A 142610-nucleotide genomic window follows, 5' to 3' on the forward strand; every position below is an offset into this window, starting at 1 on the left:
AGTCCCGGCGCAGGGATTACCCTCCCACGGGAGCCTGGTGGCTTCTGTCGTAATCGGAGGAGACAGCGCTGACATTCAGCCAGTTTGCACTGGTACTGTTCAACCAGTTGTTAAAACACTTCTGTACCAGTTAGTAAGTAGTATAAGAGTAACTGCAATAAGCAGTAAAAATGATTAATAAAATACATTATAATATGAACTCATCAGTTCAAGTAATGAGATCGCGACAGCCATTGGTAAAATGGGCTTCCCGCTGTACCTGAGATGCTTTGCAGCACCGTCTGCCGGTGGGATAGCGTCACTGCCGGCTAAGCGGCTGCTTTAAGCCTTATTAAACTCTTTAAAATTGCCTGTTCAAGTTATCTTTGAATTATGGAGTTGCTATTGCTTCTAAATAGTTTAGCTTCTGCTTTGATTTTCTTGCTAGTACATTGTCATTCTTGCATCAGTAGTAAATTTCAGTGTTTTAATATTTACAAATTCAAGAATTTTTAATAAACTATTAAAGCCAAACTTAAATAAAGAGATAAAGTTTGAATATGTCTCTTAATGTGCCTTCAGAAATATCATAAATGAGAATGTTTTGGTTCCACGGAAGAACAGAGAAGAAATATTCATGAGCTGCTGCTCATGATGTCTTCTGTTACTATGTTAAAAAAAAAAAAAAGATGATCAAAATTCTTTCCTTTAAAAAAAAAATCAAAATTCTTTCCAACGTTTTGTTTTGAAAATTGTCTAACACACAAACTGAAAAAATGGACAATAAACACCCAAACACTCATACAAGGATTTGACAAATCCTAACATTTTGCCACTAGTCTCTATCTTGTTTATCCTTCTGTCTGTCTGCTTATCTTTTTTTTCCCCTAAACTGGTTGGAAGCAAGTTGCAGACATGCTCATTCATCCCTAAGTCATCAGTATATATCTTGCACAACCACACTAGACTTACCATGTCTAATGAGTTAGTAATTCCTAATCTAACCTAATATCATATTGAAGCTTTCCCAATTTAAATGTCTTTTGCAGCATTAAAGAAACAAACCAGGAATCAAGCTCCACACATTGTTCTTTGTTGTGATTATGTCCTCTTTTTTCCCCTTTTCTTTCTTTTTTTGACCACACCACATAACATGTGGGATCTTAGTTCCCTGACCAGGGATCGAACCCTCAACTCCTGCATCCCTGCATTGGGAGAGAGAAGCTTTAACCACTGGTCTTCCAGGAAGTCCCTCCCCTTTTCTTTTTAATCCAGAACAGTCCAGTCTTCATAAAATTGACTCTTTGAAGAGACTAGGCCAGTCTCCTCTATAGAATATACTACATTCTGGATTTGTCTTATTGTTTCTGTGTTGTCATTTAACTATTCCTCTAGCTCATATTTTTTTATTCAAAAATTTAGATTCTAGTTACCCAATTTGGGGACTAATTCTTCAAAAGTGCTGCATTTGTCACATTGTTTCACATTGGAATGCACATAATATGAGGTCATCCCATAGCTGGTGATGTTAAGTGTAATCAACTGTCCTATGAAAGTAAAGTGTTCCCCTTTGCAGTTAGCAAGTTATCTGCATGGTTCTTTGACACTGTGATTTTTTTTTTTTTGGCTGCACTTTGCAGCCTGTGGCATCTTAGTTCCCTAAGCAGGGATCAAACCCAGTCCCCTGGCAGTGAGAGCCTGGAGTTCTAACCAGTAGGCTGCTGGGAAGTTCCTGACACTATAAATATTCTAAAAAACTTTCACCCAATAATTGGCATCCACAGTGACCCTCGCCTGAATGAGTTATTTCACCAAGGGTTACAAAATGGTGCTTTTCTACTTCTCCCACTACTCCATTTATAAGGAGATATTTATCTAGAGGGGAGCTTTCCCTCATCAACTGGAAAAGGAGGGTTCCTTCTAAAGTGCCATGATAAAGGCTTAATTATTTCCATTTAGTTACCAATTTTCAGAGTAAGGTGGTGATATATTAATCTACAAAGGTAGAAAGTTAGTCTTTTTTTAAAAAAACCTATAGGTTCCCCGTTTTTATCCATTTAGTCTTTTCCAATCACAGCCATTATTCCTTTTGTTCTCAAACTGTACCAAATGTGTACAGTAGGAGCCCTTTTAAGCTGACTCCTGTGTCCTTTTGACATGCTCCAAAGTTGTCTCTGACTACTTTCTTGCTTCTGGCATGATGATGTCCCAGGCTCAGTTTTTACTTTCCCAAGCTCCAAACATGGAATTAGCCATTTCTCCAGGGAGTACTGGTTCTTTTCATGAAAAATGGTATATAGAAACCACTATTTAGATGCTGGGAGAGCTCATTACTGCAGGGGTATCACTGCTTTAAAACACTTTCAGTGTTAAGAAAAATCATGAATTCATATTGATATTTCCAATTCAAATTTTATATTGTAATTTAATTTTTTTGATGTATTTTATGTCTTTCATCAGGATAATTGAAAATTTTAATCTTGACATTTATCTATTTGCTTTATCCTAAAATATTCATAAAATAGTTTCAAAATTAGTCTTTAATACTATTGACAATAAAATAACTAAGTGAAATTTAGTATTTTTATTTGCTGTTCTTTTAGTCTTTAGAATATTTACCATGAAGGATGTACAGTGTACTGTATTCAAATGTCACCTGAGGGACTTCTCTGGCGGTCCAGTGGCTAAGACTCCATGCTTCCAAAGCAGGGGGTACCATTTAGATCCCTGGTGGGAGAACTAAGATCCCACATGCAGGTAGGGTCTGCAGTCCAGGTCTTTCTCCGCCCCCCCCCCCCAACTCCCTTGCTCTGCTTGCTAGACTGCCAAAGCACCCGTTCCCTCACTCCACCATGGTCTAGGTTTCCATGCCTAGACCTCTAGGTTCCTCGCCTCTCACCTCCCTCCCCCATTATATGGAAAGTCCAGGTGGCCTCAAACTCACCAGCCTGTAGCCTCTCCTGCCTTCCTTGTGCAGTCCTGCTCCAAAATGGGCCTGTGAGGAGTTGCAGGACAGTCTGTGCCAGCCGGTCCCTGGGGGCCTAATACTTGTCTGTACCCTCTGCACTCACTGCCCCCGCCCCCCACACACATACTGCAGCACAGTTCAGGGCTTTTTGAGCTACAATCCCTGCTAGGTGTGCTTCTCCACTTGTGGGCAGTGTGGCGGGGGCGGGGCATGCCAAGGCTGAATTCCAGGCCTGGGGCCTGAGATCCCTATGGGGTAGGGTAGGGTGGGGTGGGGTGGGGATGGTCACTTTTTCCCAAGAAGAGGTGGGGAGACCTGGCTTTATGAGAGGCACTGGTTGGAAACCCAGAAGCTCAGTTTTAGTCCAGGCACTGTCTCCCTTGGGACCAGTTAATAGGTAAGCTGTAGTTAGTAGGGCAAAGAAAAATGAATTTCATTTTTTTCTCTGTGTAACTGTTTTCAAAGGCTTCCTTGTCTGGGCACAGAGCAGTCTGTCCCACACCTTGTTCTTTCAGGGAAATAAAGCATCAGGTCGCACTCTCCCCTGGAGCAGCCAGAACTCACTGAGGACAGAGCTGCTGATCCTTGGATGCTCGGATACAGAATAAAACTGCACCTCTGAGGCTCCAACTGGGCCCTGGTGTTCCTGTGCTTGCGGTGCCCGTAGCCTGGTCACCCTTGGTGGAGTCTGGGGAGGCTTCTCATCTCTTCCAGGAGGCCAACCCTTCGGTCCCAAGTTTCCCCATTCTTCATGTCTAGTCTCACTTGCCCCCATGGATGTTTTTTGGACATTCAAAGGACTCATTCCGGGTGCCCCAGCCAGCCAGACCCCTATTTGAGAAGCTAGGAGGTGCAGGAAGAGTGGAAGGGGTCTAAACATTTTTTGTCTTCGAACTGATCTTTGAGAAATTTAAATTTAGCTTATACAGTCCATCTTGACTACAATGGTCAAGAGTATTTATTTTTGTCGCTGGGGACAATCCCCAGCTCTGAGCTCCATGCCATCCCCTGAAACCTCACCTCTACCCAGGCCTCATGTTCAGTGACACCCTCATGTTCAGGTAAAAGGGGAAAGGGGCCTGGATTGGACAGAAACAGCAGAATCCCAGTCCTTTTGAGGTCACTATTCTGAAAGGCAGGGAGATAGCCAATAGAATGGCCAGGACATGTGGCCACACCACCCCTACTCCACCCCATCTGCCTCCTCCCCTGTCACAGTGCTGACTCTCTCAGGGAAGCTGGGTGTGGGCCCTCAAAGTGTAGAGTGTTTCTCCAGCCCGCTGAACACAGATCCTGTCCTCACAGCACCCGAGGACAGGTGGCCCAGTCCCGCCCCAAGCCATGGAGGGAGGGTAGACCGGGTAGCCTGGCATGGAAGGCTCCACCCAGTGATTGCAACCAACATGGTCCAGGCCCTTCCTTCCAGGCTGGGCTTACCTGGTCCCTGAGCACCTTGGCTCTACCTACCCACCTTCATTGTCAATCTGGTCTGGCTGAGTTGCAGGGCTTCCAGGATTGGCTAGCCCGGATTTGGAGCCATAAGAATATCCTGGAGCCCAAGGTCAGGGTTGCTCATGCTGCAGTCTCCTCCCCCGGAGAGAGAAGGATCAGGTACCCTGTTCCCTGAGCCCCTGGGATCCTGGATGTCCAGGATCTCACCTGCTCTTCCCCTACTGCTAGCCCCTGAAACCAAGTAGACAGCTTTAAAATATCTGGGATTTTGGTTTGTGGTGGCTACAGTTTTTCATTGTGACTTGATAAACCCAGAGGTTTTTTTCTTTGTTCAGAGCCAAGTAAGGCTGCAGTGGGGAGATTTTATAACAGCAGCCCTTTCTGTCCCAGCCCAGTTCCCTCCCTTGTGTGCTGTGCTCAGTCGTTCGTTTGTGCCCAACTCGGAGACCCCATGGACTGTAGCCCACCAGGCTCCTCTGTCCATGGGATTCTCCAGGCAAGGATACTGGAGTGGGTTGCCATGTCCTCATCCAGGGGATCTTCCCAATCTAGGGATCGAACCCAGGTCTCCTGCATTGCAGGTGGATTCTTTACTGTCTGAGCCACCAGGGAAGGCTGTTTCCTCCCTTAGTCCCAGCAAGTCAGCCAAGAGCAAGGTGGGTGTCCTCCAGAGGAGGCTGGACCAAAAGTTTCCCCACATCAGAAGCAGTACCCATGCTGATCCTAAACTTAGTATCATAGATCTGGGGGTCTGAAGTAAGAAGGGGGAAAGCTGAGGTCCCAGAGCCAAGGAGAAGGAGTCTCATGATGACATTCCAACTGGCCTTGGCCCTCAGCACTTGGGGATTTGGGGGGGGGGGACCTGAGCTGGGGTAAAAATTTTATTTTTCTGGAGATCGAGACCCTCTACCTGGCTAGGCTGGGGTTTCACATCTATAGGCACTGACTTCGCTTCACCTGGGGTCCTTCCATCATCCACCTCTTGTCCTAGCCATTGCTAGTCTCATTACAGGAGAAGGAACTGCAAGTGAAAGGGTTAGGCATCTACCAGGTCACAGCGCCAGTGCCTGAATGGACATGAGTTTGAGCAAACTCTGGGAGGTACTGAAGGACAGGGAAGCCTGGCGTGCTGTAGTCCATGGAGTCACTCAGACACAACTGAGTAACTAAATAACAACAGAAACATATATGTAATCTTCATTTAGTAATTCTATTAAATCTATCTCCTAGTCAAGATTTATAACCCCAGCCAATGCCCAGGAAGTTCCGAGTACCCCTTCCCCATTGAAACCTCGCTGTCAAAACATGATTCTAGGATTTCCCTGGTGGCCCAGTGGCAAGAATCTGCCTTGCAATGCAAGGGACAACAGTTCAATCCCTGGTCCAGGAGGATCCCATAATCCATAGAGCAGCTAAGCCTGGGCACTGCAACTACTGAGTCCACAAGCTGTAACTAGTGAAGCTCATGTGCCTAGATCCAGTGCTCCAAAACAAGAGAGGCCACTGCAATGAGAAGCCTGTACACCGAAATGAAGAGTAGCCCTCACTTGCCACAACTAGAAAAAGCCTGCATGCAGCAACTAGAGAAAGTCCGTGTGCAGCAATGAAGATCCACCACAGCCAAAAATAATAATAAAGTAAATAAATAAATCTTAAAAAAAAAAAAAAAAGAATCTTCCTGCCAATGCAGGGGACATGGGTTTCATCCCTGATCTGGGAAGATTCCACATTTGGGGCAGGGAAGGGGGGGGCAACTAAGCCCATGTGCCACAACTACCGAGCTCATGTCCTGCAACAAGAGAAAGCCACCAAAATGAGAAGCCTGTGCATCACTGCTAGACAGTAGCTTCTCTAGAGAAATCCTGTGTGCAGCAATGAAGACCTAGAACAGCCGAAAATAAATAAATAAATATTTTTAAAAATTAAAAAGAAACATGGTTCCATCTTCTGCGGTGACTTCTTTGCTTTTCTCTATGCTTTCCCATTGGTTTACACTCTCTGTGAAATAAAGACCTGCAGGAGATATCTTCCCCAGAGCTGAAAAATCTCACTGTGCATCTCAAGCAGGTCCTTGGAGCTTCCTCCCTCTGGCTGTGCTGGGTGGGCTTCCCTTCTATACTTTCTCTCTCTACCTGGCAAAAACAAATTAATGAACAATGTGTAGAACAACCTTTCTAGGAAATGGTGGTGGTGAGGGGTATAGAAAGTGTGTGTGGGGGGAATCCACACAAGTAGATGAATTTTGAAGCAATTTGTTACATTAACTTCATTATTGGAGCCACGAAGGGCACTAGAGTGTACCAACCCACTCAGGTCAGAAGGTTAGAGTCTCCTCTTGGTTCCTTTGATGTTGCAGCAGCCTCAGGGCCCTTGCTTGCCCTGGGAATGGTTGGGAGGAAGTGGAGGAGAGATCATATTTTGCTACTGGCAAGGTACTGTGCATTCTTTATCTCTTTCTTCCACAATAATACTGAATTTCTTTATATTCTGATAAAAAATTTAAAGATAAACTCACTCATTATGTCATCTATTTTTGTTTTGTTCTGTACATTTCAGTATAGGGCATAAGAGAATATTTTGTGGATCTTTATGTATGTCCTCTCAACTTATTGCTGGATTGTTCAGTAACTCAGATAATCTAAACTTATAAATTATGAATTATAAATTCAATTGTAGAGCAGTTTTCTAAGTAAGAAGACTATTGATGGAGTTGGTGGAATCTGCCAATTTAAGACTTTCAGCACCCTGGACAGATCTATATGTCTATGGACGCTATATGCAGTGTATATGGAGCTGGAGTTCTCTCTCAATTGGACACAATGGCATACCAGAGAGGAAAGTTTAAGGACCATTAACCGAATCTCAGGGACGGGGGAGCCTGGTGGGCTGCCGTCTATGGGGTTGCACAGAGTCGGACACGACTGAAGCGACTTAGCAGCAACAGCAACCTTAATGGTCATGAAATTGTGATTTTAAACACAGTCATTAATCCCAATCTCAAATTCTGAATCTCTCCCACTTTTAACATGGCTTTAACCATGATGTCACTATAAGAGAAGAGCCTGTTTGTGCAGAAGAGGAAGTTTGTGCACAGCGGCAGTAAATCACTTGAGTCTCTCTTCTGCCAGGAAGCCCATCTACAGTGAGCCTACAGTAACAGCATTTAGACCAAAGTAAGTACTTCAAGAAGGACAGCTGTACCCTGTAAAAAACCCTAGAGAGGTTGAGGGAAATGAAGGCAGAAAAGTCCATTACATTTGAAAGTAGAGGTCACTGCTAACTCTTGAGAATTGATAAGAAGGTTGGAAAGAGCAAAGGTCCAGAAGCACATATAATTAAGGAATGGGGAGTGGAGAATACCAAGGAGCCTGGTCTGGCAGGAACATATTCCTAAGGTAGGAGGTGGGCTGGATTGGTAGGGTGTGAAGAGCCCAGGGGGCTTTCCAAATGGCAATAATGGTAAAGGACCTGCCTGCCAATACAGGAGAGTTAAGAGATGTGTATTCAATCTCTGGATCAGAAAGATCTCCTAAAGGAGGGTATGGCAACTGACTTCAGTATTCTTGCCTGGAGAATCCCAAGGACAGAGGAGCCTGGCGGGCTACAGTCCATGGAGTCGCAAAGAGTTGGACATGACTGAAGTGACTTAGCATGCATGCCCAGGAATTTACCCTATCTGGACAATGCTTATAAATCTTTGAGTAGGTCCAAGGTATGAAAAAGCATATAATGATGGGTGTAGTGGCAAGAGAAAAACAAATATGTTTTCAGTTCAACTTGTGTGAACAACATTTGATACTGAGATTTGATAACCAGATTTGAAGTGAATGCAGATAAAAATCTTTATTTCCCATCTCCAGCAATGTAAGTAAACTAACAAGTGGTAGAACAAGGACTAGAGGACCAGACCACTTCTTGGACTGCAGAACAAGGGCAGTTTCAGGGACAGAGAAGTAGGCAGAGAGGGAAACTATGAGACTGGGAAAGATCAAGTGTAGCTGGGCCTCGAGAACCTGAGTTCCAAATGTAGTTACTGTTTTTTAAAAATAATTAATTTTTGACTGTGCTGGGTCTTCATTATTGTACTGGAGCTTTCTCTAGCTGCCGTGAGCAGGGGCTGCTCTTCACTGCAGTTCATGGGCTTCTCACTGTGGTGGCTTCTCTCATTGCAGAGCATGGGCTCTAGGTGCGTGGGCTTCAGTAGTTGTGGCTCAAGGGCTTAGTTGCTCTGCAGCATGTGGGGTCTTCTTGGACCAGGGATCAAACCTGTGTCCCCTGCATTGGCAGGTAGATTCTTTACCACTGGACCACCAGGAAAGTCCTATAGTTATTACTTTTAAGTTATACACAGCAGAAATGGGATTTCAGTCAGTCGTCAGTCAGATCATCAGTTTACCTATCACAGTGTAGTATTAGGTAAAGTCAAAAGATTTTGGGATGGCTGTGTAAGGATATACGTGTAAGAATATATGTACAGAGCTTTCACTGTAGTGATAAATAAAGGAAACCTCCTAAATATTTATTGATAGGGTAGTAATTGCAAACATAATATGATAAAAGTGAAAGTGTTAGTTGCTCAGTTGTGTTCAATTCTTTGCGACTCCATGGGCTCCTCTGTCCACAGAATTCTCCAGGCAAGAATACTGGAGTGGGTCGCGATTCCCTTCTCCATGGGATCTTCCAGACCTAGGGATTGAACCTGCGGCTCCTGCATTGCAGGTGGACTCTTTACCATCTGAGCCTCTAGGGAAGCTATAATACTATGGAATAGTATTTAAAATGATGTATTAAAGTTTACTTTGTGACACCGGCACAATGTCCAATTTGAAATGTAAGTCAAACTTATAATAAGATACCACTGGCAGGATGATATTGTACATGTAAAACAGCAAAGAGCAGGGCACTTTGAATAGAATGATTTCATTTTCAAAAAGCTACAGCAATGAGAATTCCCTGCCAGTCCAGTTATTCAGTGCTTTCACTACCGACGGCCCAGGTTTGATCCCTGATTGGGATCTCACAAGCAGTGAGGCATGGCAACAAAACAAATCAAACAAACAACCCCCCCAAACAAAACCAATAAAACAAAACAAAAACTACAACAAGCAAGACAATTGAAGTTATCAATATTTGAAAGAAAGAAGATTAACTATCTCCATGTGCAGATGATATGATCTCATGCATAGGAATCCAAAGGAATACACTAAAAACTCATTGGAACTAAAAACAAGTTCAGCAAATTGGCAGCATGCAAAATCAACATACAGAAATCTATTGTATTTTTATATAGTATCAATGAATAAACCAAAAATGTATTAAGAAAACAATTTATAATATCACCACCAAGAATAAAATAGTAGAACTGAGAGTCTAAAAATAACCCTCACATTTATGATCAATTGATTTTTCAAAGAGGATGTTAAGACAATTAAATGGGGGTAAAACAGGGGTCTTTTCATCAAATGGTGCTGGAACCACTGGCTATCCACATGCAAATGAATGATGTTGTATCCCTATTCCACACTACATACAAAAATTAACTCACAATGGATCAAAGACTTAAAACTCTTAGAAGACATAGATGCAAGCGTTATGACTTTGGATTAGGTATTGATTTTGTAAATGTGACACTAAAATCACAAACAGCCATGGGGAGAACTGGGTGCTAACTCAGTTCATGACCAGAAGTTTTATGACCACTAGACTTTGGGAAGGGCATTAACCAGGGTGAACTTCTGTCAGTACCAGGAAGAGGTAGAATGGAATGATTTCCCTGATACTTTCTAGTGTTAAGTCAACAAGAATTGAAATGTGATTTGTTTGGGGAGGTAAACAGAATAGGAAACAAAGGTTCAATTTTTCTTTTTTTTCTGACCTACAGTGCCTAACCTACAGTGTTTTAGGAAAACCTTTAACTTTCATTTGCTCAGCTATAAATTGGGAAGAGGGATGAGTTCTTTAGGCATGCTAAGTGAATTTAGACCAAAAAAAAAAAAAAACCCACTCCTATGCTTAGACCATATGCATAATATAGCTGTTAAAAATATGTAAATCTGTGACCCTAGGATTTCTTTAAAAAAATATATACATAGGAGAAAAAGATGCCTGCTCCTTGGAAGAAAAACTATGACAAACCTAGACAAGGTATTAAAACAGAAACCTCACTTTGCTGATAAAGGTTTGTGTAAGTCAAAGCTATGGTTTTTCTAGTAGTCATGTACGGATGTGAGCGTTGGACCATAAAGAAGTCTAAGCACCAAAGAATTGATGCTTTCTAATTGTGGTGTTGGAAAAGACTCTTCATATTTCCTTGGACTGCAAGATTAAACCAGTCAATCCTAAAGGAAATCAACCCTGAGTATTCATTGAAAGGACTGATGCTGAAGCTGAAGCTCCAATACTTTGGCCACCTGATGTGAATAACTGACTCATTGGAAAAGACCCTGATGCTGGGAAAGACTGAAGGCAGGAGAAGAAGGGGATGACAGAGGATGAAATGGTTGGATGGCATCACTGACTCGATGGACATGAATCTGAGCAAACTCTGGGGATAGTGAAGGACAGGAAGTCCTGGTGTGTTATAGTCCATAGGGTCAGAAAAAGTTAGACACGATTTAGTGACTGAACAACAACAGGAGAAAAAGAACGGTCTTCCATTCAATTCCAACAGCCAGAAAAAGTGTTGAGTGAGGGAATTCCGATTTCTGAGAAGTGGAGAAAGCACAGTTGCACAAGAACAAAAACTTAAAATATTTTTGCTGCAGTAGCTTTTCTGCTTTTAAGCCTTTTAATTGACTGCTCCCAGCTACACTGAAACACATGGTCTGTTTGAAATAAATTGTGCTGAACAGTCTGGGAAAAAAAAAAAAAGATTCTGGAAGACCATTGTTCCAGTCAGAACAGAACCATACATTTGAATTGGAAAAGTTGTGTTGGGTCTTCCAAATCTTAGAGGTAAGCGCACTTGTTGTCTGGAGGTTTTGAGGTCAGAAGTCCATAATCAGTTTCAGGGAGCTAAAGTCAAGGTGTGAGCTGGGCTGGTTCTTGCTGGAGGCTCTAAGGAAAACCCCATTCCCTTACCTTTTAGAGCTTCTAGAGGCTGCCTATGTTTCTTGGTTGGTAGACCCTTCCTCCACCTTCAAACAACATCCCTTCAATCTCTTCTTCCATCATCACATTACCTTCTCATCTGACTCCTTCTTCCTTAGCTGATAAGGACCATTATGATTACACTTGGGCCCACCCTGAAAATTCATGATACCCTCCCCCAAGGGCCTCAACTTCATCACATCTGCAAAGTCCCTTTTACCATTTAAGACACTATTTATAGTTTTCAGGGGTTAAGATATGATTAGGGGCCTTTATTCAGTCTGCTACTGGTAGTATTAATTATTTGTAAGTAAAATGGTTAAAAGGAAGCAAATTATTGACATTCTATTGACATTATTGACAAATTATTGACATTCCAATTATTTACAATGACTTCGGAATATATTTTCTGCAATTAAAATGCTTTAAAGATGTATACTACATATCGATAGTTTTTGCTATATGTGTATTCAAGACTATGCAATTCGGAGCTATGTTTTCTAGAAATGGTTGTGGGGGCCACTGAAGATTATAAGAAGAGGAAGGACCAAATGACATTTTGCTTTACAAATATCTCTCTGGTTGTTGGCAGTGCCTTTGAAGGAAAGTTAAGACTGGAAGCAAAGACATGTGTTAGGAAAATCAGGCAGAAATCTCAGGGACAGATAATGACCGTTTCAACTAGGGCAGTGGCCACACATTGTGACTGGCATCCCTGCCAGGGTCAAACGCCTGAGACGAAGCAGCCACAAAAGGTGGGAGGGAAGGCTGAACCAGAGACCAGGGCAGCGCTGGGTAAAAGCTGAGACAGAGGTTCCAAGGGACATGGATCTCCTGAGTTGAGGCACTGTTAGGTATATTGGGTTTGAGTGCTAAGTATTTGTGGACTTGGAATGTGTGGTGCTAGGTGGAACGAGGGCAGGGATGCAACATCAGCTGACAATATGAGCATAATCGGGGGGATGGAGCTGCCACGAGGTGGCGCTAAAGGAGCGGACTCTGGGCGAGGGACGCTGACAATCTGTGACCAACCTGACTGCAGAACTTCAGGAAAGCCACTTTTCCTTGTTTTTTTCTTTTTTCAATTGTATTAGGTTTCTTGTGAACCATTTTCTAGCATCGGAGCCCATTATCCTCTCTTCTTCCTCCTGGTTCTTTCTACAGTTTGACTTTTTCCCTTATATTGAGGAAAAATCTTCCTATTGAGGTATTGCACATTTCCAATAAGGGACAAATGTTCAGTCGCTAAGTCGTGTCCGATTCTTTGCGACCCCATGGACTGCAGCACGCCAGGATTCTCTGTCCTCCACCATCTCTCGGAGTTAAGGGACAATAAGGGCAGTGAACCCTGTCCCTTGAATCTCCACGTTTCTCACTAACCCACAGCTTCCCACACTTCCCAGACACAAGAAGCTCAAAGGATAAAGTGGAATTTCTTCTTTTACACCTACATCTCTGGGAAGCAAAGCGCACACCCAAGTTTGGGGAACACATCTGAGCTGGGAGAACCAAGAAACCTGCAAGACACGGGATCCCAAATCCGCGCATGTGGCGGGGATGGTACAGGAGTCTATGAACTATGACCATAGGAAGAGACCTGCGGAAGCTCTCAAATGGGAGTCAGCTGGACCTCCAAGTGAAAGTGAAGTGAAATGGAAAGTAAGAATCTCAGCAGCCGGGCGAGAGCCAGACCCTGACGTGGTCCAGGAGTGTTTGCGGCTTCCCAGCTGTGCAGCTCAGACGCATTGCTGCGTTGTTTATTCCTTAAATTAATGGTTATTTTACATCCTCTACCTACCAGCCACAATGCTGGACTGTGCAGGTACAGAACTCCAGAACTCGTGCAGAGACATCGATATGGTGACACGGAGTTGGCACCATGGCCAGCTGCAAGCAGACCCATGTGCCTCGGGGCTCCGTTGCTACTCGCCCAGGGCGGGGTCACTCCCACTCGCCACTCCCAGTCCCTAGCCCTGGCCTGCTTTGGCAAGGTTCTGCCAAGTGGAAGCCTCAACAACGCCAGAAGATTGATGGTGTCTGCGACAAGTTCAGGCTGCTGCCCAAGAAAGAAACCTGTAAATGCCTAAGTCATAGCTCCTGGTGATTTTTTGTGCAAGAATATTAAGAGATCAGGACTCCTGCAGTCAGTATGGAATCCATGTTGGCTACATGCTTATCAGAACTCAAAACAGTTCAGGATCATTCACTCTGGCAAAAACACATCTCTAGAATGGATGTTATCAGCTCCTTCTGTACACTGGAGGAAATTGGACACTGTGGTTTAGATAACCTTGGAGAGCTTGCAAGTTTAAGAGGCTTGGTTGCACAACACCCAAGATGTTAACAGCAATTCATATTCAATCCTGATGACAAAATTCTTGTATTCGGGGAATGCTTCCTAATTCTTGTATAATATGACAGAAAGGGCAGAACCCAAATGTAGCAGCTGAGACAGAAATTCAAGGATCAATCACATGCTTACTAATCTAGATGCAATGAGATAAGTACTGAAACGCATCAGGAAAATAGCAGTGATGCAATAAATGACAAACAAAACTCAAGACAGAATTTTGAGATCTTGAGTGCTTCTTACATGAGCAATTGTGTTTTTAAAAATATTTTATTTATTTATTTGGCTGTGTCAGGTCTTAGTTGCAGTGGCATGCTAACTCTCAGTTTCGGCATGTGGAGTCTAGTACCCTCACCAGGGAAACCCAGGCCCCCTGGATTGGGAGCGTGGTGTCTTAGCCACTGGGCTACCAGGGAAGTCCCAGCAATTGTTTTAAGAGGCCAGAACACTGACTGATTGTGAGGAACTGAAATTGTGCAACTCAGACTAGGACTTGAAATCATGATCTTAGTCAAAACACCCACCTGGTCTGAGGATGTAATGAAGCTCAGGTTCTTGACGTCTCATCGCAGAAAGAATTCAGCAATAGACCAAGTGATAGCGAAGAAGTGGATTTATTTAGAGAAAAACACACTCCTCAGAGTGTGGGCCATCTTGGAAGGCAAGAGGCCTTGAGAGAAACAAGTGGAAATGAAACAGGAGGGAAGCGGCAGGGCACAACCTTTAGAAGAATGACACAGCAATAGGACATGACAAAAACTGGTTAGAACCAACTAGGGTCCAAGATGGCAGACAAGTCAACCTCCAGGAGACCTTAAGCCTCAGTATACATTCACTGTAACATATTAACATGCTAAATGACATACCCGTCAGCGTTGTGACAGATCCCACAAGCAGAGTAGTTGTGGTGCACAGGCCTAGTTGCCCTGCGGCATGAGCAGCAGGGATCAATCCGTGTCCCCTGCATTGGCAGGCAGATTCTTAACCACTGGACCACCCGGGAAGTCCTCCCCTGTCCTTCAAGTGTGAGTTCTGCGCACCGTTCCCACAGAGGGAGCTGTTCTGAGGATACAGCTTTGAGAGAGCAAGGTGTGGTTGAGATCATCTGGACTAAAGGCATGACTGAAGCTTGTTAAGATCTCTATATAAACTTTTAAAGATTCTTGTGGGTGAGTGGAGAGATCTACTTGTCTTGCTGCTGTCCAGAATAAGCTTCATTCGTAAGTTCCCTTGCTTATTTTAAACCTGTCACCTACCAACCTGGAGCGGTCTACCTCTTTCTTTCATCTCTCCCTGCCCTCCGTGAACAGCAGCTGCTTTCGGTTCACCTAGGAAGCTCTGGAGGTTTTGAACCAACGACTAGATGCTTTACCTCTCTCACGTGTTTTTTCCCTTTTCTTTTGGCCGCAACTGGTGGCATGTGGGATCTTCGTTCCCCAACCAGAGATGGAACTCTGGCCCTCTGCAGTGGAAGCATGGAGTCTCAACCACTGGACCACTTGGGAAGTCCCAAATCTTTTTTTTTTTTCCAAATGTCACTCTTAGTTGGGATTCCTTCAAAGCAAACCCAATGACAAAGACCTGGGTGCAGGTAGTTTACCTGGAAGATGATCCCAGGAACTATGGTGAGGGAATGGGAAGTAAAACAAGGAGAGAGAGGAAAGTGTATAGAGGGCACATCTAAATAATAGTGCCACCAGAGCTCCACTCTGTTGGAGGCCTTGAGAGACTACGTAGAACATTTACCCACCGATACTCATCCCTCACTGTTTGGGGTTGCTCCCAGGAATACTACTCCCTGGCAGTTGGGCCTACCCTGCATGGGTCGTTTCCAGATAATAGTCTCGGGCTGAGACAGAAGCTGCTGTCATATGTGGGAAGGATCTGCCGGAGGTAACCTCATCTGAGGTTGTGTGAAGGGGTATGGAAGAGGCACCCTCAGAGTCTGCTGGACACCTTCTCAGTGCTGCCTGCTTAGGCTGCTCTAATTGAACCTGGAACCTGTATTCCACAGCTTCTTTGCTCTCCTGGCCTTTTCTGTTGCACGTATCCCTTTAGAATACATAATTTATTGTCATACGTTGCCTTTTTTTTCTTGTCTTACTTCCGACTCTTGTTCATTGATGTATATCCTAAGTCCTAACAAAATGGCCTGGCATAGAGTAGGCCCTCACAAAGTAGTTATTGAATAAATGCATGAAAAAGTCTGAAAGAAATCCTGGCTTTTTGACATCTAGTGGGAAAACTGGATAACTTCATTTGTTGGTCTTCAGAGTTGGAAGAAGCTTTAGGAAAAGGACACAGTCAAACCACCTCATGTACAAGTGTGTACTGTGGGGACAATAACTCAGATTCACTGATGTCCAGGACCTGTCTTTTCTAAAATACTTTGTTGCTTGTTATTACAACCATAGTATAATTTTGATTACCAATTAAACTCTACTGCAGTCACCTTAATACTCAATTTTCAAGGTGTCACCACACATATTATCTCATTTGATAGTTACAGCAACTTTGTCACATAGATAAAGCTAAAATTATTTACTGTTCTCTTTGTTGAGAAGCTAAGTAATTTTTGAATTCCCTTCTGAATTCAGAACAGTCTCTCAACTCCTCTCTGTCCCCTGACAACAATGATACTCATTTTTTTACCAGTTTTAAAAAGTCATAAGATATCTAAGCTTCAGGAATAATTAAGTCTCGGTTTCTATGGCTTTTCGAAGACCTTGTTTATTTATTTATTGGCTGCGCTGCATAGCACATGGGATCTTAGTTTCTGAGCAGGGATCAAACACGTGCCCGCTGCAGCGGAAGCGCTGAGTCCTAACCACTGGATTGCCAGGGAATTCTCAGATCTTGTTTTCTTGAACCAATTGTGATGACATAAGTTTCTTCTCCTCTAATTTTATCTAACGAGTCCTAAAAGAGCACAGATTTTGGATTACTAAATTGCTTAGAAACATTAAAGAAAGCTGACTGCTGCCTACTAGGGCTTTGATTTCCTCTTGTTACAGGAAATCCGTTTTTGCACATATTGACTATTGTGTCATAATAAGTAAACATGAAAAAGGACAGAGTTTTGGGAGGAGGAAGAGGCCTATGATCTCTAGTGAGAGGAACCCCACTGCTATCTCACTGTGGACATGTGACCTCATAAATCACACTCGAAACCACTTGGCCAAGGGTCAGATTTAGTATGCGAGAACCAACCACCTCAGAAATGACAAGGAGGGAGCCAAGGAAGGTGAGCTGAGGCCATAAAGAGTCCAGGCCTACACAGAGTGTACCTTCAGGCTACACATTTGTGTTGGCTGCTACAGTTGACCCGTTGGGCACTATCTCCAGAAATAAATGTCAAAGAATAACTCAGAAACATTTAGTTACTTGCACCGAGATTAGTATTTTCCAAGCAAATAGTGTATCCACATGTGAGGGAATCAGTGGAGAGTGAGTTAGGTACAAAGGCAAAATGAGGATGTGGTAGATTGCTACACTGGTGGTCGTTAGGGAATCAGTGAACCTCCCAGTACTCACACCCCAGCGTAGCCCCTTCCACACTGAACCTGGACTTGGCCATGTGATTTACTCTTATCTAGGGGACATTAGCAAGCGTGATGAGAACAGAGGCTTGATGAGCATGCATACCTTGGAGCTTGTCTTCTTGGACTACTCTCTGTGGAAGCCAGAAGCCATGTAAGAAGTCCAACCACCCAGAGACAGCCATGCCGTGAGGATGTCATAGCAAGGCCACATGGAGAAGCAATGAGGTATCATACATGCAAATGAAGCTTCTTGAGTCTTCCAGACCAGGTACCAGCCACCAGCTAAATGCAGCTGAGTGATTCCAGCTTATGCCATACAGAATGGAATAACCACCCAGCCAAGCCCTCAGTCAGTCTAGCCTACAGAATCAGGGGAAATAACATATCGTTTTAAGCTACAACATCACGCAGTGATTTTTATGCAGCAATGAATAACTGCAACCAAGACTTACAAGAGAAAAGGAAGAAAGAAAACTGCATTCTGGGAATAGTGAATTCTATTTGTCTACTTTTGGAGTAAGCTGAGTAGCTGGCACCCAGCAAAGAAGTCAGTCTGATATTCTGTCCTCAAGTAAATTGCCCAGGGATATCAAATAAAACAATTTTTGTTGTTTACTGATTCTCAAGAAAACCTTGAAGGTTTACCTACAGAACATATTGTATAATATCTGCCAATGTCCTTCTGTTAATACTTTTGACTTTATTAGTTCAGGTTGAACAGTGTCTCTTGTTAGAATTTTATAGAAGAAAACAGAGATTGGGAAAAGACCCAACACAAAGTGGCCTGCAGAATCTGAACCCTCCCTCTACCAACCCCACCCTAACTTCTTTTCTTCTGTTAAAAACAGCATCATTGACATATATACACTACCATGTGTAAAACAGCTAGCTAGTAGGAAGCTGCTGTATAGCACAGGAAGCTCAGCTCTGTACTCTGCGATAACCTACAGGGATGAGATGAGGGGGCGGGAGGGTGGTTCCAGAGGGAGGGGATATATGTATACACCCAGCTGATTCATTTTGTTGTACAGCAGAAACGAACACAACACTAAAGTAATTATACTCCAATAATAAAATTGTATAAAGAATAAAATAAAAACAGCATCAGGGACTTCCCTGGTAGTCCAGTGGTTAACAATCTGACTAGCAATGCAGGGGATGCAGGTTCTATCCCTGGTTGGGGAACTAAGATCCCACATGCCACGAAGAAACCATGGGTGCCACTACTAAGCCTTGCATGCCACAACTAGAGAGTTCAAGTGCTGCAACTAAGACCTGACACAGCCAAATAAATAAATATTAAACAAAACAAAAACAGCATCAGTGGCATCACCAGTTTGTCTGTCCAGCCCTTTAGTCAACAGTCAGAGCTACCAAAAAATGGACTATCTTAAGAAGATTCAGGACCTTGCAAACATCCCTAGAGCCTGAGTTCCAACCATGGTACTGCACCAAGGAGGCAAGGGTGGAGGGGCACTTGGGAGGCAGGGTTCTGGAAACGAGAGCTACTTCCCAGGGCCAAGTGGTAACTGGGATCTCCCTGAATGGTGGGACTAAGAGGATTACAACAACAAAAGACAAAAAGGACAAAGAGGTTAACTGGTTACAGAGAAATGCAGACAGAAACAGAGGAAAGAGCTGAAACACTCATAGAACAGAATTACACCAAGTTAAACAGAATTAAAATTTATTTGGAAGACAGGGTGAGTCCATCACTGGTGACTGGAGCTCTGAGGCTGCACTCTCTCCTCAGGAAGCTGGGCTGGAATGGGGTGGGCTGCGTTTGGCAAGGGCTGTGGTGGTTTGGGATCTAAGTAGATGAGCAGAATTAGTTTTTCAAGACTGGCACTTTTCACATCAACCCCAAACTTATCCATTTGTCCTCTGCAGCTCTCCGTTATCCATTGTCTCTACTCCCTGGGTTAACCCCCATTTTCTCGACCACCTCTCACCTGTCTGGTTCCCCAGCTGGGCCTCGGGCCGGTCTCCCCAGAGCACGTGCCTCGGGTCGTTGAGGAACCGCTGGCTGCGCTGGCATGTCAGGCAGGTCTGTACAGTCCAGCGCTGACCCTTGCAGCCTGGAATGCATGTGGGAGAAAGAGAGTGCCCAGGTTTAGGAGAAGAAAAGGTCTCCTGAACCCAGTGCTGCCTCCATTGTTTTCTAGTAGGGATTCTCCTCCCTCTCCACCTTGAACACAAATTTGATGGTGTCAGGTCCCTGAACAAAGTCTATCATTTTCTTGGCACCCTATAAGACAAAGTCCAAACTCCTTAACAAGACTCTTCAAGATCTGCCCTGTTTCCCTCTCCTACCTCAGGTCTTGCCCTTGCCCACCTCAAAGCCCACCTCCTGAGCTCTCAGTTCCTTGACAGCACTGCAGGCTTTCTTTCCTGAGGCCTCACAAATGGCAAGGATTTCCATCTCCTACTCCCCTGCCTTATAATGAACCTCACCACCACTGGTTTAAATAACTTAGTATTTTACTCCCCTAACTGAAGCATTTTTCTAGGCTATTCTAATCGTTTCTCTTAGTCCCTCCCATGAGACCGTATTTCAATGAGATTGCTGATTCTACAGCAATCCTTGACACATCTCAGAAAAATAACTGTTGAATGAACGAATGAAGATGGGAATCATCCTCCATGATGTCAAATAACATCTATTATCATGGCCGGGCGAGGCTGCCTCTCAGGGCAACATCATTTTTCTACTGCCCAGATCTGTCTGTCCAAATGGAGTTAACAACTCAACGAAAGCCGACGACTCCACACCCACACCTGGCACGCGTCTGCCTCGAGAAAGGGATCACTGCCCGTCCCCTCCCCAGCCCACAGGTGTTCCTCATACATCCCACCTCAGCAGGAGGGAGCACTCACGTCTCTGGCGCTGGGTGCAGGTCAGACCAGGGATGAGGAGGGAAGAGCAGCCACGGCAGAGGGTCCTCTTCACCGAGGGGTCCCTGGGGGCGGAGGCACGTGGTGGTCCGGGCGCCCGCTCTTCCTCTCCAGTCCTTCCCCCGTCCCGCCCGCTGCCGGGCTCCATAACCCCCCTTACCGCCGCAATACGAGCCGCTTCGCTATGGTCCTCTCCGTGTGGCAGTAAAACCGCGCCAGCGCCTGGTTCTCTGGGTCCTGCGCGAGGACGCAGTGGGCGGCCTGGGGGAGTGAGCCGTCACTGGGGACCCTCCGCAGTGGGCTCCCCGCCGTGCGTGCGCCGCGGACTCACCTGGTACAGGAAGCTGAGCCTCTGGAAGGCCTCGCGGTCCTTCACCGGCCCCGCCATCCGCGCCGCGCGAGCTCTCCACACGCGACCGCCTACAGGCCCCGCCCCCGGCGTCCGCGCAAGACCTCCTGGGAATTGTAGTTCCGGGGGCCGTCCGCGCTCCTTGGCCTTCCTTTCTCTGGCGCCACCCTGTGGCCTCACAGATTCAACTATTTGCAAATCCACCCCACCCCTGCAGTCAGAGCGAGGGGGCCTCCTAGTCTTTGTCAAGCCAATAATCATATTAGGCAGAAACTGGAGAGGTTAGTAGAGCAGAAGAGAGTCTTAAACCCCTAAACATCGTCAGGACAGAAGACTCTTTTTACGCAGATAGGTTGGGAGATGGTTAGGTGCAGTTTATACCCAGCTAGACTTTCTGCTCTGTGCTTCTGAAGACACAGGCAGATGCCTGGAAGACCTACAGACAGAAGCAGCAGGTCTCCCTATTTTTAAAAAAAGCACTGGTGCCAGTGGGAGTGACGCTGGAAAAGATCATGAGGGTAGTGGAGGGAGGGAAGAGGGCTCCTGGCCCTTAGAAAGCACAGCTTCCTCCCAATCTTTTCCACTTACAGATGCAGTGCCGGCCACAGTCGGTGATCCTCACTAACCCCTAGTCTTAGGAACTGAGCACAGAAACCTGTCAACAGCATCCCCTCCCCCTGAAGAAACATCCCCTGTAGTGCTTCACATCCCTCCCTTCGATCTCCACCTGTCCTTTGCTGTTTGACCTCCTGCTTCTGCTTCATCATTAACACCACTCCTTCCTGAGGTCAGAAGTAGAGGGACAGAATATGCATAACTCTGAGACTGGGAGAGGGTAGCGATGTCAGGAGAGGATGAGAATTCTCTCCTCTTTCAACCACCGCCCCCCACACCTTGCCCCAATCAGGACTCCAGTTTGAAAGAAATGGCTGAAATTTCCTCTCAGATTACTTTCACAAGGGCTTCCAGAATCAAATGAGGAGTATGTTTGAAAGGCAGATATGCCCAGGCTCACTCCAGACCTCAATCAATCACTGAGAGCAAGTACCAGGAATATGCTTTTTTTTGGGGCAACACTGCAAGGCTAGTGGGATCTCAAGTTCCCCCACCAGGCATCAAACCCGGGCCCCCAACAGTGAAAGTGTGGAGCCTGACCACTGGACTGCCAGGGAATGCCAAGGAACAAGCATTTTTAACATTCAAGTTTCTAACACATCAACAGAGGTTACTGTCAAATTACCACAGGACACAAAGACACTTCAGTGGATCCTTTGTTCCATATTATGTTTTACCAACCAAAGCATCTTGCCACAAAGAACCACAGTCAAGGCACAAAGGTAAGAGGAAAGTCTGGACAAAGTCCTGTTGAGGTGGTAGTAGGAGCTGAAATGCCCTCAATAAACTGCAGTTTCTTGTCCCAGTCTTCTGTGAACCCCTGATTAGCCAGTAGCAGATAATCCAGTCATTTTAGTTTGGTTTGGCATGCATTGCGTTACCTTTTCTGACAACATATGTACCCTATAGGTTGTTTATTTTGGCCTAACATTAAAATGATTTACATTCTCTGATAGAAGAAATGGCAAAACGTGAAGGATGGCAACAAACAAACAAAAAACCGGCTCTTATGAACTAGTTCCAGGCCAGATGCACACAGGCCAAAGGAAGTTGCCTGTCCAGCTCTTCCCTAAACATACTACCCTCTTCTACCCTGTCCCCAGGGTAAGGAAGATACCAGTTTCTTTTTTTTTTTTTTTTAAGATACCAGTTTCTTTCTCCCTGTCTGGCCTGGATACCTTAGCCAGGTAACAAGGCTGACAACTTGGGAGCACCTACTTGGAGGCATTCTTTAAGGCCAGGGCTTTGGATAGGAATGCTTTTCTCTTTCCTCTAATACCCGACTCTCTCCTTTCCAAGTTCCCTTGGGGAAGCAGTGAGGGTAGACATGTCTTGCAAGATCTCTTGCATCTTGCCCCTCCAGATGAGCAAGGTAACAGCTCTTGGAGACAAACAACTACAAGAAGGCAGGCGATAAGCCAGGCCTGCTGAAAATGGAGGCAGGGACCTGGGTTCTCTTTTCTTCCTACTCCCTCCTCCTCACATTCCTACCTCTGGCCAATCCTACTCACAATGGAACCAAAGAAACCCTTCTCTCTTTCATTAGTCTTTAGGAATCGGTTCCTTTAGCCCTCTTTCCTGACCTTCGTTCTAAACTTCTTGATGCCCAATCTCTGCCCTGAAAATAACTCCTCAACTTCTAAACCCACGAGAACAACTGTCATTCACCTTTATTTCAATTTAGAGGTACAAAGACCCCTGTGACCTTCCTAAAAAAAAACAAGTCTATTCTGGGTCAAAGAACCCCCTGAAAGGCTGTAGAGGGGTTTCTGTTTCCTCCTCTGGTTTGAGCAAGTCAGACCCTTCCACAGACTTGTTGTTTCTGGAAAAGTCTCTCCTTCCTTCCCAACCGGTCCTTGTGCAATAGAAAACCTGATGGACTTCAGGGGAGTCCACCCCCTGAGAACCAGCTCTCCACCCTGTCAGGAGGGAGACACTGCAGTGCTCTCGACCTAGTCCAGTCCTACCTACTCCTCCATATAAACCATTCGGGAAACCAAGGTGTTCTCCCACATGGTTCAGAACCAGAACCAGGCAGACACGAAGACATTCCAGCAGGTCACAGGAAGGAAGGCCCGTAGCTCTTGACCCTGCCTCACCCTGATGATTCTCATGCCCCTACCCGTCACTCCCAATCTGTTGGGGGCCTGATGGTGAGTGGTGCAGCATTCTTCCGACCAGCCCGGATGCCTGGATAGAAGAGGGGCCAAAGTTTCTCAGTAAAAGTATCAGTGAAGGTGTAGATATGAGAGCGGTCTGTGACGTTGTAAAAAGACAGTGTGCCGGCCTCATAGTCTAGAAATATGCCCACCCGCTTCGGTTTCACCTTGATGTGCAAAGGGGTAAAAGGCGTGGTGGTGGCTGCATACTTGTCCCCATTCCATAGCCGCACCCGCCAGTAGCCAGTCTCAGGAAGTGGGGTCAGTTCACCCTTTCGGCTCACGGAGTCCCGGCACACGCCCACTGCCCAGTGGGTCTTGTCGCCCACCTCCACCTCCCAGTAGTGTCGACCTGAGGTGAAACCCTCAGTAGCCAGGACACAAGGGTAGAAGGTGAAACGCTGTGGTGTATCAGGGAGATCCCGGAGTCTTGTCTCCACAAACTTGACGCTCTTACGATCTTCCGACAGGACTAGGTTAGGATGAGCAGTTTCAGGGTCCAGGGTCACATCCGCTGGCGGGAGAAGCCACAGTGGGGAGCTAGATGAGGATGGGAATAGCTAAACGCCCCCGCCTCACTATTCCAGCCTGCCTTTACAGAGCCTGCCCTCTGAAAGCCCCCAGAACCCCACGGTTTGGTTAACCTTCTCAATCCTCAGTGTCACCTAAGGGAGGGGAGAGGAGGGGAGGGAAGGGGACGGGAGAGAAGGGGAGGGGAGGGAACAATGGCTTCTCATACTGGCCCTAAAATAAATAGGTAATGATCTCTTGACTCCGCAAGGGCTGGTGGTTGAGGCTCCTGCCTGGTCCTCCCTCTATTCCCCTGACATCATCATGCATCTCACTGGGTGGAGAAGCACAAGGCACAGACCAAGGGCCAGAAACAATGAAAACTGTTAAGAAGGATACAGAGCAAGAGAGCATTACAGTTTGGTGATAGGGTGACCATGTGTCTGTTTTCCTGTAACAGTCTGGCTTATGCCTGTTTTCTAAGTATTAATGAGACTCCCTTTCATTCTCAAGAGGAGACCAGTTTTGGGCAAATTATTTAACCTCTCTGGGTCCCTATTTAGAAAAGTGTGGGACTAAGAGGAGACCAGTTTTGGGCACATTATTTAACCTCTCTGGGTGCTTCTTTAGAAAAGTGTGGGACTAAGAGCAGATGACACCTGAAGCTTCTCACTTTTGAGTTCTGTGACTCAGAGTGACATTAGAAGCCAGGTAAAGGAGTGGATGTGGATATGGGCATGAAAAGTGACAGCAGGGATAACTGAGGTCCAGAGAAAGTAGGACCTAAAGACTTCCTTCTCTCTGTTGATTCCCTTTGCTAGTTTCCTTTTGGGAACAACTCACCAATTAGCTGTTTAAGGATTTTCCTTAGTGCAAAGTACTGTCGGGGGAAATTGCTGAAGTTCTTTTCCAGCTCTATGGATACTGAAGTCACCTCCATGGTCTTCACCTTCTCACATCTAGGAGGGATGGGGAGATAGGGGAAGAAAGGGCAGGGTCAGGGGAAGCTCCAGCTTAGTCACTATTCAGATGTTGTCATCTTTAGGGAGAAACTAAAATTATTCATCCTCACACTTTCTCCTCTCTTAAGACAAGTACTCACTGCTTTCTTTTGCCTATCTATGGAAAGAGAGATGGTCCCCTGGACAAATCATTAAGAATGAGTTTTAGAACTTTCTGGAGATATTGTTATATTTCATGCAAAGAGAAACCACCCCTACCCCCCAACCCATTCCTCCTTCCATCTTGTTTGGACATGATTCCACCCACAGGCCCAGGCAGAATCTGGTTCTATTACATTATCTTGGTATCTACCCTACCAAGGAAGTCCTGATGCTCAAAGGGTAAAGGGGAAGGGACTAGTACTCCCAATCATTTGCTCTGTAATTGGCTTCATGGATGCAAAAACCCTTCTCCCTTTTTCTACCCAAACACAGCATGACTTTCCCATTCTTACTCCCCCAACTCCCTATTGCAGTCCTACTCTTTAAGCCAAGACCTAACTCACTCAAAGAGATACAAGAATCACTTACTTTTCCAGGGTACTTTTGACATCCTAGAGGAAGGAGAAAAGAAAGCAATATTGGTCCTGGTAGTCAAGGGCCCTACAGGCAAAAGGTTCCCCTCCTCCCCAAAGTTCTAGAACTATTAAACGGGCACAGGGCAAACTAAGGGTCACAGTGCAAAGGGGACGAACTCCAGAGGGATCTGAGTACCTCTTTCCCAACCTAACCCCCACCTTCAGCTCTCAGTCATCATGAAACTTGGTAACTGATGTCACTTCCAAATAGTTTCCTGTGTGTTTGTCTTTGTTCCTCAAGAACACTGGGAGCTCAATGCCAGGGATAGGATTGTGTCTGCTCTTTGCTCTGTCCCCCAAGTACCAACCACACACCTGCCTCCTCGAGAATCAGTAGAGATAGTTCTAGACTGCTGGCATAGGAATGAATCACTCTCTCCCATTGTGGTTTGGTATCCCTTGTCTAGTATTGGTTAATAAATATTAATCACTGCGTGCCAATCCTGATTTGTGAATACTTGGGGTCCAGAAGACAAAGAAGACAAATCTCTTCCCCCCCAAGGATTTCCCAGTTTAATGTGGAAGGCAGAACACACATACATGAAAGGACATGAGAATAAATACCAAGCAATATATAACATGCAGATAAATATACAACGAAGCCTCGCTGATTCAAATGCTGGTAATGTGATCTCTCAGATAAGAAATATGTTTCCTGGAGTCTTGCTAACACCATTCATTTGCTTAAGAAAACAGACTATTTCAAACATTTTAGAGGCTCTATTTACATATCAAAAGCAGCATGTTACTACACATTATTTCAAGTGTCATCACACTATGTTTCTATTCTTTTTGAGCACTAGGTAAATCAAGTTCCAGGACTTAAAAGTAACGGTTACTGCATTTTACACAATTTTTAATGCATAGATTTTTCACTAATTTAGACTAGACTGCCCTCCTCTCAAAAAAGTGAGTTTTTTTCTTTGGTACAAATTAAGCACATAATTGTTGACAAGACATAAGAACACAGAAGTGATCAAAAGGGGATGTGAGAAGTCAGAGAAGCCTTTCTGGAGAGAAAGATCCTTTGAGCATGTCTGGAAGAAAGAACTGGATTTAGAGAGGCAGATTGGAGGAGTGAGCATTGCAGGCTGACAAAATGACCTGTGCAAAGCTAGACTGTGCTTGGCCTGAGTGGCTATGCAGGGGCAAAGGTCGAACCTTAAGCATCTCGAAGCCCGACTGTAAGCACTTGCCCTCCACCTCAGCAGCCAAGTGGGCGAGGTCCCGGCGCTTGTCTCCAAGGTGAGCAGCATTTTCTCGGAGGCGCTGTAGAATGTCCTGTTCCTCGGCCTCCAGCCGTGAAAGTAACACCTGCTGCTCTTCATCCAGCCGCCGGTGAAGCTCTTCAAATTCCTTTAGGATCTGCTGTCGGCGACTCTCCACTAGTCTCTGAAAACAGAGGGTGGGTGTTATGTGTAACAGAGTCAGTGGGGCATAGCACACCTTTCCTCACCCACCATGTGTATGAATTCAGAGACTTCAAGTGTCATTGGAAAGAGTTTAAAAGGACACTCATGTTTCTCTCCATTATTTCCTTCTGTAAAGAATGGCTCCATCCCCATTAGCACCCCTACTGATGACTTGGGATGAAGACCATTGAGATGAAAAAATAAACCAATGCTGAAAAAAATTATTTTATTTACTAAATTAACTTCTAAAAAAGCTATACTTTTACGTTTTAGTAAAAAAATTCAAGACATAAGAACTCAATAATATGACAAGTACTATTACAGAGATACCGCTGTAATACTGCTGTAATAATATGACAAGTACTAATAGCAGAGCTACCTCTGCTATTTCCTACTCTAAGTTCTAGCTAACGCAATTTGTCAAGAAAAGGAAAGCACAAATACTGAAAAGTTAGAGATTGTCATCGTTTGTACACTGCAAGACATCTACTTGATAAAAACCAGAGATGGAAAAACTGGAAAAGTATCAGAATCAGTAAGATTTTAGTAATGGACTGTTGTAAAATATAAATTTAGATTTCAGGGCTGAGCCTGCTAAACAGTTTCAAGTCACTTCAGAGACTGACAGTTTACACCCTAGGAACGGATTATAGACGTGAAAAAAATTAAAGAGGCATGGGTCTGGAGGTGGGGATGAGGGAGAGGGAGGAAAGAGAATTCGAAAGGTCACTGAAGGAAAGTTGGTGATTAGTGATAGTTTCTGAGACCACTGAAATGATAATGTATGTTAAAAAAAAAAAAAAACCACACCACAGTTCTATTCAAGCATTTAGCAGGTTTTTAAACTTTTTATTTCCTTCTCCATCCTTTACCCTTAAGAATGTGATCAACAGGAAGAGGAAAGCTAATGAGCTTCATTTTCACAGATTTTAAGTGTTTCAGGACAATAACTTTTTTAAGTTTACCTTTGCAATCAAAATTAGTTCAACTTTTTAAAAATTCAAATGTTTGTTTTTAAAATGCACAAAGGACTAAGGTAATAATACTTGCTTCCTGTTGAAATGTTGTCATTGTTAAAAAACAAACAAACACCAGTGTTTCAAACCTGTGTTTAGTTCTCAGTAGTCCCTAAATCTCATTTATTTCTTCTGGAAGGCTTTAATGACATTGAGTTTTTCTGCCATATTCTTGAGAATTTGCAACTGTGCTTTTTGTGCCTGTTGTTTCTGTTTTCTCTATTTGACAGTAAGCTCAAGGAGGGCAAGGACCGTGGTTTTGGTCATCAATGACCTGGTGTCAAAGACAGGGTGTGGCCTATACTGGAAGCTTCATAAATATTTATTGATGCCTGCAGAATTAGTATCTCTGGTTTTGCCACATACTAGCTGTATGATCTTGGACTAGACACAGATCCAAGTTCTGTTTCCTTCTGTGTAAACTGGGGATAACACGACTTACCTTATAGGGTATCTAAGTTCACTCTTGCCTAATATGCTTTGCTGGACTCCCATCTCCTTTTCTTGTACCTTCTCTATGTTCCACTGGGGCCAAGTCTAGCCTGACCTCTTAGAACTTAAAACTGGGCAGAACCAAGCATAAGATTTAATACAATACTTTAAGTTTGGAATGTCATGAACACCTAATGAATTTATGCCCTGGAATCAATAAATACTAGTTATTATTACTGCTACAATTAATACATGTTTCACTGTCCAATAGAAGAAATAAGGCAGATACCAAAATACCAGGCTACAAATATGATAACACTATAGAAAAGATGTGAACTGTATGAAAATTAAGAAAGCGAATTTCAGAAGGGTCAGGAAAGGCTACATAGTAAATGGTTTTCATTTTAGGATGGACAAAACTCTATAGGTAGAAGATGGGAAGGGGAAGAACATTCTAGGAATCCACACTACCTAGCATACTCGAGCTTATGTGAATTAAGAGAATGTGGTCCTAATGTGGCTGGGGGGCTCTGGGAGCTCTTGGGCAGCTTCTTCATCCTTCCTCCCCAGTGCACCTTCCACATTCTCCAGCAGAGAGCCTCCTTCCTGCTCTACAAAGAAAAGGAGACCAACGGCCATGAACTCCCTCAACTTGCCAAATCCTTCACCACTTATACCCTTCTCCTCAATTCTTAATCCATGACAAGTAATTTAAGTACAATGTTTAATGACAATCAAGCTTAATAAAATATCACTGTTTTTGAGAGAAGAGGATTTTTTAATAAACCAAAAATGGTGGATTAAATGATGTGTCATTAATGTTTAGTTAAATAATGTTCAGTTAAATAATGTGTGGCTAATGTTCAGGGCTACAGTCCATGGGGTCGCTAAGAGTTGGACACGACTGAGTGACTTCACTTTCACTTTTCCCTTTCATGCACTGGAGAAGGAAATGGCAACCCACTCCAGTATTCTTGCCTGGAGAATCCCAGGGATGGCGGAGCCTGGTGGGCTGCCGTCTATGGGGTCGCACAGAGTCGGACACGACTGAAGCGACTTAGCAGCAGCAGCAGCAGCAGCAATGTTCAGGGATTCCCTGGTGGCTAAGATGGTAAAGAATCTGCCTGCAATGCAGGAGACCTGGGTTTGATCCCTGGGTCGGGAAGATCCCCTGGAGAAGGGAATGGTAACCTACTCCAGTATTTCTGCCTGGAGAATTCTATGGACAGAAGGAACCTGGTGGGCTACAGTCCACAGGGTCACAAAGAGTCGGAGATGACTGAGTGACTAACAACAATGTTCAGTTAATTGCCTGCAGGACAGGCCAAATGGGACTGCCTGCCTTTACCTTGAGTTCACCAGGCTTCTTCTCCTCAGAGGACTTACAGCGGCTGATCTCCTGCAGCTTCTGCTCCAGGGGCTCCAGGCACTTCTGCAGTTTTTCCTGAGAGGTGTGAAGTAGAAGAACATTTGTGGTTGGCTGGTACAGCCTATGTTCAGAGCCTAACCCGTTTGTTTTAAACCACTTGCTTCCTACCCATCTGACCACCTCTTGATCCAACTCCTTTCCTTGCTCATTTGAAGTGTCAACTTCCTACAGGTCCTTCCTCCTGCCACCAGCCTGTCTCCATGCCTTCCTTGCTCGCAAAACTTTCACTGAATCTCACTGTGTCCAGCTGTCACCAACTCTCTATCCTTCCCTAACCCTATTCATTTTCTAACTGAAGGAACTGTCTGTATTGACAGTGACCTTATGTACCCTGATATCCTTCTTCTTCTTTTTGTTGGCCACATGGCATGCAGGATCTTAGTTCCCTGACCAAGGATTGAATCCCTGCAGACTGGAAGCATGGAGTCTTAACAACTGGACTGCCAAGGAAGCTCCTGATATCCTTTTTTAAATTTGTCTTCCTATACAACTCTAACCACTTGCAAATAAAATAAAATCTTGATTATTCTGTGAACTACCGTAAAGTCTTGTTTGTAAGACTTCATTAACATAATTAGGCAAACTACTTGATAAAGTGCTAAGACAGTAAAATCTCTAGTTCCTATTACTCAAACATTTACCCTGTGTCTCAGCAGTAAGTTAAACCAGATGCCATGTTATCCATTATCTGGGGAAGATGCAAACAGGCTGGTTCAGCTTAGCCTGGTTGGGATCATTCTAAAATGATGTTACCTGTTCCCAATACCAGTGGGTAACAAGCGGTGTGCTGAGCAGAGGGACAGAATGAAGGAACCAGACCATTTTTTAGTTCTTCTTAAGTCTGAGATTCTCTGTGTGGTTTCATTCATTTATGAAAAATAGGATACATCCTAAGACCACACATACTCAAATGTGTTACAAAAGTCAAGAGAGAAATTTGGGGGTATTTCTTACTGCTCTTCTTCATGCCTGAGGACAACCAATCAGACGGGACTATGTGCCCCTCCATACGTAGCTCTGAGGGGATTAGAGTGAGGACCAGAGACTGTCTTGCCCTCAGGAATTTATGATCCTCTACCCAGCGAGTCTCCCATCCTCTGGGCTCCTCCCTCTTGCCCTGCATTGACATCAAGTGTCTGGTTCCCTACCTTGTACTCCTGTGTGGCATCATCCAGTGGCACGACGGTGTGGGCCCGGTGGGTGTGGGAAATCGCACATATCAAACACACAGCCTCCTGGTCCTCATAGCAGAAGAGGCTGAGGGCCTCATGGTGCTGGGGGCAGAGGCTCTCATCTCGGATCTTCCGCTTGACGGCCTGCAGCTGCTTGGCAATTTCCACCATACTGCCCAGCTGTCGATTAGGCCGGAGACTGCGGTAGCGGGACGTCTTTCGACATACAGGACAAGGGAAGTCCCTCTCTAGGTCCTCCCACCAGCGAGTGATGCAAGCTTTGCAGAAGTTGTGCCCACACTCAATGATGACAGGCTCCTTCAGATACTCCAGGCACACAGAGCAACTTGCCTCCACCTGTAGGTTCTCCAGAGCTGCAGCTGTGGAGGCTGCAGAGGCCCCAGCCTCCAACAGACTTGTCTCTGCCATTATTTAACTTGAGGTTAAGAAGGGAGAAGAGAAAAAAAAAAGTTAGTTGGGGGGGTGGTTAATTTTTTTGCATCCCTGGCCTGATATTTACCCCCATGTTAAATCCTAACTCCAGATTTAGCACTGTCATGGTATTTTACATCTTCTGTTCCAGTCAATCTCTTTGGTTTCTCTATTTCCAAAAATTGTGACTCCCAGCTATCAGCAAACTGACACACAACCCTCAGTCTCATCTTTCACCACTGCCTTCTCTTGTTAGAAGCAGAGGCTTCTTTCAAGTCTAGCCCAGAGTATTCATCCTGATCCAGGTTCATTCCACTAATATCTTATCAGTTTCAGAAAAATGTATTCTTAGTTTGACATCTTTTTCTAATAGATGAAAAAAAGAGTATGGGAAAGTGAAAAGTGCCATGAAAGTCAAAGCATTAAGATTGCTTAAATCAAGTATATTTTAAAGATTAATGCTACAGAAGAGTTCTACTACAGTAGCCCACTGGAGCCTAAGCTTGATTCTCTGCCACTGTTCCCTCAGTCTTTCAAATGGTAAATATTGGAATGAGTTAGGCAAGGGTAACAACCTCTTCTTTTCAGAAAAGTGTGACACTATGCTTCCCTTTACCAGGCTAGCCTAGAGGAAGTGTGCACTCATCGTGGAATGAAATGATTCATACAACAACTGTTTCCTATTTGTGAGAACTTGGATGTTTGGAGCTGCTGTAGAAATGATCAATTTACAGCAACTATACTAAAGAGTTTATTACTGAGCCCAGAGCAATAATTTCTTGAAAAGAAGAGTTGACAAGTTTATTCTAAGTATTCAGTGCTGACTGGAGTCTTTTGAAATAGTTATTGATAACTAATTCCTTGGATATACTGTATTTCCAACTAATAGGTTCTGGGGTGGTCGGGAACTAAGAGAGAAAAGTAAAGTGGCAATCAAAAACTCTAACGAAGCCTCAAAAGAATTGGAAATGCGCCTGAGAGATGTATAAAGCAGAAGGCTGGTTCTCTGTTCCATCCTTAAAACATAACCATTATTATCCATGAAATAGTTCATTTCTCTACCCCTTAACCTCTCTTTCTAAGGAACCCAACAGAAGAAAATTTAGTAGGTCTATCTGTGTGTTCAGAGAGAAGCGGCCATGTAGTGAGTTGGGTTAACAATGATTATTTCTGTATATACTGATGGCAAAGGTGAAAAGTGTTTAATTTGGAGTAGGAACTGATAACATATTTGGACCTGAATTTCTCCCTCAACCACGAGAGAAGTTCAATCAGATGATTTTTCTCTACCTACAGGAATCCAACTTCGACCAGTAACCCTTCCCTTTTCCTAATCTTCTAGAAATTAAGTGGTCGCCTCACCGGAGATGAGTTGAATTGTATGCTGAGTTAGGGACCAGGATGGATCTAGACTGGCGAAAAAGTAGCGTTAGAGAGAGATGGGGAAAAGGTTAGGGAAGTATGGGGAGAGGGCTTGGAGCTACAGCATTAGTGAGGCCTCGGGTCATTTCCCCCACTATTCCTCGTGTCTCAGTAGAAGGGCAAACTTCAGAGAGGTCCTCATTGTGTTTCTACCACTGTTGGGGGTCCCACCTTGCGACCCTTTCCTGAGCGTGGTCCACAACTCGGTCCCACCCCCGTCTCCATCTTCTCCCGCCTGATCTGGCGCAGGGGGGCTGGAGAGGGGGGAGAGGAAACGTCGTTGTTGGCAGGGAGGGAGGGATGCGTGTCCAGGTGAGAAGGTGTGACGTGAAGATGGGATGCCCGCCGCTATGACGCAGCCGAGACCCGCGGTGACGGCGTCAGTTTCACCCGGGGAGGCGAGCGGCAGCGGGACGGGGTAACGGCGGGGTAGCCAAGCAACGCCGGACGCGCTGACGTCGCCGGGGCGGCAAAACGTCCGCCCGGGCCTGAAACGGGCGGAGGCAGCTGTGGTTACGTGCGGGGGGCCGGTGACGCAGTCGCGGGGCGCTAGGACGCGGCGTGCGGAGCCGGCGGGCGGGGGCAGGCCCCAGGGCCCCGGCGCGGCGGCGGGACAGCACCTACCTTCCCGGCTTCGGGTCCGGGAGTGCGGGGCGCGGAGCCGCCGGAGCGCTGCCTCCCTCCTTCCTCCTCCCCCCGCCCCCGCCCCTCAGCGCGACACACAATACTCGCCGGAAGCGGAAGCCGCGCCGAGAGGCTCGTGTCAGTGGAAGCAGGGGTGTCGGCGGGCGGCCGCGGGAGGGCCTAGCGGCGCCTGCGGAACAAGGAGGCGGGGGGCCGGAGGTGAGAACCAGCTGGAGGAGTCAGGGGCCAGAAGAGACCCGGAGGGGCAGGTGGCTGGAGTGCGGTCGTCCAGGTGACCCGAGGAATCCTCTGGAGAAAGAGGGCCGCGCATGCGCGTGGCGGAGCGCTGAAGCCCATTGCCCTCAGCGCGCCTATGGGCGCCGGGGCAAGCGGTACTGTCCCGCTCAGGGTCCGCGCCCGAACTCTGGCCTGGCTCGGCTTGTCCCAGGTGGCGCTGGGAGCCGTCGAGGGCGGAGCAGGGGCGGGTTGCGGACTTCGAGCTACACTTCTCTCTCCTGGCCAGTCTCGGGAGAAGGTGGCTCGCCGAGTCGGCGGCCAATAATGTGGCGGTCCTGCTGGTCTCAGCTGGCACGTCACTTCCGACTAGTTGAGTTTTAGGCTTTCAACATTCAAGGATTAGCTCAGTCCTGCCTTGGGCTTCGGATAATCCTTACCTTGTCCCTTCTAGGCGGGCTTTATGGAAATTATCTGCTGTCTCCGCTGGAGTGGGAGCCTCAAAACAGCTGGTATTGCAACTCTGCTGCTCACCTTTGCATCCTTGGCTCCTCGCTCGGGGCCCGACCGCAGTGAGCGCGCCTTGAGCTCGGGTTCTGGATGCGAGAGAATCCCGTCTTTTTCCAGTTTGGGAGCTGTGACTTGAGTTTCTCCGCAGGAGTAGATGGTACTTGTATGGAGACTCCAGACTCCTGCGTTATAACCTCCTTACTTTCTTCTCCTGTTGCTGGAAGCTTCGCAGGTCTGTGACTTTGGAGGACGAGGGTGAGATGATGAGGCTGGAAGAGTCTCCTGATGGAGGTTGGATGAGACGGAGGAGGTGCGGAGTTGATGGAGCTGGGGAGGGTGGGTGCTGGGTAAATGGGTGATGCGGCTGGGTAGGAGTTAGTGCTCTAAGCGCAGACACGGCTGGTAGAAAAGGCAGCCCACCTCCCCTCTTCCCCCAATATTTGGCCTACAGAATGCTGACTGAAAGAAATAAGCAAATTTTGGTGTCCCTTTCAAGGGGAAATGGCCATATGGGCCAGCTTGTTCCTGTGTAAGTTGTGATGCTGTTTACAAACACTGTGCAGTGTTTAGCCTCAGAGCATCCTGGGAGCCAGGAACCATTTACTTGCAGAAAATATCTAATATGGGAGGTATAAAGATTTAGAGTCAGACATGCTAAGTACAGTTGATTTGCTTTTTCTTCACTGTTCTTTGCTTTTTGTTCACTTTTCTTTTTTCAGTAGCCGGTGGTTTGAAGATTGAATTCGATAAAATTACGTTAACTCCCCTCCACCCCATTGTTATTTCATTGTTAGGAATTTTAGGAGCAGTACGTTTTCTATTTTACGGACTGCCTCACTTCGAAGGTAGTGAAAGCCGCTAACTAGGTAGTCAGCCTCTTTAGCCTTGCTTTATGGGGAGAGTGGTGAGGTTTGGTTCTGGTTTATGACTTGTAACTTTTAAGATGTTGGCTAGCACTTTACTCTGGCTTTCTGTTTGTAAAAACAGATGTGGTACTAAGGAAATTATCAGGAGCAAGAACATTGCCTAGGAGTATGAAGAATGTGTTGGCCTCAAGTAATAGATTTTTAAGGGGACTTCATGCCCAATATGGAAGAAAATGGGGGAAGAATCGGTAAAACTATAAAATTATAGTTTAGAAGTTTATTATACTATAAAAATACAGTTTAGAAGGGCATGTCGTATGTCACAGGCCAGGGGTAGATATTTTTGGCTTTATTGCCCATACTCTCTTTGTGGTATGAAAATTGCATCAGATTATACTAAACAGTGAGCCTTACTGAAGTTTGAATTTCATATAAATTCTTCACTTGATTTGAAATTTTATTCTTTTTTATTTTACCCCCAATCATTTAAAAATGTAAACACATTTCTTAGCTTGTGGACTGTACAAACACAAGTGGCAGACCATAGTTTGCTGACCCCTTACATAGAACAATAAAGAAGTACTCAGTACTTTTCAAGAGAGAATAATTGAAGAGGGTGATCACAATGCTATGATCTTTTATTTCCATCTGTCTATATGATAACGCACAAAATAATAAAGGAAATTTGAGATCTTAACACAAATTTGTATTTGTTATGACCTGTGAAACTTGATCAGGTGAGAATTACAAATATACTAATAAGATACAAGTACATTCTTTGAACAAGGAAAGGTATTCCTTGTCTAAAAAAGGGATTGTAGTTCAGGAGAGGTGGAATAACACTGAGTTGTGGTGTTGATTTAGACCAAAGGGTTTCCAGCACAGGAATATGCAAAAATAAATAATAGTAATGTGAAGGATAATTCAAAAATTTGAAATATACACTTTAATACTGTTTTTATGTCAGGAAACGATATATCTGATATGTCTTTTATATAGAAGATCTTGTGGAACCACTGAGTCATATAGAGGAAAAGGGGGTATTGGCACTGCAGGTAGAAAACTGGTCGAGGCCAGATACACGATACAGTAGGTTGAGGAGGAAAAGGGTTCAGCCGTTCAGACTTCTGAAATTCTTACTCAGAAAAACACAAAGTATCTAATTTTCCCTCACCGTTGTTGTTGTTTTTTTTTTAGTTATGAAAAATTTAAATTACAGACAGTCTTTTTGTACTTTACATTGGCTTGTATCTTTCCAGTTAAGTAACATTGGAGTTACCTTGTTCTTTTTCAGGTCTGCATTATTACCTCATTGTGTAGACATAATGATTTATTCAGCCATTTGTTTAAATAAGACATTTAGGGCCTTTCCGGGTGTTTATTTTTTGGCCACGCAGCTTGCCTGATCTTAGTTCCCCAACCGGAAATCAAACCTGCGCCTTGTCAGTGAAGGCGCGAAGTCTTAACCACCAGACCAGCAGGGACTATCCTCCAAGTCTTATTAAATAAAGGCTATAGTGGACATACTTGTAATATGTCTATTTCCCTCAGTTTTACTCTGATAATTCTTGACGTATAAACACTGTATTAGTTTAGGTTGTACAGCATAATTATTTGACATATTTGCATAATGTATCTTTATATTGTCATAACATCTGTATTAGTAGGACAAACGCCTGAAAACTGAGCTTCTTTGTGAAAAGGCATGGAAATTTAAAATCCTAATCATCAAAAATAAATAAATAAAATCCTAATCATCTTTTCAGTTTTCTTCCCATAAGGTTGTACCTATTTATGCCCACACCAGCATATTATGAGATGGCCTCTTTGCTTACAGTGGAGCCAGTGTTGATGTTTTCATATTATAAATTTTTTGCTAATTTTTTCATTAGAAGTTTTTAATGATTGAATAACAGATCTTGTTCTGTAGGTAATGTACATTTTCCAGCCTTTTTTCAGCAGATGGGCATTTAATTTCCTTTATAAAAAATTTTTTATAAAATTTTGCTGCTGCATAAACAGTGTTAAAGATTCTCTGAACATTTGTCCTTATGTGTTAGTGGATTTATTACTGTGAAAAAGGTTGGGTTGAAGGATATAATTTACATCAGCCCTCTGTATCTGTGGGCTCCTCACCTGTGGATATGGAGAGCTGCCATTCTTTAGAAAGGACTTGAGCATCAGTGGATTTTGGTATCCATGGGTAACAGCTGTAGTACTAATTTTTATGAATATTTCCATACTGTTTTTTAAGAAGGCTGTTAATATTTACATTTACCTTGACAGCAGTGTTTGAGCTTTCCCCTTTCCCACATCCCCAGAAGAGATGGTTATTATCTATGTTTTTATTTTTTTCTGGCCAGAAAAGAGATGTTTGGTTATTTGAATCACATTTTTTCTTCCTTAGTAATTTTGAGTATCTTTTTGTTGTTATTATGTGTTTGTTACTGGGATTTGTTTTCTGCGCATTTCCAATCTTTGGCTGTTTTTCCTGTTGCATTGTCTGTCTTTTGCTTATCAATTTATACATACATACCACACTTGACATACTGTCCTCATTAAGAAATCCATTCTGACCCCAGATTCTAATTTACTTTCCTATGTTTTCCTACAATGTTTTTTATTTTTTACATTTAGATCTTTATTTTTAAAAATATGATGTAGCTTGAAATTTTCCATGAATAAAAAGTTGTAGAAATTAAATAAATTTTTTAAAATATATGATGTAAAAGGAAGATCTTTATTGTTCTCTAGAGCAGTGCTGTCCAATAGAAATGGAATGCAAGATACTTATGTAATTTCAAGTTTTCAGTCAAGCTGCATTAAAAAAAGTGAAAAGAAACAGGTGAAGTTAATCCTAATAGCATATTTTATTTCACCAACTTAACTCATTATATAAAAATATTATTTTTACATATAATTTATTTTATCTTTATTTTTTTTTTAATTGTTTTATTTTATTTATTGGACACACAGTATGTGGGATCTTAGTTCCCCAACCAGGGATCGAACCCATGCTCCCTCCATTGGGAGCTCAGAGTCTTAACCACTGGACCACCAGGGAATCCCCATATAATTTATTTTAAACAATTGTTTAAGTCTTTGAAAGCCAGTGTGTATTTTACACTTACATCAAATCTCAGTTCAGACTAGGCACATTTTAGTTGATCAGTGGCCGCATGTGTCTAGTGGCTTTTGTTGAATAGCATGTGTTAGATGGATTGGATGGATGGCTAGTTGTGCTAGCTTCATTTATTAAATAATCATCCTGTTTTTGTTGAATTAAATTTCACAATAGTCATATCTGAAATTGTTTCATAGTAAGATCTGTTTCTGGGTTTTTGATTCTGTATTCTAATCTATATCTCTTACACCAACACCACAGATTTTATTTCATTGAATTTTCTTAGATGTTCTTGGACATATATTCCATATATAAACTCTAAATCAGTCTTTTTTTTTTTTTTTTTTTTTACTGTTTTCTCCCCTCAAAGGAATTCAAAAAACCTATTGTGATTCTAAACAGAGAAGGGTTAAATGTATAATTTAATTTGGGTATAGTTGGCATTTTTTATATTGTTTTCGCAGTCAGGAATGTGATTTACCTTCCATTAATTCAGGTCTCGTTTTATTTCTTCAATAAGATCCTCATTTTTGAAAAACAGATTCTTTTATTTATTTATTTATTTTGGCTGTTATGGGAGATTTCCCCCCCAATTTCTGATAAGCAAACCACATGCTTCATTGCTTGGATAAAGAAGAAATAATTGATATTTGACTATTTCTTATATCTAGACACCTATCATAATCTCTTACTAATAGTAAATTTTTAACTATAGAGTTTAAGTATTATTGGCACTCCATTTTTTCATGTGTTTCCCCAGCTCATTCTTACGCATTTGGCCAGAGAAGCTTGTTTGAGATCTGCGACTCAGTATGCTAAAGATTCTCAAAATTAGTTTCTGGCTTATCTCTCTCCTGAAACTAAGACATTTGGAGCTCAACATGTACAACCTGAGGTTTTCTCCTCTCTCTCTTTCACAACTAATGTGTTACTGAGTTCTAGAAATTCTTAACTGCTGTCCTTCTCTCCCCCTCTGGAGTATCAAAGAATTTGTAGATATTTTAAAAACTACTGCAGAAATTAACTGGTCTCACTATAGAGCCTTCAGAAATAAATTCCCTTGCCCACCTGTGAAGTTGCTGTTTTGATTTGAATTGCTGAGTCATTCTGCTGCTCTCACCAGTACCCCTTTCCATGTGCTAAGACAGTTACTAGCATTGATATTTATCCTTTTCTGTCCGAGAAGATGGAAAATATCCTAAATCCTAGAGCATGTAGTAGGAAAACGTGTATTCTGGGGGTTATATATTGGTTTCCTAGGGTTGCTATAACAGGGTTTCACGAACTGGTGGCTTAGAAGAACAAAATTTATTCTCTCACATGTCTGGAGGAAAACTGAAATCAAAGTGTTGGTCAGGTTGATTGCTTCTGGAGGCTCTGAGGGAGAATCTGATCTGTGCCTCTCTTCTAGCTTCTTGTGTTTGCTGGCAGTCCTTTGTGTTCCCCGGCAGTCTCTCACTCCACGTTCACAAGGTGTTCTTTGTGTGTATGTGTTTGTGTGTCTGTGTCCAAAACTCCCTCTTCTAATAAGAATGTCAGTCTTTGGACTAACACCTATGTTAGTCCAGTATGACCTTATTTTAACTTCATTACACCTACAGAGATCCTATTTCCAAAAATGATTACATTCTGAGGTTCATAGTGGACATGAATTGGGAGGGGGCACTATTCAACCCAGTATAGTATGAGAGAAATATTAAAATTCACAGGCGTCAGAACTTCCCTGGTGGTCCACTGGCTCACTGGCTAAGACTCTGCACTCCCAATGCAGGGGGTCCAGTTCTATCCTCGGTCAGGGAACTAGATCCCCTTTGCTATGACTAAGAGTTCACATGCCACGACTAAAGCATCCCATGTCACAGTGAAGACGTGGCACAGCCAAATACAGAAATAAATCTTTTTAAAAAATTCACTGGTATCTCTAGACACTTCACCAGAAAGAAGTTTCCATGACACTACAATTTCCAGAGGTCCTTGGTGTAGACATTGAGTTGGTCGGTGGGCTAGTCAGATTGTAGTATAGAACTATGGCTGCTACTCATTCATATGTACATATTTGGTTATGGGAAGCTAAGAGAATTGGTACTAAGTAGAAGAGGTTGAAAATAGACATAAAGATGACTTTTCTAACCATTTTTATGTGTGCTCTTATTGTCAGCTGAGCCTGGGAAATTTGCCACTTGATCACCTTGCTCGATGACTTGGTGCCAAGGGATCATACCGGAGGTCATCTCTGGCTTCCTTCCGTCGGTAGGCAAAGCCTCTTTTTTTTTTTTAATATTTGATAATATTTTATAAATAATATTTGCTGCTGCTGCTAAGTTGCTTCAGTTGTGTCCAACTCTGTGTGACCCCATAGATGGCAGCCCACCAGGCTCCTCTGTCCCTGGGATTCTCCAGGCAAGATAGGCAAAGCCTTTTTTCAAATCTCGGTGACACTTCAGTAGAGGAATCATGAGATTGTCAAGTGCTCCTCCACTCCCCTTACTTGATATGGACAGAAGAGGCACTTTTACCTCCTAGGAAAGAGTGCAGAATTTGGTTTTCTTGGTTCTCAAGCTGGCTGTATTTTAGGGAGGGGACCAAAAGGAGAAGAGTCTGCTCCTAGTACAGTGAGTATATAGAAGGTATTCTATAAATGCGTGTTGAATTAAGGTATTTTTTCTTCATGGGGTAGCTCTTGGCGTAGTACATAGCTAAATGTTTACCTATATAGTGCTTTGACTCCTTTGACTTCCAAAACAGCAGTATGTGGAAGGTTTTATTATTCCAATTCTCCCCACTGCCAAATTACCATACATCAGAACTAAGTTATTTGCAGTTCCCTAAATCTAGTGCCCTACTTCACAGCTTGATATTTGTTGTTTCTTCCTGGATTCCTCCTAATCTGGCTCCCACCTCCAAGTTATTAACATTTTTCTCTGCAGTACTTCTGTACTTTTACAGTGTTCTTGAATTATTGATGTTTTTATATCTGCCCTCCACTAGACTGGGAGCTACTTGAGAGCAGAAATTGTCTTTGTTTTCCCATCACCTCATAGTGTCTTGACACATGGGAAGCCTTAGTTCAAAGAAGGAAATCAAGGCTTGAAAGAATAATTTGCCTAAGGTCACACAGCTGGTGTATGGCAGCATCAGAAGGAGAATCTAGATCCTAAATCACTCAACAGCTATAAAGAAAAAACGCTGCACAGGTGTCAGGAGACCCAAGGACTAACCTTGAGTTGGCAGCTCTTGTGTTATCCTGCCTGGATGCGATTCTTTACCTTTATGGTATTTTGGTTCTTGTTTGTAAAGCTCTTTTTAGGACCATCAACCAAAGGTACTTATTGTATCTGTTTTTTCCAAGGAAATTGAAAAAGTCTCAATTCCCTATAGATTCCTTTTAAGCTAAGCAGCTGAAGAGAGTTGTTCCAGTGCTTTATAGGGCCCTTTTGGATCTTATGTTCCAAGTCTTTGTACCTGACCTGAATGCTCTCCATAGGTGACTCCACTACCCTTTATTCTTTTTCTCATCTGCATGTTTAGATGTGAGATTTCGTCAGGAGCAACTGCCTTCTGCTCTCCAAGGTCCTGAAAAGATACCCTAGGCTTCCTGAAAATTCCTATTTCCTGGAACACAGATTTGAGTTCTTATTGGTTCTTTTTTTTTAAGTCTTCATTGAATTTGTTACAATATTGTTTCTGCTTTATGTTTTGTTTTTTGGCTGCAAGGCATATGGGATCTTGGCTCCCTCACCAGGGATCGAACCTGCACCCCCTGAGTTGGAAGGCAAAGTCTTAACCACTGGACCACCAGGGAAGTTCTTCCCTGATTAGTTCTTGAAGAAAAAGAAGATGGCAGATAATGTGCTTATTGGAAAACACAGGAGAATGAAAGGCACTACTCAGATGATAGAGTCAGATCTTAGTTATTTTGTGTTTCTTCATCTCTCCCTCTTTTCTTTGCTGCCTCAGTGAGTCCACCTCTGCTTCTCTTGTTGCTGAGGTCTCAGACTTTACTCTGGAGGTGCCGGCATGACTGAGCTCAGATGTAGGATTAAGGAGATTATGACTGGAGGATTAGGTAGGGTCCAGAAGCTGATGGGTTTATCTATCAGAGAGACTTCAGAAACTGTATCTCTCACACTCAGACCTTTGTCTGAGGTCAACACAGTGTTGTCTTTGATCATACCCTGAGGATTCACCTCAGTGAATCCCTGAGAAACTAGAATGTCTTCCCTCCCATCCTAAGAATTCCACTGCTTAGGAAATGACCCCAAAATGATAGTCCTAATGTCTTCTCCCTGTTCCCACAGAGTACCACAGAAAGATTCAGATGAAAAGCCTGACTCTTAGATGTGAAACTACTGGGATGAGATTACTTCTTTTCTTTCTTTTTTTTTCTTTTAAAGAGTATTTTCTTTGCTACTGATATTCAGTGCTTCACTATTTTGTTAATTATGTTGTTATTCCTCTCCTGTATCCCTCCCATTTAATTAATTGCCAGTTTCTGACATTTTTAAACATCTTAGCTGTCTCCTTCCATTTCCACTTTGTCCTGTTTCAGGTCTTTCCTAGATGGTGGCCGCTGACCCCCTACCTTTATCTGAGCATTTGTTCTCACTCCCTTGCCCCACTCCCAGTGTTTCCTCTGTACTATGTCTTTGGCGATGTTTCTGACTCAAAACTCTGTCATCTGATTACTAAGTCATCTTTAATGATGACTTTTATCCTTCACTGATTGGGTAAAATCTAAATCTCTTTGGGATGGCTTACAAGGCTCTTGATGATCTTGTCCAGTGGGCGCTCCTAAGTTTATAGATGGGGGATTTGTGAGGAAGAACAGACCATTTGCAGAGAAATAGACAACTGCATCTTTGTGCACTTAGGCTTTTGGGGATTCCACATGTGATCCCGTTCAAATGTAAGGTGAGAAAGTTTAAAACAGCTTTCTATGGTCTTCTTTTTGGCTGATGAAAGAAGCAAAGGGATCCTTCTCTTTTGTCAAACTGAGTACTTTATAGGGAAGCCAAGATCTTTGCAAACTGCTCGTGGAAATTACTCTTTCTCTTTGTAATAACAGAGGTAGGCCACGGACCACTGAGGACACTCATTAAGCATGTACTCCCAAAATACTGAAAAGAGAGTCTATCAGAAACAAACTTTTATTAAGAGACTCTGTTAGGCACTGTGCTTGGTCACATGGATACCAGTGAACAAGACAGACATATTCCCTTCAGGAATCTGCGATCATAGCTTGGAAAACAGACAGCTAGTTCTGAAGTATTTCTCTGGAGATACAACAAGTTCCAAATTATCTGTTGTCTTGATCATAACTCCTTTAGAGTTACGGTCTTCATAGTCTTCTTTTTTCTTAAGATTATTAGTCCCTCTTGTGCTTCCTCCTTTTTGCTTTCAAATCAGCATTTAACAAAGCCTTTATTGACTCTGCTGACCTATGTAGCAACAGTCTTCCCTTTGCTGCAGTGAAAGAAATGGTATACGTTTTAGTGTCCTCAATTCTCACCTCTCTTTGACTTCTGCAGTCCCTCTTCTTCTTGCACTTAACTCACACTGTCTCCCAGTGGTCCTCAGAGGCCTTTCCCTGGTCTTCTCTGTGGCACCTGACACCGCTCGTGCCTCTCCGTCCTTAGTCTCAGAGCTCTGGTGGATACAGTCTCTCCCGTTCTCCCCACCACCTCTCCCCCTACCCTACTTGCTTCTCCTGTGAACCTCTGACAGAATCTTCATGTCTGTCAGGGCTTTGTTGCTGTTTTCAACTTTGTGTCTGGTGATGTTTTCTTCACACCAAGAATTCTCTAGAGGATTCTGGAAAGTAATGTGAAATCTTACAGTAACACTGATGTTTCTGTGTCATGCACATAGAGAAATTTCAGTTCTCTAGTGCCTGAAAATTTTAGAAGTGAAGTACTATAGTATGCATTCACCAATAATTTTTACCAACATAATCCAGGATTGAAATCTATTGTTGCATTCAAAATTGTATTTAGAATACAGTAGTTAATTTTTCTGTAACTATGTAAAAGTAACAGCAAGCCATCCCAAGGTTCATACCTAGTTTAGACAAAACAATCAAAGAATTTACCTACCTTATAAGACCTAGCATCTTTCTCCTGTAGTACTTTTCAAAAATTGGGCAGCAGATTTAAATAAACATTTCTCCAAAGAAGACATACAGATGGCCAAAAAAGCACATGAAAAGATGCTCAACATCACTAATTATCAGAGAATGCAAATCAAAACTATAGGGAGGTGTTCCCTCATACCATTCTGACAAAGGGCCATCATCAAAAAGTCTGTAAACACAGAAAACAACATAGTGTTGTAAAACAATTATCCTCCAATTAAAAATAAATTTAAAAAACAATAGGGACATGAAAAAAGAAAGAGAAGATGCCAATAAAGGGTATTTTAATTGGTAAAATAAAAAAGTGAATACATACCCAAGAAAATATAAAATATTTAGTTCTTTAAAAAAAAAGCTGCAAACAATAAATGCTGGAAAGGATGTGGAGAAAAGGGACCCCTCCTACACTGCTGGTGGGGATGTAAATTGGTATAACCACTATGGAGAACAGTATGGAGGGTCCTTAAAAACCTAAAAACAGAAGTGCCGTATGATCCAGCAGTCCCACTCCTGGCCGTAGTTCCAGGGAAGCTCATAGTTAGAAAAGATACACGCACCTCAGTGTTCGCTGCAGCCCTGTTTACAATAGCCAAGACCCGGAAGCAAGCTGAGTGTCCCTGGACAGGAATGGATAACGGTGATGTGGTACATGCATATACAGTGGAACAGTACTCAGACATAAAGAACAAAATAATGCCATTTGCAGCAACATGGATGGACCTAGAGATTATCATACTGAGTGAAATAAGTCAGAGATGATTTCAGTCATATGTGGAACCTAATTTTAAAAAATTATACAAATGCACTTTTTACAAAACGAAAATCAACACAGGTATTGAAAACAAGCTTATGGTTACCAAAGGGGAAATGTTAGAGGTGGGAGGATAAATCAGGAGCTTGGGATTTTGGTGGCTTAGACAATAAAAGAATCTGCCTGCAATCAGGGAGACCTGGGTTCGATTTCTGGGTCAGAAAGATCCCCTGGAGAAGGGAACGGCTCCCCACTCCAGTATTCTTGCCTGGAGAATTCCATGGACAGAGGCTACAGTCCGTGGGGTCACAACGAGTTGGATACACCTGAGCAGCTAACACTTTGACTTTGAATCACTTTGTTGTTTTACATCTGAGACTAAAAATATTGTAAATCAACTACAGTAAAATTAAAAAGTTGGACTGAGACTCTTATGGCACCTTTTCAATGTTTTGTTAACTTTATGATAAAATTTATTTCAAGAGTTTTAGGGCAGATACTTTGTTGTGTGAATCTAATTCATGATGCTCTTTAAATTCTTTGTGATCATTGCTAATTATTTTGAGTTCTGAGCACTGACAATGTGTTGAGTACTTTCAACTTTCACACAGCTTTAGAACCAATATTTACATTGCTAACAATTATAAGCCACAGGTGACTTTTGTCAAAATCATTTTTTTTAAGTATTAGAAAAGCCAATTACTATTTACTTTGAACTGAATCTTACACAATATTAAAGGCATTACTACTTGTCATAGTTTTTGTACAGTATCATGTGTTTCAGACTGTGGTGCATGTCATTGTTTCCTTGTTCCCTCTCAGATCCAGGAGATTAATGTTTATAAAATTTAAAAGCAATGTTAAAAATGTATCCAGGAACTTCCCTGGGGGCTCCCAATGTAGGGGGCCTGGGTTTGATGCCTGGTTGAAACTAAGAGCCAGTGCAGCCAAATAAACAAAAAATAATGAAAATAAATACAAAAAAGTGTATCCAGACTTACTCACTTCATTCTGTTTATTCCTCATATTTTAAGTTCTTGGCATTTATAGATATGAAAACAGTGCACAACTGTTATTACTGCAAGAATAGCAGTACAGTAACAATAAGAACAAAGGAGAAGCCAAACAAATATATTGTTTAGAAATTTTAGCAGTATGAGGATTTAACAAAGTGGTGCTTTTATAAATGTAGAATGAAGAATGTACAACCCTAGCCACAAAACTTGTGACTGAACTGGCAGGTGGTACCATGAACGTGTCTCCTGCAATGACAGGAATTCCTCTATTGATAGACCCTGTGTTAGCCTAGACATTGCTAATGAGTATATGTTAGGATTGATATCACTTATTTTACTGTTTATCAGTTGTTGTTTTGTTTTCTTTAGCAATCAGTATGGCTTACTAATGTATACTAACTGAATACTGGTATGGAACAGAATACTGTAGAGGGCTATGAACATTAGTTAATATGCTACTATGACTTTTAAGGGCTACCCTGGTGTCCCATGGTAAAGAATCCACCTACCAATGCAGGAGATGTGGGTTCGATCCCTGGGTTGGGGAAGATCCCATGGAGAAGGAAATGGCAACCCACTCCAGTCTTTTTGCCTGGGAACTCTTGTGGACAGAGGAGCCTGGCGGGCTATAGTCAATGGGGTCGCAAAAGAGCCGGACACGACTAAACAACAGCATGACTTTTAAGTATTAAGCTGTTTAGGTTTGGAAGTCAGGCGGGGCATATTTAGAAATTACAGTAATAAGGGGCCTCGAGTTAGTATACTTGCTTTTAATGCATGTCTCTTGTGTAGTGAGAGGAAGATACGGTCTTTTTGTTTTTTCTGATTCTTTTTAGCTGAATAAACAAAAGTAGATAGACTGAGTTTGAATAAAAACAAGAAAGTGTCTTCGCTTTATTTCTAAAGTCAGATGAGGTGGCCTGGGTATTGGTAGTTGTGTAATAGCTTGCAGCTTTGTTGTTTGTTGTTGTTCAGTCACTCGGTTGTGTCTGACTCTTTACAACCCCATGGACTGCAGCACGCTAGGCTTCCCTGTCCCTCACCAATTCCTGGAGCTTGCTCAGACTCATGTCAATTGAGTCAGTGATGCCATCCAACCATCTCATCCTCTCTCGTCCCCTTCTCCTGCCTTCAGTCTTGCCCAGCATCAGGGCCTTTTCAGATGAGTCAGTTCTTTGCATCAGGTGGCCACAGTATTGGAGCTTCAGCTTTAACATCAGTCCTTCCAATGAATATTCAGGACTGATTTCCTTTAGGATGGACTGGTTTGATCTTCTTGCAGTCCAAAGGACTCTCAAGAGTCTTCTTCAACACCACAGTTCAAAAACATCAATTCTTTGGCGCTCAGATTTCTTTATGGTACAACTAGCACATCCATACATGACTACTGGAAAAACCGTAGCTTTGACTAGACAGACCTTTGTCAGCAAAGTAGTGTCTCTGCTTTTTAGTATGCTGTCTAGGTTGGTCATAGCTTTTCTTCCAAGAAGCAAGTGTCTTTTAATTTCATGGCTGCAGTCACCATCTGCCATGATTTTGGGGCCCAAGAAAATAAAATCTGTTACTGTTTCCATTGTTTCCCCATCTATTTGCCATGAAGTTATAGGACCAGATGCCATGATCTTCGTTTTTTGAATGTTGAGTTTCAAGCCAGCTTTTTTACTCTCCTCTTTGCAGCTAGATGTTATTAAATGCTTAGTGCAAGACTAGGATTCACTGTCATTCTTGCAAGTTATTTCACATTTAGAAAATAGCATGTTATGAGAGAGGAGGTTTTCTCACACTTAGAGAATGTGGTTAGGGAGGGGAGGGCGGAGATCCAAACAGAAAATTTAGTGTTTAGTTTTTCTTGTCCTGCCTTAAAATATAAATTTTAATCAATGATCATAACATGATATATTCATACAATAGAATATTATTCTGTAATAAAAAATCAAGTACTGATAAGTGTTACAACCTAATTGAGTCTTAAATATACTGAGTAAAAGAAGCCAGACACAAAAGATGACAAATGATTTCATTTCTATGAAATGTCCATAATGGGCAGATCCATGGAAATAGGAAATAGTGGTTGCCAGAGGATTGGGGGATTTGAGGTTGGGGAAGTTCATGGATAAGGGATTTCTTTGGGGGGTGATGGAAATCTTCAAAAATTGTGGTGCTGGTTGAAACAACTCTGTAAATTTATTAAAATGTGTTGAATTATACACTTTAAATGGGTGAATTATATGGTATGTAAATTACATCTCAAGAAAGCTGTTAAAAAATCAAAAATTTACATTTAGGGAATCCCTTGGTGGTCCAGTGGTTAGACCAGTGCCAGACTTGGGTTTGATCCCTGGTCAGGGAACTAAGATCCTACAAGCTGCATAGTGCATCCACCCCTAATTATTAATACATTTATAATTTAAATTGAAATTAATAAAAGTTGAAAATTTTAAAGTAAGATATGGGCAGTGTGGAGATAATTTGTGTTATCTAGATGAGCACAGTTCAATAGAAGTAGAGTGCATACGTGTGCAATTTAAAATTTTCTAGTAGCCATATTTATTCAGTGAAAAAAAAAAGGTGAAAATAATCTTAGTATATTTAATTTAATCCAGTAAGTCAAATATATTAGTGTACTCAGTTCCTCAGTTGCCACATATGTCTCATTTTCCTCACCCTGAAACAGAATAACAGTAACTACTTATGGTTGTTGTGAGAATTAAGTGAGTTAAACATCTCTTCCATGTTTATTGTGTGTCAGGTACTGTACTGAATTTAAGTGGACTTCCCTGGTGGTCCAGTGGTTAAGATTTCACACTTCGAAAAACAAAACAGGGACTTCCCTGGCAGTCCAGTGGTTAAAACTCTGCCTTCCAATGTAGAGGGTGCAGGTTTGATCCCTGATGGGGAACTAAAACCCCACATGCCACACAGTGTGGCCAAAAATAAAAATACAAAAAGCATATTGAAAACAAAACACCCTCCCCCCTCCCCCCCCACCCCCCCCAAACAAATGACTATGCTTCCACTGCAGGGTCGCACATTCAATCCTTGGTCTGGGAACTAAGATTCTGAATGCTGCATGGTGTGGACAATAGAAAAATAAAGCTGGAGATTTTATCCACACTTAGTAGAAAAGGAAATACTAATTAAGGAAGAATGCATGATTTAGTTTGTGTGTTAATAGTGTAAGGAACCATGAAGACTGATGTATATATTGTTAAATACGTATGTGTGTACTTAAGGGGGTATATACATAGCACTGTAGCTATCAGTTCCCACTAGAATGCATATGTGTGTGTGTGTGCACACGCGCGTGCGTGTGCTGGTGGTGTGGAAGAAAGTTTGATAATGTCAGAACCATGCTTCTACACATCTTGTGCTTAGACTAGGGTTTCAGAATTGGCTGGTGAGCAAAGGGTGGGCAGACTCTGTCCTTCGAGCTACAGACAGAAGCCATGAAAATAACCAGAAAGCAGTGTTCAGAGGTGAAACAACTCAGGAGGCAAAAAGGAGGGACTTAGCTGAGACAGGAAATCAGATGTGATTGTCATGCAGAGTGGGTCCCTTTAGGGTCACCACCTGTTCACCAGGACTCAACAGAAAACCACAGTACCATATGCTGTAGGTTAAGAAATAGGTTTCAATTCAGCGTCAGCAAGTAAAAAGAGGGCACGAGTCCCATTCCTTCTCTTTCCATAAACAAGCAAACTGGGCACCCTTCTGGGCATGCAGGGTGGGAGCATGGGATAGTGGAGGGATCCTGCCACATTACTGCTCTCATTGTAAGGCAAGCAGCACAAGATCCACCTTACCAGGACTTCCCTGGTGGTCCATTGGCTAAGACTTCAGGCTCCTGATGCAGAGGGTCCAGGTTTGATCCCTGGTGAGGGAACTAGATCTCACATGCTGCAACCAAGACTCAGTGCAGCCAAATAAATACCTTTTTTAAAAAAAGGGGAGGGGGAAGCCACCTTATCAATGAGGAGACACAAACTGCTTAGACACCAAGCATTCTGGGTTAGTGTCAGCTGTTGACCGGGTGTGGTGAACAGACTCCTGCAATGTCCTCTAATGATCCTCCTCCACTGGTATTCACATACTTGTGAAATCCCCTCCCCTTGAGTGTGGGCTGGATCTAGTGACTGACTTCTAACCAAAAGAATATGGCGAAGGGAAAAGACATCACTTCCTTGAGTAGATTATAAAAGTCTATGACTTTCATCTTGCTAAGAAACTCCTTTACTGCCTTTGATGAAGCAAACTGCCATGTTGGAGAGACCTATGTGGTAAAGAACTGAGAAGTCTCTCCTATCCAACAGCCAGTGAGGGTCTGAGGCCCTCAGTACAACAACCTTAAAGGAACTGAATCCTGCTAAAAAAATATAAGTTTTAAAATAGATCCTTTCCTAGTTGAGTCCAGGTGAGCCCCACTCTTAACAACATCTTCATTGCAGTCTTGTAGATACCCTAAAGTAGATGACCTAGCTTATGCTGTGCTTGGGTTGCCGACCCACAGAAACTCTGAGATGCTGTGAGTTGTTTCAATCCTCTTGTTTTGGGGTAATTTGTTATGTAGTGAGAGATAATACAGGAGAAGGAAATGGCAACCCACTCCAGTATTCTTGCCTAGAGAATCCCATGGACAGAGGAGCCTGGTGGGCTGCCGTCTATGGGGTTGCACAGAGTCAGACATGACTGAATCGACTTAGCAGCAGCAGGACGTAATACATTGCAGGAGTTTGGAAATGTTAACTGCCCAATAACTGGAGACCTGGGGGCCCATGGCAAATGACAGTCTCCTCTGTCAAGTGTTAAAAACACCACTGATCCCCTTAGAAGGTGACTTCTTTTTTAAAATAAATATTTATTTTTATTTATTTATTTGTACTGGTTCTTCATTGCAGCATGTGGGATCTTGTTAATAGTTGTGGCATGTGGGATCCAGTTCCCTGACCAGGGATTGAACCCAGGCCCCCTGCATTGGGAATGTGGAGTCTTTGCCACTGAACCACCAGGGAAGTCCCAGAAGGTAACTTCTTGCAGCTCCACTCACTGGGAGAAGAAGGAACTCCAGGTTCTAATTAGCTCATTATTCAGGCTACCAATGAGTGCTCAGTGTTATTTTCAGACAGTTCTGCTTCTTGTAATATAAAGATAATATTATGAAGTTAGGACAGTGGGTTATAAACCCCCTTATGAAGGGATGTGTTTTCCTAGACTCTTGAAACCTCACTATGAAGACAGAGTTGTTAAAGGCACCAAATAAAATTAGAGAAAAAAGTTTCAAAGAAAATGTTAGTATCTTAACTTAGAATTTTGTGACTTCAAAGGGGAGGAAACAGGAAGCTGTGGGTAAGCTGTGGTAGGAGTGAAGGCTGATTTCTAACCAAATAAATCTCAAGAAGGAAAAACACAAAAGAGAGAAAATTAGTAAGTTAGGAGACAAAGCAATCAAAAGCAACAAGTGCATCTCTCTGTATCTTGATTTAACACCTCAGTTGTTAAGGAAAAAATAATAATATAACTAGAAAAGTGTGAACATGCCCTAGATGTTTGATGATGTTAAGAATTATTATGATTTTTGGAAATTATAACTGAAATTTATGAAGTTATTTTAGTGATACAGTAAAAATATTACAAGTGAAATTATATATTTATAATTTTGTTTAAAATATTCTGCATGTACTGGGGGGAACTAGGTGGGAGTATAAATGATGAAAGGCTGATTCCAACTATATGACATGGGAAAGGCAAAAATACAGAGACAAGAAAACCTAGTGGTAGCCAGTGGGGTGGGTAGGGAGATAAACAGGCAGAACACAGAGGATTTTTAGGGCAATGAAAATATATGCTATAATAATAATGAATATATGTCATTATGTGTGAGCGTATTCAGTCGCTCAGTCATGTCTGACTCTTTACAACCCCGTGGACTGTAACCTGCCAGGTTCCTCTGTCCATGGAATTATCCAGGCAAGAATACTGGGGTGGGTTGCCATTTCCTACTCCAAGAGATCTTCCGGACCCAGTGATCGAACCCCTGTCTCGTGTGTTTCCTGCATTGGCAGGCGGATTCTTTACCAATGTGCTACCTGGGAAGCTATATATGTCATTATACATTTGTTCAAAGCATAGTATATACAACGTCAAGAGTGAATACTAAGGAAAACTGTGGACTTTGTAACTATGATGTGTCAGTGTGGGTTCATCCTTGGTAAAAAATGTACCATTCTGGTGAGTGGTGTTGGTAATTGGGAGAGACGATGTAAGTGTGGAAAATCTCTGTACCTTCCTCTCAATCTTGTTGAAAATCTAAAACTTTTCTAAGACAATAAAAAGTCTTTATATATATAAAGCAAAAAGCAAAACTTGTTCAGTAGAAGGACTTAGTAGCAGAATTGAGCTGGCAGAAGAAAGAATTTGAAGATAGTTCAATAGAGTTTTTGCGGTATGAAGAACTGGAAGAAATAAGGATAAAAAATGCATGAACAGAGTCTCAGATACTGTCGGACACCATCAGTGTACCAACATATGCATAATAGGAGTCTCAGAAAAGGAGGAAAGAAAAAAAAGGAGCAGGAAAAAAAAATCTTAAATAAAGGCTTAAAACTTCCCAAATTTGATGAGAAATACTAATCGGTACACCCAAGAGACATACCATACTCAGGATAAACACAAGGAGATCCACACGAAGACACACTAAGGTCAAAAGATTATGAACAAAAGACAAAGAGAAAAATTTGAAAGCAATAAGGGAAAACATTACATAGTAAACTTACACATACCTACACCCACTAAGAATAACAGCTAACTTCTCATCAGAGAAAACAGAGGCCAGAAGCATTGATATATTCGAAGTGAAAAGCTAAAAACACAGAAACCACCAAATAACCTGATAACCAAGAATCCCATATCTAGCAAAAGTATGATTTGAAACTGAAGACAAAGACATTCCCAGATAAAGACCCTGAGAGAATTTATTGGTATTAATAGCAGATCTCTGGGGAGGGAGGTGGGAGGGGGGTTCAGGATGGGAGGGACACATGTATACCTGTGGCCAGTTCATGTTGATATATGGCAAAAACCATCACAGTATTGTGATTATCCTCCAATTAAATTAATTCAAAAAATAGAGCTGTCTTAACAAGAAATATTAAAGTCAGGTTCTTTAGACTGAGAAGAAATGACACCAGATTATCCAATCCACATGAAAAAAAGCACCAGGAAAAGTAAGATGAAGGTAATTATGAAAAATATTATAAATGTATTTTTATCTTATCTGACTTAAATTACATAAAACAATGAATTTATTGTATTGAGCTTATAACACCTACAGATAAATATTCATGTGAATAATTGGACAAAGGATGGGGGAGGGAATGGAACTCTTGGAGTAAGGAAATGACAAAAATGGTAATTTGAATCCACAAGAAGAAAGAGGACTGGAAATGCTAAATACAAAGTTTAAAATGAAAGGCTCAAGTATGTTTTTTCTCTTTTCTCAACTTCTTTAAAAGAAAATTATATAAATCAGTATTTATGACACTATATTGTCGGCTTTATAATATATACATAAATGTAATATATATGATAACACAAAGGAGAGGAGACATAAAGCTATATCAGAGCAAGTTTTATGTGCTTACTGGAATTAGTGTTTATCCAAAGTATATCATGATATGTTAAGGTGGAGATTGTAATTCCTAAAAAAATCACTATAATTCAAAATTACACAGAAATTGAACAAAGTAATGTATATGGGTCATAGCAAATACTTAATAAAAGGCAGTAAGGGAAGGAATAGAGAAAAAGACGTGAAACACATTTAAAAAATGAAAAATGGTAAACAAATCCACTCATAATAAATGTGAATGGATTAAACATATGTAGTTTTCTATGCTACATAATAAGTGATTACAAACTTAGCACCCCAAATCGACACACATTTATTATCTCATAATTTCTGTGGGTCAAGACTTCAAGCATACCTTAACTGGATCCTCTGCAAGGCGTTTTTTTGTTTTTGTTTTTTCAATTAAGATGTCAGTTGTGTTCTTATCTGGAGGACTGACTGTAAGATCTACTTCCACACTCACTAAGGACATCAGTAGAATTCAGTTCCCTGTGGTTATATCATAAGACTGAGGGACTTGACCGGTTGTTGACTGGAGGCTGCCTCAGCTCCTAGTGGCCACCCCTCAGTTCCTTATCACATGGGATTCAACATGGCTACTTCTTCAAAGACAGCACAGCAGAGTGTCTTAAGAAAGTCTTCTAGCAAAACAGACTCCGGTCATGTGATCATAGGCATGACACCCTATCACTTTTGCCATACTCTTTAAAAAAAAAATTTTTTTTTTTGTTTAATTTGGCTGCCTGTGGTCTTAGTTTTGGCATGTGGGATCCAGCTCTCTGACCGGGAGTCAAACCCAGACCCCCTGCATTGGGAGCTCTGAGTCTTAGCCACTGGACCATGAGGGAAGTCCCTGCTACGTTCTCTTGGTTAGAAACAATTCAAAGGTCCCAGAGACAGTCTCGAGGTAGGGGATAATAAAAGGTCATAAATATTAGAAGAATATCATTGGGGGTCATCTTAGAGTCTGTCTGCCACAGAGGGAACTTCCTTAACCTGATAAAAGAGTATTTATGAAAAACCTATAACTAATATCGTGTTGTTCACTCAATTGTGTCCAGCTCTGCGACCCCATGGACTGAAGCACGACAGATTTCTAACATTTCATTTATTTTTATTTTTTGGCTGTGCTTTCACTGCTGGGTTTGATCCCTGGTTGGGGAACTAAGATCCTGCAAGCCTTGCTGTGCTGCCAAAAGAAAAGCATGTCGGAGAAAGCCTACATTTCTGTGAACAGACTTGGTAGAAACCAGGGCTTTGAGACCTCTGCCAGTGAGAGTTCAGAAGAAAATGAGGAACATCTTATTGGAAACTAGAAAAAGGAGAAATCTTTGTTAAGTAATGATAGTAGTGGAAAGCTCAGCTAAATTACCTCCTGCAGTTATGTGGGAAGCAGAATTTGTAAGCAATGAACCTGGTTATATAGCCAAGGAGCTTTCTGAGCAAAGGGTTGGTGCTGCTTGATTTCATCTTCCTGTTTATGTTACAGTAACATGTCAGAAGAAGGAGAAAGAGGAACCAAGGTTGGCTTATTTTAAAATTTTTCAGACTCAGATGACAAAAGCCAGGAGGAGATGGAAAAGTGATGTCCTTTGTTTTTTCATCTTTCAGCTCCATGTCCTTGTCCCAGGCTCTACCATCCTGCCTCAACCCCACTGTGGGGGTTTGAATCTTCTCCCCTTCAACTGCCAAACCATGGAAAAGAGCTTACTCTGAGGCAACTGGGACTCAATGTTGCCTCATTTCCTCCAGAGCAAGGGAAGGAACTGCCCCTCCCAAATTCCTCATAGTCATTTCTGGCTTAAACAATAATCCTGCTGGATTTATTTTAATTGGACACTTTATTTTCCCTCCAGTGTTTCAGATAAAATTAACCTATAACATACTCATTAAAAGTGGAGGACATAATGATTTGGTATATGTTTGGACTGATAAAGGACTGCCAGTGTGACTGACGGGACATTTTAAATGAGTGGCAGTTCATACCATAAAACTTGGAGGGGGAAAAAAAATCACCCCAAGTGAGAACCTTGTTTTTGTGTCTTTATTGCCGATTTTCTCCCTAAATATGTAATTGTTTTTTTTCTTGCCCCGCGGTCCTCAGCAGGGAAAGCGCCTAGTCCTAACCACTGGACCGCCAGGGAATTCCTTAATGCTCCGTGTTTCTTTGACATGGCTACCAATTCAGTTTTAATTATTTGTTTATCACGTTCCCCCACTTAAAGCTGCTAGTCACTTTAAACTTCTCCGTAGTTTTCCAAGTACAGATTAACCTTATTTGCATTTGGATGAGGAAGAAACCAAGGCTCCTAGAGAGGCCCGCCTAGGATCTGAAGTCCGAGCGGGTGGGTCTCGTCTAGACCTGTCCTGGGCTACTGGCTCACTTGCTGTGGCATCGGCTATGCGGGATGCCATATGCTGGGGCTTACGTTGTCTCCAAGTTCAGCTTCAGCCGTTCTTCCCCAGATGGTGTTTTCCTGACGAGCTTATCTCTGAGTGACTGGTGCTCTCTGGTAGTGTCCCCACCCCCACTCTCCGCTTGTTCCCGGTTTCAGTTCCTCTAAAAGCTCCGCCCCGAATGCGATCCGGAGCTGGAGTGAAGCCGGTGGTGTCCGAGCTGTGCGCCACATCCCACCTGTGCCCGAAAGTCTTGGGGCCAATCGGAACAGCTAAGGCAATGCTGTGGGCCCCTGTCCTCTTGCATGTCTTCGTGGCATTCCTGCCAGAGACACAAACCCGTGAGTTGGGAGCGAGGGGTGGCGGGCTGGGAGAGTGGGAGAACAAGCCGAAACAGGCCGAGAGTGGAATTTTTCAGAGCATTGGAAGCTCAGTGGTGACTTACCAAAATCTTGGTGCAGGCTGTCACTCGCTTATTATTTGTGTGGGCTCTGTCAATAAGGACAGCTAGTGTAAACAAGAAAGAAGTTTGCAGATCTCTGAACCAGGTCAGAAGTCATAATTCTGTACTCTTGCTTAGAATAGATGTTCCTGGTTTCCCACTCCAGTATTCTTGCCTGGAGAATCCCCTAGGATCTTGTTGGGCTACAGTCTATGCGGGGTCGCAAAGAGTCGGACACGACTGAGCGGCTGAACTGAACTGAACAGTTTATGCTGTCGTTCAGGACGGAACGACTAACTTTCATTTTTAAAGTCTTTCGAAGGGCAAAGGCACAGCCAGAAACAAAAATTTGGGGTGGATGGTATCCAAGGTTTTAGATCATCTTTCTTTACAATTTAAAGTGTGTTTATTTATTTAGAAAGCATGCACATGTTCCATTATACCAATACATTCTGTAGAGTATACAAATTTACAGAAACAAATCCAAAAAGATGAGACAAAATATTTTAAATAACTTAAAAAAAATTGATCACAAGCTTGATTAATGACAGAGCTGAAAGAAAATAACGTGGCACACACATTCATCTTTTATTCATATGGAGAAAGGGCTTCACTGAAGTATTTGTTTAAATATGGCTTATGCAGGAAAACCCCATAGGAACAGTATGCAAAACTCTCACCACCCACTAAGCTACAATTTTTGTATTTCCCTGTATGCAGATTAATTTTTTGCAAAACCATTGTTCCCAGCCACAGGTCTCCTAACACAGTTGCTCAGCAGCTATTGCACTCCAGACTCTAGAAGTATACCAAGAGAGCCAGTAGGAAAGCCTGACTCATGGCTTAATTACTGGGTAAAATGTTTCCAGACCAGCAAGTAAAAACTCATGGAAAATGAAACAAATTCTTGACATATCTGAATTCATGTGAATTGACATATCTGAGGAGAAGGCAATGGCACCCCACTCCAGTACTCTTGCCTGGAAAATCCCATGGACGGAGGAGCCTGGTAGGCTACAGTCCATGGGGTCACTAAGAGTCGGACACGACTGAGCGACTTCACTTTCACACACTGGAGAAGGAAATGGCAACCCACTCCAATATTCTTGCCTGGAGAATCGTAGGGACGGCGGACCCTGGTGAGCTGCCGTATATGGGGTCGCACAGAGTCGGACACGACTGAAGCGACTTGGCGGCAGCAGCAGACATATCTGAAACATACCTGGCAGGGTGAATTTTTTTAAGTGTTACCTATTTATGAGCAAGAGAGAAGGAGAAATGGGTTCTAAATAAAGCTTTGCTACTAAGCTTCAGTTTTCTCACCTCTAACATGGAATTTAAGCGTTTTACTTCATACAGTTGTTAAAAGACTTAAAGAAATAACAGCAGACCACAGAGGAAATGCTCCAACACAATGACAATTTTTAGGAAACAATTTCTGTGTAGGCATAAGTAGTATGGTGAGTGCTTTAATAGGAGGATGGTGTAAATATTTCCATATTTATACTGTCTGCCTAAATGGAAAGTCACCCAGCCTATGGCTGTTTGGCTGAGCCTTTGAAAGAACAAAGGGGAGTTTGTACTCAGTGTCTTCCTTTTGCTGTTGTTTTTGTTGTTTTCCCTTTCCACAGTCATTCCCTCGAGTTCAGTGTCTGAACATCTAACCACAGCCTTGCTTCCTGCATAGCCCCTGTTAGCTGCAGGGTCACAGTAGGGATCAGCAGAGAGCAGACAGGGGCTGCTGGCTTGCATGTCCTCTGGGTCCTCAGGAATGACTTCTCAACTCAGCAGGTGCTTCTTAATGGAGTCTAGATCTGAGTGGGGTCAGAGTCCGTTCACAGTGAGAAGGACTTTATTCATCAGAGAAGGAGCCCGTGTCAAGTTGTTGAAGTGCAGAGGTTCTTCTGAAAAAAGAACAATGCTATTAGAAATGCTATGAATAAGTAATTTACAGAAGAATGAATTCAGCTGGCAGATAAACATGGAATTATGTTCAACTTCTCTATAACTTCATAAATTAATGTATAAACTAATATGTATGTATTTTAACTGCCATTTGTAGCAGTGTGACTAGACCTAGAAAATATATTTAGTGAAATGTCAGACAAAGAAAAATACTAATTGAGATTACTTATTTATGGAATCTAAAAATAATACAAATGAACGTACCTACAAAACAGAAAGACTCACAGACGTAGAAATCAAATTTGAGATTACAAAGAGGAGAGAACAGAGAGGAGGGACAAATTAGGGATATGGGATTAGTAGATACAAACTACTGTAAGTAAAGTAGATAGGCAACAAGGATTTGTTGTATAGCACAGGAAATTATACCCACTATCTTTAATCTGTTATGGAATGTAATCTTTCAAAATACTGAGTCACTGTGCTGTACACTTGAAACCAACACAATGTTGTAAAGCAACTGTACTTCAATTTTTAAAAACTCACACTTCGTTCATCTCCCCCACCCTGGGGCCATGGAAAAATTGTCTTCCATGAAACTGGTTCCAAAAAGGTTGGGGACTACTGCCCTAGTTGGTAATGTGGGTAGGCCTTATCTGATAAGTTGAAGGCCTTAAGGGGAAGACAGGTCTCCTGAGGAAGAGTGAATTCTACTTTCAGACTGCCTTTGGACATAAGCTGCAATATCGTGTCTTCCTTAGGTATCCAGCATGCAGCTCTGCCCTGCAGATTTGGACTTGCCAGCCCTGTAAAATTACATGAGCTAATTCCTTAAAGTAAATCAATCTTACTCTGTATATATGTAAATATATTGTTGTTGTTACATACATATAAATATTTGTATAGTGCATACATATATATTTATATGTGTATACATATGTGTGTATATTTATTTATTCAAATTCTCCCAGTGCGTACTCTGTGTGGAATTTAAATTCACTTATGCAGAGGGTTGTAATTGTCTTTTCATTGTTTTATGCTGTGCGCCATGTCTCCTATTAGACACATGCTCATTCTCTAGATCCTCACGCAGTAAATTCTGGAGCTCGCTCTGACCCACTGTCGCTTGTTCTCACCTCAGGGTCACACTCTCTGCAGTATTTCTACTCAGTTGTGTCTGAACCGGGTCCAGGAGTCCCTTCATTTATGGCTTTTGGCTTCGTGGATAACCAGCCCTTCATTCGCTATGACAGTGAAGAGATGAAGGCAAAGTCTTGTGTTCATTGGTTGAGGGAGGAGCCAAGTTACTTTGATGATGAGACCAAGATCTTCACAAGTCGGATGAAGATTTTTCACTTAAATCTGAGGAATGTGCAGCAATATTACAACCAAACCAAGGAGGATGGTCTGAACAGAGCGCTGGCACAAAAGCAAACAAGTAGGTGCCTCAGAGAAAGCAGAGGGAAGTGGTGCTTGTCACTTTATACCAATCCCCAGGGGTGAAAGGCTCTTGACAAGTGTTCCCTTAGGGTCAGGCTGGGGCAGAAGAACGTGTACAAGTTATCACTTGAGAACGAAAGCTGAGCTGGTCTGGTCACAATGGCGTAGGGTCTGTGTGACAAGAATTCATAATAGATTAATTAAGCAGTTTTATTGGGTCATGGATATATGCTGAACATGTAGCTTTTGAGTGCTAGAAATGGGGATCCAGAAAAGTGTAAACTGACGTTTGTCTTCAAAGAGCTTATAATTCATATGGGAAGGTACTCACACGTCTGAAAAGTTTATTGACCCTTCACTGCATACCGAGAGATGTCAAAGACAGGAGCCTCCTTAAATGCCATAGTTTGCTGAGATTCGTAGATGAGATACCCCAGTGATCGGAGTTTCATGAATGAGGCAGAACTTGATATAGAACCTGGTGGATGTGTATTACTTAGGTCTGTGAAGAACATAAAAGATGTTCCAAGCGGTAGGAAATTGAACAGGGGGATGGATTGAAATTTAATCATTTCTGGTTAATGTGTCTTGAGAGTTTAGGTCTGTTGAAACAAGTTTGTAAAGGGCCTTGAAGCCCAATCAAGGCGTAAGCCAGGGAGAAGTATAATTCAAGCGAAATGCTGAGGCATCTCAGCTTTTACCAGTTGATCCTTCTAGGAACATGAATTCAACAAAGGTTTATCTGATGGTTACTTTACAGGCACTGATGTAGACCCTGCCTTTCAAGGGCTCACAGTGTAAGAAGAGAGTGATGGTACACAATAAAGTTAGAGTATGCAAGTGTTAGACGAGGAACTTGATCTGGGAATCTGTGGAAACCCAGAAGCACGTGTGGCGAATCCAGGCTGCAGTGATCTCAGATTTATTCATATTTGACTTTGAAATTCATTTGAGAAGTTTTTCAGCAGTTTGGGCTTGTTGATGCTATTTGCTTTCTCTAGTGTCTCATGTTGTTGTTGTCCTTTAAGTAGCTAACTTGGGTTGCAAAAGAGTCAGACACAGCTTAGTGACTAAACAGCAAGTGACCTGACTTAGTGATTAAACAACAACAGTATGAATATTAGTCTGCTTGGCCTACCATGACAAAATACCACAGACTGCATGATTTAAGCACCAGAAATTTATCTTCTGACTGTTCTAGAGACTGGAAAGTCCAAGGTCAAGGTTCAGCAGGGTTCTCTGTGGTGAGGGCTCACTTCCTGGCTTGTAGTTGGCCACATTCTCGCTTTCCTTGGTGTGTGCCCATGGAGTGAGGGAGAGATCTCCTTAACCCCTCTTGTCGCTGTTGGATTAGGGCGCCACTGTCATGACCTCATTTAAACTTAATTACTTCCTAGAATCTCCGAATACAGTTACATCAAGGGTTAGGGGTTCAACATATGAATATTAGAGGGATAAAATTTGGTCCATAGCTTTCAAGGAAAACTACTCAGTAAATTGTGCCCTCCTGTGTTAATGCTGTGTAGTGTGGTCCTGTTTTCAGGAACTTGAGCTTAGAATCTGAGGCTGTTAGCCTACAAGAGACCTGTTAGGTCATAATCTAACCCTCCATTTATACAAGATAAATGTAGAATGAATAACTTGCCCAGATTACACAGTTCATGGCAGAGTTCAAATCTGTAACTCCCAATCCATAGCCTTTTCAATACCTCCTGGAATTGACCATAGACCATTCCTCACAGCAGAACTGACTGTAAGTAAAAGAGATCGTTACTAGGGCAAAACTAGTTTGTCTATGGAATTTGAATGTCCTCTAAGGAGAAGATAAGAGATGGGAAGGTATGGGGGACTGGAACCATGGATGGGAGGCCTTGGGGGCAGACGGTGCCTAACTGACACTGACTGACACCACTGTCCTGGGGCTGGGCAGGTCCCCACACCCTCCAGTTCACCTACGGCTGTGAGCTCCTGGAGGATGGCAGGACCACGTGGCACTGGCAGTATGGCTATGATGGTGAGGACTACCTGAGCTTGCATATGGACCCTCTGCAATACACAGCAGCCACATTCATTGCTCAATACACCAAACAAAAATGGGAGGCCAGTGGGAACTTCATAGAGAGAGACAAGAACTACTTGGAGAAGGAGTGCATCCTGTGGTTGTGGAGATACTTGACGTTTGGAGGGGAGAGCTTGAACCGCACTGGTAATGACTTCCCACAGCCCACCCATTCAGCCCTTCCCCCATCCCCAGCTTGGGCCATTTTCTGTGCAGAGTGTGGGTGAGGGTGTCTCCTCCAGAACTGACCCAGCACAGGGGTGTGAGATATTTAATGTGGGATGGCTGGGGCCAATGTGCTGATGATGACTTTCCTACAAGTCACAGATGTGGAGTGGGGGGACTTCCTGTCTTGAGTTTCCTGGGCAGTGCTGTCTGATCCACCCATTCTTTATTTTTTGTTTTTTTAAAATTTATTTTCCTGTAGTATAGTTGATTGACAATGTTGGATTTTTGGTTTTGGTTTTCTTTTGACCACACCTCATGGTATGTAGACTCTTACTTTCCTGACCAGGAATTGAACCCAAACCCCCTGCAGTGGAAGCATGGAGTCTTAACCACTGGACCACCAGGGAAGTTCCCTGAGCCACTTATTCTTATTAGTGCCAGGGAAACTACTCTCAGGAGGACACAGAGCTGCTTCATAGAATCTTGGAGATTTTTCATCCTTTTGGTACTTTGCTGCTAGATAACACACCTGTATCTAGAAAACATTGACCAAAGACTTGCTAAAAGAGTCGAGAGTCTTTGAAGGGGCTCTTATTCTGGAGGAGAACGTTAGACTGAGTTCCCACACCCTTGTCTTGAAGCTGGCTCAGCTTACTGTGGGTCCCTCTACCCTCGGATAGAGGAAGTTCCCTTTCTCCCACTGGTTGGCAGATGAGCCATTGGGAGTTGTGGTGGCTTGGTCTTTGGAGTCGATGCTACACAATAAACCCTTGCCTGAGCCCTCCCTGCTTTGTGTACCACAGAGCCTCCCAAAACATACATGACTCATCACCGCATCTCTGACCATGAGGTCACCCTGAGGTGCTGGGCCCTGGGCTTCTACCCTGAGGAGATCTCACTGACCTGGCAACGCAATGGGGAGGACCAGACCCAGGACATGGAGCTTGTGGAGACCAGGCCTTCAGGAGACGGAACCTTCCAGAAGTGGGCGGCCCTGGTGGTGCCTTCTGGAGAGGAGCAGAGATACACGTGTCATGTGCAGCACGAGGGGCTTCAGGAGCCCCTCACCCTGAGATGGGGTAAGGAGGGGGATGGATGGTCAACCTTATTATCAGGTAATCAGGAGCCTTCAGGAGAACTTCAGCAAGGTTAGGATTCATGCCTGAGGTCAGAGCCCCTTCCCTTTCTTCCACAGAACCTCCTCAGCCCTCCGTCCCCATCATGGGCATCATTGTTGGCCTGGTTCTCCTCATGGTGGCTGTGGTGGCTGGAGCTGTGATCTGGATGAAGAAGCGCTCAGGTAGGGAAGGGAGGGAGGGATCTGAGTTTTCTTGTCTCACTGGGGGTTTCAAGCCCAGGTAGAAGTTTGCCTGCCTCATTACTGGAAAGTTACCTCCACACACATGTGCTTGGTAAGTCTGGGGCTTTTTGCTTGCACTTATTCTTTGTAAGGCACATGTGAAAATGGAGACCAGCATCAATGTGATGAATCTGTTGATGGGGACATTGAAGGTCAGGGAAGGTCACAGTGAGGACAGGCCTCTGGGCAGGTGGTTGGTTCAGGCCCTGCACACCTACTTTCTTCATGGTTTTGGTCCTGCCCTGGGTTTTCAGTCACAGTTCTGGAAACTTCCCTGAGGTCTGGGACTAGGTAGTTTCTCTAGGGGCTCATGACCTGTCTTCTGCCTGGCTTCTCACAGGATATTGTTACTCTCCAAAAGGAAAAAATAGGATCTACTCTCAGACTGCAAGTACCAAGCACAGGTAGGGTCTGATGGCACACCCTGAGATCCTTGAAATAGTGCAGATGGGAGCCGATGGGGGACTCACCCACCCCATGATTCCTTCTTTAGCCCCATCTCTGGACTCCCGCCAGGTTGTTCTCCCCCAGGCAGCAACAGTGCTCTGGCCTCTGATGCTCTCACTGATCCTAAAAGTGAGACTCTTAAGGGACCCCCAATGGGAGAGAACTTGGGGCAGAGGGGACACACTGGGTGGTGGAGACTCTTTGATGAGACATTTTGAGCATGAGGGGGGTCTATTGAGAATGACTACTTATGATGATTGACCTGAATTTGTTCCTGATTATTTTCTTTCACAGTCTAGAGAATGGCTTTGTCTGGAGCTGAGTGATACAAGGTTTGTTTATGCCCCCACCCTCCTCCTTTGTGACGTCAGATCCCCCAACTCCCCTCTCTGCAGCTGTGTCTGAATGTGTCTGTGCTCCTATTGGCATAAAGGGAGGAGGTGGGGAGACAGGCCCACCCCTGCCCACCATGCCCCCTCCCCACCCTGACCTGTGTTCTCTTCCCTGATCTGCTTTCCTGTTCCAGACGAGGTGGGGCTGGGCAATCTCCATCCTTGTCTTAACTCCATGTTACACTGAATTGCAACTTCTTACTCCTTACTGAAAATAGGAATCTGGATATGAATTCATTTTTTCTATTTACTTATTTATCTTTGGCCCTGAGTCTTTGTTGCTGCCACTGGCTTTTTCTAGTTCTGGTGCATGGGCTTCTCATTACAGTGGTTTCTGTTCAGTAGTAGTGGCGCAAAGACTTAATTGCTCCATGGCATGTGGAATCTTCCCGGGGCAGGGATCGAACCTGTGTCTCCTGCATTGGCAGGTGGATTCTTAACCACTGGACCACCAGGGGAGTCCTGAATTTGTTTTTTCTGATTCTTGTCATGAGGTGAGGTTGGTGGGTTAATTAAAGGATAGGAAGATTCTTAAATTTTGTGAGAAATGAATGAAAGTGCTGAGAACCTTTTAAAATCTGTGTGTTTGCTATGCTGACTCTGTTGCAGGTGGAGCAGGAGAAGGCTGTGAGGAGCTGAGTGTGGACGGGGCCTGGGCCCAGTCAGAGCATCATGGGCTTTGATATGGTCGCTGCTGTTCTCATCTTCTCAACTCCTTTGTCCTTGTCTCTTCAGTAGAACCTTGTCTCACCAGGACCTGTGATCACAAGGACTGAGACATCACCTGAACCTTGTCTTGTCTTCTGGACTGCGGGCAGTGAGGACCTTATGTGGCTGGGTCAACCAGGGCTCAGGACTGGGTCTGGTCCTCAGTCCTCGTCTTTTAGGTGTTGATTTTTTCTTCTTCTTTATTTCTATAGAGAATTACACCTCTTCTTGTTCTTGCATATGAATTCTAGTCTTAATTTCCTCTAGGTGTCCCCATCTCTACAGGAGCAGGAGTAATTTTTGCCTGTCGTTGTCCCCACAAGGCTCAGGGGGGCCCTGCTCACCGTAGTGTCTGTGGCCTACAGAAATGACTCATCCAGCTCTTACCCCCCTTCCAAGGCTGTTTTCTGTGCTCTTAGCTCTAGAAGTGCTAGTGCTGGCTCAAATCCAGGCTCATGGATTTACAAAACTGAGTCTAATTTAGATTTGCATTGGTTTGGGAAATAGGACCCATAGGTCAAGGAACATTGCTTTCTTGAGTGGGACATGAATTTGTGTGCTGTGGTGTGCAGGAGGGTTGCTGTGGGAGGAAGGAGCTAGGAGAGCAAGGGAGAGCAGCACTTGTGAGAAAAGCAAGGCAGCATTGACTCCAGTTAGAGTAAACGTTGTGCTGTAGCTGCCGCAAGACAGCATGTGGCCTTAGGCTGCATTAATAAAGATACTGCCTTTAGAATATAGACTTCCCTGGTGACTCAGATGGTAAAGAATCTACCCACAATGCAGGAGACCCGGGTTTGATCCCTGGGTCAGGAAGATCCCTTTGAGAAGGAAATGGCAACCCACTCCAGTATTCTTGCCTGGAAAATCCCATGGACAAAGGAGCCTGGTGGGCTACATTCCATGGGGTCGCACAGAGTCTGACACAATACGGAGGTGCTGTCCACTTATCATTCATTCACCCGATCTGTGTGTTATGTTAGATACATCACACATTATTTTTGCATCTAAACAATTTCAGAAAACCAAAATCAGGCAAAGTTACTGGCTTGTGGAGCTTGTTCTAGTGAGAAGGGGCAGAGTGTGCATTATGAGCCTAGTGAGTAAGGGAGTGTTTCCCTTAGAGGTTGGTAAGTGCTCTGAGGAAGGTGACCCAGAGTATGAGTGTGTGGGGACAGGGAAGGTGGCTGTGTTACTAGGGTGGTCAGTGGGCCTCATTGAGAAGGTGACCTTTGAGTAAAGATGTCAAGGACATGAGGGAATGGCCACAAGGATGTCTGGGAGAAGTTCTCTCCAGGCAGAGGAGCTTCAGTGCAAATGCACGGGGGCAGGAGAGTGTCTGTGTTCAAGGAAGAGTGAAGAGGCAGGTGTGGCTGGTAGAGCAAAGAATTCAGATGAGGTCTCATGTGCGCCCAGATCATGTGGGCTTTGAGAATATTGGATTGATTTTCTCTGAGGAAGACGTAGTGCTCCAAAACAGTTTTGGGAGAAGAGGGACCTGGTATGACTTCTTTTTAGAAGCCTCAGTCTGGCTGCTGTGCTGAGGACAGAGTTGAGAAGTGAAGGGTGAACAAGGCAGTAGTGGAGACTGTAGAAATAGTGCAGGGTCCAGGTTGGAAATGTTGGTGCTTGTCTCATGTGTGGGCAGGGAAAAATATTACAGAGTGACTAGAACTGGATATATCTAAAGATGGACTTTACAGCATTTCCTAATGGATTAAGTCTGAGTTGTGAGAAAGAGGACTCCCAGACTTTCAGACTGTGGAAGTGGCTCAGTGGTAAAGAATCCGCCTGCCAGTGCAGGAGACCCAAGAGTCGTGGGTTCGATCCCTGGGTCTGGAAGATTCTCTGAAGAAGGAAATGGCAACCCATTCCAATATTCTTGCCTGGAAAATCCCATGGATAGAGAAGCCTGGTGGGTCACAGTCCATGGGGTCACAAAAGAGTTGGACACGACTTAGCAACTAAACAACAACAAAAAAATATGGGTATTCAGTTGAGGAAATGCTGAATTTGGATGCCTATTAGAGATTCAAGTTAGGTTGTCAGTTGGGACACACATTTGGAGTTTAGGAGAGATGTTTTGGGTGGAGAAATAGATTTTGGAAGTGACGCCGTATAAATGCTATTTATAATCTGAGGACTGCTGAGAGGGATTAGAGGAGGAAGGAACAAGGACTGAACCCTGGACCTCACAGCACTCTATAGTCTGATCGGATCACGCACCTGAGCAGACTGCACGATTCTGACACACGTCTAGACAGCACAGAGACCAGGGAGTCCCCGACTTACCTGTGCCCGAGAATTCCCTGGACATCTCATTAAGTTCCTGTGGTCCAAAGTAGAATGTAAGAATCTGAACTTACAACAAGGTTGGTGCTGATGCTGCTCACCTTCAGAGCACACATTTAGTAGTAAAAACGTAGAGCAGGATTCCCACATGGCTGTTCATCAGCCTCACCTTAGGGCTTGTTGAATAAGCAAGTCTTGGGCTCTGTGCTCAGCTTTCTGAGATGGTGGGTCTACGGAGAGGCCCGAGTGTTTTGCAGCAGTAGCTATAAGCAGTCTTAGGTCTTAGCCAGGTTGAGGACGACTGACAAAGGTCAGTGATCGGAGCACTCAGGTTGGGGAAGTGTCTTAAATCCACAATTAAATGTTGTTTTTTTTCCTGGGAAGAAAAAGCAAGACATCTGCTGGGACATTTATGTTGTTTGCCCTACCCTGGGATGGAAAACTGAGGAAGTGGTTATCAGCTCTGAATCCTTACTCTCTGAAACTATTCCCTGCATTGACTTCTCACTTACTTCTTGGTGCAATCAATGGAATCCCAAGTTTTTCTAATTTAAACATGTATATATGTGTGTTTGTGTGTACATATGCTTACATATTTGGCTCATTTTATTTCAGGGTCTGAGTCAGCATATTCAGGAACAAAATTCTTGATGTTTTTCTAAACTGAATTACATACAGGAACCACTGCTCTGTTGCTGGGCATAGTTGCCTTTGTTACCACGACACCCCTGATGCTGGACACTCAACTATGTGGCTAGAACTGCTACCACTATTGCTGTTGGCAACTGAATGTCACTACTGCCACTCACCACCTTTGCCAAATGCCTTGTGTACACACCCAGCAAATATGTGTCATTATGTCCAGAGTCACAGCTCAGCAAGTGTCATGTGACTTAAGAGTGCCTCATCTTTCCCAGCTGTATATTTGGGGAACTGAGTTTTCCTCTCTCATGGAAGGATGTAGTCTCTGTCTTTCAAGACTCTTGCATGTTGCAGCTGATATCACAGAAATACAAAGGAGTATGAAAGACGACTGTGAATGATTATACAGCAAACAAACTGGAGGAGCTAGAAGAAGTGGGTATACACAACCTACCAAGACAAAATCATGAAGAAACAGAATAGCTGAACAGATCAATAACAGGTAAGAAGACTGAATCAATAATCAAAAACTTCCCAGCGCATGGGAAAGCTGGACAGCTACATGTAAATCAATGAAATTAGAGCATTCCCTCACAACATATGCAAAAATAAATTTTAAATGGTTTAAAGAACTAAATGCAATACTTGACACCATATGTCTCTTAGAAGAGACTATAAGCAAAATATACTTGGACATAGATCGTAGCAGTGTTTTCTTAGATTACTCTGTTCAGTCGCTCAGTAATGTCCGACTCTTTGCGACCCCATGAACCGAAGCACACCAGGCCTCCCTGCCAGGAGCCAGCACATGAGATCCCACCCATGACAAGGTCATGAGGAGAAGACCTGACGAGCAAAGCAACTCAGGCCTCAGGGATTTCGATAAGCTGCCTCAGCGCTCACCTTAAAGATGATATCTTTCTGATGCTTGCTATAATAGACTGCTCCCTAATTTCTGTGACTTAGGCAGAAGGCCTTCCCTGATCCTTTCCTAACCAGGTCAATTTAAAACTCTAATCGACATGCCCCCCAAATGGCAGCACTCTATAAGATTATCCATAAAATAGAGTATTTTAATCTAAACTCTTGTTAACATCTTAGTTTGCTTGATAAATGTGCCTGTGCCTTTAGAGCTAATGTGCATGACTGCTCCTCAACAATAAACAGCATTGAGAGCCTGTAAGCACAAAAGGTCCCAATGGGCACAGAACCCTTCGAGGGGAAGAAAGCCTATTGGAAAACATAAGAAATACTACTCTCTAAAACTGTTATTCGGTATATATTTACTTGCTATGTTTTTGCTATTAACATCTTGAGCCTGTATAATAAAGGTATAATAGTTAGAGACTTATATAAATAAAGGTTTAGCCTTAATATAAAAATAATAAGAGTTGTTAATCTAGCTGGTGATTTTTATTAAAGAACTGACTTGCGCTACATTGTTTCAGCTTGCTGTACCATGACCTTATGGGACCACATTCTTTTCTGTTAAGCTTAAGGCAAAAGATAGATTACAAAAAACAGGTTTTACTTTAAACCTTTGAGTTAATGAATCCTTTCTTTGTCATAATCCACTGTACCTGTGTTCTTTAAAAAACAAGTGTTTTGGCTAATCAACCCTTATCACTAAAGAGTCATAAACATGTTAGCAGGCCTCCAGGCCAGAAGATAATGTAAACAACTTAAGAGCTTTGCAAATAAGATATATACAAAAATATCCTGGTTTCAATAAGGGTCAAAAACTTCGGACCCGTTAAGCTGATTTGGCATGACTCTACAACTCAAGATACAAAAGCTCCCTTTGAAACATAAAGCTCAGACGCAGATGCTGCTTCACACCTGCCTAGTCTCGCTGTGTCTTCTCTTCTCTTCGCCGACGCCGTCCATCCTGAGGGAACCCCTGGACCAGCTGGAGCAGGACTCCGGCACCTCCCTGTCCATCGCCAACTCCCAGAGTTTACCCAAACTCATGTCCATTGAGTAGGTGATGCCATCCAACCATCTCATCCTCTGTCGTCCCCTTCTCCTCCTGCCCCCAATCCTTCCCAGCATTAGGGTCTTTTCAAATGAGTCAGCCCTTCGAATCAGGTGGCCAAAGTATTGGAGTTTCAATTTCAGCATCAGTCCTTCCAATGAACACCCAGGACTGATCTCCTTTAGGATGGACTGGTTGGATCTCCTTGCAGTCCAAATGACTCTCTCAAGAGTCTTCTCCAACATTACAGTTGAAAAGCATCAATTCTTCGGCGCTCAGCTTTCTCACATCCATACATGACCACTGGAAAAACCATAGCCTTGACTAGATGGACCTTTGTTGGCAAAGTAATGTCTCTGCTTTTTAATATACTGTCTAGGTTGGTCATAACTTTCCTTCCAGGGAGTAAGTGTCTTTTAATTTCATGGCTGCAGTCACCATCTGCAATGATTTTGGAGCCCAAAAAAATAAATTTAGCCACTGTTTCTGCTGTTTCCTCATCTGTTGGCTATGAAGTGATGGGACCAGATGCCATGATCTTAGTTTTCTGAATGTTGAGCTTTAAGCCAACTTTTTCACTCTCCTCTTTCACTTTCATCAGGAGGCTCTTTAGTTCTTCTTCGCTTTCTGCCATAAGGGTGGTGTCATCTGCATATCTGAGATTACTGATATTTCTCCTTGCTATCTTGATTCCAGCTTGTGCTTCATCCAGCCCAGCGTTTCTCATGATGTACTCTGCATATAAGTTAAATAAGCAGGGTGACAATATACAGCCTTGACGTACTCCTTTTCCTATTTGGAACCAGCCTGTTGTTCCATGTCCAGTTCTAACTGTTGCTTCCTGACCTGCATACAGGTTTCTTAAGAGGCAGGTCAGGTGGTCTGGTATTCCCATCTCTTTCAGAATTTTCCAGTTTATTGTGATCCACACAGTCAGAGGCTTTGGCATAGTCAATAAAGCAGAAATAGATGTTTTTCTGGAACTCTCTTGCTTTTTCGATGATCCACCAGATGTTGGCAGTTTGATCTCTGGTTCCTCTGCCTTTTCTAAATTCAGCTTGAACATCTGGAAGTTCACAGTTCACATATTGCTGAAGCCTGGCTTGGAGAATTTTGAGCATTACTTTACTAGCGTGTGAGATGAGTGCAATTGTGTGGGGCCTAGTCAAACTTAAAAGCTTTTGGATAGCAAAGGAGACCATTAATGAAATGAAAAAGATAGCCTGCAGAATGGGAGAAAATATTTGCAAAGGATGTAATTGACAAGAAGTTAATATACAAAATATACAAACAACTCATACAACTCAATATCATGAAACAAATTCCCAACCAAAAAATAGGCAGAAGACATTTCTCCAAAGAAGACATACAGGCTTCCCTGGTTGTCCAGCAGTTAAGAATCCGCCTTGCAACATGAGGGCCACCTGTTCGATCTCTGGTCCAAGAAGATCCCACATGCCACAGAGCAACTAGGCCGGTGTGCCGCGACTACTGAGCCCACGCATCCTAGAGCCTGTGCTCCACAACAAGAGGAGCCACTGCAATGAGAAGTCGAAGCACCGCAACTAGAGAATAGCCCTCACTCTCTGCAACTAGAGAAAGGCTTCCTGCAGCAACCCAGGAGAGATCTGGGGTTCTTGAGGAAACGACAAACTTTTTTTTTTCCTCTACATTCCTTAAATAACTCAGTTTAAACCCTGTACTAGGGATTATATAACAACAATGTATGCTACTTGAGGACAGTTTCTCCTTCCTGAAAACCTTCTTATTAATCCTGATATCTTAGAATGTATATTATGGGAGTGGGTCTGGTAGGATCTTTCTATTGTTAAGTTCTAATCCTGTTATCCTAAAATGTAAATTGTCAGAGTGAGTCTGGTAAAATTTTTACAACCTTGAGACATTCTTTTGATTTATTGTAATAGCTAATTTAAAAAGTATATAATTTCCTTGCTACACTAGTGAGGGGGGCACTCTCTGGCCGCCTTCTGATGTCTATGTTAGAAACTTTCTCTGCCCCTTTTCACTGTAATAAAACTTCTGCCACACAAGAGCCCTGAGTGGTCAAGCTTGGTCTCTGGTCCCAAAGTTAAATCTTCAGAGATCACGAATCCGACATTGTTCACCGTAAGCTATCACACGCACAAGGTTGAAAAATCTCAAATAATAAAAAGTGTATACAGTGAAAAGTAAATTTTTCTCCCCTATCCATCTACAGTTTTTCCAAATTTTTTTCCTGGACCCAACCACTGTTGCCGGTTTCTATAGTGTTATAGAGGGAGATTTCCCTTTTTATCAGGTGTCATTTTACTACACGTTCTATCTGTACCTTTGTTTTTCAACTTAAAATATATTCTGAAAATATTCCATTTTTTTACAGACAAATCTGATTTAGTTTAAGATAATAAAAATTATGACATTCTTGATTTTTAAAAATTTACCAAGTGTAACAAAAATCATCCTTATTCCATAATAATGGTTTTATTGGAGAACAAAGTCACCTAGATTAAACACTATCCATTCTCCAGCCTTCCTTGAATTTAACCATGTCTGTGTGACTAAATTATGATCAATATGATGACCTAGATACTAAGTTTTCCATTTTGCCTTTAAAGGGCTTCCACTCTCCTCCTCTCCTGCTCTCCCTGGTTGCTTATGGACCCTGAACATGGTCTTAGGTACCTTGTGCATATTTGCTCAGTCATGTCCGACTCGTTACGGCCCTATGGACTATAGTCTGCTAGGTTCCTCTGTCCATGGGGATTCTCCAGGCAAGAATATTGGAGTGAGTTGCCATGCCCTCCTCCAGGTGATCTTCCCAACCCAGGAATCAAACCTAGGTCTACTGCATTGCAGGCGGATTCTTACCTTCTGAGCCACCAGATGACCAAGACCAAATGGAACTGGAGGGCAGGTTGTTTGACCCAAGAGTGTCTTGACTGACTGCCGAGCGGTTTCAGTTGATTGTGGCATGAAAGGGAGAGTCTTCGGTACCTTCCTTGTGTGGATAAAACCATAGTTGGCAGAGTTCGAACCTGTGCAGGGAAACCCCAATGGATTTCAAGTCCATCGCCTTAACCACTTGGCCACAACTACTTTCAGGTGCCTTGGGTCATCCCAGTAAGGGCACCACCCCCGGAAAAGCAGAGAAGGAAGGTAGGTCAGTAGTAACCCTGGATGCCTGGATACCTTCGTGGTACAGAACCCCTCTAGCAGTCCTGGAACTGCCTGCCTCACTATCATGGGAAACTCTTCCATCCTGTTTAGATCACTATTATTTGGGTTTCTGCTACACACACTGAATTAATACTTGTCGAGAGAATAGGACTTCCTAGGAGTGTGTGGCTGTGGTGATCTGTTCTGATATGAACAGAGATCCGGTTTCAGTGTCACCACTGTGGGCTCCTGGGTGGGACATTATTCTAAAGTAAAGTAAGGGGAGCTGGGTCCCAGGCGCAGCACGGGGAGATTGGAGACTTACCCTCCTAATCTTTCCAGCCCTGGGACTCACCAGGTGCTAGGTTTGGAAGTCTTTGTTTCTACACTTCCTGTTTTCACTACAGATCAGATTCCTTGTTTGTTTTATGATTTATTCTGGAAGTGGCAAACTGTGCTCAGAGATTGAGATTGTCTTTGCCAGTAGTTTATTTAACAGAGGTTCACTGTGAAAATCATAATAATTTCAAAAGCCAATAGCATACAGGATAATGTCTTTTAATAAGCTAATAAAATACTCCAAACAAATGATTAACTACACTGTTGTTCTAGGCAAGGAAATATGACAGAGATAATGTCTAAATATACTGTGAGGTGCATCTTTTATAGCAGTTTGGTTTCTCGGGAGAGAAGGTTTTCCTGGAGCGTGTGGCTAGGGAACGTTGGCCCTTACGTTGGCAGGCACAGGAGCCTGCTCTGAGGGTTATCGCTCCAGGGACATTGCATGGCTTGTGTCTCTGCCAATAACGAGGGCCTCAGTGGAGCGGTAACTCTTGTCCCTTTCCTTCCTGAGACTGCTGCATGGTTGGATATCACTGCCGACCAAAGGGGTGCCTTGGCCAAAGCAGGAGCAAGTGTCTCAATACCTTCAGAGAGCTAGATCTACAAAGGATAGTTTTGCCCTGACTGAAACTCTCAGATAGTCTTCCCTATCTCTTGGTTTTTTATATTCCAGCTGTCCCTTTGTCATAGTTGTTCCTGCACATATTCTTATCAGTCAGTCCCCAGCAAGCCTCTCAGCAACTGGGCTGCTAAGTTCTTGTCAGTCAACAGCAGAGGACATGACATCCTTCACAATTTAGTTCATTCTTAAATCAAAACAACTGTACTTCGAAGAAAAATTTTTTTTTGCTCTTTGCCATAAACAAGTGGATTAAAATGACTCCACTTAAGGTGGAAGATCTGAAAAGGGATCTGAAATAATTTCAAACCAATATACAACAGTCCTTGCTGTCGTTTAGTCACTACTAGTGGCCGTCTATGGGGTCGCACAGAGTCGGACACGACTGAAGCGACTTAGCAGCAGCAGCAGCAGCAGTGGCCTCTCCCTCTTCCTCCTCCAGTCTGACGGCAGAGACTGTGAAGGATGAGATCCAGAGGAGGAACTCCTTAGATGGAAAAGGAATGCAGGGTCACTTGACAGTGGTTTTCACCGGGAATTTCTGCTTTCCCAGCCTGGCTTGGACAACTGAACTGAGACAACTGATCCCAGTTCCCTCATATCCTGTCCCTGGTCATCCCCAAGTAAATATTCCATCACCCAGTTCTTGGATTCTATTTGGTATCAGTAAGTCACTATCTACAGCTTATACTCTAAGGGTAAAAGTTACACATGGGCATGGATGCCAGAAGATGAAGATTTAGGGGAGGATCTTAGAGTCTGTTTACCGCCCAGTAATTTTGTGATTAAAAGAGTCAAATGTTGTTAGCTAGAAACTAAAGGTAAAGAAATGAAAAGAAAGCCAACTTTGCTAATAGTTAATGTTCCCTCACTTTTCTCATGGACCAAAGAATTCTCAAGAGTCTTTTTATTTAATAGTGACATGGTTTAATAATCAGTATGACCTTAAATAACTTAGGAAGTATTATTACGTACCAAGGGATGCACATGACCCAGACCTGACCAATCAGGGTGTAACCACAGTGTACCACATCTGCCTAGCAACAGGGATTGGTCCAAGGATAACTGTCTCTGGTCCTTTATATAGGGACACAATGAGAAAGAGGTTTATCTTTCTGCTTAAGTTGTTTAAGTGGGGCAGTGTGAGGGAGGTTAGAGATGACCTTGGGTACTTTCCCTAAGAACAGAGAGATCTGACGACAAGTTTGAGTCCCTGGATCAAGTCATGTCTCAAGTTAGCCCCATCCTTGCCCTCTCAGGTAAATCAACACGTTTAATCTCTTCAGCTAAAACTGTTAACTTGTGACTGAAAGAGTCCTGCCACAATAATGTGAATGAATATTGGTATTATTTTGGATGTGAGGGCAATCCAGTTTTGACATCTGTCACCTCATTTATCGCCAGGGTTGATTCAGCTGATCTGGCTGGTTAAGAGGGAGTCCCCTCTCCCCTTCACTGCTATATGTGCATCCCTCCCGAAGCTGCATGCATGGTCGAAGAGCATGACCATCCCTGATAGAAGAGGGCCGGTCTTTGGTCAAGGGTATTACGAGTAGCTGCACTCCCCTGCTAGAACCTCCAAACAAGCAAATATTGTTATTTTTAATGGGGGCCCAGTGGAATTTAATGTTCTCTCCATCACTCAGCTCCAATGACTAGAAGTATAACCTCTATACTTACATTACTATGTGAGCCCTTGAATAATAGTTCTGAGTGACGCTCTGTGGGAAGCAAGGGCAAAATCCTACCTGGAATACAAGTCAGCCCAGATCAAGATCAATCCGTGATATTTCCAGGATGGAAGAGTAACAGTATAATCAATTGCAGGATTTCTCTGGTGGTCCAGTGGTTAAGAGCCCACCTGCCAATGCAGGGGACATGGGTTCCATCTCTGGTCCAGGAAGATCCCACATGCGCGGAGCAGCTAAGCCTATGCGCCAAAACTACCGAGCCTGCGCCCCCTAGAGCCCGTGCTCTGAAACAAGAGAAACCCACACAATGAGAAGTCCGCGGACCACAAATGGAGAGTAACCCCCGCTTGGCGCAACTAGAGAAAAGCCTGCTCAGCAGTGCAGTCAAAAATAAATTAATTAAAAAAAAAATCACATTCGGCTCATCTGCTGCAATTAAGCTAATTCGAGTTAAGTTCTTAGCAGTTCACTGTCATCTACCATGATCCATCCAATTTTTGCAAGAACCACACTGGCAAATTAACTGCTAATATGTTTGGACCACCCTCCAGTCCACATCTCTTATGTATTCAAAGGAGGCATTAAACTCTTTCATTACCCTTGAGATATAAAATCGTTTTAATTTTCTATCCTGGCTAAGGTTCAAAGGCTATTTCATGAGCTTCCACTTAGCCTCTATTATCACCAAGCTTTTATTGCACAGGTCAAACAAATGAGAGGTTCCAGGAATTGTTAAACACGGCCATTCCAACGACACATTTGGAAACTGGGGAAATAATCACAGGGGGATGTGCGGACACAGAGAATCCACTGAGACATGGGTGGACCTGAGACAGGACACAAACTGTTTCCTGGTCCTCATATGCTGCTGCTGCTGCTGCTCAGTCGCTTCAGTCGTGTCCGACGCTGTGCGACCCCATAGACGGCAGCCCACCAGGCTCCCCCGTCCCTGGGATTCTCCAGGCAAGAACACTGGAGTGGGTTGCCGTTTCCTTCTCTAATGCATGAAAGTGAAAAGTGAAAGTGAAGTCGCTCAGTTGTGTCTGACTCAGCGACCCCATGGACTGAAGCCTACCAGGCTCCTCCATCCATGGGATTTTCAAGGCAAAAGAGTACTGGAGTGGGGTGCCATTGCCTTACCTCTCTTCTAATGGGAGTCCCTGATGGTGCTTTGGTTCCCTAAGAATTAGTGTCAAATTAGACTGTGTCTAATAAGCCTAGCAAAGATCTGGGCATTTTATCCAGTGTATTGTGGCCATTGATTCCTTTAGTGAAGGACTTGGGGAATTACTAGTGTACACACCTGCTATAGTGTTACAGAAACTATGGGGGCCTTTAATTAATGGATTCTGGGTCTGAAATCTGGCTCAGATCTGAAAACTGGTCAAGAAATCATAACTTTCTATTGAGGCTGTTTATCTCAGCCTTCAATTTATTTGTCATTCTTCTACTGCTTGAAATATTAGGCAACACTCTTGTAAGCTGCCCATCTATCTTGCTTCTAGGAGTACAATGGTCTGTTACCCATTTCCAAAATTCCTCACAGTCAGAATTTCTCTGGCTTCAATTCTGACATTGATGGCTATTTTGACAATTCTGCTCACTTTGTTTCTTACTTGCTGTCACCTGTCCTCTGCCTTTCTGGGATCTTATTATCCCCACTAATGTTAAGGAGACATTAACCCGAAGTTCTGTGATGTTATCTCCTAAAGTCAGCCGAAGCTCACCAAGGACAGACACAGTGAGCTTGATACTCCCCTTACCTGTGCATTCCTTATTGCCTGATAAACAGTATCCTTTGGGTCTCTCCAAGGAAATAGTCACCTGTGTGTTTTCCAGTTCTGTAGAGTAGATTCAGACTAGCATGCCCACTTCTCTGAACTTTTTCATCTTTCTTTCTACAAACTGCCATGGCAGTTCTGGCATCTTTACTTCATTTAACTGAACCATCACTTTCATTAGAACAGGTTTTTTTTGAGATATAATTCACATATATTATTCAATCATTTAAACTCAGTTGTTTTTACTATGTTCATAGAGCTAATGCAACAAATACCACATCAATTTTAAAACATTCTCATCACTCCAAAAACATTTTTAAAAACATTTTCATCACCACACATCCATTATTTCTAAGAAGTCATCCCCATTTCCGTCCAACATTCCCTGAGCCCTAGGCAACTACATATCTACTTTCTGTCTTTATAGATTCACTTATTAAGGACCCATTGTTGTTCAGTCACCAAGTTGTGTCTGACTCTTCGAGGAAACGGACCCGTTAGATAAATGGAATAATACAATGTCAATCTTTGGTGACTGACTTCTTTCACAAAGCAAAATGCTTTCAAAGTTCATCTCCATTGTAGCATGAATCAGTACTTCATTCTTTTCCATGGTCAAATAATATTGCATTATGTGGATATATCACCTTTTATCTATTCATTCATTCATGTGTTCATAGACATTCAGGTTATTTCTGTGTTTTGGTTATTATGAATAATGTTGCTTGAACGTATGTTCCAAACTTAATAATACACTTTAATAATTATTACTTCATATAATTTTGGGAAGTTTCTATGTTTATGTCTTCAAGGTCACTGATCTTTTCTTCTGCGATGTCAAATCTACCATTACACATCTAACATAATCTACCAGTCTACCAATACACATCCAGTGTATTTTTATCTCAGACATTTTCATCTCTAGAATTTTAATTGTGATCTTTTAAACATCTTTCATGTCTCTGGTATAACTTTTTTAACATAAGGAGTACATTTATAGTAACTTTTTTTTTAATTGACTGCACTGTGCAACGTATGGGATCTTAGTTCCCTGACGAGGGCTCAAACCCGTGCCCGCTGCATTGGAAGGCAGAGTCTTAACCACTGGACTACCAGGGAAGTCCTATAATAATCTATAGTAACTTTTATTGTCACTGTCTGCTAATTCTAATATCCTGGTCTCTACAATTCTCAACTCTGTCCCCTTAACTCACTGGGACTGCTGGACTCTCTTAGGGCTCCTCCCTTCCCACACTGTGTCCTGGAAGCTCTCTCCAGGAAGGAAGCTGGACAATTGTAGGCCTTGCCGCTTTTGTTTTCCGATTTGTAGAAGTCACAATACTTGTGCTGCCTGATGTCCAGGGTCTGAATACTGTTGTTTCACATGTTTATCTGAATTCATCTTGTTTAAGACAAGAGAGTAAATCTGATTCTTAATGCTCCATGATGGCATTTTCAAACTTGTCATTTTTGTCTTTACACGAAATATCTGGGTTGTTTTATTTTCTATGTTTTATAATTAAAAATATTGAAGTTTTATGTACTATCTATTGTTTCTTGTGGTTCTCAATCATGTTGTCTTTTGCCCACTTGTACTTATACAACTCCTACTCCCAGCTGTTCCTTTATCTTGCACTATTATTTGTGTAAATTCTTTGACATATAACATAGGTTAAATGTCAAACAAATATATTAGCAATAAATGTGAACAAAAATGAAAATGTGGACAAAGAAATGGAATAAAACCAAATAGATCAGTTTGTCAGAGATGAAAGTGAATGAGGAGGATATTGTCAGTATAAGGAAAAATATACTGGTCGTAGTATTGGGGGAAACAAAATCTCTTTTTTTCTCCTCTTCTTGTCAACTCTATTAATTTATGTTTACTCTTAGAATATTATAGGGTTACAAAGTAAAGAGTAAAGGGAACATTTAACTTAGTAATTGAATATTAGATTCTCTAGATATGGTCTAAATATAAATGATATCAAAAGATTGAGTGAGTGAAAGTCACTCAGTCGTGTTGGACTCTTTGCAACCCCTTAGACTATGAAGTCCATGGAATTCTCCAGACCAGAATACTGGAGTGGGTAGCTGTTCCCTTCTCCAAGGGATCTTCCCAACCTAGGGATCAAACCCAGGTCTCCCGCATTGCAGGCGGATTCTTTACCAGCTGAGCCACAAGGGAAACCCACCAAAACATTATATAATATAAAATTAAGTGTGGTAAGTACAAAACCCACTTTCTCAGCCACTCAAAGAAAGCTATCTAAAATATAGATGCCTTTGCTCATCTCTATCCTGAAGTATAGAATTTGGAGGGGAGAGTGAAAGAATTAATGAGTACATTAAATTTTAATAAGCAGTTAGACGTTTTTCAACTTTGAAATAAAGTAGTATAAAATTTTTTTTTAAATGGAGGATAATTGCTTTACAATGTTGTGTTGGTTTCTGCTGTACAACAAGGTGAATCAGCCATAAGTATATATACATATATCCCTCTCTCTTGAGCCTCCGTCCCACCCAAAGCAGTGTGAAATTTCTAAAGGGTACTTTTGCAAATCATCTCCACAGTTTGTCTTATATTTTGATGCAGAAATAACTAAATTCTTGGGACTTTCCTGGCTTCCCAATGGTTAAGACTTTGTGTTTCCAATGCAGAGGGCATCGGTTCAACCCCTGGCTGGGGAACTAAGATCTCACATGCCAAACGATGTGGCCAGAAAAAAGCAAAAAAGAGAAGTAAATAAATTCCTAAAAAGGATTTATCCTAAGAAGATAATCACATGTCTCAAAAATATTAATATGTGTTTAAAGATGTTTCCTGAATTGTGGTTTATACAAGCAAAATAGTGGAACTTATCTAAATGCTGTAGTCAATATAATGATGGTGTGCTCAGTCGTGCTTGACTCTTTGTGACCCCATGGACTGTAGCCTGCTGGTCTTCTTTGCCCATGGGATTTCTCAGAAAAGAACACTGGAGTGGGTTGCCATTTCCTCCTCCAGGGAAGATCTTCCCCACCCTGGGATCAAACCCAAGTCTCCCACATTGCAGGCAGATTCTTTACCGTCTGAGCCACCAGGGAAGCCCATTATAATTATGGTAACTGTGAATAAAGGGACGCTTAATATGTCTCAGGCAATAAGGCCATATGATTTACATGGTCAAATTTTATCCTCAAAGCAAACCCATGAAGCACCCAATTTGTGATCATTTTGTACTGAGCTAGTTTAAGGAGGTGGTGGAGTTGGGGTTGGGACTGAACCCAGGATATCTTCTCTCAGAGACCTTTGTGACTTATTTTCCATTAGTTCCCTGTCCATCAGGTAGCAGGCATGACTCTGCACCCCATGCTAGTGAACTGTTGCAGTGTTCCAGAATGTTTATGATAAGAGGCTGCTAGGTTCAGAAGTCAGGAGGACATCAAGTGGCAGAGTGGCTTAACTGCCTGAGCCACACTAAAGTCCATCATCCAGTATATGTTTTGAGGCCTCCACTGGATCAGGGTCTGCTAGTTCCTGGAAACAGAAGCAAGAACAAGAGTAAGACCCTGGTGATACGGCGCTTTAACTGTCATAAGGGAAATGAACATTTAACAGAAATCATGAAAGAAGATAATCAAGAGACCTAATGGATTCCATATGACTATAATCAATAATATATGTAAGATGCAAAAAAGATATGGCATATGAAACAAGACCAGAATTACATACTGTTGTATACAGAGAAGAATAAAGCGCTCTTAGAAATTAGAAATATGATCATAGAAATAAATAATTCAATAGAAGAATTAGAAAATTAAGTTGTACTTCCATTTAGTGCTACAAAATGGAAAAGTAATGGCAAGAAGGAAAGAAGAACTATAAGAATTCTGGGTTATCAGCAAGGGATTCCAACACATCAAGAACATAAGTTTCAAAGAGAATGGAAAGTAGCAAATATTTTTAAAATTTCAAGAAAGTTTCTCAGAGTTTGACAGACAAAAGTTTATACTTTGAATGGTGTCATCCAAGTTCTCGGCACAGAAGATGAAAACAGATCCACAAAAAGATACATCATAGATGAAATTTCAGTAAAAAGCGTGGAAAAAAAGAGACCTTGAGCACTTCCCTGGTGGCACAATGGATAGAATCCACCTGCCAATGCAGGGGACGCAGGTTTGATCCCTAGTCTGGGAAGATTTCATATGCCCAGAGCAACTAAGCCCATGCGCCACAACTACTAAGCCTGTGTGTCACAAGTACACAGCCCACTTGCCCTACTGCACACCCCAACCACTGAGCCTGCGAGCCTAGAGCCTGCGCTCCACAACAAGAGAAGCCGCCTCCCGCTCTGTGCAACTAGAGAAAGCCCTTGGACAGCAACGAAGACCCAGCACAACCAAAAATAAAGTAAATAAAATTATTTCCAACACAGAGTTCTACACCAAGTCACTATGTGAATAAATGCTAGTAGCCTGAAGACATTTTTAGATATTTGCGTGTGTGTGTATGTGCTAGTCGCTCAGTCGTGTCCAACTCTTTGAGACCCCATGGACTGTAGCCCACCAGGTCCTCTGTCCATGGAATTCTCCAGGCAAGAATACTAGAGTGGGTTGCCATGCCCTTCTCCAGGGGATTTTTTTTAGATATTTAGAGTTTCAATATTTTACTTTCTATGTTCCCTTTTTCAGGATACTAACTAGATGAAGTAAAGGGAAAGTGTTTGAGAAAACCAATAAGAGGAATGTGTGAGATCCAGGCAACAGGGAAGCCAGTAGGAAAGAGAGGCAGAGGTCAGCCCAGGATGAGGTGAAGGAGATTCCGAATGTCAGCCACGGCCCAGGTGAGTGAGGAACCTGTCCCCATTGGCAGCTCCGAGGGCTGTGGGAAAGTCTATGCAAAGAGACGAAGTTGGTAGAATATCTGATGTGCTTGAATATATTCATAAGTATTTAGGCTGTGGAGGAAAGTTTGGGAGTGATCTCATAATGAATATAACAGAAACTAAGCAAATGAAGGAATAAGACATTTATTAACTCCAGAACAATGTTTTTAAAAATTCAAGGGAAAAAAATGATCATAGTTTACTAAATGCTTAGCTGTGAGTAGCATTTATTTACACGGTCATAATAATGTAGACACTGAACATTGAGCTAATAAAAATTATAAAATAACTATTTGAAGGATCGCGGTATGTTAAAGAGAGCTAATTCACTAAAATGATACACAAAGAAAAAGAAAGAAGGAACACTATGAATGTGCTATTTAGAGGAACAGAAATACCAATAAGAGAAACAGACACCAAAGTTAAAGAGGTTGGCTCTGGGATCAGAAATGGGATGTATGGAAGATTGGGGAGGCTTCCCTGGTGGCTTAGATGGCAAAGGATCTGCCTGAGATGCGGGAAACCTGGGTTCATTCCCTGGGTCAGGAAGATCCTCTGGAGAAGGGAATGGCTACCCACTCCAGTATTCTTGCCTGGAGAGTTCCATGGACAGAGGCTGCGGTCCATGGGTTTGCAAAGAGTTGAATACGACTGAGTGACTTTCACTCACTCACTTATCTCCATTAACAGGCCTTGTAGTGGTATTTATTTTTCAAGATATGTGCATATATGTATCTGATAAAAATAAAAGACAACACAGTAGGTGAGAGAATGAACTCAAGTATTGTTCTATAAGGAAAGTCATAGAAATGGGGCACTGGTTGGAGGGGGACATGGGATCAAGTGGTGGATTTTAATGGGACCATTTTGTTTTCATTTATTTGGTTTCATTTTGTTTGTTTGAATGAGAAGTCTTAATATTATAGCACATTTGTATGCAAGAATGAATGATACAGTAGAGACTAGGAAGTTGATTATTGGGGGAAGCAGGGGCCCAATCTTATGCTCAAGTGAGAGGTGACCTTAGATAGGTGTGGGACCATCCATCATCACTGGTTGGAAGGCAGAGATACAGACACAGAGTTTGGGGCCACTGAGATCTGTGCCCATCAACTTAGAGCTTTGGCAGCAGCAGGTTATACAATAAACTAGAAGAAAATACAACAGAATATTTCCAAGTGTGAAGGCTACAGCTATTTTTATTATCATTTATTTTCATCATTTTATAAATTTTCTATAGTGAACATACTTTGTCATATATTATAGAATATCCTTATACATTATAATCAGAATTTTAAAAACTTGGTTTAAAGTTTGAAAGGGAAGACAGATGGGTAGAAAAAGTCAGGAACTTGGGGCAAAGAGCTGGAAGTGTAGGACTGCCATGTTTGGACTCTGGTGCAACAAACTTATAGAGCTGTTTCTCCATCTTCAGGACACTGTTCTCTATGAAGGGCAAGCAGGATCTTTCCCTTCTTTGGGAGGTTAGGTCATTTATTACTATCTTGTCAAATCGTTGATGCTTTTAAGAAGATGGTTTTTGAGTTTAACATGGTATTTTTACCTCTTTTCAGTGGAAGGATTCGTCCATATACTATAGCCCATCTTTTCTAGAAATGGAAAATGGAAGTTCCATGAAAAGATCTTTGGGGAATTTCTGGTTTCAGTTTTACACATAAGCAGCTTGGAAATCACCTTTCTGTCCTTAAGACAAGTAAAAACCCGAATAAGCTGAAAAATTACCAATTCTTCTAGAATTCATAAATGAGAGGAAACAGGGCAAACCACTGCCCCCAAGATGAAAAAAAAAATTCCCAAAAGTTCCCCAAAGCAAAATTTGAATTTACTACATGCTGGGAACTATTCACATAGCATTTACATTGTATTTACAACCCTTTCCATAGCAATTACAGGTATTGTATTACAGGTATTAGAAGTAAGCTAGAGATGGTTTAAAGTACACAGGAGGATGTATGTAGGTTATGTACAAACACTAAGACATCATTTAAAAGGAACTTGAGCATCCACAGATTTTGTTATCTTTGAGGGGCCCTGAAATTAATCCCTTGTGGATGCTAAGGGACAATGTAGATCAACTGAATAGAATAAAGAGCCTAGAAATAGACCCACATAAATGTTGTCAACTGACCTTTGACAAAAGAGCAAGGCAATACAATGGAGGAAAGATAACCTCTTTAATAAATGGTGCTGGAACAACTGGACATCTATATTAAAAAACATCAGTCTTATACAGCCTTTACACCCTTCACAGAAATTAACTCAAAATGGAGTATAGGCCTAAATGTAAAATGTTAAACTATACAATACCCAGAAGATGATATAGGAGAGACCCTTGATGACTTCTGGGTATGGTAATGACTTTTTAGATACAATACCAAAGGCACAATCCATGAAAGAAATAATTGATAAGCTGGACTTTAATTGAAGTCTCCTACAAATGTGAGTGAGGATGTGGAGAAAAAGGAACTCTTTGCACTGTTGGTGGGAATATAAAGTTAGAGCAGCCATTATGGAAAGCAGTATGGAGATCTCTCAAAAAATTAAAAATGGAACTACCATGTGATCTAGCAATTCTATTTCTGGATGTTTATCTGAAGAAAATGAAAACACTAACTCAAAAAGAGATGTGGCAGCCATGGTGGTGGAGAACGTGGGATGTCTGGAACCCCGGGTGGGGCGACTGGGTATGAGCCTGGACCACGAGTTTTGCCAGCTGAGCAAGGCCAAGGCTAGACCACAGAGGAGCAGGCAGCTGCTGGAGGAGGCCGCCATCTGTCATCAGCTAGGGGAACTCCTGGTGGGATGGCTGTGGCCAGGCTCTGGCCTCCATCCTGCAGGCCTGACCCTCGCTCAGCGCCCTGTACCTCCAGGCCTGTGACTCAAGCCCCAGCTTCTTCCTGAACCACCAGGCAGCCCTGAGCAGCACCTCCCAAGATGCCCAGTGCCTGAAGACACTGGCTCTGTCCTACAATGGCCTGGGCGCCACTGCCCTAGCCCAGGCCCTGAGCAGCCTGCCGACCCACAGCCTCCTGCATCTGGAGCTAAGCACTGTGGCCGCTAGCAAGAGTGACCCAGGCCTCATGGACCCTGGTCAGCTACCTGATCCAGAAAGGCTGTGCCCTGGAGTACCTGAACCTGTCAGCAAACCACCTGGGCAACGTGGCCTAGAGAGCTCTGAACAGATGTTTCCGTCTCTGCTCCTCACTGGTCTCACTCACCTGTCTGCCACCCCTGAGATCAGTTGAACTGGCTTGAAGGAGCTCCTGGCTGCCCTCCAGGATTGGTCCCGAGGCCTCAGCTTCCTCCACCTGTCAGGCTGTGCTGTCCAGGCCCCTGGGCCTGGGCTTCTGGCACAAGGTTATGGTGCAGCAGCCGTCTCTCCGCTGAGGACCGTGATGCCCTATCTGCCAGCTGGGCCCCAAAGGGTGCACCCTGGGCCAAGGCCCCAAGCTCTTCTTCAAGCGCCTCTGACTGGCCAGCGCCATGCCCCGCCCACCCCACTCTGTCAAGCCTCTAATAAAGGAAGCCGTTCTGCCTGTACCTCCCTCCGCTTCTGCTGTCTGGAAGGCAAATGGGAGGCAGAAGGCAAGGTTGTCCTGAAAGTGAGGATGTTACTGAGACAGGTTCATCTGCCCAGTAAGCAGTGAGCCAAAACCGCAACATGCCAAGGTTTGCAGCAGAGAAAAGATTTAGTCACAAGGCAGCCAAGTGAGGTAATGGGAGGACAGATCTCATGTTTCCTTCCCCAAAGGCCAGGGGCTTATGATATTTATAGGATAAAGAAGGCCAGGGGAATTCCCTGGCGGTCCAGTGAGTAGGACTCTGTACTTTCACTGTTAAGGGCCCCAGGTTCTGTCCCTGATGGGGGAACTAAGATCCCACAAGCCGCATGCCTGTCTCCTCCTCCCCCTCCCCATCCCCCAAGCAGGGTGATCTTAGGCATGGGGAAAGGACATTGGAGGCAGGAAAAAGGTGAGGTAATCTGCTCTTCAGAGCTGCATCTGAATTACTTGCTTCTTCAGGGGACCCATGTTAAAAAATGGTGGCACATGGCAGGGGAAGGCGGCTCTATTGTTAAAAGGCCATTCATTAGACACCTGTGCAGGATCAGTTTTAGTATGAAACATGCACGTTTTTGTGTCAACAGTTAAAACCAGCTTAATCAGCGGGGAGAAAAGAGATGTGCACCCCCATGTGCACTGAAGTATTGCTTACTACAATAGTCAAGATGTAGAGACAGCCTAAGTGCCCATCTATGTTTGAATGGATATGAAAATATGGTACACACACACAGAAATATTAGTCTGCCATATAAAATAATGGAATATTGCCATCTGTATCAAGATCTAATGTACAATGGTGGGATGGGCATAGGATAACCTTCATACACTTTTTTAAAAAAAAATTATCTATTTATTTATTTTTGGCTATGCTGGGTCTTCATAGCTGTGCAAGGGCTTTCTCTAGTAGTGGAGAGCAGGGGCTTCTCATGGTGGTGGCTTCTCTTATTGCAGAGCACAGGCTTTATAGCATCTGGGCTCCAGTAGTCGTGGCCAGAGGGCTCGGTTGCTTCTCAGCATGTGGGGTCTTCCCAGAACAGGGATTGAACCATGTCCCCCGCATTGGCAGGCAGATTTTTAACCAGTGGACCACCAGGGAGGCCCCAAACACATTTAAAAGGGGAGAAATGGGAGGCACAAAGAGTCACTGGTCCATAGCAATGTTTAAATACAGCCAAAACCAAAATGAAATTTGTCATTCTTTTTCCATCTCTCATTCCCAACCTCCACTCCCAGTAACTGTACCCTCTTCCCATGTTAGGGGAATCCCAGACTTTAAGTGCCCTGGTAGAAGGCAGAGACTACCTCCCTCCATGTGAGAGGAAAATTTGCTTCCCCAACATTCTTGCAGGTGGACAGCATAAGTCCACAGTTAGGTGACCGCATACTGACTCTGGCTCGAGGCATGGTGACATAAGCTGAAACAGTGAAGAATGCATTTGGCAAAGGTGGCATGAAAGGCAGTAATGACACCCATTTGCCAAGAGAATTAATGAAAGCAGTCCCAGCCCGGTACCGGGTCAGTGGCGTGAGTTGTGACATCTGTGCTCAGCTGGGACCAGTGGGTCCGATGTGGGACCTTACCTAGGAGGACTGTGGATTCTGTTCCTGGCTGTGTAGCTTCAAGCTTATTCTGGCTTTTCCTGAAATGAATTGAGTCCCCAGGGTACACATACACACAATATTCATTTATGTAACAGAAAAATTTGTATTCCATTGTTTACACTAAGGAATGAGTGAGAAATCCATTTAGGTAATAGCTTCAAAGAAATTCATTGATTTTCATTATTTTGAACTGATAACACTTCTTCAGTCTTCCACCTGGCTATGTACCTCAGGGTAGAGAAACCAACATGCATCTCTAGCCCTTTTCCTCCCAGGAAAATACAACTGTTAAGTGTGAATTTAAGACTCCTCCCCAACCCAAGTGCTCTCTGATCACTGACCTCAGTCATTACCAATCTGGCTGAACTCCCAGATTGCCTGTGAGTCCCTGTGATCACAGGTTCTGGTGGGACAAGTTTCTACTGAAGGGACAAGGACAAAGAAACAGAGATGACCCATCCAACCAGTGACCACTTTGAAGCCCACAAAGGACTCAGCACTCACTGGAGAGGGCTCATACCTCCTCGTATCCTTCTCTGGTCCCACTGACATCAGACTCAGCACAGCAAACATGTAGATGCTGAAAGATTCTCAGTGCTTCCGTTTGTTTCCTGTCTCAAACTTTAAGAATCTTTTTCTTTATTAACCCAACGACCCTCATGACATGAATTAGAAAAAACAAATTCACACCCAGATTCTTATTTTCAGTATTTCTCAGCACAGCATGAAGTTAAGACAAAGGTAGAAAGGGCCCAGCCCCGCCTCTGCCGAAACAGGGGTAGAGAACAGGGAAGAGAACACAGGTCAGGGTGGCGAGGGGGCGTGGTGGGCAGGGGTGGGCCAGTCTCCCCACCTCCTCACGTTATGCTAATAGGAGCACAGATGCATTCAGATGCAGCTGCAGAAAGAGAGGTCAGGGGATCTGACGGCACAATGATGGGGGGCGGGAGACTAATCTTGTGTCACTCGGTCCCACACAGGCAGCTGTCCCACACTTAGAAGAAAATGATCATGAACAAATTTGTCAGTCACAAACATCTTGACGTTCTAAACCGTCCGTTGTACGTTCCAAATGCCCATTCAGAGACTCCCCATTAGCCAGTCATGTCACCTCTGACCCACCCCTCTCCTGCTTCAGGCCCTCCAGGGGCTCACCTTTAGGACCAGTGAAAGGTAACATCACAGCCCTGGGAACTGTCACTGCTTGGGATAAAACAGAACAGGGCCTGGTCAGAACCCACAGAAGATGAGCCTAAAGGAGGGATTATGGGATGGGTGAGATCCCCCATGGGCTCCCATCTGTACTATTCCAAGGGTCTCAGGATAACCCTCCAACCCACCCAAACTTACTAGCAGCCTAAACCTAGATCCCTCCTCTGCCTGTGGGGAGAAAACATCACGTAATAGGCCAGGGAGGAGGCAGGGCCATGACATCCTAGAGGAGCCCCCTAGTCCTGGGCCCCAGGGAAGTTTCTAGAACTGTGACTGAAGACCCAGGGTAGGGTCAGGAAATATGAAAAAAGGAGATGCGCAGGCATTGGACTAACTGCCCTCCTGGAGGTCTGTCCTCAGCCAGGACCCTCCCCTCTGACCTTAAACTGCTAGGAATCAGGTCCCCATCATCAGAATGATTAAGGTGAAAAATTTGTTTTCATGTTCACATATACTTTACAGAAAGGTAAATGTTAGCACTCAGCTCCAACTGGCAAGCACATATGTGTGGATGGTTTTTCCAAGGAATGAGGCAGGCAAGATTTTACCTGGGCTTGAAACCCCCAGTGAGACAAGAAAACTCAGATCCCTCCCTCCCTTCCCTACCTGAGTGCTTCTTCCTGCAGATCACAGCTCCACCCGCCACAGCCACCACGAGGAGAACCAGGCCAACAATGATGCCCATGATGGGGACGGAGGGCTGAGGAGGTTCTGTGGAAGAAAGGAAAGGGGCCCTGACCTCAGGCATGAATCCTAACCTTGCTGAAGTTCTCCTGAAGGCTCCTGATTACCTGATAATAAGGTTGACCATCCATCCTCCTCCTTACCCCATCTCAGGGTGAGTGGCTTCTGAAGCCCCTCGTGCTGCACATGACACATGTATCTCTGCTCCCCTCCAGAAGGCACCACCAGGGCCGCCCACTTCTGGAAGATTCCATCCCCTGAAGGCCTGATCTCCACAAGTTCTGTGTCCTGGGTCTGGTCCTCCCCATCATGCTGCCAGTGTTATGAAACTAGTTTTGACCTTATGATTCAAGATATGATCGTGAAAGGGTCTCATTGAATTCAAGGGTTCCACAGACCAAACTGTGAGAACTGCTGTTCTGAGTAACTGCTATTCTGAGCTTCCCAGGTGGTGCAGTGGTTAAGAATCCACTTGCCAATGAAGGAGATGCAAGAGACGTGGGTTCAATTCCTGGGTCAGGAAGATCCCCTGAAGTGGGAAATGGCAACCTGCTCCAGTATTCTTGCCTGGGAACTCCCATGGACAGAGGAGCCTGGTGGGCTACAGTCCATGGGGTCACAGAGTCGAACAGGACTCAATGACTAAACAACAACACACCACCTGACCTTTCAAGCCTGAAGGGCAGCCCCCTTTCCTCAGCCCAGAGAGCCATGACTCCAGCATCCTGCCTCTTCTTCCCCTTTGTGGACCTAATAGACAGGCCACTTCCAAATCCTGAAATCAAATATCCTAGACACAAATCTAATTTCTAGCCTCCTCGATAACCCAGGAGTTCGGGGTCTTCTCTAGTCAGGGGAGGCTCCCCAGAGCCCCACAGGCTTCAGCTGAGCCACGCCACCAGCTCATTCTGGATCTAAGGCTGTGGGCTGGAGGACTTCACCACCTAAGAACTCATCCACCAGATCAAGGAGTCCCTCAGGAGCAGGTCTGTGGAGGCAGCTGGTGGTCTGGCTGTCTGTTCTCGGTGCTTGTGGCCACAAGTGTAGTGCAGAGGGCGCTGTGGAGCTGTCTGTCTACTTGGCTCCCAGCCTGGGGTAAACTAGTGAGGAGCTCCTCCTCTTTCTAACACAGTCTCACCCTCATCCCTTACCAGGAACTGCCTGCCTTTCCTGCCCCAGTCTCAGCTTTAAGGATGTGTTCATTCATCAACAAATATTTTGGGGCATCTACTATGTGCCTGGAGAAGGAAATGGCAACCCACTCCAGTATCCTTGCCTGGAAAATCTCATGGACAGAGGAGCCTGGTGGGCTGCAATCCATGGGGTTGCAAAGAGTCGGGCACGACTGAGCAACTAATACTTACTTACTTACGCTTACTACTATGTGCCAGGCACTATTCTAGGCAAGGTATTTAAACCAACTCAAACTCCTGCCTTGATCCACTTACATGCTGATGGAAGACCTGATAATAAACAGCAAGGCACTTGAAGTAATGATTGGGGTACCATAAAACAGTGAGTGATTTAGAGAAAGAGAACAACCAGCAGGAGCTGGCTGTAATTTTAAATACAAGGGAGGCTTTCCTCAGAGAAGACATTTAAGGTAAGCCCTAAAGGAGGCGAGGAGTGTCCATGCATTACTGGGAGGAGGAATGTTCCAGGATCACCGTCTGCCCACACCTGGGGCTCTACTAGGCAAACACTGAGGCTGCAGCAGGAACTGGAGTGGGCAGACTTCAGGAGGGACTTCCTGTAGAGGAATGTGGGGCTCTGAGTTTGTATACCTCATGCCCTCCTTCTGTTTGTGCCTGGAGATTCATGAAACCCTCAAGATTAGAGGAGGAAGAAGGGCCTGTGAGTGGAGCAAAGTGGGGAGAGGAGGGAGGAAACTGAGGTGGGGTCCTGCCCCAACTCTGTCTCTCTGCTCATCCTCTCCTGAGTCCAGTGTGAGGTGGACGCGGGGACACTGATTGGCCTCTAAAAACCGGCCACCCAATAGGAGTGAGAACTAGGGCTGCGTCACGAGTGTCCAGGCAGGAGGGCCTGACACAAGTTGTGAGAGAGAAAGTGAAACTCGGGAGACAGGGAATCCCCAACACAAGCGTCCCCACCCCAGACACCGCCCTTGACTCAGACCCTGAGAGCCTCGTGCCCCCGGGGACCTGGATCTTTGTCCTGATCCCTCCCCTCCCACACCGAGAGCTCTTGGTCATGCTTGCTTTTATAGTTCTGACCCAATCTCAGTCCTTAGTGAGGACCTCAAGGATAATTTTCTGTGGCCAATTTATCGTTATTTTCCATACAAGAATAATACAGTTAAAATTTTTTTTTTAGCTTATTTAGAATAATATTAATAACCCATGAGTTTAATGTGTACATTAACTATTTCCCAGAATAGACAGGGTAGTGAAAAGAGTGGAGCTTTTTACATTTTTATGTTTTTGCAAGTCTCTTTCTTATCTGTCCCATTAGAACACCACTGGATTTTCAGGTTTCCTTCTGCATTGAATCCACTATTTTGACTGAAGTCTCTGAAGATCAAAAGGCCTATACAAATGTAGGAGTAGTATTTTTAATAATCTTTTCAGATAATTGTGGATGTTCATCTTTCTTACAAAACTGAAACTATAAAAGTGGTAGTTTCTAAAAGGTTATTTTCAAAGTGGACCTGAAAGAATATCATTGACTATTTCTTATTCTGTTACATTAAAATCCATAAGCAACTAAAGATCCCACATGCCACAGTGAAGCCCTAGTGCAGCCAAATAAATAATAAATAGCTAAAATAAATATTAATAAAATAAAATGAGTACAACAAAGTAAGATATATATTCCAGGGAAAATTGAAATATCCACCTTAGAAAAGCAAAGTCGATATGTGTATGTGTATAACAGATTCATTTTGCTGTACACCTGAAACTAACACAACACTGTAAGTTAACTATATTCTAATAAAAATTATAAAATTAAAAACAAAAATTAGAAAATGAAAAAGTAGTTTTAGAAACTATGTAATCCGATCTTCCTCTTTTCTATTTACTTTCTCACAATGTATTTATTTGTTTATTTTTGGCTCCAGTGGGTCTTCCTTGCTGCATGCGAGCTTTCTCTAGTTGCAGTGATCAGGGGCTACTCTCTAGTTGCAGTGCTTGGGCTTCTCCTTGCGGTGGCTTCTCTGGTTGTGGAGTACTGACTCTAGGGCGTGTGGGCTCAGTAATTGTGGTGTGCGGGTTTAGTTGCCCCTTGGCATGTGGAATCGTCCCCGACCAAGGATCGAACCCCTGCACTGGCAGGTGGATTCTTAACCACTGAACCACCAGAGAAATCTTTAACAATTTCATTGAGGTATAATTGCTATACAAAAAATTGCACATATTTAATATGTATCATTTGATGAGTTTATACATGTGCAAACACCTGTGAAAATATCACCAGCATCAAGGTAATAAAGATATCGATCACCCCCCAAAAGAAAAAACAACAAAAAGAAATTTTAGTCTACTAAATGTTCAGTCATGACTAACATTTCCATCGTTATAATAATACAAATATTGGACATTGAGCTAATCAAAATTATAAAAATGATAGATTTATAATTATAAATTGGGAAGATGGGTATGTGAAAGAAAAACCAATTAATTACAAGTAGTACATAAAACTGAAAGCCAGAAAGGAGTATTATAGGTATGCTTTTTAGAAACAGTTACAGAATCAGCTGAAAGAACTAAAACAATTGGTCTCTGATATTCAAGAGATGGGGGGCATCATCTTGATTTCAAGTCTTGTAGAAGTATTATATTTCTTAAAATTTTGTGCATAGATCCACTAACTAAAAATAAAAAGACAAGGCAGTAGGTGAGAGAATGGACTTTGGACTTAGGAATTGTTCCGTAAGAAGAGTCCTGGACATGGAGCAGTGTTGGAAGGAAACTGGACAGAGTGGTGGATGTTTATGGCAGGATTTTGTTTGGATTTATTTATTCACGTTTGATTAATTTTAATGAGAGGAACTGCAGCATGTTTGTGCGCAGGACTGAGGGAGCCAGTAGAGAGTGGGAAACTGACAACACAGGGAAGGATGAAATCAGATCCTGTGCCCACGCTGAGGGTGGGGCATCATTAATGCCCCATTAGATGTGGCGGGGGCATCCATCATCACCGTGGAAGGTGAGGGTACAGGTGCAAGTGTGGGTGTGGGGGGAAGAGGATTTCCTGAGTATTATTTTATGAGTGGAAAGCTCACCATTAAGAACAGGGAGTAGGGAGGCAGTGGAGGGTTTGAGGAGGGAAGGAGGAATGAGAACTAGCCCTCTCAGGAGGTGTGAGAGTGAGCTGACAGGAAATGGCATCAGGGGAGTGCAGGCTGGAGGCCACTGAGGTCTGGGCTCATCAGCTTAGAGAATGTTTCAGCAGAAAGATGTATGATAAACTAAGAGAAAATGCAACCAGATTTCACTGGGTGTAAGGATTACAGGGTTTTTTTTACTTTGTCATTTGTCACTTTCAACACTTTATTAGTTGTTTCACAGTGAATATACATTAGATTATATATCATACGTTGCACATATACCATACATTGCAGATATATCATGTGTTTATGTGTGTGTGTGTGTATGTGTGTGTGTGTGTGTGTATGTGTGTTCAGTCGCCTCAGTTGTGTTCAATGCTTTACGACCCTATGGACCATAGCCCGTCAGGCTTCTCTGTCCGTGGGGTTCTCCAGGCAAGAATACTGGAGTGGTTGCCATGCCCTCCTCCAGGGGATCTTCCCAACCCAGGGAAGGACCCTGTGTCTCCTATGTCTTCTGCACTGGCAGGTGGATTCTTTGCCATTAGCACCACCTGGGAAGCTGAGAGAATTGCAAAACTACTCAAGAATATACAAAATAAATAATTCATATTCTCCCCTGCATCCTCCAGTCTCTCAAGCCCTCTACTCAGATATCAAGGCAGTTAGCAATTCTAATTTTTCTCACTAGAAAAATATAACTGTGCATTAATATATATTGCTATGTCAGTAATAGACCTCAGGCCACTGACTGGAGAAATTATTGACAAATTTACATATCTAGTAAAGGACTTATTTTAGAATATGCATAGAACACTTAAACTCAACAATATGAAAACAAAGAACTCAATTAAAATTGAGGAAAAAATAAAAATGAGGAAAAGTCTGAATAGACATCTCATCAAAGATGGTGTCTCAATGAAAATATATAGGGAAAGACGCTCAATGTCACATGTTATTAGGTCATGCAAAGAAAAACAGCAATGATACATCCTCACGTCCCTATTAGAGTAGCTAGAATCCAAGAACCGGTGATGCCGAGTGTTGACCAGGACGTGGAGCAGCAGAAACCCTCACTCACTGGGGCAGGAATAGGAAGCAGCACAGCCGCTAGAAATGAGAGTCAGCAGTTTCTTATGAAGCTTATGGATGGAAGCTCTCCATCCAGTCTACTCATCAATCTAGTATTTCTCTAACTCATTTGAAAACTTAGTTTTGCACATAACCCTGCACACTGATGTTTATAGCAGAAAGCCCTTTAAAAAGTATGTATTTATTTATTGTCTGCACTAGATCTTCATTGCAGTGCTCGGTCTTTCTCTAGTTGCAGAGAGCAGGGGCCACTCTTCATTGCAGTGGATGGGCTTCTCACTGTGGTGACTTCTCTTGTCGTGGAACACAGGCGGTAGGTGCACGAGCTTCAGTAGTTGCATCACTCGGACTCAGTAGTTGTGGCGCATGGATGCACGGGCTTTAGTTGCAAGTGGGATCTTCCCGGACTAGGCATCAACCCGTGTCCCCTGCATTGGCAGGGGCATTCGTACCCACTTTACCACCAGGGAAATCCTAGCAGAGCACTCTATAAGTGTACGCTGCACATTGTGACTTCCTTCTACAGACTGCAGTGTGGAAAGTGGAGAAGTAAAAATGAAAGGTCACAAGGAGGTACCTGGGGAATGCTACCTTAGCCAGATGATGAGTTGAACTTAATAGTGATAACCGAGATGCCTCTGAAGTTATCTTCATCCCCCATTGCTGCTGTCCAGCCTGCAAGGCAGCCATTTCTGACTTGGACCACAGCCCGTCCTCTCCCTGGGCTGTGCTGAACAGGAAGGAGCAGAGTGGCGGCGCTCCCATGTGGCCACAGGACTGGCGACAAGAGACCTGAGCTCCCCTTTGACCTCCTTATCAGGGACCTGCCCAGGATCTCCTTGGGCTCCCAGCAGTGGGTCAGGGCCCCATCCAGCATCAAGTTCAGTGTCTGAGTTGTTTTCCCAGTATACACTCTGACCCAGACATTTTTCTCCCCATTAAATGACCAAGGACTTTGGCTTCAGGCAGCAGCCGATCTCCAGGCTGTAACAGCTAGCTTCCAGGTCCAGGATGGGCCCCACAAACATACTGGGTGCCCTCAGTGTCCTGGAATCAGTCCTCGAACCCCAAGTTCCTGTCACTTGTTCCTGTTGCTTCCGTGATTGGAGACTCTTCCTTCAGAGAATCAACTCGGGATTCTTCATCCTAGGATGAGATGAAAGAGAGGGACGAAGAGGAGGAGATCCCCAAGGTAATGGCCTGTGGAGATGGGGAGGCTCCTGGGGAAGTGAGGGGAGGGAGGAAACAGTGACATCAGGGGATGGAGGCCACGGGAGTGGAGGGCGAGGAACCAGAGAGGGTGGGGGAGGGTCACTTAGTGGACTCGTGTGCAAGGAGGTGGGGTCTGTGCAGGGAGAAGCACAGGGGCTTCTGGCCTGGGCGCTGGTAGAGGCTCTATTTTCCACCAGGATGATAATTACATAGGTGTCAGTTCAATATTATTGCTTGGAAATTATACTTACAGTTTAGGTGTTTTCCTGTCCTTACAGGTATGATATAACTCAAATACTCATGGAAGAGTGGAAAAGAGAAAAGCAAAGAGGGGAGGCGATTAAAGGAATTCGTCTCTTTCAGAATAAGACCTCCCCCACCTCCTCCACCAGCCCCTCCTTAAGCTGGAGTGCAGGGAGAATCATGGCAGGGAGAGGAAAGAGAGCAAGGTCCATGCAGCCCTGGGGGAGCCCTCTTGGCCCCAGAGTCCCACTAAAACGTCACAGCCGCATCCAAGTCAGTTCTCGTGTCACAGCGCTGGGCTACTTCGATACTGTCTGTTAATTTTCTAAGACGGTGGGAACCACTGTGTCAAAAACAGTGGCCCCAGGGCAGCGGAAAATGAGCTGCCCAGATGATGGTCAGATAGGTCATTCTTGGAGCACAGAGAGGGGGACGTGGGGTGGAGCCTGGAGTCTGTAGTGAGCCCAGGAGATGCGCCGTGAGTCTCAGCCCATGGGTCTGCCTAGTGTTTTCCTTGTTCTCAGTTAGTCAGGAGAGGTAACCCAAGAGAAGGAGGACAGCCACCTCCAGAATGATCATTTGCTGTGACCAGTTGCTCAGTCGTGTCCTGCTCTTTGCCACACTTTGACTGTAGCCTGCCAGGCTCTTCTGTCCATGGGATTTCCAAGGAAAGGATACTGAAGTGGGTTGCCATTTCCTCCTCCAGGGGATTTTCCTGACCCAGAGATTGAACCCACATCTCCTGCATCTCCTGCACTGGCAGGTGGATTTTTCATTGCTGTGCCATCAGGGAAGCCCAGGATGATCACGTATCTCTTTTAAAATACTGTTTCTTGCCACAAATCTGTGAATAAAGATACCTCTGGAGATCAGTGGCTCTAAAAGAAAGAATGATCTGCCACAGGAGGAGAATGGAAGACAGACAGCTGGTGTCCATCAGTCTGAGTTTCATCACCGCCCCCCAAGGCCGCTGGCCCAGTCTGGGATCTCATTGCTTTCTGGGACGTATTTTCCAATATTGAAGATGATGTAACCATCTCTGCTTCATGGCAGTCTTTAGAATATCCCTTGTAAATAGTACAAGAAAACAAATGATCACTTTGAGACATCAGTTTGATTGTTAAAACCATTATCAAAACACAGGTAGGGAAGAAATCATCGAATTGTGCCGAAGAGACTGAGAACCACTGCTCTAGTGTTAGACCATGTGAGATGAAAGGAGGGTGTCAGTCTAAGGGAGAATTTCCAGACCCTGCCTAGGGAGGGCATGCATGGTAACTGGGCCTTTGAAGAGAGAGATGCTGGATAAGCCCATTGTCTGGATGCCCAGAAGAGATGGGCACACTAGGCAAGACTGAGAGGAGATGACAGCAGAAGGAACCCCCATTCAGCTCATCTGCGCAGGACACTGGAGTCACCCAGCTCCATGTTCTGAACACTCCAGAGGCTCCAAATGATTTTGCTGCTCATATCCAGCAGAGACTCTGCTCTACCCCCCCCGCCCCCAGCAAACACGATCCCTGCAGGAGTGCTATAAATGACCCCTGGTTGTTCTTCCTATGGGGAACAAGTATCCTATGGACACAGTAGCCTGAAGAACACTGTAGAGTGTTTACTCACTGTGCTGTGTCCACTGCAAAGCCTAAGCTGTTCACTGGGGTTGGTTTAACCAGCACTGGATTCTTTCACTCACTGGACATTTCTGCCGCCCTGTGAACTCGAATGAAAAAGATGAAATACTCTCAAGTAGCTCTGAATATTTGATCATGGAGGTAGGGACATAGGCAAGTAGTTAAGAGCTTGTAGGAGCTGGGGGTTGTCAGAGACCAAGGTTTATTGGAGCAAGAGACGGACAACACTGCACTCCGAAAGAGCAGCAGGAGCTCTGGGTTATGTCTTAGGGTTTGATTCATAGATCTCAGAAGAGTGTTCTTTTTTTTACTGCAAGACAGTGATTTTCAAAATATACAAAGAGGGACTTCCCTGGTGGTACAGTGGATAAGAATCTGCCGGCTAATGCAACAGGCATGGGTTCGATCTCTGGTCCAGGAAGATTTCACATATGGCAGAGCAACGAAGCCCGTGATCCACAACTACTGAGCCCTCACTCTAGAGTCTGTGCTCTGAAATGAGAGAAGCCACTGCAACAAGAAGCCCCCGGTCAACTAGAGAAAGCCCGTGCACAGCAACGAACACCCAGCACAGCCATAAGTAAATAAATTAAAAAAGAGAGAGAGAGAGATTGCTATTCTTTCAGGAGAAAACTCAAATGCATCTTATTCTCTGTGTTACAAGAGAAAGAGTAATGGGACTATAAATTACATCTGAAAGAATTTGAGAATCCCAAATTTTTGAGGAGAGCTCTGAGTGTTTGGGGATGACATTTTGAGAAAGATGGTTTTAGAGCAGTGCTTCTGAAATGTTAAGATGTAAGCAATTGCCTCAAGGACTTGTTAAAACATGGATCCTGATTCTCTAAACTGTGCAGTAGTCCTGAGAACTTTGGAAATGATCTGTCTAGCCCCCTGAGAAAGTCTGAGAGTCCAATATCCTTCACTTGAAGTGTCCAAGTTTGGAATCTCCGTTATTTTCCTTCCTGACACTTAATCGCCCTCATGTCTTATTCTGCCTTTTTCCTTATTTACTAATTCACAGACCCAGGAATATTCTAATAGCAGGGCTGGTAGAGCTAGACGTCAGGACAGAGCTCCGTGGGGCAAAGTGTGAAGTTGAGGATGAATGGACAGAGCAGGAACCTTCCCTGGGGACACCTACCTGATAGGAGGAAGGAGAGTGGATTCTACTCCACAGAGAATGAGAGAGAGGGTTAGGACTGTATCTGGTTGTGGCACTTTTGCTTTCAGGCTCAGATAGCTGAGAAGTCTTTGGGTCCTGGCTACTCAAAGTGTGGTCTGAGGAGCAGCAGCAAGAGCTCCCTATGGGAGTTTCGTAGCAACACAGGGTCTCGGGACCAGTGCACAATCTAGAGAATCAGGATCCGAATTGTAACAAGCCCTTGAGATAATTGCTTCCATCTTAACATTCCAGAAGCACTGCTCTAAAGCAGTCTTTCTCAAAATACCATCCCCAAGCATTCAGAGCTCTTCTCAAAAGAAAATTCTCAAGGTCTGCCTGACTTGCAGCAGTACTGCATTGGGTTCTCTGTGGGTAGACCCAGGAATCTGCATTTTCAATAAGCACCCTAGGTTCTTGTGCATGTTGATGTCTGAAGACCACTGCTTTACATGGAGGCAATCTGGGCGAGGTGGGAGATGTGGGCTGGAAATGGTATGATGACAGGTAGCAACTGCAACACACCTGCTGTGTTGGGAGCAGTGGGGGTGGGGTGGGGAATCCTGCTGATATGTGAAGGAAACAGAGCTCTGTCTGTCCTCCAGAATCCCAGGGGTGTGGTGGCAGGGAGGCTGCCACATCTGTCCCCTCACTGCTGACCAATAAATCATGGAAACCCTTGACCATTGTGATTAGAATCTCATTTCTGTTCAGGGTCTCATAAAAGGCCATGTCTGTCTCAGGGATACAGCAGTACCCCTGATTCCTAGAGGCCAAAGAATGGGACTAATTTCCCTGTAAAAGAACCTGAAGCGTAAATATGGTACCCTCTTTACCTCCAGTAGTGAAGGTCCTGCCCCTTCCTGATATTTAGTCACCTCTATCATCGGAGAATTTTCATTAGAGTCAGTTTGGTTTTGGGGGTGTGAGAGTTCACTCAGTACTGTCCCCTGGTGACCCTACAGCCCAGATCCCCTCCTTCTGGCAGTGGGAGATCCTTCCCTTTCCTCCATCTGACTCTAGAGCCATCCTGAGGATGCAGTCTACCCAGTATGAAGATGCCACCATCCAGGGGTGGTCCCAGAGGAGTAGCAGTCCTGAACCAGCACATAGGGGTCAGTGGTGAATCCCTTAGGAGGAGCAGATGGCCCTAGCACAGAGCCCCTCATAGCCACATGTTCCCCATTCTCGGACACAGTAGTTTTAAGTGAGCAATGTCCTGGTTCAGGACCACTTGCTCAGCTAGAGAAAGAGTCTGAGGGTCAGAGCTCCACTGGGTTGAAATAGGAGACCCAGATCCTACCCCTCACTAGACTCAGGGCCTATCCCTTCAGCCATCTGTTCCTCAATTTCCTCCTGCACAGGATGGGAGAAGTCATTATTGTTATTAATGATATTATGAAAAGAACTTAAATGTCCATGTCATCCTACAGTTTACAAAACACACATTTAAGGCTTTTGAAAACTTAAATGTGATGTGGCAAAGGGAGAAAGTGTTACTTCTCCTTTAAGGGCAGGAGGGTGCGTCTCAGGAAAGTGAGGCGTTTGTGTCCAGTCACTTGGCACCTGAGACAGAAGAGCAGCTCCAATGTGATCACTGGAGGATGACCTGTTTTTCCGGTTTCCTGCATTCTCCTCACAAGGAAAGGGAACTTTCCAGATATCTTTATGCTTTAATTTCCTTTATTCACTTTCAGTGGTTGCTGCTGTAGAAGCCATTTCTAAGTGAGGAGGTTGCCCTAGCCTATAGTTCACGAAGACCCTACTATGCTCTGGTCTCTCTGGATTGATGGCCATGGCCCCTCAGAGAAATAGAAAATCATCATTTACTTTCAAAAGTTTAAGTCTGAATTATTATTTCCTCCAGCAGAGAATCTCAAACTTTCTTCACTCTGCTATTTTAAGCACAATTGCTCCCCCAACACAGACTGTTGAGACTATTTCATATTTCACTCACAAATACACATTGAACTTGTGCAGAAGGAAATAGGGCTATTTGCATGGACTGTGATCCCTCAATAGGGCCCTTAGCTTTGGGCACACAGGCCTTACCCTGGGTCACTTTTTCTAGCCTATCTGCTTGTGTTCACAAGGTGAACTGTCCTGAAACTCATCCCCACTGTTGTAAGGACAAATTATATGACTTACAACACGCAGAACTCCTGAAGACTGGGGTATCCTTTTGATATCTAATCTTGATTCCTCATGTTCCCTCTAAATTAATAACCTTTTGTGAAGTGGGTTGAACTGGGACAATACGAAACAAAACCTGCTACTAGACTGCCACCTCTTAGTGTTATTCTCACCCATCACTTGAAGCTCTATGATCAAATATCTTACACTCAACCACGACCAGGAGTAGACTCATCTCAGACAAACCTATATCTTCCGGTGGCTGACTCTCTGGCTCCGCTGGGTCTCGCCTTTTTCTGTGAGGAAATGAAACAGAACGAGGAGAGTCTTCAGCTCCTTTCCTGGGACCCTCAGGCTTTGTCCTTCCTTGAGGAGCAATGAAAACTGCGCTGGACTGGGAGTCAGCAGTCCTGGGTTTCCATCCACATTCTGCCACAGACCAACCTTCATGGCCGTTAAGAATCTATTTACCTCATCTATACACGTGATTTTATTTTATTTTTATTTATTTATTTTTTTTTATTTTATAAATTTATTTATTTTAGTTGGGGGCTAATTACTTTACAATATTGTAATAGTTTTTGCCATATATTGACATGGATCAGCCATGGGTTTACATGTGTTCCCCTTCCTGGACCCCCCACCCACCTCCCTCCCACACGTGATTTTAGAATGATTTTTAAGCACAAACTGTAAACCCTAACATTTCCTGGCAGTCATGACTTTCTGTAGCTCCACCTTCCTTATTTGGTGTGATTTTCTCAAGACTGAACAGAGCAGGAAGCTGTCAGGTGTGTCAGGCACACATGCTTCAGTGGGACCATCACCAGTCCCAACGTGCAACGTGTGGCTGCAGTAACATGAGCACTGCCTGCAGTCGGCCCCTGAGGAGGAGAGAGCTGACCAGCAGTGTTTGAAGTCAGGCCTGGCCTCTCTGCCATTCCACTGCTCACACTCATGCCAGAGGCTCAAGTTGGAGGCTGGGGGTGCTGTGACTCATGTTTCCTTCTTAGTCAGCCTCATGGGCCCCGCGGTCTTACAAACATTCTTCTGTTATTTATTTATGGTCGTGCTGGGTCTTCTTTGCTGGGCACAGGCTTTCTCTAGTTTGGGTGAGTGGGGGCTACTGTTAATATGGTGCATGGGCTTCTTATTGCAGTGCCTTCTCTTGTTGCAGAGCACAGGTTCTAGGCATGCAGACTTCAGTAGTTGTGGTGCATGGGCTCAGTAGCTGTGGCCCACGGGCTTAGTTTTTCTGAGGCATGTGGAATCTTCCTAGAGCAGGGATCTAACCCATGTCCCCTGTCTTGACACTCAGATTCTTAACCATTGACCCACCAGGAAGTCTGCAAGCATCATTCTATAAACCTCTCTCTTCCTGTTCCTTGTTTTAGCCAAGATCATTGAAGCAGCACCCTGTCCATCCTCATTCGATAGCCCTGAGTGTGAGTGGACACAGCCCCCGTCATCAGAAATGATATCCTGGGCTTCCTGGGCTGTGGTTATTAGGCTCAGGCTGGTCTGTGCTTACTGCTCAGAGGTAGATGGCTCTCGGCCCCTGCCCTGTACCTCATCTGTATAACTTCTATCGCTCCCGGGACAGTGGACATGAAGGCTCTTCTGGGAGGGAGAAAACAGTGGTTGAACATAGGCTGCCTCCATGCCCCACCCTGTAGTTCTTCTCTCCCAGGCTTGGTGGTGCCACTGCCTGCCCTGCATCTGATTGACCCACGTGTCCTCTGGATGCTGGACCTTAGGGTTGAGGAAGCAGCATATGGAATACAGAGAGCACAGACCCCCAAACAAAGCAGAAACCAGACTGAGGCTAGGGCCGTTGTCTGGCTAACAGCCTATATGAGCTGTGTGACCTCAATGCATGAGTTGTTCTTCCTGAGTATCAATTTCCTGTGCATAAATACATGTTAGAGAATCTACCCTGGATACATTACTGTTAAGAGGATGTGAAATTATGAATGAAAACACTGGCCCCACAACAGTTACAGAGTAATTTTTAAGTCATATACACTGGACACATGAACACATCATTAATTCAGTACTGTCATGATGACCCCAAACTTCCTGATAGTCTCCTTGTAAGTTCTTTTCCTGTTTATCCTTCTAGGTGGATCTTAGCCACATTTATTATACCTACAAATGTGCTGTGCATGATTGTCTTATCCTTCTATCGGGTTGGATTCCCTCATCTTACGGCTGGAAAATGTCAGAGAAGAAATAATATACTGACTGAGTTTCAGCAGTATGACAATTTTTCAATTTTCTAATCTCACAGAAGTTTGTTTTAAAAAAGATCTAGTTTTAAATAACGTATAATCAAAATCCACGGAAGTAAAGAGGATAGTTTTTCATTCAAGAGCTACAAGCTCTTTTCCATTAGTCTCTGTGAATGGCTCTCAGGGATCCTTAGGGCCTCAGGAAAGCCCTTCTCTGCTGGGCCTGTGGAGAGTTTAGGAGAATGTCACAAACTGGGGATGAGGGGGAAGGGGCTGGAGAGCTTCCCTGCTTCTTCACTTAGAGTGGGAAGGAGAAGGCGCCTCATCGTTCTATATCAGGGATAAAATCACTCTCTTTAGCTGTAGTGGGCTTCACCTTGGTGTCCTGGATGTTTTTTCCTGGTGCTAAAACCATTCCCCGGGTTGCCTGGTGTTGCTCCAACATGTGACATGGCCTTTGGAAGAAGAAATGGCCAGGTCACCACGGAGTAAGAGTTCAGCTACAAGAGGCAAAAGGGGCAGACATCTGGCCTGGAGCTGTCCCTGATGCTAGGTGACCCATTAAAGGCAACTTCCTGCTCAGTCGGCTCATACGGTGGACTGGTTTTTGTTGTCCTTACTGGATCATTTTGAAAAATTGTGAAGTGCAATCCTGCCTCCAATTGTACTTTTTCCAATCCTAAAAGATGATGCTGTGAAAGTGCTGCACTCACTATGCCAGCAAATTGGAAAACAGCAGTGGCCACAGGACTGGAAAAGGTCAGTTTTCATTCCAGTCCCAAAGAAAGGTAATGCCAAAGAATGTTCAAAAGGGAAAGGGAAGTCGCTTAGTCATGTCCAACTGTTTTCGACCCCGTGGACTGTAGCCTACCAGGCTCCTCCAGCCATGGGATTCTCCAGGCAAGAATACTGGAGTGGGTTACCATTCCCTTCTCCAGGGGATCTTCCCAACCCAGGGATCAAACCCAGGTCTCCTGCATTGCAGGCAGATGCTTTACCCTCTGAGCTACCAGGGAATGTTCAAACTACTGCACAATTGTACTCATCTCACATGTTAGTGAAGTAATGCTCAAAATTCTCCAAGCTAGGCTTCAATAGTACATGAACTGAGAACTTGCAGATATTCAAGCTAGATTTTAAAAAGGCAGAGGAACCAGAGATCAAATTGCCAATATCTTTTGGGTCATAGAAAAAGCAAGAGAATTCCAAAGAAACATATTCTTCTGCGTCATTGACTACACCAAAGCCTTTGACTCTGTGGATAACAACAAACTGGAAAATTCTGAAAGAGATGAGAGTACCAGACCACTTTACCTGTCTCCTGAGAAACCTGTATGCAGGTCAAGAAGCAACAGTTAGAACTAGACATGGAACAATGGACTGGTTCCAAATTAGGAAAGGAGTATGTCAAGGCTGTACATTGTCACCCTGCTTATTTAACTTATTGGCAGAGTACATCATGCAAAATGCCGGGGTGGATAAAGCACAAGCTGGAATCAAGATTGCTGGGAGAAATATCAATAACTTCAGATATGCAGATGACACTAACCTTATGACAGAAAGTAAAGAGGAATTAAAGAAGAACTCTTGATGAAGGTGAAAGAAGAGAGTGAAAAAGTTGGCTTAAAATTCAACATTCAGAAAACTAAGATCATGGCATCTGGTCCCACCACTTCATGGGAAATAGATGGGGAAACAATGAAACAGTGACAGAATTTATTTTCTTGGGCTCCAAAATCACTGCAGATGGTGACTACAGCCATGAAATTAAAAGACGCTTGCTCCTTGGAAGAAAAGCTATGACTAACTTAGACAGCATATTAAAAAGCAGAGAGCATGATAGAGGGTGCTCGGGGCAGGTGCACCGGGATGACCCGGAGGGATGGGATGGGGAGGGAGGTGGGAGGGGGATTCTGGAAGGGGAACACATGTACACCCATGGTGGATTCATGTCAATGTATGGCAAAACAAATACAATATTGTAAAGTTAAAAAATAGATAAATAAATTAATTTAAAATTTTAAAAAAGCAAAAAAAACACCCCAAAAAACAGAGACATTACTTTGCTGACTAAGGTCTGTATAGTCAAAACTGGTTTTTCCAGTAGTCATGTATGAATGTGAGAATTGGACCATAAAGAAAGCTGAAGGCCAAAGAATTGATGCTTTTGAACTGTGGTGTTGGAGAAGATTCTTGAGAGTCCCTTGGACTTCAAGGAGATCAAACCAGTCAATCTTAAAGGAAATCCACCCTGAATATTGATTGGAAGGACTGATGCTGAAGCTGAAGCTCCAATACTTTGGCCACCTGATGCATAGAGTCAACTTATTGGAAAAGATCTTGATGCTGGGCAAGATTGAAGTCAGGAGGAGAAGGGGTCAACAGAGGATGAGATGGTTGAATGGCATCACCAACTCAATGGACATGAGTTAGAGAAAACTCTGGGAGCTGGTGATGGTCAGGGAAGCCTGACGTGCTGCAGTCCATGGGGCTGCAAAGAGTCAGACACGACTGAGCACCTGAATAACAAGCCATGCTAGTAAGGTCATGCTTAAAATCTTGCATGCTGGGCCTCAGAATAATGCGAATCAAGAACTTCAGATGTCCAAGCTGGGTTTAGAAAAGGCAGAGGAGCCAGAGATCAAATTGCCAACATTCCCTGGATCATAGAGAAAGCAAGGTAATTCCAGAAAAACATCTACCTCTGTTTCATCGACTACACTAAAGCCTTTGTGTGGATCATAACAAGCTGTTGAAAGGTCTGTTGTCACCTTGTACTCTTTTCTCAATTCTGAACCGCTCTGTTGTTGTACAAGGCTTCTAACTGTTGCTTCTTGACCCGCATACAGGTTTTTCAGGAGACAGATAAGGTGGTCTGGTACTCCCATCTCTTTAAGGGCTTTCCACAGAAAGAAGATTTTCTCTTCTTGGGCTCTAAAAGCACTGCAGATGATGACTGCAGCCATAAAATCAGAAGATGATTACTTCTTGGCAGGAAAGCTATGACAAACCTAGACAGTGTGTTGAAAAGCAAAGACATCACTCTGCTGACAAAGGTCCCTATAGTCAAGGCTATGATCTTCCCAGTCACATACATTTGTGAGAGCCAGACCATAAAGAAGGCAGAGTGCCAAAGAATTGATGCCTTCGAACTGTGGTGCTGGAGAAGACTCCTGAGAGTCCCTTGGACAGCAAGGAGATCAAATCAGTCAATCTTAAAGGAAATCAACCCTGAACACTCATTGGAAGGGCTGATGTTGAAGATGAAGCTCCAGTATTTTGGTCACCTTATGTGAACAGCCAACTCATTGGAAAAGTCCCTGATGTTGGGAAAGATTGAGGCAGAAGAAAAAGAGGGTGTCAGCGGATGAGATGGCTGGATGGCATCACCAATGCATCAGACATGAACGTGGGCAAACTCCAGGAGATGGTGAGGGACAGGAGGCATGGTGTGCTGCAGTCCATGGGGTCACAAAGAGTCAGACATGAGTGGGCGACTGAACAACAACATAGCACTTGTTAGAATAACTTTATTGAAATATACTTCACCCACTGAGAAGAATCAATCTTAGCATATTCACAGAGAGGTGTGACCATCTCCACCAACAATTTTGGAAGGTTTTCATCACCCAGAAGCATTTTTAGAACATTGTTATCCATGTACCAACTTCCCAGGTGGCTCAGTATAAAGAATCTGCCCGCAATGCAGGAGAATCAGGAGACACAGGGTCAATCCCTGGGTCAGGAAATCCCCTGGAGAAGAAAATGGCAACTCACTCCAGTATTCTTGGAAAATTCCATGGACAGAGGAGCCTTGCAGGCTACAGTCTGAAGGGTTATGAAGAGTCAGACATGAATGAGAGACTGACCACGCATGCAAGCATTGAGGTACCAATTTATTCCTGGGCAGTTAACCCCTATTTCCCTTCAACATTCCCCTCATCTCTAGACAAACATTTTCTGTCTAAATGGATTTGCTTATAAATCCTATAAATAAAATCTAACAATTAATGTGATCTTTTATTTTGCTTTCGTTTGTAGAGCATAATGTATTCAAGGTTCACCCATGCTAGGCATCCATGTACTAGACATCTATACTTCCTTCTTTTCATTTCCAAATAATTTTCCAATGCATGTTTGTACCGCTTTTACTAATTCATTCATGAAGGGATGGAGATTTGAGTTATTTCTGCTGTTTGGCTATCATGATTAATGCTGCTGTGAGTGTCATGTATAAACTTTTGTGTGGACACATGTTTTCATTTTTCCCAGGTAAATATCTAGGAATGGAATTTATTTATGAGTCATAGAGTAACACCAGGTTCAAACTTGGAAGAACTTCCAGATTGTTTTCCAAAGTGGTAGTGCCTTTTTATATTCCCACCAGCAGTTTCCATGGTTCCAAATTCTCCACATCCTCTCTGAGGATATGAATCTTGGTTTCTGGATTTTCAAAGAGAGGATGTCACTTATGTTCTCCATGTGAATAAACTCTGGGTTATATTTCGTACTACAGCTCGTAAGCTTGAGCAAACCAAAGATAAGATTTTTCCAGATTTGGCTAATGCCCTCAGGATGAAAACAAATTTTCCCTCTTAAATATTGCCCACATTTATATTTTGGCCAGAAGTTTATTCTCTTGATACTGTACTTATGAAAGCTTTTTATATCTAATCTGTTATTTTTGTTTGTTTTCACTGGACAAGGAAGCCTTTAAACCAGGCCAACCATGTTACTGAAAGTGAAATCTCCAAGGCCTATTTTTTCAATCTTGTGATTTTTCTGGCACCAGGGTAGTTGCCAGGATACAAGTCTGCCTAAATCAATGATACTTTATCTCTTCTGTGAGCCAGTGCTATTTTGTGAAATGTTTGTTATCAACTCACAGTAAGAAACATATAGACTTTGAAAGTGAGCATAAGCAAGTAAACTTCTACCTTATCTTGACCCAGACTGGAATTGTCAAGAAAAAGATGAGCATTTTTATCATGTTATTGGATCTGCTAAGACTGCTAGATTATTAGTTTTCCATGGACCAGAGATTATAGCTTGGCATCTAAACTAGTATTTTTAAAAGACATTTGTGTGGTTCTCATGAAAATTGATCAGTCTTATAGATACTTTCCCCAGCAAAATGCATATACAGAGACATACAAAAGTTAACATGTAATAAAGTAAAAGTTGCTCAGTCATGCCCGACTCTTTGCAACCCCATGGACTCCATGGAAGTCCATGGACTTCTCCAGGTCAGAATACTGGAGTGGATAACCTTTTCCTTCTCCAGGGGATCTTCCCAACCCAGAGATAGAACATGTAGTAAGATGTCAGTATATATGTATGCATCCCATGAGGACTTATAGGTCTTCTTGTTTTAAGCTTGGAAAGAGACAACAGCAGAGAGAAGATATTTTGAGTAATCATTTCATCATTCAGAAGTGAACTCTGTTTATCTGAGAGTATAAACTAGAGTAGACAGAGCTGGGCCTCATAACAGAACATCACAGAAGAAGCTGAAAGATGTCATTTATTAGTCACTTACTCATTCATCCAATCAGACTGGTTACAAGGTAGCAGATTGAGTTCTGATCTAGATCACTGCTTCAAAAATTGAAATTCATCTTTCTTTCCCTTCCTTCACCCTCCTTCTCCAACCCCAGATTCTGTACCCTCTTCCAAATTAGGGCTTCCCTCATCGTTCAGTCGCGAAAGAATCTACCTGCAATGCAGGAGACTTGGGTTTGATTCCTGGGTTGGGAACATCCCCTGCAGAAGAAAATGGCAACCCACTCCAGTATTCTTGCCTGGAGAATCCCATGGGCCGAAGAGCCTGGGAGGCTATTGTCAGTGGGGTTGCAAGAGTCGGACATGACTTAGTGGACTAAACCACCACCACCACCACACTTAACAATCTTGGTAGTAGACAGGGCCCACCTTCCTCCATAAGACAGAAAACCTTGCTTCCAAACATTCCTGCAGGTTGAAAGAGACTGAGGCTCCACCAGGCAGGTGACCACATGCTGGACTCTGACTCAGGACAGCGTGACACAGAGAGGCTGGAACTGAGATGAATGGTGTACACATGGTGGAGGTGGCAGTGTGTTGTCCAGGTGTCAGGAGCAGTAGAGACAACAGGTCTAGCCGCAGGGTCCATTGTCCAGCATCAGGGCTGACAGTGCTGTGAACAGTGGTGTCTGTGCCCACCTGCAGGGCAGGGGTTCTTGTGTGGGACCTGACCCAGGTGGAATTGTTGATTCTGTTCCCAGCTGTGTAGCCTCAGGGCTGTTCTGAGGCTTTCTCTGAAATAAAATGAAACCACAAGTCTGTCTCTCTCTGTCTCTCTCTCTCTGTTTAGAACAATTTGAAATCCTTTTTTCCCCACACAGAACTATGTAAGAATACCATGTAGGGAAAATCTCAGAGAGCAAGTATTCAGAGACTTTTGCTTTTGCTTCATTATAATGATATACAATCCTGAGTCAGCTTATGGTGTACAGTTGTTGATTTGATACACCATAGATTTATCTGACAACGGCACCATGTCACGTAATTACCTCTTCTGGTGTGTGTGGAGAAAATTTAGATGTTAGCAACTCAGAGACTTTATGCTGAGCTGATAATCACTTCCTGAGTTTTCCACCTCGTGAAAACTACCATTCTAGCACACAGCTGAAACAACCTGTAACGCCCACCAAAAGTTTTGTCTCTTTCCTCTCAGGAAAAATATTTAACTGTCTGTTTAAGACTCCTCCCGACCTGGATCATTCTCTGACCACTGACATCATTGGATCCCAGTCTGCCTAAACCTCAGCACTGCTTGTAGAGATTGTTATACAATACTCAGGACTCTTCCCAGACCCACATCTCAGAATGTTGGGCATGGAATCCAGGAATTTCTTATGAACGGGCCCTACGGGTGAGGCTGGTGCACAGCTATGTGGGCATCCTGGTCTATGTTCTTGCTACTACATGTGAGATCTGAAGATCAGCACCAACCATGTAATAAGTCTGTTCCAGACAGTCTGTCTCTAAGAGGAGTGCAGGTGAGTTCTGAGCACACGGAAGATTGGGACCCCATTCCATGTGCCATCTAGACGTGGTGTCAGACCCGTGCCATCTGCTCAGGTGTGTGGTCTGATCAGTTCCCATAGTGTCAGGGGTCCAGGGTTCAGTCCTTGTCCTTCCCCTTCTGTAGCCAATTCTCCCCTCATCTGTGACATCATCTTCTCAAGGCTTTAAACATCATTTATATGGTGTTACCTATTTTATCAACAATCTCAGATATGCAGATGATGCCATTCTAATGGCAGAAGTGAAGAGGACCTAAAGAGCCTCATGATGAGGGTGAAGGAGGAGAGTGAAGGAGCTGGCTGAAAACTAAATATTAAAAAAGCTAAGATCATGGCATCCGGCACCATTACTTCATGGCAAATAAAAGGGGAAAATGAAGAAATAGGGACTTATTTCCTCTTCTTGGGCTCTAAAATCACTGCAGATGGTGAGTGCAGCCATGAACTCAGAAGATGATTGCTTTGGGAAAGGAAAGCAATGACAAACATAGACAGTGTGTTGAAAAGTAGAGATATGACTTTGCCAACAAACGTCCCTAGAGTCAAGGCTATGGGCTTCCCAGTGGTCATGTATGGTTGTGAGAGCTGGATCATAAAAGAAGGCAGAACACCAAAGAACGGATGCCTTCAAACTGTGGTGCTGGAGAAGACATCTGAGAGTCCCTTGGACAGCAAGTGGATCAAATCGATCAATCTTAAAGGTAATCAACCCTGAATACTCATTGGAAGGACTGATGCTGAAGCTGAAGCTCCAGTATTTTGGTCATTTGATGTGAACAGCTGACTCACTGGAAAACTCCCTGATGCTGGAACAGATTGAGGGTAGAAGGTGAAGATGGCGTTACAGGATGACATGGCAAGATGGTATCACTGATGCAATTGACATGAACTTGGGCAGACTTTTGGAGATGGTGAGTGATAGGGAAGCCTGGAGTGATGCAGTCCATGAGATCGCAAAAAGCTGGACATGACTGGGTGACTGAACAACAACAACAACCTCTTCCATTTTATTTCTCCAGTCAAGTCATCTCATGTAAACCCCAGAGTGGTAAACCCAACTCAGTTGCCACTTTTCTAAACTGAATGTTGATGGTGATGCCTCCTCAAATATGCTCCTTCCAGAGTCCCCTCATTTCCACAGTAGGGGCACCACCTGCCTAGTTGCAAATCTCAAATTTTGTGGTCCTCCTTCATTCTTTCTCATAACTCAGATTTAATCCACTAGAAAATGCTGTAAAATGCATTTTCAGAATATATCAAGAATCCACTCACTCACCATTATCATCCCTGCTCACACCCCAGACAAGCACCAGCATCCCCACCCTGGACCCTGCACTGTTTCCTACAGTTTCCTCTACTGCCTCCCTCGTCCTTCACCTCCTGACTCTGCACAGCAGCCTGACTGATGCTTCTAGAGAGCAGTCACACTGGTCCTCTTCTGTTCAAACCATCCTATAACTTCGTATCCTACTGAGATAAAATCAACCCCCTTCTAACATCCTGGAGGCACACGGGATCTGGCCCGTCATTGGATCTCATCTCAACTTCTAGTTCCTCCAGTCACACCTGCCTTCTGACTCTTTCTTGAACACAGACACTCTCTTGCCCTCGTACATTTGTACTGGAGGCTCCAATGCCTGGAGAGACGCTCCGCCAGACATCCTTGTGGACATTCCTTCATGTCCTTCACATCTTTACTCAAAGGTCACTTTCCCAATGAGGCCCAGTGCCCACCCTAGTAACACAGCCACCTTCCCTATCCCCACACACTTATATGCTGGGTCACTGTCCTCAGAGCACTTACCAACCTCTAAGGGAAACACTTGCCTTCATACTAGGCTCCTAGTACACACTCTGCCCCTTCCCCCTAGAACACACTGCACATGGCTGACAAGGTGTGTCTGTTGTTCATTGAGTTCTCCTAGATTCAAAAATAGTGTGTCATGTCTCTGGCACACAACAAATATCAGTTCAATGAATAGTCAGTGTAAAGTGCTTCACTATTCTAGATACAGTGTCTTTATTAATGTGACCTCAGATCACCTGCTGTCTTGTGGCAGCTACAGCAGAACATCTGTTCGCATTTACCTCAATGTTGCCTGCATTTTACTCACAAGGGCTGATCTCCCTTCCCTGCCACACCAATCACCCTGCACACCACACACAAGGCACTTTGTCTCTTCAGAAAGGAAGATCCTTCACTTTCGGCTCCTATATTCAACCTGCTGTGATTTTATTAGACTCTGCTTTCTAAATCCATGAGTTGAGATGGGAGCCAACAGTAGCCTTAGAAGATGTAAGGGCAGAAAAGGGGGCAGACTGCAGAGAAGAGAGAATTCCAGCAAGCATTAAGTCAAGAGATGAAACTATTGGATCCCACCTCTTTGCAAGTTCCAGCATGTGGTTCCTTTAAAAAGATGGAGAAAAGTTGGAAAGAAGAATCCAGCAAAATCTCTAAAAGGAGGGCAAGAGCTGGATGACTCTGAAATTTCTCTCTTGACACAATTGAGAATCCTGTGGACTTGTGGGGACAACGACAGGCAAAGTGACCTATGCTGCTGTCAGAGATGGGGTCACCCAGAGAAGAATGAGACCAGAACTCTACACATGAAAAAGAACAGTCATTATACCAACAAGAATAAGCAATACCTAAATAAAATATAAACACGTTAAAAAAAAAAAACAAACAGGAGGTAAGGATTGGACCAAGACCTGAGCCTAGGCTAACCTTTTAAGAAACCCACCCTGCCCATGGTCCTGGAGATACAACAAGGCCCAGGTGACTTCTGAGTCCATGATCACAGGTCCTTGGTGGGACAAGGATTTCCTGAAAGGACAAGGACAAAGGAATGGAGACGAGGACCCAGCCCAGGAGTGACCATGTCAAAGCTCACCATGCACTGATCACTGACTGGGCACAGGCCCTGCCCACACTCAGCTCCTCACAGCCTCTGCCTGTCCCTCCTGCAGCTGACTCAGCACAGCAATGTGGATGGATCTGGAAGGTTCTCAGTGTTTCAATTTATTTCCTTTCAAACTTTAGGAATCTTCACCTTTATTATCTGATCCCCCTTCATGGCACCAGTTAGAAAAAACAAATTCATATATATAGATTTTATTTTCAATAAGGAAATAAGACATCATTATTCAGTGCATATGAAGCAAAGACAGGGATGGACATGGCCCAGCCCCGTCTCTGCTCAACAGGACAGTGGATCAGGGAGGAGAACACAGGTCAGGGTTGGACAGGGGCACGGTGGGCAGGGGTAGGCCAGTCTCCCCACCTCCTCACGTTATGCTAATAGGAGCACAGACACATTCAGATGCAGCTGCAGAAAGAGGGGTCCAGGGATCTGATGTCACAAAGCAGGATGCAGCATCACTCAGTCCCCACAAGGCAGCTGTCTCACACTGTAAGAGAAAAGAATCAGGAACCAGTTCAGGTCAATCATGTAAGGGCTGACATTCTCCATAGCCCCCCACATGCCCACATGTCCCACTCAAAGATCCCCACTACCCGATGTGTCCCCTCTGCTCCAACCCCCTTCCAATCTAGTCCCTTCTGGTCTCACCTTTAGGAACCGTGAGAGACACATCAGAGCCCTGGGCACTGTCACTGCCTGGAGGAGAACAGGAGCAGGACGTGGTCAGAACCCACAGGAGAGAAACTGGAGAAGGCACTTGGAGGAGGGTGAGTCCCCCATGGCCTCCTGTCTGCACCCTCGCAAGGGTCTCAGGAATCACCCCCTTCATACTTACTTGCAGCCTGGGTGTAGGTCCGTCCTTTTTCACCTGTGAGAAGAAAATACCATGTGAGAGGCCAGGGAGAAGACTTGAGTCATGAGATCCTAGAGGAACCCCTAGTCCTGGACCCCAGAAAACTTTCTGAAACTGTGGTCAAAATTCATGCTAGGATCAGGAACACAGAGAAGGGAGCTGCGTAAGGACTGAGCCACCTGCCCTCCTGGAGGTCTGTCCTCAGCAAGGACCTCCCTTCTGACCTTCAAGTGCCGGAAACCTGGTCTCCAACTGGAATTAGGAAGGTGAAAATTTTGTCTTTCATTTTCACACGTATTTTAAAGGGAAATGTTGGCATAAGCTCCAGACTCCACACGGGTGTGGAGCATACTTTGCAATAACCAGGCAGGTAAACGTCTACCTGGGCTTGAAACCCCCAGTGAGACAAGAAAACTCAGATCCCTCCCTCCCTTCCCTACCTGAGCGCTTCTTCATCCAGATCACAGCTCCAGCCACTGCAGCAACCATGAGGAGAACCAGGACAGCAATGATGCCCATGATGGGGACAGAGGGCTGAGGAGATTCTGTGGAAGAAAGGGAAGGGGCCCTGATCTCAGGCTTGAGTCCTGGCCTTGCTGAACTGAGGCCTGAAGGGCTCCTGCTTTATCTGAGAGGAAGCTCCAGCCCCATCTCCCTCCTTACCCCATCTCAGGGTGAGGGGCTCCTGAAGCCCCTTGTGCTGCACATGGCACGTGTATCTCTGCTCCTCTCCGGAAGGCACCACCAGGGCCACCCACTTCTGGAAGTTTCCGTCCCCTGAAGGCCTGGTCTCCACAAGCTCCATGTCCTGGGTCTGGTCCTCCCCACTGTGCTGCCAGGTCAGTGAGATCTCCTCAGGGTAGAAGCCCAGGGCCCAGCACCTCAGGGTGACCTCATGGTCAGAGATGGGGTGACGGGTCACATGTGCCTTTGGAGGGTCTGAGGAAGAATCAGAAAATTCACAGTGTGTGTTACCTCCATGGGTCACTGAAGCAGCATGTGAGCATCCTGAGAAAGGACAGAACAGTGATTTTTTCCCCAGCTTTACTGACATATACTTAACAAAAATTGCACATATTTAGAGTGTACTGCTACTGCTGCTGCTGCTAAGTCGCTTCAGTTGTGTCCGACCCTGTGCGACCCCATGGACAGCAGCCCACCAGACTCCTCTGTCCACGGGGTTCTCCAGGCAAGAATACTGGAGTGGGTTGCCATTTCCTTCTCCATTAGAGTGTACTACATGTTGCTTTGATATATATGTACACTGTGAAGCTAATTAATGTATTCATCAACTTACCTTATGTGTGGTGTTTGACAGGGGTAATGAGAATGATTAAAATCAATTTTAAAGTATATAATACAGGATTATTATTAACTATAGTCACCAGGCTGTACATCAGATCCCCAGATGTATTACGAACTTTTTTATCCTCTGAGCTACAGAACATTCAGGACCATGGTTTTGAAAAAGCAGCACAAGAGCTAGATAACAGCCTCATCTCGGAGATCAGGGATGATCTATATTAGTCCTTGGAAATTTCTAGAATGAGAGAGTAGGATAGGAGCTCTAAAAATGTGAGGGGGAGAATACAGACTAAAGATCCTGAGTCTGGTGGAGGCTCAGTGACTCAGAAAAGCTGGAGTCAGGCCTCCTAAGATGCTCTCAGGGTGAGCACAGGCCTTGAGAGAGAAAGTCATGGATCACAAGATGGTGGCCAGGGTCAGAGGGCACCGCTGACCAGCTATTTCAGGGATGGTTTGTTTCCTGCTTCTTCCTCAAAGACACTGGATTCCTTAATTGTCCTTCAGAGTAGTGGGGCCACTGGTGACTGGCTTGTACAGAATATGAAAACCTGGGCGGATTTCCTCCCTCTCTTAACAAGAACCTGGGGCGCTGTTCCCACAGGGACTCCATTTTCCTCTCCTCGTGGGAAGCCAGCTCCAGCCCGAGGGGAGATCAAGGAGGCCTCCCGCCCGCCCCTCGTACCTGCGCGCAGCAGCGTGTCCTTCCCGTTCTCCAGGTATCTTCGCAGCCCCTCCTGGCACCTGCCCTCCAGGTAGTTCCTGGCTGTCTCCGCCTCACCTGCCGCCTCCCACTTGCGCTTGGTGATCTGAGCCGCCGTGTCCGCCGCGGTCCAGGAGCGCAGGTCCTCGTTCAGGGCGATGTAATCTCTGCCGTCGTAGCCGTTCTGCCAGAACCCGCGGAGGAGGCGCCCGTCCGGCCCCACGTCGCAGCCGTACATCCCCTGGAAGGTGTGAGAACCTGACCCGCCCCGACCATCCGCGGTGAATAAACCCAAACTGAGAATGAAACCGGGTCAAGTCCCGCCGGCTCCTCCCGGGTCGGGGTGCCGGGCCTGTTCCGCAATGTTGGGGTGACCCTCAGACCGCAGACTCGGGGCGACCCCGGCCGGTCCCTGGGGATGGGAGTCGTGACCTGCACCCGGGCCCGCGTCGCTCACCGGTCTCGCTCTGGTTGTAGTAGCCGCGCAGGATGTTCAGGTCCGCTCGGAAAGTCTGTGTGCTGCCCTTCATGTTTCGCGTCTCTCGATCCCAATAATCGGGCCCCTCCTGCTCCACCCACCGCGCCCGCGGCTCCATCCTCGGATCCGGGGCGTCGCTGTCGAACCGCACGAACTGCGTGTCGTCTACGTAGCCGACGGCGATGAAGCGGGGCTCCCCGAGGCCGGGTCGGGACACGCCGGTGTAGAAATACCTCAGGGAGTGAGGGCCTGGGGGCGGGGAGAGTTGAGACCCGGCCCGACCCTGCTCCAGGCACTGGTCCAGGGTCGGAGGTGATGGGGCCGGTAGGACGGAGGGGACGGAGGGCCAATAAGATGGAAGAGGTCGAAGACCGGCCTGAACTTCGGAGGGAGAATATAAGAGGGGTCGGGATGCAAGGGAGGGACAGGACGGGACCGGGGGGAGGGGGCGGGTCTGGGCAGAGGCGTAAGGTCGCTCAGTCCCTGGGGTACTGCCCCCCAGACTCCGGGGAGATCCCTTCGCCCTTCCCGCGAGGCCGTTCCCTCCCGACCTCGCACTCACCGGCCCAGGTATCTGTCAGCACCAGGGCCCCCGAGAGCAGGAGGAGTGTTCGCGGCCCCATGACTTGCATCCTCTGGGTCTAGGAAGAAGCCGAGTCCAGCGGGTCGGTGGAGACTTTATAACCAGGATCCGCGGATACGCTGATTGGTTTTTCTAGAAACCCGACACCCAGTGGCAGTGAGAACTGGGATCGCGTCACGAGTGTCCAGGCAGCATGGCTAAACGTAGTTTGCGAGAGAGAAAGTGAAACTCAGGGAGACGGGGAATCGCCAACCTGGAGCGTCCCAGCCCCAGACACCGCCCTTGACCCTGAGATACGGAGCGGCTCGCCCTCCGGGAACCTGGGATTTTGCCCTTATCCCTCCCCTCCTGCTAGGTTCAAACTACCGAATAATTGCACTCATCGCACACGCTAGCAAAGTAATGCTCAAAATTCTCCAAACCAGGCTGCAACAGAACCTGAACCCTGAACTTCCAGATGTTCATGCTGGGTTTAGAAAAGCCAGAGGAGCCAGAGATCAAAGTGCCAACATCCCCTGGATCATGGAAAAATCAAGAGAGAGAACATCTACTTCTGCTTTATTGACTATGCCAAAGCCTTTGATTGTGTGGGTCAAAACAAGCAGTGGAAAATTCTTCAAGAGATGGGAATATCAGACCACCTGACCTGCCTTCTTGAGAAATCTGTATGTAGGTCAAGAAGCTACAGTTAGAACCGGACATGGAACAACAGACTGGTTCCAAATTGGGAAGGGAGTGCATCAAGGCTGTATAATGTCACCCTGCTTATTTAACTTACATGCAGAGTACATCATGCGAAATGCTGGGCTGGATGAAGCACAAGCTGGAATCAAGATTGCCGGGAGAAATAGCAATAATCTCAGATATGGCAGATGGCAGCCACCCTTATGGCAGAAAGCAAAGAGGAACTAAAGAGCCTCTTGATGAAAGTGAAAGAGGAGAGTGAAAAAGTTGGCTTAAAACTCATCATTTGAAAAACTAAAGTCATGGCATCTGGTCCCATCACTTCATGGAAACAGTGGTTGAATTTATTGTTTTGAGCTCCAAAATCACTGCAGATGGTGACTGCAGCCATGAAATTAAAAGATGCTTGCTCCTTGGAAGAAAAGCTATGACCAATCTAGACAGCATATTAAAAAGCAGAGACATTACTTTGCCAACAAAGGTCTGTCTAGTCGAAGCTATGGTTTTTCCAGTTGTCATGTATGGATGTGAGAGTTGGACAATAAAGAAAGCTGGGTGCTGAAGACTGATGCTTTTGAATGGTAATGTTGGAAAAGACTCTTGAGAGTTCCTTGGACTTCAAGGAGATCAAACCAGTCAATCGGAAAGGAAATCAGTCCTGAATACTCACTGGAAGGACTGATGCTGAAACTGAAGCTCCAATACTTTGGCTACCTGTAGGGACGAACCGACTCATTGGAGAAGACCCTGATGCTAGGCAAGATTGAAGGCAGGAGGAGAAGGGGATGACAGAGGATAAGATGGTTGAATAACATCACCGACTTGATGGACATGAGTCTGAGTAAGCTCCAGGAGATAGTGATGGAAAGGGAGACCTGGCGTGCTGCAGTCCATGGGGTCACAAAGAGTCCGACTCGACTGAGTGCCTGAACTGAACTGAACTCCCCTCCTGCACCGAGAACTCTTTGTCCCACTGTCTCCCGAGTCCTAGCTCTGGGGCTGTTTGCGATTTTGATTAAAATATCTACACAATCTTACAAATTACTGAGGACCCTAAGGATAGTATTTTGTGTCCACGTCTATGCATATTTTCCATACTATGAATAATACACTTTAAAGATTTTTGTGTTTTTTTAAGAATAATATTAATAACCCATGCATTTAATGTGAATAATTATTTCCCAACATAAACAGGGTAGTGAGAAGCATAGAGCATTTTACATTTTTTCCAAGTATCTTTCTTGTCTCTTTCACTAGAAGACAACTGGATTTTCAGGTTTGCATATGCATTGAATCTGTTATTTGATTGTAGTCTGTGAAAGTGAAAAAGCCCGCACATAGATAGGAGTAGTATTTTTTAGTAATCTTTTCAGATAATTGTGGATGTCCATCTTGGATACAAAACTAAAACGATAGAAATTGTGTTTCTCAAAGGTTTTTTCCACAGTGGACCTGAAACAATATCATTGACTATTTTCTATTCTGTTACATTAAAATCCATCAGCCTATTTTGCACATTGAACATCTTTTGTACTAATAAGATTTTTACAAAGGAATACATTGTTTCACTAAATTATACAGATCTTTCTGCTCATTCATTCTATCAAGAACAGTTGTTTTCCATGAAAAAAAAGATAGTTCAGCTCACACAGACTTTTTCCTTGGGCCATAGGACTTTGAAATGTAGTAGAAGTGCTTGTTGTGTACTTTCCAGGTCATCACAGAAGATACTTTTATTTTTTTTTATTTTTTTATTTTTAATAAATTTATTTATTTTAGTTGGGGGCTAATTACTTTACAATATTGTAATAGTTTTTGCCATACATTGACATGAATCAGCCATGGGTTTACATGTGTTCCCCTTCCTGGACCCCCCACCCACCTCCCTCCCCATCCCATCCCTCTGGGTCATCCCATTGCCCCGGCCCTGAGCCCTTGTCTCATGCATCGAACATGGAATGGTGTTCTGTTTCACATACGATAATATACATGTTTCAATGCTATTCTCCCAGAACGTCCCACCCTCACCTTCTCCCTCAGAGTCCATAAAATTGTTCCATGCATCTGTGTCTCTTATTCTGACTTGCATATAGGGTTATCGTTACCATCTTTCAAATTCCATATATATGCATTAGTATACTGTATTGTTGTTTTTCTTTCTGGCTTACTTCACTCTGTATAATGGGCTCCAGTTTCATCCATCTCAGTAGAACCGATTCAAATGTATTTTTTTAATGGCTGAGTAATATTCCATTGTGTATATGTACCACAGCTTCCTTATCCACTCGTCTGCTGATGGACATCTTGGTTGCTTCCATGTCCTGGCTATTGTAAACAGTGCTGCGATGAACATTGGGGTACACGTGTCTCTTTCAATACTTTTAAAATGTGTATTTAAGAATGATGATTAGGAAACATAAGCATTTATTTTATTTTTAAAAATTTATTTTATTGAAGGATTTTTATTTATGTTAATTTCTGCTGTACAGCAAAGTGATTCACTTATACATCTGTATATATATATATTCTTTTTCATATTTTTTTCCATTTTGGTTTATTAAGGACAGATAAGAATTTTTAATGTGTCATTCTGGATGTTTCAAAGCAAACCTGATTAATAGTTTTCTTTTTTTCTATAAGAAAGTTTTGGTGAAAATAATTACTAGTGCAGTTTGCTGCCATAGTCTCCATTACTGCTAAGTTATACATCAAAGCAAATGTCAACATAGTGAGAAGTCAAATATCTGAGTGATGCTCTGAAAGTAGTTTTCACCTCAGGGATCTCAAGAAAGGGTCTCAGTGACATCAAGGGTTCCACGGACCACACTCTGAGAACTGCTGTTCTGAATAAACCAGGCCGTCTCTCAACTGATCCCTGCCTTTGTCTCCCTTCATTTTGGAAAATGCTCTTTCCTGAGCTGGACTCCCTGCCTCCCCAAACTTAACTGAGGGCCCTACTCCTGGGGTCCTCTAGGAGGGAACTCACCCTCTAGAAAGTGATGCCAGAGAGTGTCCTCAGTCTGGGAAGGGAGGTGGGGGGACAGGTGTTCCCCCTTTGGAACTGGGAACAGTTTGTACCTGAGGCGCCAGACCCACTCATGACCTAGTTTCATTTTGCTACACACCAGCTTAATATGTATTCATATGCCAGACAGAAATCTGATGTAGTGTCTAAGAAAAATAATATTGGTCCTTTCATCTCACGTGGTCTAATGCACCTGACTTGAGGCCCACAAATCATGAAGAGCAGTCCATTCCAACAGAACATTCTGTGGTGAAAGAATTGTTCTCTGTCTGTGCTGTCCAGTCAGGTAGCCAGTAGCTACATGAGGCTATTTAGCACCTTGAAGTGTCTGTTGTGCTGAGCACTTTAATTTAATTTAAATAGCAATATGTGGCTACTACGCATATTGGTCAATGCATATATAGAATGTTGTTAATTAATCTCCTGTCTCTTTCCCCTAAAAGATACTGCGTGACTCATAGGTTGGTGCACATTAAAATAATCTTAATATTGAAGTCATGGATTTGTCTGTGCAGGTCTTAGATATATCTTTAAAATACAGCATGCTCTGAAAGTTTCTTTAATGTGTATTTTAACAGATAGCGTGTTCAGACATTAGCCAAACCAAGGTTTATTACCTTAAGGTTATAAGTGTTCAAAACTGCCCATCACTAGATATAATCCTTGAGCTCTTGGTGTTTTCCTTAACCTGGTAAACATAAGGACACACAGAAGTCTTCATTTAGCTGAAGAGGAAGTGTTTATTGAACACAACAGATATCAATACTTTGTAGGACTTGTACATACTTGTAAAGTTGTGAAGCAGAAGATGCAACATTAGAATTCAACACCTTATTACTTCTTACTTACTGCTCCTGCTATACTTTCTTCCCAAATTCAATCAGTTCTGTTTCCCTTCACCCTTGGACCCCTCTCTCCCAGGAAAAAATATACATGATTTTTTTACACTTGTGGAATGAAGAGTTTTATGACCCAAAGATTCAGTTCAGTTCAGTTCAGTTCAGTCGCTCAGTCGTGTCCGACTCTTTGCGACCCCATGATTAAAAGCCATCAAAAGAGATAAATCTTTCCTACGTCAATCAGACACTCACAGGATACAAACATATGCCCCTATTCCAATGGGGACACTTAAAAATTTTTCGCAAACAGGTAACATGTCTCAATGTTCTTCAGCCAAAGACCACCAGAAGCAAATCTATGGGCAATCAAGTTGGATTGATACAGTGAGGGAGATGACACAGCATCAGGGACTATAGTGTCCTTGTAGGGTGTTAGAACATATACAGCCAGGAGTCCCCAAACTCTGAGCTTGGACTGGTACCTCCTGTCAGATCAGTGCCAACATTAGCTTAGAAATTAGATTAGAAATTAAGTCTACAATAAATATACTGTGCTTGAATCATCCTGAAACCATTCCTCCCACCCCCAGTCCGTGGAAAAATTGTCTTCCATGAAATCAGTTCCTGGTGCCAAAAAGTTGAGGACTGCTGATATATGGGATGTGGGCTTTGATTTTGAGAAGCATCTATGCAAGACTGGCTCACTCTAGATTGGGTGTTGTCAGGAAGTGGGAGCAATTCTATGACTGGGCACGTCATGTGAGCCTCTGCTATAGGGAGGGCAGACTAGGGCGAGGGTACAGCTGTGATTGGGAGGAAGCAGTGGTCTCTGGATCAGTACAGGGAGAGGTTTGGTACATGGTGACGGGCACAGTGCTGCCTGGTTGGTCTGTGCTTGTACAGAATGCTGTCGTGTTCTTGTTTTGTCTCTCTGTGTCATGCACTCAGATGTCCTTGTCTGATGCTCATCTTCTGTGAGATGACTTATGTCCAACAGGAGAATAACACAGACACGTGGTGAGCTCCAGCTCAGCTAGAGGATCAGAATGTACGTCCTAGTGTATGAGCTGAAGTGATCTGTCAAGTGCTTACAAATGTAAGGGATTTTTAATACTCTGTAATTTTTGAAAGCATTATTTACCAGCACACAAGAGAATTGAAAAGATACTCAGGCATATACAAAAATAAATAATTCATGTTTTTCCCCTCATTCCCCATTCACTCAAGTCCTCTACTCAGAAACAATTGCGGTTAGAAACTTCTCATTTTTCTTTCCAGAAAAGTATACTGTTCATTAATGAATACTGTTATATCAGTAGAGGAGCTCAGGCCACAGCCTGGGAGAAATTATTATAAATTCACATATCTGGTAAAGTGAAAGAAAGAAAGGGAAGTCGCTCAGTCATGTTCAACTCTGCAACCCCATGGACTGGAGCCTACCAGGCTCTTCCACCCATGGGATTTTCCAGGCAAGAGTACTGGAGTGGGTTGCCATTTCCTTCTCCAGGGGATCTTCTCAACCCAGGAATCAAACCTGGGTCTCCTGCATTGTAGACAGATGCTTTACCGTCTGAGCCACCAGGGAAGCCCATCAGGTAAATCTGATAAAGGACTTTGTTTTAGAATATACATAGAACTCTTCAACTCAACAAAATGAAAATAACAATTTAAAAATAAAGTCTGAACAGACATTTCTAGAAGATATAACAATGGAAATGTATATGAAAAGATGCTAAACATCTTACATTGTTAGGAAAGGTAAATTAAAAAGACAGTAATGTGCATCACACCTGATGGAACATCTACAGTCCAAGAAATGGTGATGCCAAGGTTGGAGCAGCAGAAGGACGTAGAGCAGCAGAAACCCTCACTCACTGGGGCAGGAATAGGAAGCAGTGCAGCAATTTCTAATGAAGCTTCACGGAAACTCCATCCTGTCTACTGATCAATCTAGTATTTCTCGAACTCATTTGAAAACTTAAATTTGCACAAACCACTGCACACCAATGTGTATATCAGAGCACCCCTTAAGTGTGGGCTGCACATAGTGACTTTCTTCTAAAGATTACAGGGTGAAAAGTGGGAAAGTGAAAATAGAAGTTCACAAAGAAACCTGGGAAATGTACCTTAGCCAGGTGATGAAGTGAACTAATTAGAGCTATCCCAGTGGACAGTGTATACCCTTGATGACTGGAGAATGTCGCTCATCTCTGTGGTCCTCTTCCCCAAAACCCTTTGTCCCAGCCAAATCAAAAGATGTTCTACTGTGTCTCTGAGCAGTACTCCCCAAAACATCAAAGTCATCAAAAACAAGAGAAGTCTGTGTGACTGTCACAGCCACGGGAGCCTGAAGGAGACACAATTCAGACTTAATATGTGTCTTTGATAGGATCCTGGATCAGGTTAAAAGAAAACTAACGAAGTCCAAATAAATTCTGGAGTTTAGTAACACTGTATCAATATTGGTCATCAGCTGTGAAGAATGTATGATGGTGGTATAAAAGGTCCTCACAGAGTGTGGGATCTATAGTAACTCTCTACTAACTTTGCTACTTTTTTGTAAATCTCAAACTATACCAAAATAAAAACACATTTTAATATCAGCTAGCACATCCCAGGACCCCCACGACTTCCCTTCATTTACTGTGTCTTCCTTCCTCCCAGACCTCACCCTAGGATTTAAAGACTGATGATCACCTTTCCCTTTCATGCACTGGAGAAGGAAATGGCAACCCACTCCAGTGTTCTTGCCTGGAGAATCCCAGGGACGGCAGAGCCTGGTGGGCTGCCGTCTATGGAGTCGCACAGAGTTGGACACGACTGCAGCGACTTAGCAGCAGCAGCAGCAGAAACAAACAGGAAGTGGAAGAAGCGATTATCAACTTTCCAGGATGTTTTCAACAATGAGCTTCAGAGAGGAGACATGGAGAGAAAAGATGGAAACTTGAGATATAGAGCAGGGTTCCAGGGCTCTCCTCTCCTCTAATCCTTGCTGTACCCTCGAGCCTGACCCCAGAGCTGCTCAGAAAGCAGGTTCACCCCCTCATTGGACCAGGGCAGCCATCTCTGTCTGACTCAGACTACAATGCATCCTCTGCCTTCCCTGTGCAGAACTGGAGAGGGAAGAGTGCTCGTGACACCGTGTGGCCACAGGGCTGATGACTGGACACCTGAGCTCCCCTTTGACCTCCTTACCAGAGACCTGCCCAGGCTCTCCTTAGGCTCCTAGCAGTGGGTCAGTGCTGTGCACACAAGCTGGTGTCCATCCAGTGTCAAGTTCAAAGCCTGAATTGTCACCCAAAAGACACGCTGACATGGACATTTCTCTCCCCATTAAATAACCAAGGACTTTGGCCTCAGAGAGGATCAGATATCAAAGCTGTAATGCCAGGTCCAGGGTGGAGCTCGCAAACATAAGGTTGTTCTCATTATCAAGGGATGGGACCTTGAAGCCCAAGTACTGTCATGTCTTCTGGCTGCTGCTGCTGCTAAGTAGCGTCAGTCGTGTCCGACTCTGTGCAACCCCACAGACGGCAGCCCACCAGGCTCCCCCGTCCCGGGGATACACCAGGCAAGAATACTGGAGTGGGTTGCCATTTCCTTCTCCAGTGCATGAAAGTGAAAAGTGAAAGTGAAATTGCTCAGTCGTATCTGACTCTTAGCAACCCCATGGCAGCCTACCAGGCTCCTCTCTACATGGGATTTTCCAGGCAAGAGTACTGGAGTTGGGTGCCATTGTCTTCTGGCTACTGCCAGGCTTATAAACTCTTCCTCCGGGGAATCAGCTCTGGAAGCTCCATTCCTAGGATGCGGTAGAAGAGGGGTGGAAGAGGAGGGGGAGGAGATCCCAAAGTGCCTGTAAAGGTGGGGAGGCTCCTGGAGAAGTGCAGAGAGGCAGGAAACAATGACATCATGGGATGGAGGCCATGGGTGTGGAGGGGGAGGAACCCGAGAGGAGAGGGTAGGGGAAGGGTCGCTGAGTGGACGAGAGCACAGGGAGGCGGGGTCTGTGTGGGGAGAGGCACAGGGGCTTCTGGCCTGGGCGCTGGTAGAGGATCTATTTTCCACCCGGATGATAAACACAGAGGTGTCAGCTCTATATTTTGCTGTAAACTATACATTTGTTTTTGGTATTTTTCTGAAATTATAGGTATCAGTTCAGTTCAGTTCAGTCACTCAGTCATGTCCAACTCCTTGCAACCCCATGGACTACAGCACGCCAGGCCTCCCTGTCCATCACCAACTCCTGGAGTTTACTCAAACTCATGTCCATCGAGTCGGTGATGCCATTCAACCATCTCATCCTCTGTCGTCCCCTTCTCCCGTCTTCAATCTTGCCCAGCATCAGGGTCTTTTCCAATGAGTCAGTTGTTCGCATCAGGTGGCCAGAGTATTGGAATTTCTTCCAATGAATATTCAGGACTGATTTCCTTTAGGATTGACTGGTTGGATCTCCTTGCAGTCCAAGGGACTCTCAAGATTCTTCTCCAATACCACAGTTCAAAAGCATCAATTCTTCAGTGCTTAGCTTTCTTTATAGTCCAACTCTCACATCCATATGCTGCTGCTGCTGCTAAGTCGCTTCAGTCATGTCTGGCTCTGTTCGACTCCATAGACGGCAGTCCTCCAGGCTCCCCCATCCCTGGGATTCTCCAGGCAAGAACACTGGAGTGGGTTGCCATTTCCTTCTCCAATGCATGAAACTGAAAAGTGAAAGGGAAGTTGCTCAGTCATGGCCGACTCTTAGGGACCCCATGGACTGTAGCCTACCAGGCTCCTCCATCCATGGGATTTTCCAGGCAAGAGTACTGGAGTGGGGTGCCATTGCCTTCTCCCTCACATTCATATGGTGTGACTCAAATACGGGTGGAAGAAGGAAAAAGAAAAAAGGAGAGAGCACAAGAGATTAAAGGAATTCCTCTCTTCCAGAGAAATATCCCCACCTCAGTCCCCACTCCACACACCCCCTTACACGATGCTAGGGGAGGTGGTGGAGCTCAAGGAAGGGAGAGCCCATCCTCAGCTCACAGTCAGCGGTAACTGGGACATTGTCCATTTATTTGCTAAAACAGCGGGGACCACTGTGTCAGAAAGACTGGCCCAACAGCTTGGGAAAAAGACCTGCCCAGCTGGTGGCCATGAAGGTGGTTCCTGGAGATCAAAGGACAGGACCTGGAGGGGAGCCTGGAGGCCACAAGGGTGACAAGGAGATCAGGCATGAGTCTGGGCCAGGGGTCCCCCTAACATTTTCCAGAGGCAAGAAAATGACCTTCTGCCTCCCTAGACCTGCACTCAAGGACAGCAAGCGGGTATCCCTCCTCTCCAAGCATCACACACCTTCCACCCTGTGAAGCCTCGAAGAGTACTCTTCTGCCCTGAGTCCTAAGAGCCCAGGACCCCAGCCTCCTGCCTCTTCATCCCCTTCCTGGACCTAATAGACAGAGACCTGATGTCTGAATCCCTCAGGCCTGATCCCTCCACTTTCAAATCTAACTTCTGGCTCCGAGGATGACCCAGGGTTTGGGGTCAATGGTCCCAGAGAGAGAGGCTGCACAGGGCCCCACAGGCAGCAGCTGAGCCAGGCCTCCAGCCTCGCAGAATCAGCCGATTCTGGAACAAAACCCGAAAAAAAAAAAAAAAATCGAACAAAAGCGCTGCAGGCTCTTCGTAGCCGAGGTAGGTGTGGGGTCTGTCAGGGGCTGAGGGTGAGGTCGGGGAAATCCGCCTCTCTTGGGGGTCCTGCGCCTACGCGGGCAGTCCCCTGCTCCTTCCCCCTGCAGAGCACCCCTCCCCCAGATTTTGTTCAGAGGCAGGGACTCTGGGAGCAGTGGAATGCTTGAGTTCCTAAAGCCCCTACCATCCGAGTCTGAGGAGAAAAGCAGTGCAGGCAAGTCCGTCCGGTTCAGTTCAGTTCAGTCGCTCAGTCGTGTCCGACTCTCTGCGACCCCATGAATTGCAACACGCCAGGCCTCTCTGTCCATCACCAACTCCCGGAGTCTACCCAAACCTATGTCCATCGAGTCGGTGATGCCATCCAACCATCTCATCCTCTGTCGTCCCCTTCTCCTCCCGCCCCCAATCCTACCCAGCATTAGGGTCTTTTCCAATGAGTCAACCCTTCGCATGACGTGGCCAAAGTATTGGAGTTTCAACTTCAACATCAGACCTTCCAATGAACACCCAGGATTGATCTCTTTTAGGATGGATTGATTGGATCTCCTTGCAGTCCAAGGGACTCTCAAGAGTCTTCTCCAACACCACAGTTCAAAAGCATCAATTCTTTGGCGCTCAGCTTTCTTCACCGTCCAACACTCACATCCATACATGACCACTGGAAAAACCATAGCCTTGACTAGACGGACTTTTGTTGGCAAAGTAATGTCTCTGCTTTTAAATATGCTGTCTAGGTAGGTCATAACCTTCCTTCCAAGGAGTAAGCGTCTTTTAATTTCATGGCTGCAGTCACCATCAGCAGTGATTCTGGAGCCCCAAAAGATAGAGTCTGACACTGTTCCCACTGTTTCCCCATCTATTTCCCATGAAGTGATGGGACCATATGCCATGATCTTAGTTTTCTGAACGTTGAGCTTTAAGCCAACTTTTTCACTCTCCTCTTTCACCTTCATCAAGAGGCTCTTTAGTTCTTCTTCACTTTCTGCCATAAGGGTGGTGTCATCTGCATATCTGAGGTTATTGATATTTCTCCCGGCAATCTTGATTCCAGCTTGTGTTTCTTCCAGCCCAGTGTTTCTCATGATGTACTCTGCATAGAAGTTAAATAAGCAGGGTGACAATATACAGCCTTGACGTACTCCTTTTCCTATTTGGAACCAGTCTGTTGTTCCATGTCCAGTTCTAACTGTTGCTTCCTGACTGGCATACAGGTTTCTCAAGAGACAGGTCAGATGGTCTGGTATTCCCATCTCTTTCAGAATTTTCCACAGTTTATTGTGATCCACACAGTCAAAGGCTTTGGCATAGTCAATAAAGCAGAAATAGATGTTTTTCTGGAACTCTCTTGCTTTTTCGATGATCCAGTGGATATTGGCAATTTGATCTGTGGTTCCTCTGCCTTTTCTAAAACCAGCTTGAACACCTGGAAGTTTACGGTTCACGTATTGCTGAAGCCTGGCTTGGAGAATTTTGAGCATTACTTTACTAGCATGTGAGATGAGTGCAATTGTGGGGTAGTTTGAGCATTCTTTGCATTGCCTTTCTTTGGGATTGGAACGAAAACTGACCTTTTCCAGTCCTGTGGCCACTGCTGAGTTTTCCAAATTTGCTGGCATATCGAGTGCAGCACTTTCACAGCATCACCTTTGAGGATTTGAAATAGCTCAACTGGAATTCCATCACCTCCACTAGCTTTGTTCGTAGTGATGCTTTCTAAGGCCCACTTGACTTCACATTCCAGGATGTCTGACTCTAGGTGAGTGATCACACCATCGTGATTATCTGGGTCGTGAAGATCTTTTTTGTACAGTTCTTCTGTGTATTCTTGCCACCTCTTCTTAATATCTTCTGCTTCTGTTAGGTCCATACCATTTCTGTCCTTTATCGAGCTATCTTTGCATGAAATGTTCCTTTGGTATCTCCAATTTTCTTGAAGAGATCTCTAGTCTTTCCCAATCTGTTATTTTCCTCTATTTCTTTGCACTGATCGCTGAGGAAGGCTTTCTTTTTTTTTTTTTCTTTTTATTTATTTATTTATTTATTTTATAAATTTATTTATTTTAGTTGGGGGCTAATTACTTTACAATATTGTAATAGTTTTTGCCATACATTGACATGAATCAGCCATGGGTTTACATGTGTTCCCCTTCCTGGACCCCCCACCCACCTCCCTCCCCATCCCATCCCTCTGGGTCATCCCATTGCCCCAGCCCTGAGCCCTTGTCTCATGCATCGAACATGGAATGGTGTTCTGTTTCACATATGATAATATACATGTTTCAATGCTATTCTCCCAGAACGTCCCACCCTCACCTTCTCCCTCAGAGTCCATAAAATTGTTCCATGCATCTGTGTCTCTTATTCTGACTCGCATATAGGGTTATCGTTACCATCTTTCAAATTCCATATATATGCATTAGTATACTGTATTGTTGTTTTTCTTTCTGGCTTACTTCACTCTGTATAATGGGCTCCAGTTTCATCCATCTCAGTAGAACCGATTCAAATGTATTTTTTTTTAATGGCTGAGTAATATTCCATTGTGTATATGTACCACAGCTTCCTTATCCATTTGTCTGTGATGGACATCTAGGTTGCTTCCATGTCCTGGCTATTGTAAACAGTGCTGCGATGAACATTGGGGTACACGCGTCTCTTTCAATTCTGGTTTCCTCGGTGTATATGCCCAGCAGTGGGATTGCTGGGTCATATGGCAGTTCTATTTCCAGTTTTTTAAGGAATCTCCACACTGTTCTCCATAGTGGCTGTACTAGTTTGCATTCCCACCAACAGTGGAAGAGGGTTCCCTTTTCTCCACACCCTCTCCAGCATTTATTGCTTGTAGACTTTTGGATAGCAGCCATTCTGACTGGTGTGAAATGATACCTCATTGTGGTTTTGATTTGCATTTCTCTAATAATGAGTGATGTTGAGCATCTTTTCATGTGTTTGTTAACCATCTGTATGTCTTCTTTGGAGAAATGTCTGTTTAGTTCTTTGGCCCATTTTTTGATTGGGTCGTTTATTTTTCTGGAATTCAGCTGCAGAAGTTGCTTGTATATTTTTGAGATTAATTGTTTGTCTGTTGCTTCATTTGCTATTATTTTCTCCCATTCTGAAGGCTGTCTTTTCACCTTGCTTATAGTTTCCTTTGTTGTGCAAAAGCTTTTAATTTTAATTAGGTCCCATTTGTTTATTTCTGCTTTTATTTCCAATATTCTGGGAGGTGGGTCATGGAGGATCCTGCTGTGATTTATGTCAGAGAGTGTTTTGCCTATGTTTTCCTCTAGGAGTTTTATAGTTTCTGGTCTTACGTTTAGATCTTTAATCCATTTTGAGTTTATTTTTGTGTATAGTGTTAGGAAGTGTTCCAGTTTCATTCTTTTACAAGTGGTTGACCAGTTTTCCCAGCACCACTTGTTAAAGAGATTGTCTTTTCTCCATTGTATATTCTTGCCTCCTTTGTCGAAGATAAGGTGTCCATATGTGCGTGGGTTTATCTCTGGGCTTTCTATTTTGTTCCATTGATCTATATTTCTATCTTTGTGCCAGTACCATACTGTCTTGATGACTGTGGCTTTGTAGTAGAGCCTGAAGTCAGGCAGGTTGATTCCTCCAGTTCCATTCTTCTTTCTCAAGATTGCTTTGGCTATTCGAGGTTTCTTATATTTCCATACAAATTGTGAGATGATTTGTTCTAGTTCTGTGAAAAATACCATTGGTAGCTTGATAGGGATTGCATTGAATCTATAGATTGCTTTGGGTAGTATACTCATTTTCACTATATTAATTCTTCCAATCCATGAACACGGTATATTTCTCCATCTGTTTGTGTCCTCTTTGATTTCTTTCATCAGTGTTTTATAGTTTTCTATATATAAGTCTTTTGTGTCTTTAGGTAGATATATTACTAAGTATTTTATTCTTTTTGTTGCAATGGTGAATGGTATTGTTTCCTTAATTTCTCTTTCTGTTTTCTCATTATTGGAGTATAGGAATGCAAGGGATTTCTGTGTGTTAATTTTATATCCTGCAACTTTACTATATTCATTGATCAACTCTAGTAATTTTCTAGTAGAGTCTTTAGGGTTTTCTATGTAGAGGATCATGTCATTTGCAAACAGTGAGAGTTTTACTTCTTCTTTTCCTATCTGTATTCCTTTTATTTCTTTTTCAGCTCTGATTGCTGTGGCCAAAACTTCCAAAACTATGTTGAATAGTAGTGGTGAAAGTGGGCATCCTTGCCTTGTTCCTGACTTTAGGGGAAATGCTTTCAATTTTTCACCATTGAGGATAATGTTTGCTGTGGGTTTGTCATATATAGCTTTTATTATGTTGAGATATGTTCCTTCTATTCCTGCTTTCTGGAGGGTTTTTATCATAAATGGATGCTGAATTTTGTCAAAGGCTTTTTCTGCATCTATTGAGATAACCATATGGTTTTTTTCTTTCAATTTGTTAATGTGGTGTATTACATTGATTCATTTGCGGATGTTAAAAAAACCTTGCATTCCTGGGATAAAGCCCACTTGGTCATGATGTTTGATCTTTTTAATATGATGTTGGATTCTGTTTGCTAGAATTTTATTAAGGATTTTTGCATCTATGTTCATCAGTGATATTGGCCTGTGGTTTTCCTTTTTTGTGACATCTTTGTCTGGTTTTGGAATTAGGGTGATGGTGGCCTCATAGAATGAGTTTGGAAGTTTACCATCTTCTGCAATTTTCTGGAAGAGTTTGAGTAGGATAGGTGTTAGCTCTTCTCTAAATTTTTGGTAGAATTCCACTGTGAAGCCGTCTGGTCCTGGGCTTTTGTTTGCTGGAAGATTTCTGATTACAGTTTCGATTTCTGTGCTTGTGATGGGTCTGTTAAGATCTTCTATTTCTTCCTAGTTCAGTTTTGGAAAGTTATACTTTTCTAAGAATTTGTCCGTTTCTTCCAAGTTGTCCATTTTATTGGCATATAGCTGTTGGTAGTAGTCTCTTATGATCCTTTGTATTTCTGTGGAGTCTGTTGTGATCTCTCCATTTTCATTTCTAATTTTGTTGATCTCATTCTTCTCCCTTTGTTTCTTGATGAGTCTGGCTAATGGCTTGTCAATTTTGTTTATCTTCTCGAAAAACCAGCTTTTAGTTTTGTTGATTTTTGCTATGGTTTCTTTTGTTTCTTTTGCATTTATTTCTGCCCTAATTTTTAAGATTTCTTTCCTTCTACTGACCCTGGGGTTTTTCATTTCTTCCTTCTCTAGTTGCTTTAGGTGTAGGGTTAGTTGATTTATTTGATTTTTTTCTTGTTTCTTGAGGTACGCCTGTATTGCTATGAACCTTCCCCTTAGTATTGCTTTTACAGTGTCCCATAGGTTTTGGGTTGTTGTGTTTTCATTTTCATTCGTTTCTATGCATAATTTTATTTCTTTTTTGATTTCTTCTGTGATTTGTTGGTTATTCAGAAGCGTGTTGTTTAGCCTCCATATGTTGGAATTTTTAATAGTTTTTTTCCTGTAATTGAGGTCTAATCTTACTGCATTGTGGTCAGAGAAGATGGCTGGGATGATTTCAATTTTTTTGAATTTACCAAGGCTAGATTTATGGCCCAGGATGTGATCTATCCTGGAGAAAGTTCCATGTGCACTTGAGAAAAAGGTAAAATTGATTGTTTTGGGGTGGAAAGTCCTGTAAATATCAATTAAATCTAATTTGTCTATTGTATCATTTAAAGTTTGTGTTTCCTTGTTAATTTTCTGTTTAGTTGATCTATCCATATGCGTGAGTGGAGTATTAAAGTCTCCCACTATTATTGTGTTATTGTTAATTTCCCCTTTCATACTTGTTAGTATTTGCCTTATATATTGTGGTGCTCCTATGTTGGGTGCATATATATTTATGATTGTTACGTCTTCTTCTTGGATTGATCCTTTGATCTTTATGTAGTGTCCTTCTTTGTCCCTTTTCACATCCTTATTTTAAAGTCTATTTTATCTGAAATGAGTATTGCGACTCCTGCTTTCTTTTGGTCTCCGTTTGCATGAAATATGTTTTTCCATCCCTTCACTTTCAGCCTGTGTGTGTCCCTAGTTTTGAGGTGGGTCTCTTGTAGACAGCATATATAAGGGTCTTGTTTTTGTATCCATTCAGCAAGCCTTTGTCTTTTGGTTGGGGCATTCAACCCATTTACATTTAAGGTAATTATTGATAAGTATGATCCCGTTGCCATTTACTTTGTTGTTTTGAGTTCGTGTTGAAACATCCTTTCTGTGTTTCCTGTTTAGAGAAGATCCTTTAGCATTTGTTGGAGAGCTGGTTTGGTGGTGCTGAATTCCCTCAGCTCTTGCTTGTCTGTAAAGCTTTTGAATTCTCCTTCATATCTGAATGAGATCCTTGCTGGGTACAGTAATCTGGGTTGTAGATTATTCTCTTTCATTACTTTAAGTATGTCCTGCTATTCCCTTCTAGCCTGAAGGGTTTCTATTGAAAGATCAGCTGTTATCCTTATGGGGATCCCCTTGTGTGTTATTTGTTGTTTTTCCCTTGCTGCTTTTAATATTTGTTCTTTGTGTTTGATCTTTGTTAATTTTATTAATATGTGTCTTGGGGTGTTTCGCCTTGGGTTTATCCTGTTTGGAACTCTCTGGGTCTCTTGGACTTCTGTGACTATTTCTTTCCTCATTTTAGGGAAATTTTCAACTATTATCTCCTCGAGTATTTTTTCATGGCCTTTCCTTTTATCTTCTTCTTCTGGACTCCTATGATTCGAATGTTGGGGCGTTTCATATTGTCCCAGAGGTCCCTGAGGTTTTCCTCATTTCTTTTGATTCTTTTTTCTTTTTTCCTCTCTGCTTCGTTTATTTCCATCATTCTGTCTTCTACCTCACTTATCCTATCTTCTGCCTCCGTTATTCTACTGTTGGTTCCCTCCAGAGTGTCTTTTATCTCCTTTATTTCATTATTCATTCTATATTAACTCCTTTTTATTTCTTCTAAGTCCTTGATAAACATTTCTTGCATCTTCTCAATCTTTGTCTCCAGGCTATTTATCTGTAACTCCATTTTGCTTTCAAGATTTTGGATCATTTTTATTATCATTATTCTAAATTCTTTTTCAGATAGATTCCCTATCTCCTCCTCTTTTGTTTGGCTTTGTGGGCATTTCTCATTTTCCTTTACTTGCTGAGTATTTCTCTGCCTTTTCATCTTGTTTAGATTGCTGTGTTAGGCGTGGCCCTTCTGTATTCTGGTAGTATGAAGTTCCTCTTTATTGTAGAGGTTCCTCACTGCGGTTGGGGTTGGACAGGTGGCTTGTCAAGGCTTCCTGGTTGGGGGAGCTTGTGTCGGTGTTCTGGTGGGTGGAGCTGGATTTCTGCTCTCTAGAGTGCAATGGAGTGACCAGTATTAATTTTTGAGATGTCTATGGATTTGGTGTGCCTCTGGGCAGCCTGTATATTGATGCTCAGGTCTATGTTCCTGCGTTGCTGGAGAATTTGCGTGGTATGTCTTGCTCTGGAACTTATTGGCTCTTGGGTGGAGCTTGGTTTCAGTGTATATATGGAGGCTATTGGATGGTCTCTTATTAATTAATGTTTCCCCTGGCTTTCAGTCTTATTCTTGCAGTAGCCTCAAGACTTCTCCTTCCATACAGCCTCAATAATAAAACTTTTAGGTTAATGGTGAAAAGATTCTCCACAGTGAGGGATACCCAGAAAGGTTCACTGAGTTACATGGAGAGATGAGGTGGGGGGGGGGGTTTGAGGTGACCAGGAGGGGAAGAGGGGAATTCAAATGTGGAGAGAGTAATCTAGCCAGTAAGCACTTCCCTCTGTGCTTTCCACAGTTTGGAACTCTCAGAGTGGTTCACAGAGATACATAGAGAGGGGGGAGGAAGGAAATAGACGTGAGCATGAGTAGAAAGGGAGGAATCAAGAGGGGAGAGAGAGATCTGGGCAGTATCCTGTTCCTGAAGTGTTCTCCGGTACCCAGAACACCCTCAGAGATTCACAGAATTGGGTTGGGAAGAGAAGGAGGAGGGTGGGAGATAGAGGTTCCCTGGGGGAGAAGAAAGAGCATCAATAGGGGGAGAGAGTAATCAGGCCAGTGATCACACTCCTGAGTAACAATGGGTCCTAAAGATTGGGTTCTTAAATGTACAAAATTGATATCAGATATGTAAAACAAAGATTAAAAATCTAGAGTAGAGGTTAGACTCTTATAAAACTTACAATATAAAAAAAAAGAAAAAAAAAGGAAACAGTGTAAAAAGAAAAAAAAACAGTAAAACAGTGAAAAAAGAAACAGTAAAAAAAGTAAAACAGGAAAAAAACATTAAAAAAAGAAAACACAAAAGGTATAAGCTATATGTATGTAGTTTGCTTCAAAAGTAGGGGTTTTTTTTTGCAAGTTAATAGTGGGTTATGAAAATGAAAGTTAAAGGTGTAATAGAGGACTTGAAGAAAAAGGAAAGAAGAGAAAAAAAATTTTTTTTTAATTTAAAAAAAAATTAAAAAAAAAAAATAATAGTAAAAAAATATATATCCCGGACTTTCTCTGGAGCTGTTGTGAGCAGTGTGGGATCTGCTCAGTTTCAGATAGATCCTTATTCCTGCTTATACTTTTCAAGATCTATAGGTCCTTTTCAATGCAGTCGGTATTAACTACAGGGATTTTAATCTGTTGGCCTGTCCCTTCCAAAGCGCTTCCCTCTGTTTATTTGGCTTCTGTTTGGAGATCTCTTCAGTATCTAATTTCCGCCCTGCAACAAAGCGGTGGAGGTGATCTCTTTAGGTTCGCTTGTTCAATCGTGCTGTGGGGAGGAAGGAACACTGCAAATCTGGCGTGTGTGTGGTAAGCTCGCAGTGTCTCGGCCGCACTGGGTTCGCCCCCGCTCACGCGTGTGTGCTTTCCCCGTCTACCCTGCTCAGGCTTCAGGTTACTCGGCCGGGGAGCGGGCCCTGAGCTGCGTGCACTTCCCAGGTCTAAGCCGCTCAGGTTCAGGCTCCCGGTTACTCCACAAAGGCGCAGACTCGGTTTCGCCCGCGGCTTGTGCCGTTCCCGGTCGGAGCTGCCCCGGCGGCCAGGAGTTTGGCGAGCGCGCTCTCCCCTGTTGGGGCGGTGCGGCTTATCACCTCCCTGGTCCCCGCCTCGGTTTACGGGCACGCCCGGCTCCGGTGTGCTTTGTGTCGGTTCTGGGGAGCTGGTCTCTGGCTGCGACCCTCCCGGCGGGCTGTCGACCCTCCGGGATCTCAGGCAGTCTTTGCTTAGAAACTGGGAGCCTGTTTGCAGTTTGGTAGGGGGTGCCCTCTCTGGGGCCGATTTTGCCCCTTTCCGGCTCTGGCGGGCCCCGCCTGCCCGCTGTGTCCGGCGGGGGATGGGGCGGTCCGCAGCCGGCTAGCTCTCCTCTGGTATCGCTCAGTCCTTTGTTCTGTGAGCGGGCCGGCAGTGCCTTAGAGTTGGGCTTTTCGCGGGATAGTTCTCTCTCTCTGGCTGTCCCGCAGTTTAGGTTACTATCTCACGTTAGCTCCCTCAGATTGCCCTCGAGGCACTCGGGCCCGGTCCTTACCCTATGCAGTGCCGCCCGCTCCTCTCCGTTCAGCCCCCACTTGCTGGTGGCGGATGATGCGAGCGTCTGGGGTTCTTTGCTGGGAGTTGCTTTAGGCACGTAATCTGTGGATTTTATTTATTTTTTCCTCCCAGTTACGTTGCCCTCCGAGATAAGAAATCTACCCCCACACCCGCCGGTGAGAGGGTTTCCTGGCGCTTGGAAATTCCTCCTCCTCTACGACTCCCTCCACGGGACGGGTCTCCGTCCCTAACTCCTTTGTCTCTCTTTTTATCTTTTATAATTTCTCCCACCTCTTTTGAAGATAATGCGCTGTCTTTGTGGAAGCCTGACGTCCTCTGCCAGCCTTCAGAAGTAGTTTTGTGAAGTTTGGTCAGCGTTCAGATGTTCTTTCGATAAATTTGTGGAGGAGAGAGTGGTCTCCCCGTCCTATTCCTCCGCCATCTTCCAATTTATTCCGAGGAAGGCTTTCTTATCTCTCCTTGCTATTCTTTGGAACTCTGCATTCAGATGGGTATATCTTTCCTTTTCTCCTTTGCTTTTCGCTTCTCTTCTCTTCCCAGCTATCTGTAAGGCCTCCTCAGACAGCCATTTTGCTTTTTTGCATTTCTTTTCCATGGGGATTTTCTTGATCCCTGTCTCCTGTACAATGTCACGAACCTCTGTCCATAGTTCATCAGGCACTCTGTCTATCAGGTCTAGTCCCTTAAATCTATTTGTCACTTCCACTCTATACTCATAAGGGATTTGATCTAGGTCATACCTGAATGAACTAGTGGGTTTCCCTACTTTCTTCAATTTAAGTCTGAATTTGGCAATAAGCAGTTCATGATCTGAGCCACAGTCTGCTCCTGGTCTTGTTTTTGCTGACTGTATAGAGCTTCTCCATCTTTGGCTGCAAAGAATATAATCAATCTGATTTCGGTGTTGACCATCTGGTGATGTCCACGTGTAGAGTCTTCTCTTGTGTTGTTGGAATAGGGTGTTTGCTATGACCAGTGCATTCTCGTGGCAAAACTCTATTAGCCTTTGCCCTGCTTCATTCTGTACTCCAAGGCCAAACTTGCCTGTTACACCAGGTGTTTCTTGACTTCCTACTTTTGCATTCCAGTCCCCTGTAATGAAAAGGACATCTTTTTTGGGTGTTAGTTCTAGAAGGTCTTTTTTTTACAGAAAACTAGCTAATCTGATCACATGGACCACAGCCTTGTCTATCTCAGTGAAACTAAGCCATGCCGTGTGGGGCCACCCAAGACGGATGGGTCATGGTGGAGGGGTCTGACAGAATGTAGTCCACTGGAGAAGGGCATGGCAAACCACTTCAGTATTCTTGCCTTGAGAACCCCATGAACAGTATGAAAAGGCAAAAAGATAGGACACTGAAAGATGAACTCCCCAGGTCAGTAGGTGCCCAATATGCTAATGGAGATCAGTGGAGAAATAACTCCAGAAAGAATGATGGGATGGAGCCAAAGCAAAAACGATACCCAGCTGTGGATGTGACTGGTGATAGATGCAAAGTCCGATGCTGTAAAGAGCAATATTGCATAGGAACCTGGAATGTTAGGTCCATGAATCAAGGCAAATTGGAAGTGGTCAAACAGGAGATGGCAAGAGTGAACGTCGACATTCTAGGAATCAGCGAACTAAGATGGACTAGAATGGGTGAATTTAACTCAGATGACCATTATACCTACTACTGTGGGCAAGAATCCCTTAGAAGAAATGGAGTAGCCATCATGGTCAACAAAAGAGTCCAAAATGCAGTACTTGGATACAATCTCAAAAACGATAGAATGATCTCTGTTCGTTTCCAAGGCAAACCATTCAATATCACCGTAATCCAAGTCTATGCCCCGACCAGTAACGCCGAAGAAGCTGAAGTTGAACGGTTCTATGAAGGCAAGTCGGTAGAGACCCTAAAACCAAGAACGGGCTCTGACTGGCTTCTAGAAACCGGATACGCAATGGGAGTGAGAACTCGTGGTACTCGTCATGAGTATCCAGGCAGAAAGGCCCGAGAGTTTGCAAGAAGAGAAAGTGAAACTCCAGAGATGTGGGGAACTCCTCCCCCTACTCGACTCTTGCCACCCCACCCCCCAGACATCGCCTTTTGGCCTAAGATCTGGATAGCCTTGCTAGAGGATCTGGGACTTTGCCCTGACCCTGCTACTCCTGCCTGGAGGACCTTGTTATACTGTCTTCCTGAGTCCTGGCCCAGGGGCTGGGTAAGTCAGCAGTTTACAAAACTTTTAGTTTCAGAATCTGTCTGTGGGCTTAGGACCTGGGACCTCAAAGACAATACCATTTATGTGGGTTGTATCTGTGAACATTTACCATATTAGAAGTAGAAACAGAAATCTATTGATTCAACTATTAATAACCCATTACATAAAAAGACACTTTTATGAAAAATCACTATTTTCAAAATAAAAAAGTATACCGAGAAGTGATCTTTCAAAAGTTTACATTCTTTTCTTGTATGTCTCATTCGAAGACTGAAGACTTTGCATATCTGCTTCTGTATTTAATCTTTTTGATTGAGTATATGAAACATTCCAGCCTCACACAAATAGGTAACGGAAGTATCTTGAATAACGTTTTCAGATAATTTGATACAACACTAAAACTACACAGGTGGTAGCTTCTTAAAGGTTATTTTTCAGTGATAAACCGTGACTATCACTGAATATTTCCAAATCTGTTGCATAGGAATCCAAGGTCTGTTCTGTACATTGAATGAATATTGTACTAATGCGTGATTTTTTTTAAAGTAGTGTATTGTTTCACCAAGTTGTATAGATTTTAAAGTGTTAACATTTAAGATTATCAAACAATCACATTTGTTAATATGACCACAGTTGACACTAGAAAAGTTTGTCGGTACTGTGAAGCTGTCAAGATTAATTTTCTCATGAGAGCTTGCATTTTATCATCGGCAGAAAATAGTGTCAGTTGATATTCTAGAAGGGAGAAGCTCCCATTCATTATGCCAAAATAACTAAATGTAAACAATCATAGTTTTCCTGTTCTTCATTCTCAAAGTGAAAATGTCATTCCATAAAAAAAGCTAAGTCAACTCAGAATAATTATTTTCCTTAGGACATGGTACTTTAGAATGTAGCAGAAGGACTTTATGTGTACTTCCCATTTCATCCTATCAAATATTCTAAAATGTGGACTTAAGATTGGTGACTGTAGCAGCTTAATAATTTTTAATACTACAGCCTGGATATTTTTCAGTAAAACTTGCTTTTCTATTCTGCAGTTGAATGGTGGTGAAGAATACAATAACTGCTATTGCTGTTTGGTGAACTAGCCCTTATTTCTGGTAAGTTTTACCTCAGAGCAAATGTCAGCACAGTGAAAAAGGTAGGGGCTTCCCTGGTAGAGCAGTGGTTACTAATCTGCCTTCCAATGACAGGGGATGTGAGTTCAGTCTCTGTTGGGGAACTAAGATCCCACATGCCACAGGGCAACTACTGAGCCCATACACTCTAGAGCCGGTGCTCTGCAACTAAAGAAAGCCCCAATACCTCAATGAAGACCCTATACAGCCAAAATAAAAAATAAAAATAAATAAACTAAAAGAAAGGTGAGTGAAGTTTTGGTAATGTTATGAAAGTAGTTTTGACCCATAATTGGATCTCAGAGACTTCAAGACCACACTTTGAGAATTTCTGTTCTGAGTAAAGCAAGGAGACTACAAGCTGGCAGCCTCCCTTGTAGCTTAGTCAGTAAAGAATCCGCCTGCCATGCAGGAGACCCAGGTTCGATTCCTGGGTTGGGGAGATCCCCTGGAGAAGGAAATGGCAACTCATTTCAGTATTCTTGCCTGGAGAATCCCGTGGACATAGGAACCTGGAGGGCTCCAACCCATGGGGTCGTAAGAGTCAGACACAACTTACTGACTAAACCGCCACCACAAGCCGGCACCCACCTCTTTGCCTCCTCTTCACTTCTGAGAATACCTCTTCCTGAACTGGACTCCCTGCCTCCCAAACCTTTACTTATTAGGGCTCTGCCTTTCGGCTCTTCTAAAAGAGAACTTACCCCTAGAAATTTGATACCAGAGTGTCTCCATACAGACAGGGAGTTGGAAGACAGGTGTTTCCCCTTTGGAATGGGAACAGTTTGTGCCTGAAGACAAGAGAGAGAAATTCATTCATGACCCATTTTGAATTTGTTCAGTTTAGTTCAGTTCAGTCATTCAATCGTGTCCGACTCTTTGTGACCCCGTGGACTGCCGCAGCACTCCAGGCCTCCCTGTCCATCACCAACCCTGGGAGTCTACTCATACTCATGTCCATTGAGTCAGTGATGCCATCCAACCACTTCATCCTCTATCGACCCCTTCTCCTCCCACCTTCAATCTTTCCCAGTATCCGGGTCTTTTCAAATGAGTCAGGTGGCCAAAGTATTGGAGTTTCAGCTTCAGCATCAGTCCTTCCAATGAATATTTAGGGCTGATTTCCTTTAGGATGGACTGGTTGATCTCTTTGCAGTTCAAGGGACTCTCAAGAGTCTTCTCCAACACCACAGTTCAAAAGCATCAATTCTTTTTGGCGCTCAACTTTCTTTATAGTCTAACTCTCATGTCCATACATGACTACTGGAAAAACCATAGCCTTGACTAGATGGACCTTTGTTGGCAAAGTAATGTCTCTGCTTTTTAATATGCTGTCTAGGTTAGTCATAACTTTTCTTCCAAGGATCAAGTGTCTTTTAATTTCATGGCTGCAGTCACCACCTGCAGTGATTTTGGAGCCCAGAAAAATAAAGTCTTCCACTGTTTCCACTGTTTCCCCATCTACTTGCCATGAAGTGATGGGCCCAGATGCCATGATCTTAGTTTTCTGAATGTTGAGTTTTAAGACAACTTTTTCACTCTCTTTCACTTTCATCAAGAGGCTCTTTAGTTCTTCCTTGCTTTCTGCCATAAGGGTAGTGTCATCTGCATATCTAAGGTTGTTGATATTTCTCCCAGCAATCTTGATTCCAGCTTGTTCTTCATCCAGCTGTGTTTCTCATGATGTACTCTGCATATAAGTTAAATAATGAATTTGTTGGTACCAGCTTAATATTGATCCATATCCCAGACAGAAATGTAATCTCTGTGAGAAATAATATTGGCCCTTTGGTTTTGAATGGGTCTAATGCACCTTATTTGAGGCCAATAATAGCAAAAATAATAGTGCTACTCAGAGTTCTAGGTCTGCACTTTTCATGTGGTAGGTGCTAGCTACCGAGCTATTGAGCACTTGAAATGTGGCTAATGTCACTGAGCAGTTCAATTTTTATTTAATTTCATTTAAATTTAAATAGCCATATGTGGCTGGTGGGCTTCACTGGTGGTTTAGATGGTAAATAATCCTCCTGCAGTGCAGGAGACCTGGGTTCCATCCCTGGGTTGGGAAGATCCCCTGGAGAAGGGAATAGCTACTCACTCCAGTAATTTTGCCGGGAAAATTCCAAGGACAGAGGAGCCTGGTG

General features: G+C 43.8%; 4 protein-coding genes and 1 non-coding gene across 39 annotated transcripts; 1 reads left to right on the top strand and 4 right to left on the bottom strand.

The window, feature by feature from the left end:
* Window positions 1-19050: 19050 nt before the first annotated feature.
* On the bottom strand, window positions 19051-20706 carry RPP21 (ribonuclease P subunit p21). Of its 4 annotated transcripts, none has more exons than XM_081522941.1 (5): window positions 20607-20706; window positions 20436-20512; window positions 20258-20340; window positions 19333-19458; window positions 19051-19190 (listed from the first exon to the last, which is right to left on the bottom strand). In XM_081522941.1, exons 1-5 carry the CDS (start codon window positions 20661-20663, stop codon window positions 19093-19095), a joined length of 441 nt encoding a protein of 146 aa, XP_081379067.1. In that variant the 5' UTR covers window positions 20664-20706; the 3' UTR covers window positions 19051-19092. The 4 variants fall into 4 exon arrangements, with proteins under 4 accessions (XP_081379067.1, XP_081379066.1, XP_081379068.1 ...); XM_081522940.1 differs by having other exon boundaries at window positions 20436-20536; XM_081522942.1 differs by having other exon boundaries at window positions 19326-19458; window positions 20436-20536.
* Window positions 20707-21882: 1176 nt separating this feature from the next.
* On the bottom strand, window positions 21883-33976 carry TRIM39 (tripartite motif containing 39). Of its 4 annotated transcripts, XM_081522857.1 has the most exons (9): window positions 33427-33500; window positions 32974-33056; window positions 32743-32787; window positions 30925-31384; window positions 29696-29791; window positions 26649-26879; window positions 25441-25463; window positions 24752-24867; window positions 21883-23912 (listed from the first exon to the last, which is right to left on the bottom strand). In XM_081522857.1, exons 4-9 carry the CDS (start codon window positions 31375-31377, stop codon window positions 23365-23367), a joined length of 1467 nt encoding a protein of 488 aa, XP_081378983.1. In that variant the 5' UTR covers window positions 31378-31384; window positions 32743-32787; window positions 32974-33056; window positions 33427-33500; the 3' UTR covers window positions 21883-23364. The 4 variants fall into 4 exon arrangements, with proteins under 4 accessions (XP_081378983.1, XP_081378982.1, XP_081378984.1 ...); XM_081522856.1 differs by lacking the exon at window positions 32743-32787; XM_081522858.1 differs by lacking the exons at window positions 32743-32787; window positions 32974-33056; window positions 33427-33500 and adding an exon at window positions 33535-33976.
* On the top strand, window positions 33568-97149 carry LOC145518407 (BOLA class I histocompatibility antigen, alpha chain BL3-7-like). 25 transcript variants are annotated; one of them, XR_014062867.1, is made up of 14 exons: window positions 33568-33645; window positions 34115-34480; window positions 35158-35284; window positions 40319-40410; window positions 59567-59863; window positions 61796-62071; window positions 62896-63171; window positions 63288-63392; window positions 63793-63856; window positions 64194-64231; window positions 82169-82320; window positions 95057-95137; window positions 95776-96016; window positions 96315-96547. XR_014062867.1 is itself a non-coding variant. In XM_081522900.1 (11 exons), the coding sequence occupies exons 5-10, from the start codon at window positions 59632-59634 to the stop codon at window positions 64219-64221; spliced, it is 981 nt and encodes a 326-aa protein (XP_081379026.1). In that variant the 5' UTR covers window positions 33568-33645; window positions 34115-34480; window positions 35158-35284; window positions 40319-40410; window positions 59567-59631; the 3' UTR covers window positions 64222-64231; window positions 67904-69768. The 25 variants fall into 25 exon arrangements, 15 of the variants coding, with proteins under 15 accessions (XP_081379026.1, XP_081379032.1, XP_081379018.1 ...); XR_014062870.1 differs by lacking the exons at window positions 35158-35284; window positions 96315-96547 and adding an exon at window positions 96986-97149 and having other exon boundaries at window positions 63814-63856; XR_014062864.1 differs by lacking the exons at window positions 35158-35284; window positions 82169-82320; window positions 95057-95137; window positions 95776-96016; window positions 96315-96547 and adding exons at window positions 67904-68432; window positions 71246-71956.
* On the bottom strand, window positions 72920-73001 carry TRNAS-UGA (transfer RNA serine (anticodon UGA)). The gene has a single exon. It is a non-coding gene; the product is annotated as a tRNA-Ser (tRNA).
* A 12904-nt stretch (window positions 97150-110053) lies between the features above and the next one.
* LOC145518409 (BOLA class I histocompatibility antigen, alpha chain BL3-7-like) lies at window positions 110054-117417 on the bottom strand. 5 transcript variants are annotated; one of them, XM_081522918.1, is made up of 8 exons: window positions 117326-117417; window positions 116743-117012; window positions 116268-116543; window positions 114944-115219; window positions 114721-114825; window positions 114263-114295; window positions 114076-114123; window positions 113603-113914 (listed from the first exon to the last, which is right to left on the bottom strand). In XM_081522918.1, the coding sequence occupies exons 1-8, from the start codon at window positions 117393-117395 to the stop codon at window positions 113910-113912; spliced, it is 1083 nt and encodes a 360-aa protein (XP_081379044.1). In that variant the 5' UTR covers window positions 117396-117417; the 3' UTR covers window positions 113603-113909. The 5 variants fall into 5 exon arrangements, with proteins under 5 accessions (XP_081379047.1, XP_081379044.1, XP_081379045.1 ...); XM_081522919.1 differs by having other exon boundaries at window positions 114076-114119; window positions 114259-114295; XM_081522922.1 differs by having other exon boundaries at window positions 117322-117417.
* Window positions 117418-142610: the final 25193 nt, after the last annotated feature.

The sequence above is a fragment of the Giraffa tippelskirchi genome, chromosome 8, assembly GCF_054371585.1.
Source record: "Giraffa tippelskirchi isolate mGirTip1 chromosome 8, T2T-mGirTip1v1.2.pri, whole genome shotgun sequence".
Lineage (NCBI taxonomy): Eukaryota > Metazoa > Chordata > Mammalia > Artiodactyla > Giraffidae > Giraffa > Giraffa tippelskirchi.

What these genes read in the sequence shown, in the direction of transcription:
- RPP21 (XM_081522939.1), bottom strand. Translation starts at nt 20,663, where the DNA reads ATGGCGGGGCCGGTGAAGGACCGCGAGGCCTTCCAGAGGCTCAGCTTC. An exon ending in AAGCGGCTCGTATTGCGGCG is followed by an intron (nt 20,392 to 20,435) that starts GTAAGGGGGGTT and finishes GGACGGGGGAAG; the next exon opens with GACTGGAGAGGAAGAGCGGG. An exon ending in CTGCACCCAGCGCCAGAGAC is followed by an intron (nt 19,459 to 20,257) that starts GTGAGTGCTCCC and finishes CATGCATTCCAG; the next exon opens with GCTGCAAGGGTCAGCGCTGG.
- TRIM39 (XM_081522858.1), bottom strand. Translation starts at nt 31,377, where the DNA reads ATGGCAGAGACAAGTCTGTTGGAGGCTGGGGCCTCTGCAGCCTCCACA. An exon ending in CGGGCTTCGAGATGCTTAAG is followed by an intron (nt 25,464 to 26,648) that starts GTTCGACCTTTG and finishes TCCTTCCTCTAG; the next exon opens with GATGTCAAAAGTACCCTGGA. An exon ending in AATCCTTAAACAGCTAATTG is followed by an intron (nt 23,913 to 24,751) that starts GTGAGTTGTTCC and finishes TTCTCCCGCCAG; the next exon opens with CGGATGTGACCCTGGACCCT.
- LOC145518407 (XM_081522892.1), top strand. Translation starts at nt 56,260, where the DNA reads ATGCGATCCGGAGCTGGAGTGAAGCCGGTGGTGTCCGAGCTGTGCGCC. An exon ending in CCTGCCAGAGACACAAACCC is followed by an intron (nt 56,420 to 59,566) that starts GTGAGTTGGGAG and finishes TTCTCACCTCAG; the next exon opens with GGTCACACTCTCTGCAGTAT. An exon ending in GGAGAGCTTGAACCGCACTG is followed by an intron (nt 62,072 to 62,895) that starts GTAATGACTTCC and finishes TGTGTACCACAG; the next exon opens with AGCCTCCCAAAACATACATG.
- LOC145518409 (XM_081522918.1), bottom strand. Translation starts at nt 117,395, where the DNA reads ATGCAAGTCATGGGGCCGCGAACACTCCTCCTGCTCTCGGGGGCCCTG. An exon ending in CTGGATGAAGAAGCGCTCAG is followed by an intron (nt 114,296 to 114,720) that starts GTAGGGAAGGGA and finishes TTCTTCTCACAG; the next exon opens with GTGAAAAAGGACGGACCTAC. An exon ending in GACCTACACCCAGGCTGCAA is followed by an intron (nt 114,124 to 114,262) that starts GTAAGTATGAAG and finishes GTTCTCCTCCAG; the next exon opens with GCAGTGACAGTGCCCAGGGC.